This window comes from Pagrus major, chromosome 12, assembly GCF_040436345.1.
Source record: "Pagrus major chromosome 12, Pma_NU_1.0".
Taxonomy (NCBI): domain Eukaryota; kingdom Metazoa; phylum Chordata; class Actinopteri; order Spariformes; family Sparidae; genus Pagrus; species Pagrus major.
Window position 1 is genome coordinate 18,829,428 of NC_133226.1, and position 144,179 is coordinate 18,973,606.

At 41.2% G+C, this 144,179-nt stretch overlaps 3 protein-coding genes across 4 annotated transcripts; 2 read left to right on the top strand and 1 right to left on the bottom strand.

The window, feature by feature from the left end:
* Positions 1 to 8,146: 8,146 nt before the first annotated feature.
* On the top strand, positions 8,147 to 64,265 carry znf462 (zinc finger protein 462). The gene is made up of 13 exons (XM_073478085.1): positions 8,147 to 8,400; positions 33,140 to 33,399; positions 34,259 to 39,468; positions 40,014 to 40,148; positions 43,521 to 43,939; positions 46,199 to 46,317; positions 48,712 to 48,909; positions 52,777 to 53,032; positions 53,152 to 53,291; positions 54,885 to 55,108; positions 57,422 to 57,749; positions 58,202 to 58,340; positions 59,785 to 64,265. Exons 2-13 carry the CDS (start codon positions 33,180 to 33,182, stop codon positions 59,993 to 59,995), a joined length of 7,599 nt encoding a protein of 2,532 aa, XP_073334186.1. The 5' UTR covers positions 8,147 to 8,400; positions 33,140 to 33,179; the 3' UTR covers positions 59,996 to 64,265.
* Positions 64,266 to 68,103: 3,838 nt separating this feature from the next.
* rad23b (RAD23 homolog B, nucleotide excision repair protein) lies at positions 68,104 to 75,701 on the top strand. Of its 2 annotated transcripts, none has more exons than XM_073478285.1 (10): positions 68,104 to 68,325; positions 69,271 to 69,352; positions 71,528 to 71,607; positions 72,658 to 72,821; positions 72,935 to 72,987; positions 73,253 to 73,380; positions 73,788 to 73,920; positions 74,031 to 74,158; positions 74,957 to 75,169; positions 75,353 to 75,701. In XM_073478285.1, exons 1-10 carry the CDS (start codon positions 68,260 to 68,262, stop codon positions 75,464 to 75,466), a joined length of 1,161 nt encoding a protein of 386 aa, XP_073334386.1. In that variant the 5' UTR covers positions 68,104 to 68,259; the 3' UTR covers positions 75,467 to 75,701. The 2 variants fall into 2 exon arrangements, with proteins under 2 accessions (XP_073334386.1, XP_073334385.1); XM_073478284.1 differs by having other exon boundaries at positions 68,165 to 68,325; positions 72,932 to 72,987.
* A 2,078-nt stretch (positions 75,702 to 77,779) lies between these two features.
* On the bottom strand, positions 77,780 to 82,027 carry klf4 (Kruppel like factor 4). Its single transcript, XM_073477995.1, has 5 exons — positions 81,718 to 82,027; positions 81,450 to 81,561; positions 79,986 to 80,850; positions 79,245 to 79,415; positions 77,780 to 78,832 (listed from the first exon to the last, which is right to left on the bottom strand). Exons 1-5 carry the CDS (start codon positions 81,720 to 81,722, stop codon positions 78,657 to 78,659), a joined length of 1,329 nt encoding a protein of 442 aa, XP_073334096.1. The 5' UTR covers positions 81,723 to 82,027; the 3' UTR covers positions 77,780 to 78,656.
* Positions 82,028 to 144,179: the final 62,152 nt, after the last annotated feature.

Consider the following 144,179-nt stretch of genomic DNA (forward strand, 5'->3'; position numbering starts at 1 on the left):
AAAGAACAGCTGAGACTGAAGGAAAATCTTTTAGTTAGTTTAGTTTTTTAATTTTTGACCTGATGATGGTATGACTAGTCAGGAGAGTGGGACGTGAATGTTTTTACTAAATTTCATCGCAATGGAGGTTGAGATATTTCAGTATGGACCATCAGACCACCCAACACTGCCATCCCTGCAGCCATTTTGCTAGCATGGAAATGAATAAATGCAAACAAACTGCAAGTGATGATCTAAAAAAAAATCACATAATTGTAGAGAAGAAATATCACAATATCAAATAATAAAAGCAGTTTCTCGCTCTCATCTTTCTATTATACTAAACGGTAAACACTACATGCTCAGATGATTACTGAGCCCAATTCTATTCCTTTTTACAGCAATAACAAAAAAGAAGGTCGTAGCTTTTTCAGCATAAAAGTGCCATTTGTTGCTGTCCATTCATTTGACCAGCTTTGTCCGCCTCAGCCACTGGCATACAAATGAAAGGCTTAGTATGTGAGCACCGATCGATGTATGATTCAGTTAGTTAGCAGCAAATAAAATGTGGTCAATTTTTGCCCTTTGATAAATCTGGAGCGAGAGACATCCACACCTCTCTCTCTGAAATAAAAGTATTTTCTATTCTCAGTCTCTTGACTGCGCCCCAGAGAATTGCAGGGCAGTGGTTAATGGCATTATCAGAGGCAATCACTTCACTGAGGTCAGAGAATGAGGACTTGAAAGCAATAAAATTCCCCACAATGAGAGATTATCCACCAGCACACACACACAGTAACACACATGTGCACACACAATGGTATTTTTAATGTGCAGAAACATATGCCAAAGCACTTTACTATGAATGAAACAATATTATACAAAGAGCAGCTTCTTTACATGAAGCATCACATATATTTTCAACTGGTAGAAAAATAAATACAGCAGATACAGACAGTTAAAGGACTGGTCAGCGGTACTCATTTTTAGCCGTGTTTGCAGCATGTTCAATGCACGGCAATGTTGATCGTTCCACCACTTTGGCTAGCGTTAAATAGCTAATTTTAGCATTTGTATTTGACATTACCCAATGTTATACCTACCTAAACAACAACATGTTTAGCTTGTTTGCAACTACCAGTTAGCTAGCAAGCTAACAATAACTGCCGTAGGGCACTGACTGATCAGCAGGAGATCGACTCGAAGTGAGCTAAACTAGCATGCAGAAAATTAGCTAACTATTTCTCTAGCTTTTCCTAAATGTTGAATTTTTCTTGTCTCAATCGTCATTCAGTTGATTACCAAACATGTTAGCTTTGTCACTGCGGGCATGTTAGCATTAGCTTGTAGCTAAAACGTAGCCTCACAGAGTTGTCTGTGTCTTGTTGAAGTACTTATTCAGCCAAATTGCCAGAATAAATGTTACATATGTTGAAACTTTACATGTATTTATGTCGCAATTTTATGTTTCTTTAGGCTACATTTTCTATTTTAAGTTGCGACAACGCTGTGCTTATGATTTTGATGAGGTTTGGACAAAAAACATTTGGTAAGGGTTAGAAAAGGTCATTTTTTTTGGTCGCAACAAACGCGCTGGAGATGTCCGGAGGTCTCGTTAAAAACATTTGTTTTATTTGCCGCAAACACAGCTTGACAAAGCCTGAGTTCTTCTTTAAAAATCCAGAGTTGTCACGCTTACAAATGTTGAAACGCAGTCTCAAACAGCGGTCATTGGCTTGGCAGTCCTCTCACCCGTAACTCCAAGACTATCCTCTCCACCTCTTGTGATGAAAGCTTGGTCATAAACATGTAAGGTGAACATAATATGACATATCAGAGCCATTAGCGCTAACATTAGCTATTATCAATGTCTTTTATTTGATCCTAAATTTATAAAAACCAAGAGCTGACTTGTTGATCTGAGCAAAATAAAAAGCAGCGCATCCAGACACCCATTTGTCTGAGTACAGTCCAAGAGTACAGATCACTCCTACACACCATCAGTACCATCAGCACCAGAGAGGAGCAAACAGAGCCAGTCAGCCATGAGGGAGGCGAGGGATGAACGGGAGTGGCAGAGCAATCCCTCAGCCCTGTAGAAAGGTGATGCATCAAGTGACACCATCTCCCGATTAGAATACGATAGTCAAATGAGCTGTGAAAAGGTTATGCAAATCACCGGGCAGCAGTTTGCAGGCGGCCTAGAGCCATGCTGGTTCTGTCGTGTGTGGACCATTCCCTTCACATCGGGGAGCTTCAACACAAACTGTATCTACATCAAAGGTTCAGATGTTAACATTTCTTTTACGGGCCTCGATGTGCATGTGAATGAACGGCTTTACATTTGTTAGGCGCTGATTGAAGTAAGTGAAAACTCATATTTTGAGTAGCTCACTTTTATCAATTGATTTGTCTCTGAAGGTCAGCGGAAAACAACAGTAATGTCATAAAATGTTTTTTAGTTGTCTTCCCATAAAAGAATACGTAACAATTTGATTTTAATAACTAAAGATGCTCTATAAATATGATGATTAGGAAGATTTTTTGAGGGAAACAGCAGCTTGAAAATAAAAAAATGAAAACCTCTCCCTCTGTCTCTTCGCTCTGTCTGCCGCCACAAATTGTTGTGTTCCACAAAATATATAAAGTGCTCTCATTCAGAGGAGCATTTTAAGTTTAGCCTGCTGAAAATTGCATTCAGATTACACAGCAGGTATATGTATTGTTGGACGTGCTACTGTAAGTGCACTGTAATGATTGTGCCGCTTGTTCTCTTTTGGTTTGGAGAAAAAACTCACTTGGAACTACATAAATGCGACTGAATAAAGGCTCAGAGACACCTGAACGTCTGAAAAGTTTTTTTTTTACTAGATACCTCAGACACTGCTCAAAAGTCTTGGTGTTATTTTTTGTAGAACATCTTTCCAGAGTCTCTTTCTTGTTGTTGTCTGTATTTACATATTCTTGTTTTTCATAGAGAAGGGAAACATACAGGTCACTAGTCTGCAGGGTAAACACAGACTTTAGGGCAACTTAGGGCCTGAAATTTGCCTGATTTGCATCTTTAAGCTGTTGGAAGACAGTATAACACACAGACGAGAGCCAGCACTAGCAAAACAAGCAAACGTTGCTAACCTCACAACCAACAAGCAGGATCCGTGTTCATCCGCACCCATTTCTGCTAATCCTGAAAACATGAAGACATTACTGAAGAGTTGAAGGGTATATCTGAATGAAATAGTAATTGAAGCATTAATAATTCATGATCATTTCTCCATTTAGGCACATGCCACCACAATTTACAGGATGTAACATCTCCGTCTGGAAGACCTCGCAGGCAACAGCTTCTCTGGTTATATTTCCATTGTATGCACGTTGTTAACTTGTGTTTTGTAATTCAAGTGATCCCTCATGCAGTGGCTGCAGTGGAGAAAAAAAAGCTATTCTTGTGAGATGGTGTAGATACTGATGAAAGAAACAATAATATGTATTGCCATTTCTTTCATCACAATCTCAGGAAAATCCATTTCAATTATGAAGACGTGTCAACCTTTTCTTTCTCCTGTCTGCCTTTCTTGAGAATATGAGACTTGAAGATGCACATACAGTGTGTTTACGTGTTCACTGTGTATACAGAGGTTATCTTCCTTAAGACGTAAAAAGCGTCAAACAGATTAGAAAAAACAGACACAATCAGACTTGCGGCTGAAGATACCATCAGGGCGACGATCATTTTATCTCCTCGTATCTCTTTTCTCCCCTCTCCACTGGCACAGGGTGGACCTCTAATAATGTTTGCTGACCCATACAGGACTCCGCTGTGTCTCAATTCCAGACTTGGGAACTTTTCAAGCAGGTGCATTTCTCACCTATCTATCGGAGAGTTTGCAGCACAAGGTCACATTTTTAATTTTCTTCTCAGATGCCTTTAAAGCTACATAACTTTTTTTTTTTTTACCTTAAAACAAACTATGTTGATGGCACAGTGTCTTGTAATAGAGTGAACGGTGTCTCTGTCTCAGCCACTCCGCCCCCCTGTCACTTGTTTCTGCAGTATGTAACTTCAGTGAGAGGGTAGGGTCACAGCGTTACATACATGTTTGCTCCATCATACAAGTTTTGGCAACTACATTACATCTGACAAACTGTTACAGACCTGGGATTTGTATTTGAGACGGCGGTGTTGCACTCACAAACTGTGGGGAGGGCGCCAAATCACGCAAAAAGGCAATTTCTACATAATGTTGATTTAAAGGAGAAAACTTCAGTTTGTTGAATGCTACACTGTTTTGCTGTGACGGCGAGCAGATAATGACTGAATTTTCATTTTGGAGTGAACTGTTCCTTTAATCATATTTATATTTGCCAAAAATCTAAAGAAATAACCAACTGAGGATGTTTGTTACTAATTAGCGATAATATTTTCCCAGTGAAATGGTGATACATTAATATTAATGCATCCAAAAAATCCTTTTCTAAATCTGTCCAGCACCCCTCCGCTCCTCCCGCTCACCCGCCGCTCAGACCATCTGAATCCCTGACGACTGGTCTGTTTTTAGCCGCGCTGGATGGAGGCCTGGCACGGTGTGCGGGGGAGGCCGGACCAGTGGGGATGTCCTGTCGCAGTCTGTCCTCTGCTGTACGCTGGACGCCTGGCCTTCCCATATTAATCAGATTTGCCGCAGCAGCCATATGTCCAAGCAGCATGATAAACCCCGGCTGCTACCTGGCACCCACAGGACACACTGTCAACACAGTTTGTGTGTGTCTGCAGGGGTGTGTGTATTTCACACGTCGCTCCTCCGGAGACTTTCCTTCAAAGGATCTGTTGAGACATCAAAAATGTTAGAAATATTACAGGTGTTTTTTTTTTTTTGTGTGTGTGTGATCTTTCTAATTTTCTGGGAGATAAAAACATGAATGAACAAGAGGTCATCAGAGGTAAACACGAAGGAGGAGGAAGTCATTTCTGGGCCAAGTGATCATTGGCCACAGTGTTTGGGAAATACATGGGGCTATGTACGTCACTGCAACAGGAAAACTGGCACTATGGAGCTGCATTAAAAAAAAATTCCTGTTCCCATCTGTCACCTTATGTTTAACAGCGCATTATATATTTCATACCCTCACATGATTCAGATCCCAAGGTGTCACATATTTTAGACGCTGTTTGTGTCACACTGTTTAACAGCATTGTGGAGAATCGAGCCCTGTATTAGCACCACTGACATGCAGAGCAGGCTGGTGATACAAAGACTGACTGAATATCATTTCTTATCTGAAGCTTTCTATTAAATCCCACGAAAAATATGTATCCCACAATCCATAATTCATAACCGAACCCTCGCAAGAGGCAACACCAACACTTGTCAAACATGATTAACTACGTCTGTATCTTACACAAATTTAATTCCTCTCTGTGTCGCTGTCTGTAAATCAGCCAGCGATCAGCAACCAAGGGGGAGCTCGCAAGATTTGTGGTGGAGGGTTTTTGAGGTGTTTTAATGTCACAGACAGGATTATAGGGTGGAAAAAAAAATAAGTTTCTGGGATGCAAACAACTTTGTTGTTGAAAATTACCAATGCTGCAGAAGAGTTCGCATGCTTTTGTTGTAATCAGGGCGGATGTTGTTATTGCCATCTACTGTCTGTAGAGGACAAAAGAAAAGCATCTCACACAGGCAGAGAGACAGAGAGCACAGTGAGAGCAGGTATCAAACATAAACATGCATTTAGATAAATATGTTACATACTAGACTAATGATAGTTTCATTTATTCAGGTCATTTCTGTGCATATAAAAGGTAACTGAACAAACAAACTGCCCTCAAAGGACGTCACACTTCATACTGTTTTACTCGGCCTGATGCTGCAGGACACCTCAAGCAGCCACCTTTCTAGCTTTAAACATTGTTATGGGGACCTTATTCTAGTCTGAGGACGGCTTGTTTATTTAATTATGTATATTAATACATGTTTTTTATCTTATTAATGTTATGAATAGCATCTTTCTGAGTTAGAATTGCAAGATCGATTGTGGCCGGTGTCCACCACACCAGACAGGACCCCAGATGCAGGCTGTGCAAAGACACCCCTGAGATAATCCAGCACATACCAGCGGGTTGTATGCAGTATGGGCTAGAAGCCCCTTGGTCAAAATGGGAGACACCGCCAGAGGTGGTGGAGAATGACCAAGCCAAGACCAGACCGACAGACAAACTGGTGATGGCTAACCAACCGGACATAGTTGTTGTGGACAGACATCAGAAAAAAAGGCAGTGGTGATAGATGTAGCAGTCCCAAGGGACAGCAACATCCGGAGGAAGGAACACAAGAAGCTTGAGAAATACCAAGAGCTGAAAGAAGAGCTGGAGAAGATATGGAGAGTGGAGGTAACAGTGGTAATAGGAGCACTTGGAGCTGTGACCCCCGAAACTGGGAGAGTTGCTTCAGCAGATTCCAGGAACAACATCCGAGATCTCCGTCCAGAAGAGTGAAGTCCCGGGAACAGCTAAGATACTGAGCAGAAGCCTCAGGCTCTGGTAGAGAACCTGAGCTTGGATGAGGGAGGAAAAACAAAAGACTCCCATCATACTATGAGACAAAAAAATAAAAAAATCCTACATCCGTTGGTTGACACACTTCAATATATCCATGCTTTTATTGTGAAGTTTAGACTGTGCATGATTCACTCAGGTGTCAGGTCAGTAAGAGACAAAAGTGACCTTGTTACAACTTTATTTTTAGATTTTTCGTAATAAATTCATCAAAATTTGAATAGTGTGATCCAGGTGACCACCATCAGGGTTATTACATCACAAAAGTGGCATTAAAAAAATATATGCATTCAAAACAATAGTAGAAAAAAACAACGCTGTAAATTATAAAAGTTGACTTTCTTTTACAAAAAGTCAGGAAACTGATTACCTCAGTTACCAAGCAAGGTCAATTATTACATTTAAGTTGTACGAGCTGAGAAGCGTCAACAATTTAAAATCTATTAGTCTACTTTGCTTTATAATTAATTGATCCGTTTCATCAATTTCTTTTTCTTTCTCAAGAAGGATCACCTTGTCAGAAATATAATAGCAAAATTATAAGTTAAATAAATTAAATGTCTATGAACACAAATATATTTTGAAAACAATCCAAACAAACCTAAATAAATAAATAATAACACTTTATTGAGGATATTCACAGAACTTCACAAGCAATTTGACTAAATTAAAGAGTACACCACATATAATCATAATAATTCATGTTGGAGATAAACTTAAATGATGACGAGGCTTTGTTATATTTCTCCTCTGATCCACTTACAAGCAAAAAAATTACTTTCAAGTTATTTAATACTCTCAAATCTTCAGATAGTGTGAGCTGCCGTCCTGACGCAAGTACTCTGACGTCTGTGTTTCTCAAATACTAAATATTTTTAAGTATATTTTTTAAATATTTTAACGCTCCCAGATGACATTACAGCCGCTCCATCATGCAAGGTAGACTCTTCAGTGTGTGCCCCCTTCTTTACCGCTCGACCCCCCACCTACTGCACCCACCCACCCACCCACCCATCCATACATCTGAGCAGGACCCTGCACCTTTTGTCTTGGTTGCTCCCTCTTTGTTAGCAGCTGGTGGACAGAGCAGCAGTATAGCAGCAGCATGTCTACTTTACAGTAGTAACAGTGTGATGACAACATGCTGCAACACATCAGCCATGTTTGTTTTGTTTTGTTTGTTTGTTTGTTTTTCTGAATGAAGGACAGAATGAATTAAGACTGTTGGGTTAAAATGTTTATTGTGTGGGGATCACTGAATGGGATTTTTTAAAATATTTTTATTATTATTGTATTTTAATATGTTTATTCATATATTGTGATATTTTCATTGTAACTCCATCTATCTATCTATCTATCTATCTATCTATCTATCTATGTTGTGTGCTTGAAGTGTGAAGCAGCATCATCACCACCAAAGTGAACTGCAGATAACCCCATGACGTGGCAGACACACTGTATGGTAAAGCCTATATAAAATTCACAGAGCCCCGCATGTATCTCGGTGGTGGTCTGAACCGCAGATAAGGCTTTGCGGGGCTATCTGCCTTCAGTCCAGATGAAGGATGAGCTTCTCAGACGTAGACGTTGTCCATCCTGCTGATGCTCCCTCGTCTCATCGTAAACTCTTGTGCACCCTCTGGTGCTTGCTAGTCTCCCAAACTTCTTTGTGTAGCCTGCTTTGCAGATTGTCTTCCTTGTCTGTGTGGTTGCTCATTATTCAGAGACAGACGGATCTCAGGTCATCTGCAGCTGCAGCAAAGGAGAAGCAGGAAAGATGGCGATCATCCATTAGACCGACCGGGCGCACGCATGAAATACGAGGACAACTTTTCGGAGGATCGCTTGAGGAGAAGATTGTACCAGTGAGTTTTTGTGTTTTGCCTCCCCACCTCTTTGCACTACTATATTTCCAGTTTCGGCTGGGCTTTCAAGGTCTGCGAGAACGTCGCTATGGTAGATCATGGGATATAATTTGGAGAGCGCCTCGTGAATGACCTGGAAAGAGCTGACCCCCCTCCTCCGTCTCTCCTTTTTTTTTTTTTAGTCCAGGTCCAAGCCGACTTGGGAGAAGGAAGCCGGGGCGAGATTTTTTATTATTTTGTATCCCTTTTTTTGTGTAGTCGGGTGGGCGCTCCATGCAAACAGCCACAAAGTCAAGTGGGTCTTCTCGCTTCCCAGTTAATATCCTAGCCAACCCTACCTTACCTTCGCGTCCTCGCTATGTCGCCTTGTCGGGGGTTTGTTGTCAAAGTGACACAAGGAAATGGACGCGGCGGTGTCTAAAAAAAAAAAAACCGAGGGCTCGCCTGCGTGTGTTTTTGTGAGCAGCACCGGAGTGTTTTGTTATTCTGACATGTCTTTGGTCAGGGGAATTAAAAAAAAAAAAAAAAAAGGCAGACCCGGCCGGCTGTGCTGTGCTGTGCCGTGCCGTGCCGTGCGTCGTCCACCACCCCCCCCTCCACCTCCTGCGCTTCTTCTCCGGCCGTGCGTGTTGTTGCGCGTTAGCTTCATGGAGAAGCCATTGCACGGATTGCTCTCCTCTCCTCAACCAAGCCTCCATTAGCGACACAGAGGAGCTGGCATAGCCGCTGGGTCCAGTCACACACACTCACACACACACACACTCACACTCACACACACTATGAGAGCCATGTCCAGTGTGAGGAGGCTGTACGTGCAGCCCTCCTGCTCATTTCTTAATGAAAAGGAGAAAAACAGGATCTGGTGGCGATTTTTTTGAGTCTCCTCAGGGTTGGAGCTAGATATCTCTTGGTTGGTTGGTTGGTGATGGTGGTGAAATGAATGTGTGGAGCTATTTTTATTCTAATGTTTTTGTCTTTTTATTTTTTTTATATATATTTTTCTTTTCTGGATGCCTTATTTGCTGTCACTGCTCTCAAAGTCAGGTATGTCAGCTGCTGGTAGGGCTTCAACCATAAAATGGAGGAAAGGCAGATGAGTCTCCAAGGAGAAGCCCTGGAGTCAGACAGGCAGGATCCCCTCACGCCAGAACAAAGGTTGTGTTCAAGAAATAATCGGCCACAGCCACCAACACCTCCTCCTCCCACTCCTCCTCCTCCTTCTTCTTCTGCTTCTTCTTCTGCTTCTGCTGCTTCCTCTTCTTCTTCTTCTTCTCTTCTTTCTTTTTCGGCGTTTTCAGCTCGGAAGTTTATAGTCAGCCAGAGGAAGCAGAAGAAGTCTGCAAAGTGAGGGAGGTTGGGGTCCTTCCAGTGGTGGTGGTGGGGGGCTTTCAAGGTTAACTTGTGTCGTTTTTAACTCCACGAACTTGCTGCTTCTTCTTCATTCATATTTTTTTTAAGTATGATTTTATTTTGAAAAGATCTGATTGAAGGTGACGCTTTTCTGTCCTGTTGTGGTTGTTTGTGATGTCTGAGGGAATCTTAATGCTGAATAATGCAGTGTTTTTTGGGCTGTGCAGGTGGTTAATGTTCAACTAAGTGGTCTCACACACACACACACGCTTTCAGACACACACACACTCTCTCTCTCTCTCTCTCTCGCTCTGAGTGTGTGTGTGTGTGTGTGTGTGTGTGTGTGTGTGTGTATGCACGAGGGTGAAGTAATGGCTGTTGCAGATCCTTTAAGGAAGTTCTCAAGATGGTTCTCTGCTTGTTGTTTTCGATGGGTTTTTGGGACGTTTTCTCACCTGTGTCTGGTTTAAAATGGCTTTTGAGTTCACAATAAAAGTGTCCTGGTTCTTGGCGGGACCGGTGGATCTCTGTCTCTGCCTGTTTTTGCAAGATTTCAAAAGTTATTTAATGGATTAGGTTGTTGGTCTATAATGTAGGTGACTTTTCACACATTATATCCTTAAAGGGTGTCTGTTGATCAGCCTGTCAGCCTGAGTGAAGACGGAGGTGTGTTTGCAAGCTGTGTGTGTGTGTGTGTGTGTGTGTGTGTGTGTGTGTGTGGCTGTGGCTGTGCTACGCTCTGCAGTTCCCCTGGCCACTGTGTGAAATCTTGCTGACAAGGAGACTGCGAGCTTGACACACTGTGCTGCGACAATGCCGGGGCTGAGAAGAGCAATCAAAATGGTGGCGATGCTCCTTCTCCCTGGCGTGGCAGCAGGGCAAACAGGTTCTCAAAGGAAAGGAGGCGACAGAGGTAGAGGACGGGCCGGGCAGGAATCTGCTGCGGTCGACACATTTTGTTTCCTCGGGGGTGCTGTAGGTGGATGTAGTCTAGTCGTGGATGGATGGTGGATGTTCTGTGGAGGTAGCTGTCTCGGTGACACCGTTTTGCCGTCTCAGAGTTCCTGTTGTAACTTTCACAAGTCCTCAACACATTCTTGACTCCGTCCTCCATTGTGAAGCTCATTCATGCTAGGCTGGAAGCTAATCTGTGTGCTCAGGTTTTCACTGCAACTCGACCAGCTAAGGTCACGAGGGTCAGGGCTGTCTGCTTTTTTTTTGCTGGGTGCAGAGGTGGCATCGTTTGTGTTATAGTGATCACTAACAGGGCAAAGTGGTGCAACTGCCTCGGGGGCCCCAGACTCTCAGAGGCCCCCGAGGTTCTCGGCATGGCAATTACTTTGTTGTAATTTGATTAATTAGGAGTTTATACACCAGAAAAGTACATTAAAAACTGAAAAGCTCAGGGCCCTGAGGTGGTGCTTGGATTTTTATTATCTCGAGGCTGCGTCTTATAGAGAGCATGTGTCTGAATTGTGAAGTCGTTGGATTGACAGAAAATGAATCTGCCAATGTTGGGACGAACATTTTTCAGGTTCCAGTTTCTTAAATGTGAGGATTTGGCTGCTTTTATTTCAATTTAAACTGATATAATTCCAAACATATGCTCTCATTTGTCTGAGTGTATGTTAGTTCACTGAATTTCCCTGGATTTTAGACAAAACTAGATGTTAATGTCACCATTTATTCTTGCGTTTTCTAGATAAAAATCGAGAACATAATCGTCGGATTAATCCAGCTGAAAATAATCATTACCCGCCACTAAATTGAATCGTCAGTGTTTTGCTCACACGGTGCTTATCGTTAAACAAATTTGCGTTTAATCAATTTATCACAAACTCATTGGCCTGGGGTCGGGATGTATTCCACCGTCAGGAGACAAAAAAAGGTTGTTTTCTGGGACTTGAATGCATCAGGAGAGTATGTGTGTGGAGCCGGGCTCAGAGGGGGCCCACACCTCATTTCTGCCCCGAAACCCACTTAGCAGGTTCGTCCGGCCCTTCCTCAAACAGACACTGTTATTTGGTAAACACACCAGCATGGGGCTTTAAAGGTGCACTATGTAGTTTTGGGGGAAGAAACAAACTCTTTGTTTCATGACTGAATTAACTGAATAAACAAACTGACATTAAAAACAACACAATACTGTTTTACTTTGTTTATATGTGGCGGACCCTGCCACCTTTCTAGCTTCAAAACTTGTTCTGGGGACCTTATTTTCCTCTGAGAACAGCTTGTTTATTTAGTTATGGAAAAAATATACATATTTCTGAGATTACCTCATTAATATTGTGAATATCAACCTTTAATTAAATGGATAATAACGCAGTATTTTTGCAACATGGCCCCGAATGTGTGACTGACTGACAGTGTTTGGCAGCGACGGCGACCATCCAATTCAAAAACTGGTTGAATTTTTTTTTTTTACCCTGGCGTGAAATATTAAAACGCACACACACTGTTGCTTGCGGTTCAGCTTTAAGGTGACAGGGCAGAACTGAACCGCGGTGGATACTTTTAGAAATAAAATTACATAACTGGATTTTTGCAAGGTATTTCAGGATTACACTGAAAAAGCTCGACAGAGAGGACAGAGGATTAAACAAGAGAGACTTCTGTGATGGTTCGAACGCTGGAAGGAAGTGGTTTGAAGCTCATCACTCACGCTTATACTCTTTCTGCGTCTCTCGCGCACACACACACACACACACACAGCGGCCTTCCCTTCCTCCCTCCCTCCCTCCCTCCCTCTCATTCACTCACTCACATTGGGTGATGCACTCCTCCATTCTTCTCTACCTGGGGCAGTGAAGAAGGCTGGAGAGACGCACAAAAGCAAATTGAAATGCTCCAGTGAGTGCTTTCTTGACATGATGCATGGCTCATGAGATGCAGCTTGGCCCTGCTGCTACACTTGTAAGTGTGCTGAGACACACAAGGGCCCCAGATCCAAAACAACACTATCACAGCAGAGCAGCAAACTCGCTGCTCTCTCTTGTAGTTTTACTGACCTTCTTCACTCCATAAAACAGTTTTATTTTCTAGATTTAGTTGTATGATTGAGACGTGAAAGGCACTGTTGCAGAAAAGCTAACAAACTGCATCATGTCAGGGGGTTTAAATTGTAACAAGGAAGTAGCTCTCAGGAGGTGTCATTCCAGTTTCTGTTGTCAGTTGCCACGTCGCTGCAAAACTGGTTCCTCCTCTCTGCTTTCCATCCGAACATCAACAGTTCAGATGTCACCTTTTACCCCCTCCTGGAAGAAATCGCCTGTAGCTCAATATAGCTCACATTTGTGTCTTTTGCCAGTCTTTTCAGCACACATGTGAAGCATGTGTAGGGTTAGTCAGGAAGACTTTTTTTATGCCCGTACAGTTTTGCCCCGTGAGATAAATGAAGCCATCACGGTGTGCTCAGGTTTCCAGCCCGAGTTCAGGATTTATGCCCTTCTCTAATAAGACACAGTGAACCGACTCTTGTCAGCCTCGAGCTGCCTGCAGTGGTGGAAAAAAAAAAAAAAATCCTGAATTCTTTGGAGACGCCCGTTCCTTGGGCAGTGTGGTGCCACCAGACAAGGCCTTCATTGAGCAGGAACAGGAGTGGTCTTGTAGAAGGGATCCACACTGGCTCGGCCTACGAAGCAACAGAGCTGTCCAAAGACGATTAAATATTTAAGGGCTTGGAAAGGAGGTCTCGGTGGTAAGTTAATATTGATGGGTCTCTCATCTTTCCCGTCTCAAACTTGTTGCCTCAAGAGGTCGGTTTGGTTGAACCTGGAGAGGAGACTCGCCTCCTCTTAGATAAAAATCAGCTTTAAAAAGCTGTCCAGAAATAAATCGTCTTGCCTCCCAAACAATTCTGCGAGTGAACCCGAGTTTGACTTTTGATTTTTGTGTGTCTTCTTCCTTCCACTGTCTTCTTTTGGTCACTCTGAAATGCTCCATCCTGACGAGCTTGTAACCTCACCCACTCCCTGTAACTGTAGTAACTGCCATGTCAGGCTTACAAGGAAGTCAGCATTGCAGTGTTTTCTGGCAGTTGTCCACCGAGCTGCACTTACAAGGATCCCTTCAGTGCATCTCACAGCCTTTTCTTGTCATCTTGGGGTTTTTTTTTTTGTTTTGTTCTTTTTTGGTGAATTGGTTGAAATAGATACTCCTGAAGGCGTTTAAATAGATAAAAGGGAAAAACAGCGATGGAAACCAAGGACTTAGACTGTTGATTAAGATCCGATAAGAGCCGTCAGTGGAAGATTGTTTTGCTCATAGTGAGGAGGAAATCACACACTTCAGAGTTTGGCACCTCCAATATCTGACCTCAGCGAGTGAAGTAGTCCATATACGTCGTCTGAGATGATACAGGATTTATTTGAGACGGCGTCAGATTGATTTACACCAGGAAATGGTTTCCTAGGAGAGATGGTCGAGAGGGCTGCGTGGAATGTAAGGTTTCCTGGAGTAATTGTCTTTGTGGAAAAACACTTCCTGGTTTCTCTCCAAGATCTGTCCTTGGACATCCTTCAGTTGCTTAGAGTCTTCAGCGGTGTTTATGTAGCCTATGAACCCAGTCATAAGACATCTGTAGGGAAGCTTTGGTGGAGACGTGTGTGTTTGTATGTGAAGCGGTATAAATATGTGTTTTTCCTGCCGTAGCCTACTCATGCACAGCGCTTCACACAATCCTTTATTCTGAGAGTTTTCTCTCTGAGCTCGAGGGAAGAGACCTCTTGAGAAAACCAAATATATCTACCTATTCCTTCCCATATAAAATTGTAAAAATAATCACGCCTGAGGCGATTAATTAAATCGTGCACTTAATCATTTTTTGGATGGAATAGTTAATCACGTTGCAGAGGGTTGCCCCAAGTTTTATCTTTTGTGCTTTTCAGTGGAGAGAAGAAAAATATTCTAACGTCTCTCGCTGAAGCTCTGAAACATGTTTTTTGGGTCACCTGTGTTTGATCATGTTATCTCCAGATAACAGACACATATCTTCTTCAAAGTTCTGCATGAAAGCTCCATATTTAGAAGCAGTCCTCAGATTTCTGAAGATCAGCGCGAGCCTCTCTCTAGGTGGCCATCTTCGCAAGCGAGCAAAAAAAACCGCACATCTCACTTCTGCTTTTTTTGCTGACTGCCATGACAGTCTGCAGAGGAACAGACAGGAGGAGGCGAGGCTGCTCGCTCAGGTCTCTGCTCTTAAAGTTAAACACTTCCATCTGTGTAACAAGATAGCAGAAGCGAGCAGAGGCGAGCTCCACGCAGCTGAGCAGGACAGTCAAAGACCTTGAGGAGCACAAAATGGTGGATGGCCACTGCCACTGACACTCCAGCATGATTGCCTGTGTCTCCTTGGCCACAGTGGGGCCGGCTGTGTGAAATGGAGTCCTCTGTGTGGAGCGTTGGCCCGGCCTCAGCTCTGATGCAGAAGATAATTCTGTCAGCCCCGAGAGAGAGAGACGAGAGAGCAGCCAAGTGAGGTGACTATACTGAGGGGAGCTTGAGCTGTAGACTTCCAGAGAATTCAGACTCATGCGTGTCTTCCCACGTCTCATCCCTCAGCTCAGCTACTCGATTTCCCGGGTTCTGACTTCTGTTATTAACTGGCGTTTTTTTTCGTTTGGTGCTCGGACGCACGGTGGCTAGAGAGAAACGCACACACGCAAAAAAAATCAGCTTAGATGAAAAGATTCATCTCTGTTTTTTGTTAACGGGAAGAAGAGTGTGAGCATGTGAGGGCATTCATTATCTAACCTTCACACCCAGCAGGCTTTAGCCGAGGGATTTGCCAGCCTGTTTTGTTGCTTTGTGCAAATTTGAGGAGTGAAGGTCATGTAAATATCTCCAAGATGGAAAAGACTGTAAGCTTTAACAGTTTTGAATGGAGTCGTATTTTAATTTTTTATTTTTTTGTATTTTGAAGGAGTGAGTTTTCACCATGACAACCTGAAGGCGGTGCAGCCACATGGACGTCAGCCATTAATGCTTGTCTCCTCTTAATCTGCTTGGTCATTATCTTCTGTGCAAAAGAGGTCAGATGTTGGTAGCGATCGCTCTGTGATGCAGCCGTCCTCTCGTCCTTTCAGAAGGAACAATCCGGGCCCTTCGCTAAACACAAAGGCTACCCTTGGAGCAAGGTTACTCGTACCGCGATGGTCAGCTCTCCTTTCTTTTTTCGTGGTGCGGCCTGAGAGAGAAACATGTAATTAGCGAGTCGGGATGTCTTTTGATTGAGAGAAGAAATGTCACGGTTCGCAAGAAGAAAGAATATAAATAGGAAGAGCGAGCGCAGTGATATTAAGTATTAAAGGCCGTCTGACCGGGCGGGTGAAGTCAGGTAGCCATCTGTCAGGGAGAGACAGGCTGACACAAGCACTGTCTGACCTTGCAGTATGGACGGCGCACACATAAAATAGAAAAATTATCTTTCTCTTCCTGGGATTAGCATGGTATTGCAACTGGGCGCCATGTTAATGGCATTCCTCGCTCTCCCTTTCAGCTTCTGTCTCTCTTTTTTGATGTGAGGACTTGCTTGAAGGCCTCAGTCAGCAGAATACTTTGAGGTCCAAAGATCAAACTCCTTCAGTCCTCTGCACTCGGCTCGCTGTCCTTTTTTATTACCGTGGCGGCACATGTTCATATCATGTTATGCATTAACTTGATTATATCCCCGAGCATGATATTGATAAGTAAACCAGTTTTAAAAGGAGGAATACTGCGATAAAGTAAAGAGAGAATCCAGTTCGGCTTCATTTTGTTCCGTTAAATCTACATTCAGTGAGTTAAACAGGACGCCGGTAAGCCGACATGATCTTCTCCTTTACCCAGAATCCTTAAGGGGCGGCCCGGGTCTGCAGTCGTGAAGTGTTTCCTTTTAACGCCCTCTGAATGTGACACCAGTGAAGGTCAGGCAGCAGACAGATCAGCAAAGCTCGCTGGATTGCGGCGTCTGGAACGCTCTGCACCTGTATTTACCAATCCTCTGAGACAATGTGGGATTACCGAGCAGGTTTTCCCGAGCGTTCGCCCCAAAATCCAGACTTTTCTCGACTCGTTTCACTCAGTTAAAGTAGCCAGCAGAAAGGGAAGGTTAAACACAAAAGGGCTTTTGTGGGTGTGAAGAATGCATTCAAAACATTTTGGTAGCGCGACTATGCGCATACCTCATGAAACTCAGGGTTGTAATTTTGTTAAGGTTTCAATTGGCTGCAATGAAAATCAAGAAGTGAGCTAATGTTTCTTCAATTAAATGAAGTGATTCTTATTAGATCAAATAAAAGTAGATTCTCAGTGAATGTCAGAGCCTGCAGAGATGAGCCCGGACAGGAAGGAGCCAAAAACCAGATCTAAAAAAAATCAGATTTTAAGACGCTTTACGTTTATTGTAGAATAAAATGAAGACAAACTTGAAGACTGTGAGGAATTACGTCTCAATCAGGACCTTTAATCTAGATCAGGGTCATCTGTCTGTGATGGACGGTCATGTTTAAGAGGAAGCTCTAAAGGAAAAACTACCAAGAGGCCGACGCCGAGCTAAAAATAACCGAATAGCTGAGACTATCCACAACATGCACTTAGCAAGAGTTTTTATGTGTTCTGAACACTTCTGAGCTGAAGGGGCAACAAGACGAGGAGTACGTCTCACCAAAAAGAAAGCACATGTTCATGTTGCAAGCATGTGGTTCATTCCCATGACAGGAAGTGGAACTTGTGATCTGATGAAACCAAGGTAGAATGTTTGATGCTGATTCCTAAATATAGAGCCGTGGCACATGGAGTACAGGTCCGTGTGCTTAAGGAACAATGCTTACAGTAATGAAGGGACCGTAATACTACACAGCTGTCGTGCTGGCTAAGAAAGGGGAATGGTTTGAGACAGCGAGACACTGTGAGACGATGTGTTAGAGGTTAAAGGTTAGAAAGGACTTGGCTGTGTCATGTTATATTTAAAAAGTCATCAAATATGAAGAGGAAAATACATTTTAAGTCATCCCTGTCACTTCCTGTCCCCAAAAGTGAACCAGCAGGCTAAAGAAGAACAGAGCAGTCCTACGTCACGGACCGTCCTTTAACTCTAAATAAAGCAATCCTGTTGAACTTTATTATTTTACCATCATCACTATTATGTGATGATGGTAAAATGCTTAAATGTAGTTTAACAGTAGAACAGAAGAGACACAAGCTCAGAGAAATGACTCAATAAAGCCAGTGTTTGCTAACCTTAGCTAACATTAGCCACCATAAGCTATACCATACTAAGTATCAGGCTGCAGCAGCGAAACCCTTCAGTGTCCTGATAATTATTATGCTTATTTATTGTAATTTGCAACATGTGTTGTGTCTATTTCTGTTCTTCATCCGATATCTCAGATGGACTTTGTGGTTCAAGATGAAGGAGTGCTGGAGAAGGTTTCTGGTCAAGGCCTTGCTAGCTGGTTAATGGTTGACCTACTTTTTTTTTCAATGCCATATGCTTCATGAAACAGATTTGTTGCCAGATTAACAGCCAGCATGTTTAGTCAGGTGGTTGATGATATCTTATGATAACGTTGATGGTTGTTTAGATGGTTGGTTGTTTCACTTTTAACATGATATGGCCTCCAAATGTGTTGCTGGTGATTTAGCTGGAAAAGGATGATTAAAAAATTGCTGCCCGATGTACCGTATTTATTCAACACGTTGACCTTGAAGCGTAAAAAAACAGAATCTACAAACATGATCATAGTTGGAAATAGCCTCAGGCTTGGATGTAAGGTTAAAATAATTAAAATCAAACAGTAAGCAAACAGTTTACAGGCCTCTGTGTTGTATTTCCAGCCCTTTTCTGCTGCTGTGTCATGCCATTCTCACCCCTTTCATCCCATTCCTGCAGATGTCTGATGAATGTTATGACAAAACGTTCATACCGAACATTATTGATTCCTCACATCTCCCCTGAAAAAGGGCCTGGTCCATCGATCGGCCAGGTGGGATCGATGTCTCATCTCTGTGCATTCAGACTTCCTCAAATGAGCAGCGCCATGTGATCACATCATTTAAGGAAGCTCTCTGCTCTGAGCAGTCAGACGGGAGTGAGGTCACCGTCCAGATCACTGTTGTTTCTTATCACCCCCGAGAGCTGAAACGCTGCTGTAATGAAACAGATAGGCTCATCGAGATCAATAACAAGATACCTGTCAGATTCAGGTATTAGATTGTGGGATTGTAAATGAATTCCAATGTCAAAGTCTGTTAGATTATGTTTGAGATTAAATTGACTATTATTGTGTTGTACAGTTATGAAGGTGTTAGAGGCCAAAGTAAAAGAGGCATGGAGGTCCAGCCATGTTAGTTTGGTCACCTAATATTATTTTCTGATTTTAAGACATAATTTAGCCTTTTAACAAAATATATTTAGAAGAATGTGGCAATTAGATGTTCAAAAGTTATTTGTTATACTTACTTAAAATCACTCTTGTGCAGGACTGAAGCTATTACTTGATAAAGTAAAGATAAAGTATTTTAGCAGCGCGAGCTAAAGGCTGATATCAGGATGCTAACATGACAATGCTAACATGCTGGTTTTAGAGGGTATGTTTACCATGTGGTCCATCTTAGTTTAGCATGTTAGCATGCTAACATTTGCTATGCAGCTATGAGCTACTGCCCCTCCTTAGCCTTTCTTCAAGTTGAGGATATTTTAACATCAGCATGCTAACATGCTCACAATGGCAATGCTAACATGTTTACCATGCGGTCTGTCTTAGTTTTCTTAGCTTGTTAGCATGCTAAAATTTGCTAAATAGCATTAAACACAAGTAGGCCTACAGCTGAGACTGGTGTGAATGCCATAAATTACAGGGTTAGCCTACTGGGTCATAATCAAAGTATATTTTTAACTTAGGAGGAAGCACAAGATGACACGAAACCAAGAGATATGCTAGCAACACAAGGTAAAGGCTAACATCAGCATGCCACCATGCTCACAATAGTAAAGCTAACATGTTGATTTTAGAAGGGTATAATGAATTCTGTTTAGTACATCCTAGTTCAGCATGTTAGCATTATCTAAGTAGCACTAAACACAAAGTACAGCTGAGGCTAAAGGGAATGTTGTTGTAGTAGTAGTAGTTTTCTAAGGTATTCACGAAACCAAAAACCATGCTATCGACATGAGCTAAAGGCTAACATCAGCATGCTAACACACTCACAATGACAATGCTAACATGCTGATTTCAGCAGGCATAATATTCATCATATTTAGTGTGTTAGCATGCTAACATTTGCTAAGTAGCCTACAGCTGAGGCTGATGGGATGTTATTAGATTAGATCTGAAGGAATGTATGTGTGAATGCACCGCATTTCATGGCAATCCATCCTATAGTTGTTGAGATATTGTAGTCTGGACCAAAGTGGTGGAAAAACTGAATTAGCATGTCTTAAAACACTAAACATTTTCTGGTCCCAGTTCTGCAGACTAACAATGAAACCGTTGCAGCCCTACTCAGTAACTCATTTGCATTTTTTTTCATCTTCATTGTCTGAGCTCTCCGTTTCGCATGAGCACTGCGTTTACTGTAAACTTTGGTGTCTTCTTGTTGCCGGAAACACTTGTAGGTGCGAGGTAACTTAAGTTACAATAACAAAATCAGTTTAAACTGATGTGATTTTAATGAAAATCTGTAAAAAAAAAAAAAAAACTTAAGTTCACCATCTCCACTTATCATGCTTACTGACACAATATGAGACTCCCATGCAGCGTTGGGGTTGCATTTGTCAATATATTATTCTTCTGTGAAGGGATTAATGGAATATGAAGGTCAGTCAGGTCGGACCAGCTTTTCTCATTTGAACCAGTGTTGTTATCTGCTACAGTGCCGACAGATAAAAGCCAAACTGTGAGCCAACGCGAGTGTAAGCTGCACGCGGGCCAAAGAATCGCTACAAACCAGACGCTGCTATTTTGGCTGGCTCGCATTTGAGGGCACCGTTCCTAATCTGCACCGAAATAACTTCCAAAATGTGTGTTAAGAAATTCTTTGGAGATCCTTTTTAGGGAGTGATTCTTTGTGGCATATTCAGAACCAGCGCCTTTTTTCATGTGTGTTTGAGACCCTCAGGTGAGGCAAATCTATGAAGAAAACCAAAAATAGTGGATGCTGAAATTCAGATGTTTGTGTGGTGATGGTGCATGTGTGTGTGTGTGTGTTTGTGTTCCTTCTTCTCATGAATGTTGTGCACGCCTGGCTAAGAGATTGTAGGCACATGCACATATGGTTGCATGTTAGCCGGCAGTCTAACCGTCCAAACGTTAATTATGCTTCCTGGTTACCCTTTGGCTGTGGTTCGAGTGCCTGCAGCAGCCCTGTGTCTGCTCACCATAAATAATACAGCAGGAATGTGCTGGAAGTTTATGATTTAAATGTGTCTGACCCCATAAAACTGATAACAAAGTCATGCTATTTTATTTATGTTTATATTATAATTCTACCTGATTTTCTTGGCCTAATTTTTTTTAGTTATGAACACAACATCATCTCCTTTCCAGTTGATACAGCAAACTTATTAGCAAAGAGATGTTTATTTACACATAAGCATTTATTTGGAGTTGTATTTCTGGCCACCTGATTTAGCTAATGTCTCTTTTAAGCTCTGTTTTTGATCGCTACCAACTCCAGAGGGAAATATCCAGCTATTAGCTGCTATATGCGCCATTTTGTTTGCTAGCTAGCTGCTAGCTGTCTCAGTCTGCGGTTTGGTTGTCGAACTGGCTGCTGTTACCGTAGCAACGCTACGAGAGCGGCGAGAGTGAACCGAAATAGTAAAGAATTAGCTGAAACTAGGTATAATGCTCTGTAAAGCCGAGGCTAGCATGACATTGACATCCAGAGGGAAATATCCAGCTCTTTAGCTGCTATATGCGCCATTTTGTTTGCCAGCTAGCTGCTTACTGTGTCTGCTGTTTGGTGTCGAACAGGTAGCGTACAGTGAGTTTTTAGAGCTTTATCGCTGAAAACAACTGCCTGCTGTGACCGAAGCAACGCTACGAGAGCGGTGAGAGTGAACTAAAATAGTAAAGTTGCTGGAAAAGCTAAAGAATTAGCTGAAACTAGGTATAATGCTCTGTAAAGACGGGGCTAGCATAACTTTGACCAACCCCTTCACATTGTTTTCAGAGATTATAACCACAGAACGAACTATAAAATCATAAAACCAGTGAACTGACTCGGTAATTTCAATTGAACAGGAATATCTATTTAAAGTTTGCTAACATTAGCTAACATTAGCCACCATGAGTAATTGGTCACACTGGACCAAACTGTAAAAACCCCTGAGTGTTAAGAACTGAGTGAGCCAATTAATTCCACTTTTCATTTGTTAGGAGGAGAAAGTGTTACATTTTCTTTCATGTTTAAACTTTCTGTTACTTATTTGAATAAAAGATTAGCTGCTTATCTTTGTAATATATGATAATTAACTGTTTCTCTTTGAGTTTTTGTATAATTGGTCAGATAAACCCAAATAATGTTAAGATGCCACCTCCGGCTCTGGGAAGTTTATAATAGGCTTTTCACATTTTATGAACAGAACAAATAATCAATCATGTTTTTATGCTTTTAAATGTAGTCAGATGGATTCATTAAACTATTTGACTGAAAGAGCTGTGACGATATTGAATGCACAGTCGAACTGTCAAACTGTTTTGCGGTTAAAAAGGTCGCTAAGGTCGAGTGAGTTTGCTTCAGCTCACACAGAAATGGTGTGTTAAGATTTCCCACAGATGTGGAAGGAGTGACTCAGTGGTCCTCACCCTCTCGTCACTGTCTGTGGTGGCTCTATTTGCAACTCGGAGCGGCCTGGATGGTGGTGTCAGCCGCAGAGTCTGAAGTGTGAGGAGTTACATCTCATACGGTTAAAACGCTCACACGTTGCCTTCTTCGGGCAGATCTGGCGCTCTCGTCGGCACGTTGGATTTTTCTTCGACTTTTTTCACATTCAGGGTGTGAAGAGTTCGCTTGGTTTACATTGAAATGCACCTTGTACATCGTTTAGGTGTCTTTTACAGTCTGAGTGGAAAACTCGTGGCGGAAAGTGGTTTTGAAGAAGCTCTAAAAAAGACAGAATATTTTCTGTGATAAGTGCTGCACATGAGAGAAACGACTTCTGAATATGAAATACTGCTCTAGTGTGTGTGAATCAGTAGTCTGGTCTCGAGCTGCGACTAATAATTGTCTCTTTCATTGATTAATCTGGTAATTATTATTTCAGTTAATTGTTTGGTAACACTTTTGTTTAATAAATGTTGTTTGTTGACAATAACTCAAGTTTAATTACTGTAAAGTTACCATTTATTTATCATGGATCTTATAAATATAGTGAACAGTGTCCATCACAGACTTCTAAAGCCAGATTCGATGTCCTCAAATCGCTCATTTTGCTCGACTAGCAGTCTGAAACCCCCCAAAATATTCAGCTTACCACCACATTAGACAGAGAAAAGCAGAAAATCCTCACAATTAGGAATCTGAAACTAAAGAATGTTTGGCCTTTTAATGCTTGAAAAATGACTTAACAAGTGTTCATCCCAAATGTCTTCAGTTGGACGACAGAAGGCTGTTAATATTCTGACATTTGAACTGTAAAACTGCAAGTACGAGTTAAACTCTCATGTAACCGGGCTCCGATCGTCATCCTAAACCTTACACCCAACGATGCGGTGAACGAGCGAAGAAAAAACTTTGACTTTGAAACCGAAGCCTTTCGTGAGGTTTTTTTCTGGTTTCAAAGTCCCTCAGTTGTGAAGTTGGTAAAGGGAATGATTAAAGGTTTGGTGCCAAAACAAATATGTCTTGCTGCTGCTTGACTTGGCCCATACTTGCATCAGCAGATGTTGGATTTCAGGACGATGATTTGAGCCTTCGGATACAAAAAAAAACAACAACTGAGAGGCTGCTGAGAGCTCGTAGTGCCATAAAGACAGGTGCAGGAGTTGGACGAAAATGTCCTTGAACTCCCCAATAAAAAAAAATGGGATCCCAAATGTTATAATACAATTATAATGAAAAACATATTTACACTGACTGGATTCACAGATACGTAGGCAGATCTGGCACATTCAGGAAAGGCAGGTTGTGCCGCTGAATGTTTACTAAACTTAAACCAAAAAGTGTGATAGCGAGGGTGGGTGTGCAGGCTCGCGCACAGCATGGGGCGACAGTGTTCCAGTAGGTGATCCAATGAAAGTAATACGCGTTGACAATTTGTTATCAGGAACTGAACTGACTGATATCTATCAAGATCAAACATTGGATTACACATCAAGTGCTGTTAGTCTTACATCTATTGTAGAACTGTAACAATAACAATTGTGTTGTGATGGTCAGTCGAAACATGTTTTCTCCAAACTAGAATTAAAATGAAAACAAAGGTGTTCAAGGGAGTAAAAAGAGAAAGTGGGAAAGTTGTAGACGTAATTGTTCTGTATGCGTCAGCGTGGCGTTGAAACGACAGGTCGATTAATAGATAAGTTGATGGATAGAAGCTTCACTGGCAAACTAAGAGTTGATTCATCTTTTAAGTTGTTTGTCAAGGTACATCTAGATCTGTAATAAAACTCAGAAGATAGCATCATTTGTAACGGAACAACTGATGAACTCCTCGGTTGTCCTGGCGGTGTGTTTTGGATCGTTGTCTCGCTGCATGATGAAAGATCTCTTTATCAGTTTGGTTCAATTGGCAGACGAAATGTTCCTGTAGACTTCTGAGTTCATTTGGCTGCTGCCATCATGTGTTACATGATCAATGAAGCTCAATGAGCCCATCCACAGAAGAAGCCATGCAAGCCCCAAGCCATGATAGTACCTCCACCTTGTTTCACAGATGGGCTTGTGTGTTTGGGATCACGAGCGGATCCTTTTATTTCTCCACACATTAGCCTTTCCATCACTTTGGTAAAGGTTAATCTTTGTCTCATCCGTCCATAAAACTTTGTTCCAGAACTTTTGAGCCTCGTCTCAGTACTTTTTGTTCCCGAAGTCTTCTGCGAATGCTGGATTGTGATACCTTCACTCCTGCCGTCTGGAGGCTGCTGGTGACGTCACTGACAGCTGATTTAGAGTTTTTCTTTTCTCTCACAATGTTTTGTCATCAATCGCTGATGTTTTCCTTCGTCTACCAGTTGGACATCTGTTGCTGAGTACACCAGTGGTTTCTTTCTTCTTCAGGATGTTCCAAATGGTTGTACTGGCGATGGCCAATAGCTCTGATTGATTTTCCATCTTCTCTCCGCTTCAGAATTGCTTGCTTTTATCCCATAGACATCTCTCTGGTCTTCATGTTGGTTACACATTTTTAACTATAAATGCAGTCTGCAAAGGCAAAACCCAAAGCTGAAACTGAGAGTAGACATTCAGCTATATTTTGTAATAGGACACACCTGGTTTTTTAACAGATCTAGGTGTAAATACCTGGAAATAGATGCTGACATACTGATCTCTTGTCTCATATTCATCTTATGGTGTCAAACCAAAATGTTTTCAGTGTACAGCAAATATAAGACAGTTGGCCTTGCCGTTCAAATAGTTTTGGAGGGGACTGTATGTTGAAACTGGTACAAAAAACACTTGTTGTTGGCGTACAAGGCTAGGGTTAGGGTTAGCCTGCTTTCATAGCTACAAACGCGGCTTGAGATGTCGCAAGGTCTCCTTAATAACACTCTTTTTTTGTCGCCATAAACGATGCCGGAGACGTCTCCTTTAAAAAGTATCCAGTGGCTTCAAACTGACAAATGTTAAAACACAGTGTTGAACTGCAGTCACTGGCTTGGTAGCCTTCTCCCTTAACTCCACCACCATCCCCCCTCTGCCTCCCAGTATGAAAGTCAGGTCATAAACAATACGATGCATGTGGAAATGTCAATATGGTACGTCGTTTATGACACATACAGACGTGAACGTATCAGCGGTTTGAGAAACGTGCCAACATTTTATTCAGGCGACTGGTGCCTGCAGCTGCTTCACAATAAAAGCCTTTTCTTTATACCAATATACCTCCTTAAAACTTGTTTTTCAGTTCCATCAATTTCTACACAAATGCAGCACCATGATCAATAGTAATACCTGTAATCATCACAGTTATGCATTTAACTGCCCATTCTCCAGTTTGCTCCTCTTGACCAGATCTTGTTGATGCCTCATTGCAGCATCCTGTCACAAATTGGCACATTTCATGGCAGAAAGTGCTTTTAAAGTGGAACGACGTGCCCAAAAGTGAATAGAAGGTGCATATTAGTACTGTGAGGGTAAGACAAAAGGGACTAGGCATTGATGAGATCGCCACATCAATCTGAATATCAGTTATTTACACAGAGAGGCAGTGAGGCAGCATACAGAAGCTGCTGATTGTGAACCCGTTTGCTTTGTGTCATAGTCGAGCGCGGCAGACTTCTGGCCTCTTATGTCGGCGATGATTGAATGATAAAAGAGTCGCAGTGACGAACCATTGACGTGTCCTGCTCTGTTGATCCAACGTTTTTAGACACTAAGGCCAAGTTTTGCTGTCTGGATATTACCTTCTGATGAGGCCTAATACGTGTTTCTAGGGCTTCAACAAACGATTATTTTTTACTGTGGTTTAAACTGTTGATTACATCTCGATTGTTAGATTAGTTGTTTGGTCTATATAAAGTCAGAAAATGGTGAAAAGTCGATCAGATGAACCAAGATGACGTCCTCAAATGTCTTGTTTTGTCTACAGCCCAAATATATTATGTTTACTGTTGTAGAGGAGAAAAAGAAGGATATTTTTGTCTTACAAAATGACTGAAAAGCGATTAATAGATTAGCAAAATAGACAGCGGAAAATGTAAGACTTAACCGACTAATTGTGGCAGCTCTACATGTTCCTATCCAACAGAGAAGGTGGCGGCTTTGCTTGACTTTCTGAGCCGTTCATTCTCGACGAACGTGATGAGCTAAATATTTACAACTGGAGTTTGCTGCTGGATAATGAAATAATGTTTATTTGTGACACTTTTGATTTGATTTTGCCTCAGATGTGTCCATAAAGGGCAGGTGGACATCTGAACACCTGCATCCGCACAGCCGTTGTTGAGCTGCAGTCTGCGGTGTCTTGTATTGTGTTGCGCTGTATCGTGCCTCGTGTTATTTGTGTACGCACACTGCTATCAGATCTGGTGTGTTGAGTTTCTCTGTGACTGATGACATCAGAGGATGGGAGTAGCCATCTTGATCTCCAGCTCTCCGTCTCCTGTTTGTGCAAGAGGCCAAGACTCACGGCGCTCGCGTGACGCAACGTTTTTCTGCTCTGTCTGCAGACACAATGAGATCTTTCTGCCGCTGTCTTGTCGGCTCTCGTCTGTGGACTGAAGAGATCAGAATTTGAGGGATTATATGATTACCCTCGCTCCTTCTTTCTCTTTGTTTTTTAATAACTTTCTTGACTGAAAATATATTGATTTCTCTCTGATGTTGTCATCTCATCTCGCAAAAAGAAAAAAAAGAAAAATCAATCTCCATGGCTGTGGTCACCTGCTGTTATTGCCACTGTTTTTTTTCTCCCCCCCTCCTTTCAAAAAGCTGGCTGTCGTTTTCAATCAATGGCTCATTAATTATTGAGGGTGTGCAGGTTGACAAGATGCACGTCATGATGAATTAACTGCAGCCAGGGATGCTCGACGTGTAACAATATAACAACACACGAGTGGGTTTTTCCTCTCCCTGTCGGCATGAGATGGTAGCACTAACCAACAGTTAAGGACAAAACCTCTGTACTCCTAATCAGCTTAATGCTGGCTTATTCAAAGGCCCTCTTTCAGACAGAGCAGCTGCTGTCAGCCAGTTTGAGTAGAGGGTGTGACTGCTGGCAGAGCTCGCCGATGCAGAGAGACCGGTTGGTGATTAACAAATGTCAGTAGACTTTGGAATCTGGGGAGCCCAGTCTGATGGCTTTGTCCTCTGTTGCTTCCCACTGAAGGTCTTCCAGGTGGCTCTGTCATGCTCCCTCGCTGCCTCCCTTCCTCCCTCCCACCCTTCCCCTCCAGGGCCCTTCGCCGCTCTCCCCTCCTGCTTCCCTCTGCCCTTTTTTCTCGTCTTCTCCTCGGGGCTGAGGGTTTACAGAGCTCTGAGATAAAGAAGTTCAGACATGCCTCACATTTTTAGACCCCCCTTGTGGAACGTAGCTGGCAGCTTCTCCACGAAAGTGTTGGTGCATGCCGCTCGCGCTGACCTACTCCCCGTCTTTCTTTGGAACCGGGATTGGAAGCGTTTCTCTGGAAATCTCCCGATGTGTGAGAGATAATGTCCCTGAGAAATGAGAGGACGAGGCAAAGTCAGCCTAGCAAGAGCGTGAGATGTTTTCTGCTGAGCTGTGTGGGCAGAGGGCTTGGGCACAGCTCTGTACATCTGGCAGATAGATTTCTGTCAGCAGCTCTCCAGTGTCAGGGCTGCCTGCCTTTGAGGAAGAGGATCAGATCTGCGGGTCCATGTTGTGTGCTGGCTGAAACACCTAAGCGCACATAGTCTGCTCCTAAAATGGCTGCCCTTGAAGCTCGGCTCAGAGGAGGATCTGAGCAGCTCAGTCGCTGCCTGTTAGAGCCCCAGCTGACGAGATGAAAGCAGTTACACAATCTCACCCATTAACTTGGTGTGGCGCAGGGACTGACTGGCTGAAAAGACACAGCCAACTCTAAGGCAGATGGTGGTTGTGTAGGAGGCTTTTTTTTTTTTTCTTTCCTCCCCGGGCATTCCTCTCCCCTTCTCTCCGAAAGGATTCTCTTGATATCCATGTCAAGGAACCTGGCATTAGGAGGCAACTTTGTTCAAAACAGCAGTGAACTGCCAAGAGAGCAGGGTGGGGCCCCTTGGTGAGGCTGTAACCTGACCCTGGACAACAATGGATCCCCTGGTTGCTCAGGGACATACTGGCAGCTTGGCCGGCTCACATGGAGCTCTCCACTGGACGGCCAGTTGGGTGTAGGAAGCAGGGCGGGATTCCCAACTGTCTCTGGCTCCATCTCACTTTAAAAAAAAATAATAATTCAGTATCCAGATCAGTTGGACTGAATCTGATCGTGGCACTAAAGCTATATTTCTGTAATATATCTGTCAAAATCAAAGCTGACTTTGTAACACAATACCCAATTCCTGTTTTTTTTTTCCCAGTAGTACATCGTTTCTTTCATTGATTTGTTTCTCCTGAAAATAAATAACACTGGAACTGTGAAATGTTTTGTTGTACAAAAAAAAAACAAAGAACATTTTTCTGAGAATGAAACAAATGGCTGAAACTTGAATATTTGAGGCTACTTTGCAAATATATCATGCTGAAGTTAGCATGCTGTATTCAAAGTCTGTTTTTAAGTTGGTACACTTGAGTAGTAAGCCTTTTCCTGTTAAAAAAACAACTGCTCCAAGATACTCTGACTTGTGTGGGCGCAGTTATAATGAAATATCCGGATTTCTCCTCTCTTGAGCCTTCCTACTATCCAGCCAAAACTGGAGATATTTAAAAAGCACTGCCCCAATTTAGCTTTACACTAGAATTGGGACTGAACCGATTCAAAAACGGGCCAGGGTGCCAATACTTTTACTCACTGGAATCACTGAGCCACATGCCGATCCAGATTCTTCAGTCTGATGTTGTGAATTATAAAAATGTAATGATGGCCATTTTAATGCCATAACCAAGATCCTACAGCCATTAAACACTTCTACTAGGATATCCAGTAGTCCCTATGTGAATGGAAGTAACCTCATACTCCCCGTAACCCAACATGAGATAGTCTTCAACTGAATGAGCTCGGACCAGTTGGCGAACTCAACATGTCCTTAGTTTGGAGATATTTTAGTCTCAAAGCAAGAGCAAAGCAAGACAGGAACTTGTGTCGTGTTATGTAGATATCCAAATTAAGGTATCAGAAGAAGTGGATCGGTGCATCTCCGCCTCAATCTTCAAGCAGAACCAGAGATATCGTCCTTTTATTGGACCGTAATGTGTCCAGTGTCATCGTGCTGTCCTTACATGAATTACATCATCTCTCTCTCCCCATGTTGCCAATTACTTTATATTGTCAAGCTGTACAACAAAGGCAAAAATATGTCAGAAAACATGTTACGTACAAAACAAAATCCATAACTTTGTAAGTACACAAAAACATACAAGTCTTTTGTTCTGGTCGCTTTTAACGGTTACAAACAGAACTGACGTGTGTGTGCGTCTGTGTACACACCCTCGTGTGTGCACAACTCTCCCTGTGTAAACCTCATTGTTTTTTTAGTGTTGTATTAGATCTATACTGAAATGCTGTCGTAGAAGGTGTAACTGTGTGTAGATTCAGATAATACTGCTCTTAATCTTGCCTGGTGGTTTGAGGATGTAATCGTCCTGAGATATTGAAACATCATGACGAACCAGTGTTTGTGCCACAGTCTGTAAAATGGTCTCCTACTATAAGGCTGTTGGCCTTCATGGATCTATCGAGATCAATCAACAGACCGAGTGAATCCCACAACGCAGCCATACCATTACAGATCCTCTGTGTCAGTTGTGTCTTTGTGAATGGGCTATGAGCACTTTGGATATGAATGGGAGCCTTGTTATATATAAATATCAGCTTTGTGAACCCACATGTGTGGTTCTTGTACAAACTGGGTCAGAGAGGTGCTGATTCACTTCCTGTTAAGCATATATTTGTTGACTTTCTTCAAACTAAGTAACAATACGTTGTGCAGTTTGTTCATATGTAACATGCAGGTTTTTATACCTGACCGTTCGATCTCTGTGAGTCTTTCAAACCTGACGTATACTCACCCAGGGCTCCGGGGTGCAACTAAACATTTTCATTGGTCATATCGGTACGCCTGAAATTTAGCAGGTCAGATCAAGGAAATGTTGCCTTTAAAAGTATTTTTATTAAACACCAACTGGATGTACAGACGGTTGCTTTTGAACAAAGATTAGCCTATAAACACAGTTTCTGTAGATTAGATTGTTAACTTTTATATAAATTGACGTTATGATTAATTGATAATATTCTAGGTTGATTTATTTGAGTTGGTCTTGTTGCCTGGAATGTGATTTAAATTGTATTCCTGTATTCCCATTAATGGGTGCACCTAGACTGTATGCTGGTGCACCTAAATGAAAGATTTCGACTCACCAGTGCAACCAGTGTAAGAAAAAAGAGTCTGGAGCCCTGTTACAGTATAATTAATAGTCGTCAGGTGTCACAATTTCAATTATCAAAATCAAAAGCAGGATCAGCGATTCTCCCAGAATCTTTTTTTTCTCTTCACCCTCACCTAGAGGTGCAATGATTAATTGATAAGTTGTCAACTATTCATTTATTTAATCTGTTAATCAGTTATATCACACTTTTTTACTTGAAGCCTATTTTTTTTAAAGAAGATTTTTAAAATGTAAATGACGCTTGGGAGTAAAACTAATGATCTGTTGATCTTTAGAAATCAAGACTTGATAGTCTAACAATGGCATTGCCAGTGGTGCTGAAAAAAATATTTCAATGGAGAATTTAATCAAATCATGACCTTCAAATTGAGTGATGGATCTGCAGGATCGTGACCCTCGTAGTCATACAACAGTATTATGATTCACCTTCATTACTGCATCTCCAAGACAATTTGTTTGATTTTTTTTCCCTCAAAGAAAACGGCTCACAGAAATGAGAAACTTTCTGTGTCTTTTGTTTGATTTACTTCTTTTTGTGTTCAAAAGAAAGTGTGAAAAGCTCACATTGATCGGGTTTTGATTTAAGAGTCAAGGTTGTAAACTGTGCCCCGTGTTATTATACGGTTTCTGAGACAAAACGTCAGTTGATTAGACAGCCATGATGAAAGAGCTGTGAAATGATGGCCACATCATCCACATCCATTTTTCTGGCCAAGTCCAAACTGCAAAGCAGCACAAAGACATAAAGCCTTCATCTCTCAGCTGATTCATTCAATCTTATTTCAGAGCGCTTGATACAATCTGATGGAATAGTCTGCTCTAAATACTGAGCTGTGGAGCTGCTCTCCAGCTGTTGCTTATCCCAAGGTAATAAAAATGGGACAAATCAGCCCATAATCCCTCCTCAGTCCCTCCATTGTTCTTGGAATGATGCTATGCTAAAAAATGGGACCTTCTTAGTATTCGGAGTAACATCAGCATCTGCTGAATTCTCCGCTTTGTTATGTTTCGTCAGGCTTTGTATCAGAGCTCTATCAGCTTCAGGCGCTTTGGTGATTGAAAATATTCTAATTTTTCCATGACTTTGTGACTTGTTATTCATGTGGTTTTGTCTTCATCATGATACAATACACATTTGTTGCAGGGCCTAAATGAACAAATGTGTCTTCTGTATTTAATTTTTGAGAATAAGGCTTTTTTAATTTTTGTTTAATTTTTGTGGTTTGTTTATATTTTAGTGTCATATTTCAGTCGTACTTTTAGACTCATGCTTGTGTATCTCATCTCATGACTTTCACGTATTATGCAACATCAAAGCAATTCAAAATTAATCATTGGAAAACTTATTTATTTTCAGGTTCATCATTTATTTTGGGTTCCTACAAGATTAGGTTTATATTCTGTAATTTCCAAAAAAAAAAAAAAAAACACATCCGTTTTCTCATATGATCCAGTTCAGCAGCACTGTATTCCCCCTCTGTCTGAGATGCTCTGTTTTAGCTCCTGTCTCTTTAAGGGACCCTCTTCCGATTACCCAGTCTGCTCTGATTGGTCAGCTGACACATGCCTGAGCTCACTCTAGTGTCTCCGGTCGGCTCTGTCAACTTCCTCCGTGAATATAGGCAAAAATTATACAAATGTGCAACTCTGTGATATAGTGTGATGTCAAGACGTCATGGAGTTAAAGGCGGGACTACTGACGAGGTGTTTCTGTAGGAGAGAGGAGCTCTTCAGACTTTTTGAATTTAAAGACCTTTTAAATGCACAAGCACCTGTGTAACATACTGAAGGAAAAGAAAAAAGAAAAAGCATAATAGGTCTCCTTTGATGCTGGCAGTAATAATATATATAAATATACAAAAACAGTACATATTCTTTGTGAATGCACCTTGAAGAGGCTCCATAATGCTTGAGCAAATACCCATGAACATTTGAAAGCATTACATCTTTTGCTGGCCATTGTCTTACTTGTTGGAAATGTGTGTCATCTCCTGCACTTGATGATCCCTTGTTCACAGCAGGAATTGCCATTGTTAATCATGCTTGATCATCACAAAGCTTAATTTTATGGAAAGGACTTGTTCACTACACTGAATATGAAACCTTACAGGAAATTAGTCCTTAACATGACATGTATTCTAGCTTGTACTCTTTGGAAAAATGAGTCCTCCTGACTTTTCTTTCTCTCTCTTTTCTCTGTAGGTTTCCCTGATTTTCCAGGGAGTGCTCCCTCTTTTTAGTGATGGAGGTATTGCAGTGTGATGGCTGTGACTTCCGTGCCGAGTCATATGACGACTTGAAGACCCACATTCAGGAAGTGCACACTGTTTTCCTGCAGCCTGCAGATGCAGATGAGTCTGACTCTCTGAAAGACGAGGATGAAGATGAGGAGGAAGAGGAGAACTGCCAGGATAAGGATGAGAGGGATGACAAGGATTACACGCCTCCTAAAGCTGGAACGAGTAGGCCCAACCACATTAATTCAGATGTTACAGTTAATTTGTTGAGGATTAGGAAACACTTATTTTTTCTGTTTCAAAGAACTCTTTATAGTAGGATGATTGTTTGTTTTATTAAGGAGCATAAAAATTTATTGCGCTGTTGCTGGTTTTATTGAGAATCTAAATCTGGGCTGTTCAAAGTGGGGCCCGTGGGCCAAATTTGGCCCAACATAAGGTACAGTTTGGCCTGCTGGAAGTTTTATTTTTGTAAGGTAAACTGCTCTTTAAATATGGATTCCTTATTTTACGCATTAAAGTGTGTTTACAGGTCTTAGGATATACTGCTGCATCTATGGAAAAAAAGTAGCATGAACCCTTTTTCTGGCTGCATGTAATCTGAAAAATTGCCTCCAGTGATGTCACTCAGCAGCAAAGTTGTGGGTAATGTAGGCAGTCCACTGGTCTAACATTGCACTCCTATATCACTGTTGGACTCATTATGGACAATTTAAAAGCAAATTATCAAAATCAATACAGCCGAATCAGATGTATCGCCTCTTTTATTCCCTGCTGCCTACATTACCCACAATGCATCTCAGCCACTGAGTGACATCACTGGAGGCAATTCATGAGATTACATGCAGCTTTCTTCAGAGCCAAAAAAGGATTTATACTACTCCTCTGTAAACACACTTTAATGTGTAACATTGCTTCAATAGGCGCTTGATTTTGGTACTTGCCCACAATTTAATTTTAGTTTTGACCCTCCTAGAGAAAAAGTTTGGACACTACTTGACTAAATAATGGCAGGAAAATGTTATTGTGATTTACAATTTTTCCCCAGACATCTCACACACTCTCTCTTCTTCTTCTTTTTTAGGCCCCAACTCTACTGAAAGTTCCACCCCAGCAACACAAAAGCAGACCGCCGAAACCCATCTGCCGTTTTACCAGTGCAAGTTCTGTGTCCGTTACTTCAGATCGAAATCATTCTTAAGAAACCACACCAAAAAAGTGCATAACGTTGTAGAGGAAGATTCGGATGCAAGTATCTCCTCACAGACAGCTAAGCAGCCCAGCTACACTGTTATAATGCACAATGACCATTCAAAAGTGTATTCCTGTCAGTATTGCACATATAAGTCTCCACGCAAAGCAAGGATAATTAAACATCAGCTTATGTATCATAACAAAGTTCCCTCAGAGAGCACTGGAGATCCTTCCACCGAGACCGGGGAGGAATCTGACTCGGCCAGCGGACTCATGAAGGGAACATTTGCCTGTGAGTGGTGCGACTATCAGACTGACCAGAAAGACAGCTGGACCAATCACGTGGTGAAAGAACACAGCGACAAGGTCAAGATAGTTTCCTGCATTGCAGAGCTGGAAGGAGAGGCAAGTGCAAGCTCGCCCAAACCAGATTCTCCCTCCGCTTCCCGAAGCCCGACTAGATCAAAGATGAGTCTCACTGGGAAGGAAGATTCAGGAGCAAAACCAGCAGAAAACACGTTGGAGGATACAATCCCAGAGCTCTCATCCTTCCAATATGCACAGATAAGTGCCGTAACACCCAATAGCACAGGTTCCTCCATTTTGTCCAAGAGGTTTGCTTCATCCGATGTCTCCAACAGTGTCACAGAGATGGATGCTAACTTACTCAACGAGGAAGACTCTAGGAGCAGCCTAGAGGATGATGATGAAGAGGAGCTGGGTGATATAGATGATCCCAGCTATACTGGGACGCTGTCAGCAGATGCAAAGCAGCTTTTAACCGACGACGATAATAAATTACTGGAGACTAAAGGAATACCGTTTAGGAAGTACATGAACCGATTTCAATGCCCCTTCTGCTCCTTCCTCACCATGCACAGGAGGAGCATCTCCCGCCACATCGAAAACATCCACCTCTCTGGTAAAACCACCGTGTATAAATGTGATGAATGCCCGTTTATTTGCACCAGCCCACTCAAACTAGGCACGCACAAAAAGAGCCACAGCTCCTCAGATTTAGATACCATGGACCTAACAAGTGACAGCCCGGATCCTCCGAATGATGCTGCAGAGCCAGTCAATGGCGGTAATGTCAGCTCCAAAGTCAATGGAAAAAAGATAACCAGCACATCCAACGACCAGCAGAACCCTCATCGCTGCACGCTCTGCAGCTTCTCCACCACCACTCTGAAAGGTCTGAGGGTGCACCAGCAGCATAAGCATTCCTACTGTGATGACCTAGATCCCACTGTCTTTGAAAGCCAGCTGACTGACCAGCAGGACTCTGAAGTGGACGCTTCTCCGATCTTTCTACAAAAAACCCAGACCTCCATTTTAGGACTTGCCACCAAAAAGTCCTTAGTTACAGGGAAAAGAGCCAGGAAGTCCATTAATGACTTGCCTTTGGATTTATCCTCAGTTAAGAAGAGAACTAGAATTGATGAAATTGCCAGTAACCTTCAAAGTAAGATAAGCCAAAGCCAGCAGGACATGATCATAAACCTAGATGACATGGATGAGGAAGATGCAGGAGAAAATCATGCAGGTGCTGATAAAGAGGATAGAGAACATGATAATAAGAACCCTGTCTTCGCTTATAACAGCCAGCAGCTTCATGCAAGAGAGTCAGTGATCCCTCACGAGGGGGGCAGGATAGGGAAAAGAAAAAGCAACCCTAAGTCAAAACCTCGAAACATCCCGATATCCTTGACTCTCTCAGACGATAGTGAGAACATCTCTGCTGATCCTAGCGACAGCACCAGCCAAGAGAATGCTGATTATTCAGAAGAACCAGGAACGGCACGTTTCTACTGTAAACACTGTGATTACCACAACAAGTCAGCTCGTAGCGTCAGCACACATTACCAGAGGATGCACCCTTACATCAAGTTCAGCTTTAAGTACATCCTGGACCCCGAGGACCAGAGCGCGGTCTTCCGCTGCTTAGAGTGCTACATCGAATACACCAATTACAACGATCTTCACCAACACTACATGGATCACCACCCTGAAGCGAGCAACGTGCTCAACTTCAACCAACCAAACCTGGTATACATGTGCCGCTTCTGTTCGTACACGAGCCCCAACGTCAGGAGCCTAATGCCCCATTACCAAAGAATGCATCCTGAGGTGAAAATCAACAATGCTATGATCTTCTCCAGCTATGTCGTGGAGCAGTCCCAAAAGACGGGTGAATCACAAACCCTGAGGGAAATATTGAACTCTGGCCCCAAAAATTTTAACTCAGCCACCTCAACCCCAAGGTCCTCCTCGAGTCCAGTGCCGAAAACTGTCTCCAAGACCCCTGAAGCCAGCGCTGAACCAGAGCCTCTCAAAGAATCTGTGGGTAGTAATGTTGTCGTCTATGATTGCGATGTGTGTTCTTTTGCTAGCCCCAACATGCACTCTGTTTTGGTCCACTATCAGAAGAAACACCCAGAGCAAAAGGCATCTTATTTCCGTATCCAGAAAAACATGAAGGTGGTGTCAGTGGATCAATCACCATCTGTCGCAAACTCTTCTTATAATCTAAGTGTGGCTACGCCTCCGAAACAACAGAGCGCAGCACTATATGGATCTGATGAAGAAATGTACTACTGTAAACACTGCGTGTACAGCAACAGGTCTGTTGTTGGCGTGTTGGTCCATTACCAGAAGAGACATCCAGAAGTAAAAGTAACAGCAAAATATATCAAACATGGCGCCCCCACTCCTGGTTTGATGAAATTGATGGATGAATTGCAAATTGCGGCTCCAAAACAGTTTTTGAAGCAATTTCAAAACAACGGACACGATGGATCCAACAACTCAAGCCCTAAACCAGGAAGCGGTGAGAAAGGTGAGGACGAGCTCTTCTTTTGTCAGCACTGTGATTACGGCAACCGGACTGTTAAAGGAGTGCTCATTCATTACCAGAAGAAGCACAGGGAAACCAAGGCCAATGCTGACCTCGTACGTCGTCACACTGCTGTTGTCCGGAGTCAGCGCGAGCGTGCTCAGATGGTTCAGTCGAGTAGTGTCTCCTCTGCCATGATCCCGGCTCCTCCAGAACCTGAAAACTCTACGTCCTTGCGTTCCCTTAAGTGCAGACACTGTTCCTACACATCCCCTTATGTCTATGCCCTGAAGAAGCACCTGAAGAAAGTGCACCCCACTGTGAAAGCCACAGCCATGACCATTTTACACTGGGCTTACCAAGATGGCATTCTGGAGGCTGGCTACCACTGTGAGTGGTGCATTTACTCCCATGCTGAACCCCAAGGCCTGCTGCTCCATTACCAAAGACGCCATCCTGAGCACAACGTCGACTACACATACATGGCCAGTAAGTTGTGGGCTGGTCCGGAGACCACCCAACAAGGGGGCAATATAGAAACCAAGCATTACAAATGCAGAGACTGTGCTTTTGAGGCCTGTACAATATGGGACATCACCAGTCACTATCAGGCAGTGCACCCATGGGCCATTAAAGGGGATGAATCTGTGCTTTTGGATATAATCAAAGGAAATGGCTCGGCTGAAAAGATCCAGCAGCAGGTTGTCAAAGAACACTTGTCTTTCAGTTCTGTTGAAGATGACGGAGCACTGATCATCGCCACCCCGCCTCAAGAAAGCAACCCCCACCCTTCCCATCCACGTCTTTCCATCTCTAACAATCCTTATCAGTGTACTGTATGTCTGTCCGAGTACAACAGCCTCCACGGCCTCCTCACTCACTACGGGAAGAAGCACCCGGGCATGAAAGTAAAAGCTGCAGATTTTGCACAGGAAGCAGACATCAACCCCAGTTCTGTGTATAAATGTCGTCACTGTCCGTATGTCAACTCCCGCATCCACGGCGTCCTGACTCACTATCAGAAAAGACACCCGCTAGTGAAAGTCACTGCAGAAGACTTTGCAGATGATATAGAGCAAATCGCTGACTTAAATGAAGGAGATGACAAGTGCAAAACTCAAAGGCAGGGCTACGGTGCGTACAGATGCAAAATGTGCCCGTACACACATGGGACACTGGAGAAACTTAAAATCCATTATGAGAAATATCACAATCAGTCGGCCTCGGATATGTTTGCTGCCTCTGTGACACCTTTCTCTCCCGGTAGGGATACAGAGCCAGTAGCTGAATGCAGTGCTAGTAATTTATCAAGTGCAGCAAAAGTCCAGGAGGTCAGTGAATTGGACCTTGCCCTCTCCCAGTTACCCATCAATAAGACAAGCAAACATGCTATATTCAAGTGTCAGCTCTGCAAATACTTCTGCTCCACCAGGAAAGGCATCGCTCGCCACTACCGCATCAAGCACAACAACGTCCGTGCTCAGCCAGAAGGCAAAAACAACGTCTTCAAATGTGCTCTTTGTGCGTATACAAACCCTATACGCAAAGGCCTGGCAGCACACTACCAGAAGCGGCATGATATCGACGCCTATTATACACACTGTCTGGCTGCTTCCAAGACTATGACCGAAAAGCCTACCAAAGTGGTGGCATCCCCGCCGCCAGAAGCGGAAAATTCAGAGATGAGTGAAGACTTACGTTTGGCTGTGGAGAGACGACGGTGCTCTCTTTGCGCATTCCAGGCCTTCAGCAGGAAGAGCATTGTCTCACACTACATTAAACGCCACCCAGGTGTCTTCCCCAAGAAGCAGCATGCCAGCAAGCTTGGTCGCTACTTTACTGTTATCTATGCCAAAGAACCCGAGAAGATTCCTTGCAGCACGGTGGTAGAGGAAGACAAGGAGATCCTGGAGGTTCCACTCGAGCCCGAGCAGGACGCAGATATTGAATGGCTGCCATTCAAGTGTCTAAAATGCTTCCGGTTGTCCTTCAACACAGGCGAGCTGCTCTCTATGCACTACAACGACCACCACAGCAATGACTTGAAGAGGGACTTTTTGGTAGCGCCCGGTCCCGGGGATGAAGACTCTGAGTTGTACCAGTGTTCTCACTGTGAGCTCAAGTTCCTGGCTCTCCCAATCCTGGCTAAACATCTGTTGAATCACAATGAGGAGTTTCAGAAGAGGGCCATGAGGCAGGAGAGGAGGAGGCAGCTGCTCAGCAAACAGAAGGCCGCAGAATTACCAGAGAATAAACTTGAGAAGGTGAGCTAAGATACAATACCTTATTTTTTCATTAATATCTGAGAGCATACTCTCAATCTACTGATGCTGTAGTCACAAAGTGCCACTGTCTATCATACTACAGGTGTTTTTTAACTCCTGAAAGTCTTTTGACAGCTCATAGAGACATATCGTATCACTGAGTGTATTGTTAATTGATCATAACATGACAATCATTGCAGTAGTCCTATCCTGCCAAAATGGAATTAAAGAGATAATTATGTATACCAGATTGGCCCTTTAATGTCACCAAGAACATATAACCATGCATGATCGTGAGATTTGATAATTAGTTTCATAATAAGTTCATTAAAATACCATTGCTCTAATTGGAGAACAGTAACAATCTCTAACTTCATAGAGAGAAAAGAAATATTAGTATCTTCTAACTGTGGCAAAAACATCATCTTTTTCAGATAGATTCATAGGAGTGAATAGCTCTAGATATATAACACTGTTGTTATATCTTGTCAAGTTGTCAAACAACTAAACCTGGTTCCTTTTTGTCCTTCTTTTTCCGTGAACAGGAAAGCCTTGTAAATAAAGCTCCCATAGGATTCAGGTGTAACTTCTGCGTAGAGGTGCACCCCACCATCCGAGCCATCTGCAACCACCTTAGGAAGCACGTCCAGTATGGAGAGGTCAAGGAAGGACATGTCAAGGTAAAATGAGTTGGATTTATTTTACATGTCTTCAGTCCTATTGTAGTATTTAGCTTATTCAACTGGGAATTTGTTATATCACATTTAAAATACTTTCATATCGACTATGTCAATGTTAAACATATTTATTTAAAATGAGACTGAATTGATTCACGTTAATTAAACCCCGGTTCCTAAAAAGTTGGGAAAGAGTAAACTAAAATACAACACATCACAGTTTTCTTTTTTAATACGGCAATTGTTGTTTAGTAGTTTGTAACTTTCTTTCCAAGTTAGATGAGAAGATCGAAAATCACTTTCATATACGTCCAGCTAATTTAAAGCTGCAGCCAGTAGCTGAATTAGCTTAGCCTAGCAAAAAGACTAGTGCTTGACCAATGTATCAAGGCCGATATCGGTTTATCATAGATATATTGGTATTGGCTTAGATGTTGTCCAATATACACTGATACAAAGAGTTGTTGTTGTTTTGTTCTACAGAACATAATTCAGAAAAAGATGCTTGTTTTAATGTATAAGGTTTACATTCCCAGTATTGTTAATGTTGATTGTTTTTACTCCCTGATATTGGTGTCGGCGTTGATACCAGAAATCGAGTATCAGTCGGGTTCTAATAAAGACTAAAAACTGGCAAAAAATTGTAAAGTTTAAAGGTGTTTTTCTCTCTATGCTAAGATAATGTGCTTGCTGTAGCCTGATGTTTGGTGTACAAATTTTAGACTCTCATCAGAGAATAAGTCCATTTCTCCAAAATGTCACACTATTCCTTTAACTAATAGTGCAGCTACAACAGCTCTACTTCAGGGATTAAGCAAAAGTGATAACAACATTATAGATTTTTTTTTTTTTTAAGCAACACTTAAAAGGCCCACTTTGTCTGTCCCCAGTGTTTCTGTCTTGTAATCTAACTCTCATCCTCCTCGCTCCACACTGATCTGTTTTACTGAACTGGGGTTCTGCTTCCCATTCTGTTTATTACTGACGGAGGCTTCTGGGTAGACAGTCTGTCAGCTTCCCCCAGAGAAAACAAGCAACGCTGTCCCACTGCAGTGGAGGGGGAGGAGGGTGAGTGGAGGACAGAGTGGTGAGCCATAACTTTTAGGGCAGCGGCGGGTAACCATTCGAACATTAGTATTCCACTGAGGCTGCCAGTGAGGGGAACAGGCCTGAGGATCCAACGCCTCACCCAAACGGAGGCCTGGTTCTTCCGTCAGACACTCAGTCTGTCTTTTATGTATTTAAGATGAGATGGTTTGAGGCCACGGGGAGTGATTCACTTTGGCAGCTGAGGTCTACTAAAATAAAGGGAGTACTTCTGGGGCGACTTTGACTTGGTATCTTGAGTATGTGGGATAAAATGTTAACTTGTGTAGCTAATGGCACTTAGGTTGCAAGCAGTCATGGGCTACAACACAATGACCGTATTGATGATACAACAGTTGGAATGAACTGTATGTTTTACACATCGCAGAGTGTTGCTTTTTATAGTAACGTGGACACAGTTGCTGCGATGGTTTTTAATACAGTTGGATGAAGCACAGGCTGACAGTTCAGCCAGGGCAGACTGGATGGCAAGGTTGGGTCTGTGGATGCCACATCTTATTTATGGCTGCATGAAGTGCAGGGTCAGGTCCTTCCACAGAAAGAATGAGCTTCCTCGGGGCAGTAAAGAAGTCATGGTGATTGTCCGTCCACTTGTGACGACTGCAGAAACCAGCCTGCAGACGGAGGGGAGAAGAAGAAATACATAGAGGAGTTTTGCTTTGCAGTTGGCAGAATACAAAACAAAACTGTGTGAATTTGTTTTAGCTCTTTATCTGTTGTTTCTTTTCTGGGTGATTTAGCATCAGCAGCAGTTCATAATGAAACAGCTCTGGTAGCAGCAGACAAAGAATATTAAACACTCAGAATAGATGCTTGTGGCCTGGTATAAAGATAGGAGTGGGCGATTGATTTTGTTAAGACGGATTTTTATTGCATTACAGTTAAAAGATGTAAGAGAGTTGGAGACGATATGTAGGAAAGCTCCTGGGGAGATTCAAGGGAGTCGGACTCGAATTTTCCTGTCACATTCCATTTGGATATTGCAATTAACTCAATATCAAGCAAGAGTGGTGTGTCAGTAAATACCGGCAGACAGCAGAGTTTCAGGTCAGGAGTGGAGTTGGCCTAAGGATACTGTTAAAGCTTGTCTGTACTGGACTTCTTGGACCAGAAACATTTTAATTTTGCCCCTCATGCAGGCTCATGTTTTGGCTGTTTCTGACAAATAGTTCAAGATAATAGAAAGGCTTTCGGGTCAATGATATACCCACATGTTGATCTTTAAATATTCAGTACTCAGGCATAATGTAATCAGCTTCAGGTACAGAGGGTGAGTGAGAGAGCTGTGACTTGATCTGATATAGATAGAAGCAGTGGTGTGAGACAGATATTTAAAACTGGTCCTTATGTGCTGTGAGGGTTTCCTGATCTTGGAAAAAAGGGTTAGAGTTTCAAGACTCGAAGTGATTCCCTTATTGAGCAGCTATTTCTGTCATCTGGTAGCTGGTATCAACAACGGACCATTCAAATAAATTGTCACCCTTTGTCTTTGTCAGACTTTGTCAAAAAGGACCCAGACAGGCAGGTTAAACTAAATGCAAGCTTTATTAAAATAAAGTTGAGATCCAAAGTCCAAAACCTTAGATACAAAATCCGAAGGCCAGGCAGCAACAAGGCAGGCGAAGTAAAGTCCAGAAAAATAGAGTCATAGAAAATCTTGTTTTTAATTGTTGTATTTACTCCACTACATTTATTAGATAACTTAAGTTACTAGTAACTTTGCGGATTACATCATCATTGCTTTTTGAAATTAGTTTATTTTATCGGCAGTTGAATAAAAAAAAATAAAAATGCTGAATCTTGGATCCGATAACTGGCCAGGTCAATATATCACTCGACCCCGTAGTAAACAGTAAATAAATACACGTAACTGACTTTTACTTGTACCTGTGACACTTAAGTACATTTATTGCCAGAGTTATCTTACTGATATTTCTTTTCTCTAGTCTTCATTTGCATATGTTTGGTATTGAGGTAATGCAAAAGTAATGGAAAGTAATCAAGTTGCATTACTTTAATATTAAAGTAATGTAACTACTCAGATTAGGTTGCTGACTACTGATTAGTCAACAGGTAATTAGTAACTGTAATTCTCTCCCCACCTTGTCTGCTATATAAAACAAGAAATGACCAAAACCAGAACCCAAACCCTGACAATCTTTCTCTTTTTACTGCATTGTTGTGCGCCCGCATCAGGAAAAGGCATTGACAGACAAAATCACCAGGCACAGAAAGGTTAATCAACATCTTCTCTTCTTTGTTTTGCAGCAGGAAGTCAGCGAGGTCCCCCTGACGCTGCCTTCAGAGAGCCTAACTAACGGCGACCTGCAGGAGGATGAAGCGGCTGAAGCAGACGACCTTGAGAGACCCGCAGCTACAATGATGGGTCCGGCCTTGGTTTCCACAGCCTCTGATGATGTTAAGGCGGAGGCGCTGGAGCCAGAAGCGGATGCTATCGAGGGAAGGGCGGCAGCCCTCGTGGCTGCGGCGAGGGCCGTGGTGTCAGAGGACCAACTGAAGCAGCGATTAACAGCAGGGGGTCACCCGTGTGCCCAGTGTGATCGAGTCTTCATGTCCATGCAGGGACTGAGGTCTCATGAGAGGAGCCACTCAGCCATGGCGCTGTTCAGCAGAGAGGACAAATACAGCTGCCAGTACTGCCAGTTTGTCTCACCCTTCAGACACAAGTAAGTATGGAGTAGTGTCCCCTCTCTATCAGATAATACTTAATAAACTTCGTCCAAGATAGAAACATGTGTTCCATAATCTTATTTTTTAACAAACTGTGCAGATCCTTTAAAGGAACAGTTCATCCTAAAATCAAAAATGCACATTTTTAGTGCTATTCATCCATCAGACTGCTCTGGTGTGAGTTGCCGAGTTTCAGAGGTATCAGCTGTCTGCCTTTTCTGGTATATAATGGAACCTGATGGCACCAAATAATACATTTGAAGAAGTCAAGAGCAATGTGTCTTCCCAGAAATCATGACCCAGTTACTCAAGATAATCCACAGACCTTGTTGTGAGCAGTTAGATGCAGGAACTATTTTCTTTCTACCAAACCACAGCTGCTAAAAGTACCAACACACAGAGGAAAGCGTGCATGTACTTTCAGAGGAGAGGCTCTTGCCCGTGATAGCGCGGGTTGCAAACGTTGATGGTGTCCTCCTCAGCTGAGCTGTAACGTTAGCTAGCTTAGTTAGCTTAGTGAGCCAGCCTCTCGTGCATGAGTAGATGCACTGCGGGGTGATACAGAAGGAAAATACATAAAAACTGCTCACAACAAGGATTGGATGTGGATTATCTTGAGTAACCAGGTCATGATTTCTGGATGTTTTGTTGTTGTTGTTGTTGTTGTTGCTTTAAGTACCACAAACCAATCTACTTCCATCATATTAGAGAGACATGTCTATCATCTCACCAAAACATTGTAGGTGGATAAATAACACTGCAGGCAAGAGGAAAAATGCATATTTTTGATTTTGGGTTGAACTGTCCCTTTAAAATTAAAAGAAAGTCCCCTGTTACTGGTAGTATCAGCAAGTGTGGTTTAATACTACAGCAGACACTCACTCAGCAGCTGAAGAAGAACAGAAGAGCAACTGGTGGATCTTTTTACAATACAGCCGAGCAAAGTGACCTTGTTTTTATAAAAGAAGTAACTGATTTAATCTCCGTTCACAGCGTCAGTTGCCTGTTTGGCTGCTCCTTCTTGTTCCAATACTCCCCTTCAATCAAAAATGATCTGCTGACAATTTAATTCACATTATCATAAACAGTAGTCCAGCCCTGATGACAACCAAATTTGCGTTTCCTTTGTTTGCTTCACAATAAAAGCCATGTCATGGTTTGGCAGGTGAGTGCTTTTATTGTGAAGCAGCGTCAGTAGGAAATGTTTGGTTTGCATTAGCAGTGACTCAACACATTACCTGTGAATCCCTCATGTGTGAAGGTGATTTGAATACAGTTGCGGGAATGGCGGACCGCGCCACAAACAATGGAAACTTGAGGAATTCTTCCAACTGGAAGTAGTTGATGAAACAGGATATGATCTTGTTATAATCTTAAAGATTATAACTTTCAAGGCTAATCTCTGTTTCTGACAACTTTACTTACACTTCTTGAAGTGTAAGAAAAAAGTTTGTTTGCCATTAATGAAAAGCTACGCATCAATAATGTCATTTGTCTCAGTGACAGATCAGTATACCCCCTCCCTTACAGTATGTAGCTTCTATACCTTACCAGTCTTACACCAGCTGTTCTGCAAATCTACTGGATGTTAAAGTCATTTTGTACACAGCACAATTTTACACCTCGCTCTGTTTACCCTACCAGAAGCCCTTTGAATCCTCAATCTTCTCTTAAGATTTCCTGCCTCCTAGGAGAGTAAGACAAACATTACAGCGAGACAGACATTTTGGTAGTGTGATTTGTTTTATCCATCACAGAGACACGGAGCGAGGGGGAGAGGGAGAGAGTCCTCATCTCCTCTGAGCTCCCAGGTGTAATCCCTCTGTACTGTATGTGCCCTGACCCAGAAAGAAGCCGCATTCCCATGCCACCTAGGAGGCTGGCATTAAAAACACAGCCACCGTCCCCACAGGCACTCACGCACTCATTCCCGCCAGGGGATTGTGGGTAGATGAGTTCACCCCACGGCTCCTCTTTCTGTAGTCATTGGAAATGTGCGGCGGCTGTTGTTTGTGAGGTAAACAGAATCGAGCGCTTTAGATGCTGCTGAAAAACCCCGCTGTTGAAATCATCAGAGGGGATGCTGTAGAGTAGATCTCTCTCTATTTCTTCCCTCCACTCTATTCTTGTCACTTTATCTGCTATCCTTTTGTCCTCAATTCATCTGTTTTTTTTGTACATCTTTTATCCTCTTATCTCATATCCACCCTCCTTGTTTTTTCTATCTTTTTTAATATGTTCTGTCTCATCGCCAGTCTGGACAGACATGTGCAGTCTCACCACGGACACCACAAGCCCTTCAAGTGCAAACTCTGCCCCTTTAAATCTGCCTATGTGAGTCGCTTGAAGAGCCACCTGCATAAGGCACACACAGGTAAAAACTCACACACACACACACACATTAAATCACATCTTTCAGCTGTATCCATGACTAACAACGTGTTCCTGGGCCAGGATAGCAGCCTCCTGTTTATCATCTTCCACATAACGACACTGGGCTTGACTTAGCTGATCCAGCACAATGCAACCTGTGGATCAGCTGTAGGACCAGCGTTGCTATTCACTGTGTATTTACCTAATTATGCATCCAAAACAATCATTTTAGGATTAAAATTTTAGCACAAATAGCTTAAAACCCTCAGCATGCCACGAAGGTGTTGTTTTTAAGCGAGCCAGATGGCAGACAAAGGCACAGACATTCAAGCAAATGCAACCTGAGCGATCAATACATAGATAGAGCAGAAGAAAGAATCAGACTGGCAAACGAGAAAGACCAATTTTCAAAAGGCGTTGAGTGCTCTCAACTGTCTGATTGTAGAGAACGAGAACCAGCTCTAAGAGTCAACAAATGTTAGCGAGCATTAATACAAACCACTTTTAAGTATTGAGTGATTTTGTACATTTTGTGAACACTGTGAGCTTTAAATGTCATCATTGTGACTCAGTTCCTTACCTTATGTGTCCTTGCTTCAACTCTAACAAGATAAAGATACTTTGGATTGATCGTCTCATGACAAACAGGTTCCTGCTAGAAACATTTCAAACAGGACATTGTTTCCTTGTTAAACTGCTTCTCGGGAAAAATATGTAACACTCAGAGCAGATTTGATTTTAACGGCGCCACTCCTCAGGATTTCATCAGGTTGTTTACAGGAATCAGAAAATCAGAAGTACTTTATTGATCGCCGAGGGGAAATTGGTACATTACTGTTACTACAGTTCCTTCTAGAATAGAAAGATCACAGTATAGAGAGATATGAATAATGAAGACAATACGAAATAAGTAAAAATAAAATAGTTGGCAGTAGTTAGCAGTATAAATGAATGCTCCATAAATGCTACAAACAACAGTAATGTATTGCACATGATGTGGGAAACACTGTTAAGCAAATGTATACAACAAGTAGTTCTGACCAAGCGATCTGATTGGTCAACTAGACATTTCGTACGTGACCAAATCAGCATGACAGCACACCGAGCGCATGCTGAGTTTGCTACTATCTTAAAGACACACATGAAGTTACTTAGTTACAACATGATTATAGGCGGTTTTGTGCTTATGTGTGTAGTTTTTATTCATCTTGGGAATAAAACACTAACGTTGGCTGAGGTTGACTAGGAATCGTTACTAAGGGTCTGCCTACTTGCTGGAGTGGCGAACGAGAGGTTGGGAGGATTACTTAAAAGTGTAAATGTATTACCTGTTAAAAAATGTGGTCAGGAGCCTAATCCAAGTATTACAGTCTCTTTACATGTAATCTGTTACTCCCCAAGCCTGTGGACGAGGCTACATTATATAGGAGTCTACTGACGCAACTGATGGTTTTCCAGTTATTAGTCAGACCCCATCTATTTTCAGGGAAACTGAGATTTAGACTAAACTGAGATCTTTTTGGAGAAATAATTGCCTCACAATATGAATACATTTTAAAACATCTTTTACTTTGTTGGTAATCATTGTGTAATCACAATATTACACTCGCGGGCGAGCTTAACTGTCATTATTGGCACTTCAGTGATGCTTAAAGCACACCCTCTCGTGTAATATTGCTTAAATATTCAACACCTACAGGAAGCAAGATGCTATAAACCCCCCCGTGGGTACATTATACCTCTGCCAGAGTGTTTGCCAACACACAGTAGCAAAACCAGATTCAGTATAGCCCCATAAATGGCTCACCAACCAGCACAAAACATTTATCATTTCCATGTGGAGATGCTGAAATCAGACCTCATTGGCTGACTTCGGCAGTCTGATCCAATCAGGTGCCATTTTTATTGAAAAACAACAAGAAACAGTGAGACTAGCTAATGAGCTACATGCTAATTATGCATTAAAGCTCCTAAATAACTCTTTGCCTGCCCTTCAGACTCTCCTCGTTTTTGTAGAATAAATTCAACATCAACTTTGTAACTTCCTCATTGCTGACAAGAAAAAGTGTATATTGAGGAACTGGAATCCAACTTAATATGTAAGATCATGTTTATGCGTGACACCTCAAGTCTTTTCCATTTGAATTTTAATGGACCTTTAATAAACGTCGCAGCTGAACATCTTTTCTATCAGATTTATGCTAATTATTCCAACGGGAGCACTAAGTGAGCACAAGATGACATATTCCAGATTGCCTCAGAGGGGAATAGCTTTGTTTGGATGTGTTTATCATCGCTGTGTTTTTATGTAAAGAATCTTCTTCTTCTTCCACAGATCCTCATCTAATACAGCCTTTAATACAAGTTGTTGACTGATGTGGTTCTTGATTTCCAGGTGAGCAGCACATGTACAAGTGCTTGTCGTGCCCCTTCTCCTCCATGACCATCAGCCAGCTGAAGGAGCACTCTCTGAGAGACCACGGTGAAGCACTAACCCTCCCAAAACTCCGGGCTGCGACCCAGGCTGCTCACGCCGCCCTCAGGCCCTCCCGGCTGGCCGGTAACACAGAGCAGACTCCCTTGGCCCCAGATGGTAATAATGTCATTTTAATAAAGATATATAAGATCACATGATAAGCTCGTCGAGACATATTTGGAAAGTTTCAATCGAACATTAAAACAGAATCTACTCTGGTACATTTTCTTAAAAAAAAAAAAAGGCCCAATGCATGCTATCTGTTATGTTTGTATTTTCAGACTAAAACCAACAATTATTTTCATTAGTGATTCATTTTATTGATATCATTAAGATAATCTTTCTTTAGTCGGTCTATAAAATATGAGAAAATTGTGACAAATGCTCATTTTAATGTTTCCAGAGCCGAGCAGATGTACTCATATATCTTTTTTAATTGGACCAACTGTCCAAATCCCAAAGAAATTCACTTAACTATCATTATAAGACAATGGAAAGCATCAAATCCTCACATTAAAAAAACATAAAACCATCTAATGTTCTGCCTTTCTGCTAGAAAAATGACAATTATTCTGAAAAATCCATTATCAAAATCACTGTCAGTTTTCCTGTAATTAACTAATACATTAATCAGATCAGCTCTAGCAAATATATAATTCTTTGTTCTCTTGAAAACAAAAAAAGTAGCATAATAAATGTTATAGAATAATACTTAATGATCGCTTCCACACATTAAGGTATTTAGGCATAGAAACAGGTCTAATGTGTGTCTGACATGGCTTTTGCAGAAAAAACGCAAAAGAAAACCCACATTAAAATCCTCAAAATGACACCCACTGCTTCTCCCACATTCCAGGATACATGAATAAATCTAGAATATATAGCAGGCCTGCCTCCTAAAATCTGCAGTAGTCAAGGGTGTTGATCGGCTCCAGCTGCGGTCAGCTGACACCAGGGTGGACATGCTAATTTAGTTAATGGAGGCTGAACTTGCCAATTGAGCCAACCAGTGGTCTGTTTGAAACACAAACCACTGTGTAAACCAGGGGATGGATCTTTGTCGGCTTCGTTATAAGGATATATTTATGTATGGTGTATGAGTTTGACAGAGAGACTGAAGTAAAAGATAATAAAAAGTTACCGCTGTTACATGTCAGTGGCTTCCATGTCAGTACACGAGCCTGGCCAGCTGCCTGGACGCTACCGTGCTTGAGCAACTCTCAATAAAAGAAGTGAGATATCTCACTCCTTAGCAACTTTTATCGTTAGCTCCGGGGAAAAACGATGTGTCTAAGCAAGAATTTGTATTGATTAAGACCTTTTAAAATACGTTTTAATGTGTTCTGGATGTTGTCTGATGAGGTGTATTGCACATTGCACAGGTATCTGCACACAGATCCATCTAGTGTATATAGCATTGTATTTTATTCTGTTCTACTTTATCTATTTATTGGAGTATATTTTTATTTTATTCTGTTTTATCTGTCTATCTTATCTTATCTTATCTTATCGTCTCGAGTTAAACATCTATTATTAGTGGGTCTACTCGCTTTAAAAACCTGCATATTCACGCTATTTTTGGTGTAAAGGTGGTGCTGGTGTCAAAACCTTCACACACATCATTCTACAGTGTGAAGCTCAAACATTCATCTGTAGGAACAAGAAGAAAAACACATTTTTGACTGGAGAGGGAGCTATTTCATTTGCATTTTAGACTTCAAAGGCAACATTTCGACTAAAAAAAATACATTTTTTTGTGGGTCTTTTCATCCAGGGTGGTTTTATAACATGAACATATGGAAAATCAACCGTTAGTGTCCTCAAGTCTGTGCCATCGTCTTTGAGAAAGGGTTATGTGCCTGGATTGAATAAATTATATGAGAATTTAGGAGTTTGACTGTTGCGTTCGACAGTCTTGGCTACAGAACATTTTCTACCAAAGAGGCGCCTTCACTGTAGGTACAGTAGGTGCAGCAGCTCGCTCCTTGATGTGCTGCCGTGTTGTAGGTGTTTTAGTGGCTGTGCAGCCGCAGCTCTAGCTCGCAGACTGTTCTTGGCAGCAGCTGTCACCTTGCTGCTGGAGCTGTGGAATCTTCCCTGGAGCTGAAGCAGGGCAGCATTCCTCAATGCACCAACCACCACTGTCAGCTGTGCCTTAGCAAGACAAGTGAAGCATTGAGAAAGAGCAGAGCTGACATATTGAATGTCTCTCTGCTGTGCCAAACGAGCTACCTTCAGATGAATGTCTAAAATTCTGATGTTCGCGGCGGAACAGAGGGTTTGTTCTTGAAAGATTAACACTTGATTGGCTGTGATGTTTATTCTGATTTATTGGGAAATGGTTTAAATGTATAGCTGCAGCTTTAAAGCAGTTACACCTGCACAAATCTACGAATATCACACCTTGGAGCTCCAACCACATCCTCACTTATTTACGCTGCTTTAAAGTCATTCTTGAGATATTTCAAGGCATTCTCCTCCCATCTTCTCCACCTCCCATTTATGCCATGTAATAGACAGTTTTTGACCGCTAATCCATTCAAGAAGACGCATCACCATCTTATGACAGCATTTGCTCTCCGTCTGATATCTCATCTCCATACATCTGAACAATGCAGAGAGGATATTAAAAGCATGAATCAACTGTGGCATTGTTTGATTCATATGAATTCCTCTGCCTCCTCTGCAAAAGTGAGAAATTGGATCTCAAGCATTTTATAAAGTTAAAGTTTAAAAGTTTTTTTTTCCTTCTTTCTTCCATGCTTTCTCATACTGCGAGTGCTGAATGAAGCATTTTTCACATGGATAGATATTCTATTAGTGTCACTGTGGTTTATTTATTGATGTGTTGGAGGCTCAAAGTAGGACGAGAAGATGAGCTTGCTCACTGATATTATAGGCTCTTGAGAAAGGGAATGAGGAGGGAAAGAGGTAGGGGACAAATGATGACAGTCACTGTTAAACATAGAGGGGGGGTTGGTAGTCTTGTCTCTTTTCAAGAGAAAAGGATCGACTGCTGTGTGCCGATTGCCTTTCATTAAATATTCTTTATGTTTACAGCATATATGCACTTTTTTTAACTCATCAGGCATCTCCTAAAGAGAATAGTTGAGGCAGATGAATCCACTTGGAGAGGATAAATAAAGTAGGTTATACTCCCTCCTGCTGTGCAAAGATTTGCATTGGAATAACATCAGTCTCAGATGTACAGTGACTCTGGGTTGAAAACTGGTCCAGATCCTCTTGAAACTAGCAGAAAAGATACAAAGATAATGTTTTCTCGTTATATCCTCCATAAAATCCATACTTTTCTCAAGAATAGATGTGTACAGAGACAATTTACTTGAGTAAAAGTACCGATACAACAATGTAAAACTACTTTGCTGCAAAATCTGACAGAGAGTTTATCAGTCACACGCATTTAAAGGTCCCATATTTTAGAAAGTGAGATTTCCACTTCTTTATTGATTATACAGCAGATCCAGGTGCTGTATAAATGCTGTGAAAGTATCAAAATGCTCAATCCACAGAGAAATGCACAGTGCCCATATTTACAAACGGTGTCTGTAAACGAACCGTCAGGACTTCCTTACGGTTGTGATGTCACAACTACACAGTCAAGGCTCGAAAACTTAAGTGCGTAAAATACACACCAAACTCTTAACTCATCAGTTTTCTAAATGGAGTTCTGAATGAAATCTCTCCGATATCAAAGTTATCTGCTGACCGTCACACTGCTACGTCGCCAGTAAAGTTCAGTTTGACTCTGAACAACAACAGCAAAAAAATGCCAACAGTGTTGCCGTAAAAATGTGCCTGCTCAGACCTGCGAGAGCTGACCAATCAGAACAAAGCCAAACACCACTCGTTTTATCTTTGAAATTGTTGTAAAAGACGTTCCAGTCTCACTTGAATCCACCTAATATGTAAAAAAATATATATAATTAACAGCAAGTTTTTCTCGATTTCTTTGCCCCTCTTTAGACCCATCGTACCTGGAGCCAGCGGACGTTCGTCAGCAACTTAGTCATTACCAGCTGGCCTCCCGCAGTCAAATGTCTTCCAGCTCAACACCTGGTGGATCAACAGTGGCTGACAATCGACCAGACGGCGTCCTCACTTGCGAGTTCTGCGAGTTCAGCTCTGGGTACATGCAGAGCCTGCGTCGGCACTACAGGGACCGCCACGGTGGCAAGAAGCTCTTCAAGTGCAAAGACTGTTCCTTTTTCACCTGCTACAAGTAAGGAGCGACAGAGAGAAAGAGGAAAATGTTATGTATGTATGATATATGTTGTTTATGTGAGTATAGATGGATCAACAGTTCAATGATCCATCTGTCTGTGTGTGAATCCACCTCAGGAATACCTTCACCATGCATGTGGACGCCGGTCACAACAACAACATACCTGACGACCTACCTAAAGATCTGCGCTGCCCTCTCTGCCTCTATCACACCAAACACAAGAGCAATATGATTGACCACATTGTCCTGCACAGAGGTGGGGAAACTTTACTTCTAAAGGAACAGTTCAGCTTTTTGCTTTTCTGACCAAATGTATTAGTGTAAATATTGGATTTTATTAGGCAGTGATGGTGCTTTGCAGCCATGTTAGCATCAGTTTGTTGACACTTCCTGTATTTCTTTTCACCAAGAGGGAGCTACTGTTGCTTTAAGAGTTAATTTATTAATTAAGGGTCGGAGGCAGATGTAAACAGTCACTCAGCTGCTCACTCAAACTTTCCTGTAAAATCACAATTTGTAATTTTTACACCTTGATTTTTGTGCGGATTAAATAAACGAGATATGACATGTGAATTGGCAGGGTTGGATAGTAACAGGTAACAGATATTAGTATTAGTATATAACAGTATTAGTAGCCTACATTACATTTCCAGTAATGTGTACTTAGAATGGCACTCAGTACAGTACAAACCTCCACAAAGGCCCAACAGTCCCCTTTAATTCAATCAAGCCTAATTCAACATCAAATAAAAAATCCAGACTTTTGTTAGGATCTTCATCAAATTGTAGTCACTCATAGATACCAACCACTGAAATGATTCCTTTTCATCAAGATTCATGAGAAATTAATGAAAATGTCAAAAAAAACCACGCTATCATGCAATGTTAAAGAAAGTCAGAAAAAATTCCTGGATCCGTCCCTTTATCCAGATCCACACCAACACTTAATGTAGTCTTTTCTGAGCTGAGACACATCCTCCAACCAAGTTTTGTGGAAATCCATTCAGTAGTTTTTGGGTAATGTCCTCGGCGAAGGTAATTAGATTATAGTCACATTGTCAAGGATAACATGATGACATTTGTGATAAAGTCTTTAAAGTATAACACTTCGATAAAACCTTGTTTTCATGGTAACCAAAACTCTTATTAACTCTTGAAAAGCACTTCTGATATACAAAGTTAGCAGCAAAAAAACTTTTGAGCTGTAGAGGTGCTGGTAAGCAGACTTTTTTACATTCTTACAGAGACAGGCTAGCAGTTTCCCCCTGTTTTCAGTCTTTATGCTAAGCTAAGCTAACTGCCTCTTGGCTCACATTTACCACACAGACACGAGAGAGGCATCGATCTTCTCATCAACTCGCATTTTAGTTTATTTCTCAAAATGTCAAACTTAACTGACATGCTATCACTGTCAAGTGGAAACCTCATAACTCGAGTTATGAACATGTTTTGTGACAAACCGAGCTCCTGACACCTTTGACCTGCACCCTGTATTACATGATAAGAAATGTAAACATAATTTTAAAAAGTAAACAAAAGTCATATTAAATGTATACAAGCAGGGTTATTTCTTTATTGAATAATTAAGATGTTGCTTACAGTGTAATCCAAAACATGCACAGAGAGAAGGAACTGATGTGATAAGTCGATTGCACTCTTCTGCGGGCTTTTGGGTAGTTTTTATACGAGACTATCACGAGTTATGTAGAGGAAGTGTTTTTGTTGAAAGTTAGAAGCTACAAAACTGTGATTACCTTTTACTGTTGACAAATATCATGTTATATTTTGCCTACGCCTTTCCTCTCCTCAACCTAATAATCCTCTCACCTCTCTCCTCTTCCTCCTCCAGAGGAGCGCGTGGGTCCGCTCGAGGTCAGCCGCTCCAAGCTGTCGCGACACCTTCAGGGCCTCGTGTTCCGATGCCACAAATGCACGTTCACATGCTCCAGCGACCAGGCCTTGCAGCTGCACCTGCAGAAGCACGCTGAGATCAAACCCTACCAGTGCCAGCTCTGTTATTATGACAGCAGTCGGCGGAGCCAGCTGGAGGAGCATCTCCGCCTTGAGCACAAGGTCAGTAAAAATCCACGTATGATGCACATAAAGTTGGGAGTAAACTACATTTAAATTGACAGACATCATGTAAAAGTAGCAAGAATCTGGCCATGGCTGGCCCTCATTTGGCAGATGAGATTGTAGGTCTCATTTAAAGTGGTTTATTATTAGAACAGTTTATAATGAACTTGCTTTAATGGCTGTAACATGAGGTGTTTACAGCTTATGCACTCTATAATTTCAAACTGTTCAATTAATTCTACTATATGGCTTTATGGCAGGTGATCATAAGGCCAGTCTATATTCCAGCAATATCAAGTTGTTATGCCAGCAACTCCTAAATCAAACTTGTCCTCAGTAATCAGTGGCTGAATTGTAAAAAAAGAAAAAAATCAAATATCCTGAAATGATTTGAATCCCAGATACCTGAAGCTTTAAAAAGAACTGATGCAGTTCTTGATCTTTTAAAATCATTAAAGGTTTTTTTTTAACTTTAAAAAAGACTTGAATAAGTTAATAATGTTGGCTTTACAAGTAGAATAATGATAGAAACAGGGATAATAAGTACAAGGACAGTAAGAGGAAAAGCGCTTGTTTGATGTAATACATGTTTCAGACAAAACAAAACAAGCATCATAATAACAATTAGTGTCAATCATAATTTTTAAGAGTATGGTATTATTACACCTCTATCGCATTAAGATAATCATTTGGAAGAGAAGTGTTGCTAATTAAGATGTCATGTAGATCAGGGTCACAGTTACTACAAAGTTACTGCACATCAGACAGGTGCGCCAGATCAAAAAAATCGAAACGCAGAATTTTTATATTTACAATATAAATGAGGTAATAATATAACATAACTGAATAAACAAGCTTTTCTTGGAGGAAAACAAGGTCCCGAGAACACTTTTTGAAGCTAGAAAGGTGGCAGGGTCCGCCAAATATAAACTATAGTTTATTTAGTTTGTTTAGGCATTAAAAAATCCTTCATTGAACAACTGATTAAAATAAAAATTTTGTGTCCAAAGGTCAAAGGTCAAGGTCACTGTGACTTCACAAAACACATTTTTGGCCATAACTCAAGAATTAAAACGATAATTACATTACAATCAAATGCCAAATGGGATAAAATGATGAAGTTGTGACATTTGATAACCAAAAGGTCAGAGGTTAAATGCACTGTGACATCATAACATTCTGTTAAAAATGTTGCCCATTATTCAACGCGATAGCTCTGAAACAACAACTATACTAACTCTAGTATGGTATTTGTATCTATTTGATCTGATAATGTGTGCCTGCGCAGATTATCTTTTGACATTTATAAATTATTCTCATTTGTAGCTAGAATGGCTCATTTTGGGATTTTGTTTTTAAATAGAAGAGCTCATTAACCTTAATTTGTTTGGATACTGAGAGGTGCTGCTGATATCCTCTGACTGGTGAGTTTTGTCCCTGGCTATGTTTACACAAATGGTAGCAATGCTGTTTTTCCATATGAATATTTTTAATTATAAATAAAATGAGTACATGTGACTTCATGTGTCGCCGAACGTCATAAAAGGTCCAGAAAGGACAATGCGCAAATATTTCTCATACCGGATGAATTTTATTTCGGAGCAGGTGTTTTCACTGCTCTGAAGCATGTCTGCAGGGAGTATACGAGGAGGGAATTGCTCACAAAGAGTGATGTAATTTATGACAAGATACATAACCATGTGAGTGTCTGATATTGTCATCACAATCTGCCATCATCTTTGTTAAAATACTTCTCTCTCAGATCACTTTTCACTGACTAATGATCTCATGCTGTCTTGTACAGTACACAGATATATTTCTTAGTTTTCAAAAGACATGGGGGAAGTCAGTTGTTGTACTTCGAGCTAATATAAATTTAAATCAGCCTCAAAACATAGATTGTGCTAAAAGACGGGCTTCTGCTAAAACATTTGCTCAGTTTTACTGCAGGTTGAATATCTCGTATCAGCAGGGTGTGGATTTGTGTTGAACCAAGATCAGAAACACCAGTTTTACTGTCTCAAACCAGTCGTAAAATCTGCATCAGAAAGGGTCCGGAATTTATAATTGTGTGGTTAATATTAAATATAAAAACGCAGATAACAAGAACAGTCTGCCTAAAATTCATGTAATAACTTTTTAGTGGCATTTCACTATATAAAAAAGAGGAATAAAGACAGAAACACACATAAAATTTAACGCTATATGCAAATAAACTTCAACAAACCACAGCAGAAAAGAAAAGAGAATTTCTGAGATAAATCCAGTCACTCAATACCAAACTGACTAAAACCTCCTGTTTCCGACCAGGTTATCCGCAACTTTGAGCTGATGGGCCGGGTCAACCTGGACCAGCTGGAGATGATAAAGGGACAGGAGAGCAGCGCAGAAGAGGAGGACGAAGAGAGGGAAATGATGGCAATGGAGATGGAGATGGTTGGAGGTGGAAACGTAGCTGCTGCAGAGGTGGAGGAGGAGTACGACGACGATGACAGAATGGTGATGATGGAGAACCTGGTGCGGCAACAGAGGGAGATGGATGATGAAGAGATGGAGGACAACATCAAAGAGGAAGAGGAGGAGGAGGAGGAGGAAGAGGAAATCAAGGAGGTGGAGGAAGAGAGGCCTGCCCTACAAGGTAAATACAGATGAAATTATACAGATGTTTGTCACTCTGCATATTTATTTTCTATAGCTATAAATGTGCTTCTGCTGAAAAGTCATTTTCTGTCTTTCTGTTCAAAATGTGTGAAAATCTCCTGTGTCCTTTTAAGCCAAATCAATGGGTCCATCAGTGAGATGTAGACTGCTGTGTAATGAGTATTGTGTTTTAGTTGTTCTTCGTGAGAACTGTTTGTCCTCCAAAATAGCCAAAATCTCAATGTAATTCTGAATTGATTTTCTCATTTCATTCTTCTAGCTTATAATAAACGGAGTCACTTTACTGATATTGGTTGCTCACTGAAGGAGAAAGTAGATTTCATACCAGAATATTACTGAAGATCACGTTGAGAATCTTCACATTTATGTGTGGCATATTGATTTCCTGCAAATAAAGCAATAAATATTTCCATGAACTCTATTTCCCAGAGGTCCTTGCGTCTCCCACCAGCAGCACCAACAGCAGCTCTGTGCCGAGCGGTGTCGAGAAACGTATCCCCTGTGAGTTCTGTGGCCGCTGCTTCACCAACAGCCTCGAGTGGGAACGACATGTCCTGCGACATGGCATGTAGGTTATTTTTCAAATTTCTTGTCTTCTTCTTCTTCTTCTTCACTCTCTCCTTGTGTGTGAGCCTCCTCAACCCCTCTCTCTGGTCTTTGTGCAAACGACAGACGATAGATGTCAGGGTGACACAAGGTGAGGAAAGTATCTCTCTCAGTGCTGCGCTACAAGGAACATTTTTAGCCACGTTAGTCTTGCAGCGTGGCTCTATAGATAGTTGAATGGATAGCCATGAAATCCAGTACACACATTCACGCTGTGAAGCAGGCTGGTAAAGTTGAATGCTAAGCCGTACTCTTCGGCAGGAAGGAAGCGATGGCAAGATTTGGCCAGCTAGGAGCAGGGAAAGGTGAACAAGACCACACTATGTACTGCAAGGCTTATAAGGAAGTAGGAACAGGTGCGCAGGTGGGCGAGGGAAAGGCAGTTGATTTGAATGGCGTGAACAAAGGGTTTACTGCAGGGCAGGAGGGAGTGGTAGGAGAGTTTATGGATGGCAGAGGCAGAGAGCAGTTAGTAGGTGTGGTACAAGCATCAGGCTGACGCTGTGACACTTGGTCCACAGGGGATGAATCAGATCAACAGTAGGAGAGTGCAGAACCAGCAGAACCTGTTGGTAAATCAACCTCTCACCCAAGCCAGTTGAAAGAGCAAAAACATCTTTTCCATCAAGAAAAAGTCTTCAGTGCCTTTATTTGCTATCTTTCAATGAAATATACCCTCCAGTTCTCATGTAACTGATGCTATTGCAGCTACACTAGCCTCTTGAGGAGCCGCCATTGTCTTTTCAAACGGACAGTGGCTTCTCTTGCTGGGCACCACACCTAAACCACAGCCATAGCTGCCAATAGTACCTCAAAGGATGCTGATTGGGTCAACCATCATGTGACCTCACAAGGTAATCTTGTGCTTCCATGGCGTTAAGGTTAATATTAGTGTCATGAAATTTGGTTCAGACATTCATGTTCCTCAGAGGATGAACTATAATCCTTTATTCATGACCAGATAACCAGATAACTGCAAAACCAGTGGTGGATTCAGGCTGTTTGAGGGGCAGAGGCAAAAAAATGAGTCATACAGTAGTGATATATTTATAGTAAAGAAACGTCACTTCACCACGTTTTTCCCCAGAGGGCACTATCATGGGGGATGATACTACCATCTGCCTCAGCTGTACTAATTGGCAAAGATTAGTATGCACACATGCTAAACAAAGATGGTGAACATGGTAAACATACATGCTAAACGTCAGCATGTTAGCATTGTCGTTGCGCACCTGCAAGCATTTGGCTCATAGTACTGCTCGGTGTCTCCAGCACGACTGAAGACTTTTAGTCCTGTGTCTCTTCTGTGTATCTGCATATTTAAATTATGCCCCTTCTTTTGTAAGTCCTACATTTGTCCGTATATTTCCACAGGTTAAAAACACCTCTTTTTGCTTCATTGTCAGGATGGTAAACAACAGCCGGATGGAGACCGGCACCACCTCCTCAATCGAGGCCTCAGCTTCATCTTCCACCAGCTCCTCCGCCCCGATGGACACGGGATTGGACCTGTCCAGCAACAAAAAAGAGGACGCTGATCTATCACTTAGAAGTCAAAGCCAGTACGTGGAAGACAAAGAAATGCTCGACACCAAAAAGGATCAACAGTTTGGTTGAACTGATTGTGGCCTCTTGGGATATTGTGCTAGAAACTGATAACATTGGGTAGGATCAGCACTGAGTTGGATCTTAAAATAGGACTTCAAAGGAAACGAAAAGAGTGAAAATGAAAAAAAAAAAAGACTTCTTATGAGTTGGCGCATTACTAGATTTTAGGTGTTACATATTTAAGTATTAGGTTGTGCTGCATAAAACGGCTGAGCTCTTTAAACGGGCAGTCCCCTAGGACAGATCTTAATATATTGGTAACCAATAGTGAACAGAACTCTTTATTGCTGACATTCTGGTCAAATCTACAGTGAAAGATCCCACCTAGAGAAAAACGAAGCTATTTATAAAGAATGTTGTCCAAAATGATGAACTAAATTTAGCTTTTTATTATTTGAAGCACCTTTTACACTCCCCTCCCCCTGCTCGTCCAAAACAGGGTTACTGTAAATTAAAATAAAGGAACAAACGAGATATGAAAGCATTTACAACCGTGGCCCACTGTAGAGCTACCCTTTTCTTGTTTCTTGTCGAAATCTGAGACCTTTTTCCATGTTAGCCTCGTGTTAAATGTGTAGAAGTATTCCTTGAGGAAGAGTCGCACCTTATCTATTTTAGTGGAATCACAAATCATTTTTTCTTCATTCGTAGAATTATGAAATTTTTCCCCCTAAATGTTTGTAGCAAATTGCTATATTTTATGTCCCTTAATATTATACTACGTATAAGCCTTCAGCCTGTGGCACCCTTCGCATTTTGACTGTGATATTTTATTGTCCGGTAATTTCACTGATGTGATGAAAACATGGAAATAACTGTTGAAATCTCCCCTCCCCTGTAGGATATGTTGTTCGTCGTCCAGGTTAAACGATATCACTCTGCAGATCAATATAACAACAGAGGTATTTAATGTGTCATAACTGTATCCATATTACGTAGGTGTCCGTTAAAGCTGAGCATTGCAAGCGTTACCCTGGAACATAACTACAGGTTTTAACATCAGTGGTGTGATATCATCAGTCATCATGGTCACTTGATTACACTTGTCTTTTCAGTGCAAAATTTGTGATTGAATGTGACAGAATCCAACTCTGTCCTGTAGGTGCATCCACGAGTGATAGATAAATGATAAAATGACCACCCAGGCTGAGTGTTGAAGCCAGTGCCCAAGTGCCTTAAAAATGCAGATATCCACTAGACGGCTTAAATGACTTTAAAAACCAGAAAAACAATCAACTTCTCTCTCAAAATACAAAGTTTTTCCCACAAGAATTTATGACCTCAACAGCTAATTTCACTTCTTCTAATGTGTGCCTTAGTGGCAATTTGGAAAGTCATTGTTTAATTAAGATCAGATCAGATTAAATTAGATTTGACTCCATTGTAATTGCATTGTAATACCAGTACAAAGAAATGTGGTTTAGCGTCTAACTAGCTGAGCAAACCGTAGCAAAGAGGATGCTGCGGCTAAAGTGTCACAAAATATATAGATGTAAATATTCTTACTGACCTCTGGTGGTGTTTAGCCCTCTGCAAATAGCTTTGGTTTATTCGCCAACGCTTTGAGATTTCTGCTGAATCATTAGAAGTGAATGGGACTTCATTTGTTAAACTCACAGCATTGAAAAGTGTGTTTTCATCAGAATTACTTTACTTTCTTTCACAAATAAACAGACCTGCAACCCGCGGGCTGAATGTGGCCGTTTAACAGCCTTATTGTCGCCCTTTGATTAGTTTGCTACTCGGCCCAGTCATTAGTTATGTCTGTTGCCAAACACAGAAATACTTTTATTTCAACCCAGGCTGTTTAAGCAGGAGGAATCAGAATGCTCCCGGCCACGGCAGTCGCTGGAGGGTAGGCGTTATGTTTCCGGGTCGTTCGTGCGTCCATATCATTCTAAAGTACACCTTATCTGAAGAACGCATCAAGGGAATATCTTAAAATTTGGTCGCCTTTGACTCAAGGATGAACTGATATGTATCCAAAAGGTCAAAAGGTTAAATGCACTGTGACATCATAATGTTCTGCTAAAAAATGTTCCTCCCGTTATTCAAGGCGACAGCTCTGGGTCAGCATCTTGACCGTGAGGCGGTAATTCTAGTTTCCTGCAATGTTGTGCACGTAAGGATCCTTTTTCAATTGTGAAAACCAATCAAGTGAAGAGAAAGTAAAAAGTGCATCATTTTAACATATTTATAATCCGAACTTTACAGCTCAGATGAAAATGTCCGGCACCTTGGCACTTTTCTTTTCTCTGAATCTGGCCCTTTTAAAAAAAGTAGTTAATAGGCCTGAAATAAGTCGTCCCTCTGAGAACTGTTGGCAGTGTGTTCTGTGTGTTGTGCTCTGTTATCTTGAGTAAACGGCCATGTTGTTTATGGAAAGAAATGCTGCTAGTGACTTTTATAAGTGTTTTTATTTTAATACTGTGAGCACCACAAATGAAACTCCATATAACAGATATATTTGGACCCATGTCTGCTTGATTGACAGATGTCTCTGCCTTTCACATTCAGCCCTGGTGATTACCTCTTCTCCAAATTCAAAACCATCCTTTTCTCCCCACAGAAAAACTACAGATCCAGTTTTGACGTGATAAGATTATCACGATTACTGAAAAGACAAGTGTAGCCAGGTCAGAAAACCCTCCAACCATATGTTTTCAAATATATATATATATAATATATTTGCCACTGGGACTGTATGTTGAAGATTGACTTTTCAAAGGTGTCAAATCCCCCGACTTTAACCCATTTAAATTCTCATTGTGTATCGACACAACCTGCATTTGTGTGCTTCTTTTTAGATGCAGTTGTCACGTTATCGTTGATACTGAAAAAAGGCAGAGATTGTATTTGTTGGAAGTTGCTGCTTGAATGCCCTAAAGCCTTATAAGATAATAAATAGCAATTAAGTCAAATTTGTGTCCAATTCAGATAAGACCAATAAGCAACATTGAACAGTCTGAAATAAAAATGGCTGATAACTACAATATCAAATTAGTAGAGGAGGAGCACAATTAATGTAATTGTGTTCTTGGTACCAAAATATTTACCAAGCCTGCTGTGTTTGCTGCTGTGATTGTCCTTCCTGAGCATTGAACCATTGATGGAAATGGGAAATCTGGGTTCGGACCATAGGAATAATGGAATTAGAGTTCTAATGGAACCCAGGAGAACTACATGTTTGCAGCCATGTATAGAAAACAAAACTACTCGTTAAGTGTTTGAACTGTGGTGTTTCAGAAAGGATACTTTAACCCTTTTTTTTCCTTTAGGTGTTCTCATTTCTTAAAAAAAAGAAGAAAAAAAAGGAATTTAAAGATGATAGCTAACCCTCAGGGGCTTTTTGAGTCCCCCAATCCAACATTATTACACTGTCGTACAATGTCTGGTTACAATGAAAAATATCTCCTTTTTTGTACTGTAATGGGAATGAGCAGATAGGAAGAGCAGTGTGGTTGTACAATATTTAAACACGTGAAGGAAAAATGGCGGACAGAGCTTTTATTGTGAAGGAGAAAAAGATGGCAAACTAAGAGAAAAGAAAATATTTGTTCCTTTGGGGGCATTTACCTAAACTGCTTGGTCCTTTTTCTGGGATTGGCCACCGTCTGGGTTCCCAGTCAACCGATAGATCCCTCTGAGATCTAGCTGACACTCCAGTATCTTCTATCCACGACCAGTGAGGGCATCAGCGCACTTGCTCCTGCCCTTAGTCTACCCAGTCAACAATAGGTGGGAATGTAGCAACCCCACTGAACTCCTCAGTCCTTGTAAAACCTGAGAAACCGTTTGAGTTGGTGCTGAATCTCAAAGCCCTTTTTTCTGTTTTTCAGGACCAGCTTGTAGCTTTTTCAAAGTAAAACTGTTGTTGTAGAAATAAGCTTTGTAAGGCAGCTTGTTGCCCGGCGCGAAAGCCCAGTGCGAACCATAACGATGATATACTGGGCCGTTCGGGTTAATGAAGCTGTCAAACCCAAAATTGTTTGTCGGTCTGTGATCATTTTAATAGAAAATGACTATGAATCCCTCACTGTGTGCAGTCTCTAGACTGTGATACTCCCAGTTTACCCAAAGTTACGCCCCTGCTGACAACACACTGGATACTTGTATATATGTTTGGTTTGTTTCCGAAGCATTTCTCTTTTCAGACTGTTGTCTCCATAGTTTGACACTAGAATCTCTCCTTCTTGCCTTTCTTCCCATATAAATCTGATTACCTGATGGTGGGTTGTGATGTTGCCTAGAATGATTGTTTACAATTTTATTCCATTTATCTCTGGATATTCTGTAAATATTGTAATTCATTGTCTTTTTTTAACTTGATAATAAAGTTATCAGATAACGGTTCATTGTGTGGATGTCCTCTTTGTACAGACGCGTCATATACTGTGAATTGCATCAGAAGTTTAGGGTTAAGACGGACCTATCTGATGATTCACATATAGAATTGCGGGACGACAATGCCTTTTTACCTTCTGATATAACTTTTTATATATTTTCTGCAGACTTGATACACTTGATATCACAGATATTAGCACTTCCTCATAACTTCCTCTGCCCTCTAAAGCAGCACAGATGTCAAAGTACCAACATTTTCCAATAAGCAAGCTTCCTGAATAGCAAAATGAGAATAAGGTGTCTGTGAAAAGAACATTAATGCATCTTTCTTAATAAAAAAAAAAATATTATCAAACTTTATCAAATAGTGAGTATTTCATGTCATTACTTGAAGTTTGTGTTGGACATGATATATTTGAATACCCTGCCAAATATTCTCCACACTAATGAAGGACGTTGCTGGATCACCTTGATCATGAATCATCATCATCATGAAAAAACATGAGACAAGCATCCATTTATGTTTTGTGGTAGCGAGAGGGGCTGAAACTCAAATATATTTCCACTAGGAGGCTCCTCAAATTTGGCTGACAGTTTCTCTCCGGATGACTCTGGTGATAACCTGCTATTTGGTCCAGTACCATCTTTGTTTTTTACAGAAAATACCTGATGACACTGCACTTAGCTAATTGGCAAGTGGTAAATGGACTTGCATTTCTATAGCGTTTTTTCCAGTCTGCTGACCACTTAAAGCGCTTTACAACAGTTGTCACATTCAGCCATTCACACACACTGATGGCAGAGGCTGCAATGCAAGGTGCCAAAAAAATTGGGGTTCAGTATCTTGCTCAAGGATACTTCGACTTGGTACTTCGAACCAGCAACCTTCAGATTACTGGATGACCTGCTCTACCTCCTGAGATACAGCCGCCCCAAGCATGCTAACAAACTAAACCAAAATGTTGCACATGGTAAAAATGACCCTGCTAAACATCAGTTAGCATTGTCATTGTGAGCATGTTAGCACACCCCTGCAGGCTCTTTGCCTTGGTTTCTAACTGTTAATTTACATATATAAAATTGAGCCTCCTCTGTCATTAGTCTTCTGCTTGTTCATAAATTATGTTAATATTTATGAAGATTAACAACAGCCGACGGACACCAGAACCACTTCAGCCTTTGCTGGTGACACTCAGTGGAAACAATCTAATAATTAATTACTCATCCTCCAAAGTTAATCATGCACTTTGTAAAATCTCTTCATGGTTATCCACTCTAGCTTTAGTGCAACATGTTTCCCATTCCCAGTGACACACAGGATTTCCTTTGTAACATGTCCGCAGGGCCCCTTGGAACAACCAATAATAGTCCCGGCAGCTTGTCCACAGGAAATAGCTTCGGGCTGAGAAGGCATCTCAGTGGCCTTCAACTGTGTTCCACCCTTCCACCCTTCTGTTGCTCTCTCTCTCTTTCTTTGCTGACCAAAACCACAAACCTTGCAAATGCCAGTCGTGCGTGTGCTGTGTGCGTCTTTGTGTGTCTGGGTAATGTACAGGCATGAAATGCTTGAGTACCACAAGTCATTGAGATCAGCGAGTTCAAGATTCAGGATGTTTATTGTCACTCCGGTTGTTCAAGTACACTCGTGTGAAAGTCTATAGCTCGAAGACTCCACTACAGAAATGATAAATAGTAATTAGTAAATAAAATGTATATAAGAATAAGAATAATACAATAATCAATAAAGAGAAACAAAAACAGAGTATGCTGAATAAAAATGTTGACAGCAGGAATATGGTGCATGTGTCTATACTGTCCTGAGACACAAATATAACTACAGAATGTAAAGGCAACAAGGGTGTATTGTTATTGTGCAAAGATAATAAATTAAAAATAAATTAAAACCGTATAAAAGGAGCTCCCAGCAAGTCTCACTCTCTCTACGGCGCCATCTAACCAATTCAGCTATGTTTCCACTTTATCTTTTCCCTGTATCACCAAAAAACAGCATGTGGAGTAGTATGTCCCTGGTGTCTTTCTGCTGAAGGTCTCAGTTGTCCTCAGCATTTCCTCCCCTGCCTATTTTAGAAAGGGGCAAAGTCTTTATTTCACATGTCTAACATCATCTCTTAAAAATATCTCCAAGTCACCAGGGATCAGACTGTAATCTCTGTGGCTCACCACATCAGAGGGGGCCGATGGCAGACTGACGACCCCTGGAGACGGGAGCAAGAGGCACAGCCACAGTGGGGAGAGGGGAAAGGAGGACACTGCCGCTGCTGCTGCTGCTGCTGCTGCTGAGTGGAGCAACAAAAGGAATGCCTGATGAGAGCGTGCTCGGGCCCGGGCAGGCGAGGGCGCACTGCTCCCGCCGTAATGATTGGATGGGGAGAGGACTGAGTGGAGAGAGAGAGAGGAGGGAAATTCAGGGTAGAAGAAGAGTGAGAGTGTTGAGAGGAGTGGCAGATAAAGATAAACAGACTCATAGAGAGTGAGTGGGAGCGATATGAGAATAAGGGAGAAGTGGTCTGGGGGAAGAGACCCCATTGAGCTCCAGCATATTATCTCTGGCACTTAACAGTCAAAGTGTCAAAGTCAGAGCTGGGCAGCGTGGCAGCGTATGAGCGAGAAGTCAATAAAGCCTCTGAATACTGAGTGCTGGATACTCACATTCCTCCATGCTTGAAGGGCCGGGGATTTGTTGAAATTTATGATAACAGCATAAAATGTTTTCTAAAGTTCAGTAAGGGCGCCATTTATATTCTAACAATGTCAACCTTGAGAGCACAAAGAAGAAGCTCCAAAAACATGAAGTATCCAAAGGTAAACTGCAAGTGAAATGTTGAATCTGTTTCAAGGATTCTTGAAAAAAGTGAAGATATCCTGTTAAAATATTACTTTGGTAAAACTCATATGAAGATTACTTGAGTAAAAGACTTAAAGTACCTGATAATAACTGTACTTAAGAATCAAAAGTACAAGTAAAAGCATAAAATACATATATTTACATGTATGTTTACACTGTATACAAGGGGTAGAGTGAGTAACATCATGGTCGATCATTAGATCTGATATTCAGCATTTTTCTGTTAAGTTATCAAATAAATGTAGAGGAGTAAAAGTGCAATATTTGCCTGCAAAGTGTAGTTGATTGTAAGTATAAAGTAGCGGAAAATGGAAATTCTCAAGTACAGCACAAGTTCCTCAAAATGTACAGTACAAGTATATTCAAGTACAGTAGACTAATAAATGTACTTAGTTACATTCCATCAATGAGCTTTACTTTAGTATTTCTATTTTCTGTGACTCCACGCTTCTACTATGCTCCATTTCAGTGGCAAGTATTCTAATTTTTACTTTACTACATTTATTGACAGTAATAGTTACTAGTTACTTTGCATATAAAGAGGATTTTGAATAAAGGACATGAAGCAGCATATAATGTCAGTAGTTGGCTCCATATCAACAAACTCCAACATTTAAATGCATCAGTAATAGTAAAACAGCACACTGTAATAGTAGCCTGTAACACTCTGAGAAGAGCCATTCTGTGTAAAAAAGTACATTTTGCTCTAACACCTCTATGTTTAAGTACTATGTGATGTTGTAATGTTGAATAGGACTCTTTCCTGTAATTGAGTGTTTTAAAAATTAAGGCTGAACAACTTGTATTTATTAAAGGATCATGTGATGATTGCAATGAAAAATCCCAATTCCACTCACCAACAGGCGGAGTTCACTGCAGTTCAAATGCTCACCAGCAGGGGGGCGCTGTTGCCTAAATATCACCCGTAGAAGAAGAACGGCGAAAAGTCATGGCGGCTGACAGTTTGTAATGAGCCAACGAAAACAGACAAGATTCTTGCAAGTTGGACCCACAGCGTTTAAACCAGGCCCGGGGATAAAAAAAAAAAATTACAGACGGCAAAATGCAGATAACTTTGAAAACCTTACAGCAGCAGACGTTCAAAATCGACATCGATGAAGACGAGACGGTGAGAATTGAACCATGCATTTGTCTAAGGGGGGTGGAGTGGGAGTTGGGTATGTCCTGGAACGGAGTACTTTGGTTCATAACCATTTCAAATTAAATGAGCGATAGATAGGTCTGCCCAGATCTCACGAATACATTTTGGATTGAGTACATGTTCGGGGTGGTACGGCTTGTGTTTGACCCGCGATATGAGACAAATTAGCTCAGTTTGTTAAATACCGATCAGATAAATAGTTTCTAGTGCCAGCATTTAGCCGTAGCCCACTTCAGGTTCCAGATTGAGGGGGGGTGAACAAGTTAGCAATAACGCTGATTAGCTTTTGTAGAAGAATAACGCGGAGTTATGATAAATTATTACAGTTCTGTGAAATACATTTAATTAGCACGACTTAGGTGACAGATGTCAATTTAACTTAATGTTTAACGTTACTTAGTCATAGCCTTTAATGTTAGCTAACATGACTTTGCTGTAATTTTTAGCTAGTCTGAAAGTTGTAAACCTTGACTTAACGTTGTGTTTGGTGATAAAAATGAATGTAACTTTAGAGTCCATGACTGGCCACTGTATATTAAACTATAGCCACATTTCGCAGCTTTAACAGTTATTGTTTTACTTTCGAAAAGCCTGCACATTACGTTAGCTACGTTAGCGTAAATAGCTACTATACACAGTCTTCATATGAAGCGTTAACGTCACAATACACATGAACATTTTTATGTTCTCGTTTAAAGCTATAATTCACGTTATTCTGTCAATGTTTAATTTAAATTCAGTTTACAACATGCTTTCTGGGGTTTCTAGTAAGGAGCCAGCAGTGTCATGTCTATTCATGAGCAGTTTTATGATGGTGTTAGCAGTTGTCCAGTTCACACTTTGGACTTTATGACTTTTTCTACAAAGAGGGCTGGGTGAAAAGGTCACTGTAACAAATCATCTTTTTCACAGGTGAAGACATTAAAGGAGAAGATCGAAGAGGAGAAAGGAAAAGACAATTTCTCAGTTTCTGGACTGAAGCTGATATATGCTGGTATGTCACAGGCTGTTTTGACCCTTCTTAAATCCTCATTTTTCCACCTTTACTTTCTGTGCGAGCCAAAGTCTACACTGCCTTGATTTCCAGGTTGTTGATCAATGGTTCAATGATTTAAAAGATCTCGCAAAATAGCTGCCTTGTGTTTTGTTGGATTGTATTGGGTGTTAATGTCATTTCTGACGCCCATTACACTGTTAAATGATGTTAGCGATGTATGTGAGATGCTGATAGCAACAGAGAACTGTTTGCATACTGTAAAACACTCAAACCGGTCAGGAAGCACCTTGTTTATCCAACGTATGCATAGCTGAAACAGACGTTTATTCTCACTATCCAATGTGTTCCCTTAGACATCCCTAGCTGAAATGAGTGGATGTATTTGCTGTTTCCAAGCCTTCATGCCAGTGTTTTCTTCTGATTCATATTTGGATCCACGTCGTCAGTGTTTTGTATTCTGCTCAGTCAAAGGGAAATGTGTCATAAAAATGAACAAGCTAGTTTGATTCACAGTGCTCTTGAAGCCTGACGTGGGCCTACATTAAGATTATTAAAATGTTGCTGAATAGTTCTGCGTTCAGAAGGTATCTCTGCATCACAGCTTTCCTGTAATGGTGTGCTGTGAAATGTTGTAACATATCCTTTAGCAAATAGCAAATTGTATGCTATAAGTGTAGAGGGTAGAGTGAATGTTGAACCTTAGTGGCAAAAAAGTTGACAAAAACCCATCATGAAAATACACTGGAGTTCATGTGCAGTATAAAAACAGCATTATAAACATGTGGTACACCTCCAGAGCATCTCAGAAATCAAGGCAAAGTGACTGGAACAGCTCTCATCTCTCGCTGCTGCATGCTGATAAATAATTGAAACGGCTGTCTGCTGTTTAATCCCTCGTTGGTTCACTCGTGGTTACCTTGCTTCCACCGCTGTGCAGTTCCAGTGTTTCAATGGAGCACAGTGTGGCATTTTCGACAGATAGCCCATATCAATCGATCAAATCCTGCCTGGATCCCCCTCTTACCCCATTATGTAGACTGGTTGGTAACATCCCTATTTATAAGTTATTGTTATAAGAAATACATTTTTATAGGGTTGTTCTACTCATGTGTTTACAAACAAAACTGATATAAACAAGCCTTAAACACAGTCGGAAAAACATGATTTCTAGATTTAGCTTTTGTTGTCGTCTGGCGTCTTGGTTTGTGAGTCATAGCACGAGGCTTTTCTGTAGTCTACCGTCGAGTCACTGAGCCTTTCAATCAAACTTTGATGAGACAGAAGTTGTTCAGCTCTTTGTCTTCCTCTTTATCAGTCAGATTATGATATGCATAGTAATAGAACTTGTGTAATTGTAAATAAGCATCTGTCTCCATGTCTATTGTAGCTGCCGGTGCTTTGTTATGCAAATGTACAGACGCTAGAGTTATTTAACTCAACGGGCACTATGTGTCATTTTAGATTCTCTGTGATAATGCACATATATAAAAATGCAGTGTATCAGAGCTGCTGCTGAAGGCCTGAAATGTCTTTATTAGACAGGTAAAACAGATGCATTAAAGCTACGGTAAAGGCTGGTTATATCAAATCTCATGTAGCAAGAAACCTGGCAAAGAACACACCTGTCTGTCAGACAAATGTGAGCCAGATAACTGCAAAGGTTGCAGCTCGGGAAAGCACAAGAATTTCCGGACATGCCTACCTTCATTTGTTTAAACAAGCTCTGCAGTTATCTGTCTTTCAAAAGATAGATAAAGCTTGGGGAACACGGGGTAAAACCGGTTGGTAATTACGTTTTTTGTCAGTCCCTCGATAACACCAGTGTGCTTTGTGTTTAAACAATCAAATGCGACAAACCCCCAAGGGAGGATGCAGATATTTTATAGGCAGTGTGTATGTATATGCATACAGTGTCATTTAGACACTGGAGTTTTGTGAGACCTACCTCAAGTGGCTTCTCACACACACAACACAAAACAAAACAAAAGTTACTGTTTTACGCCATAATGAAAAGAAGCAGATGTGGCGAAGCAGGCAATTTTATCCGATCAACAACCGTCTATTCAGTGATGAAATGTGACACCAACTATTGTTACATCCCTGTGTTTAGTTTCAGAGTTCACGTCAGGTAAAGTCAACAGAACTGTGACTCATTTTTCTGTTTCTTCACAGGTAAAATCCTCAACGATGACACAGCCCTCAAAGAATACAAAATCAATGAGAAGAACTTTGTGGTCGTCATGGTGACAAAGGTGCGGGATGTAGAAATAGTTTCAGTAAATGGCAGGTTTTGTTTGTGACATTTGTCTTGTAGAAAATCACAACCTTGAATGTTAAAAATAGGAGCGAACGGTGAGATATGATTAGGATTGCAGCCTGCTCTTTCCACTGCCAACCACTTATGTCTGTCTGTCTGGAGCTGCTGAACGAGGCTCTTATGGTGCAGTAGAACAAGTAGCTCACAGTGTGATCACTGCAGGCTGAGAAGTGGGGTCAGTGCTCTCAATGCCTGGCTCTGGTTTGCCCCTATATATTGCAGTATATTGCAGATAAGATGAGATGAAGTTAAGATTATCTATGTAGATGCATGCAAATCCATTTTCCTTAATAAATATATATATATATATATATATATATATATATATATATATATATATATATATTACGGTATATGTATATATATATATATATATATATATATATATATATATATATTACGGTATATATATATATATATATATATATTACGGTATATATATATATATATATATATATTACGGTATATATTACGGTATATTATATACATTTAACTGCATTTGATTTGTAATTTCCTCATGTTACCTTCCTGCTGTAATACATACATGATGTAAAATGTAATACAGAAATACTACAGGACAGTGTAGAATACAGTGATTGGACTATATTTTGTTCATGCAGAGGTGTTAAGGGGCCACAAATTTAGAAAGCTTCACTTATTTTAATGTGGGCGTGGTATTACATTGAAAGAAATATTGAATCTGTTGATTCACATTTGTAAAGGACTCAGATTTAGGAGCAAAAACATGATTTTGGGCAACCCTAACAGGGAGTAAATTTAATTTGCGATCGGTATATCTGAAAGAAAACTCATTCTAGTTATATCACAGAGTTTAATTCCACAATGGCCTTTATTAGTGTAAGCAAACACACCCCAAAGTAAAATACAAAGATGGACCAAAAGTAACATTTTGATGACAACTTGCAAGCAAATTATCTACTGTGACTCTAAATATTTTTATATTATAAATTGTCTCAACTTTCAGGTTAAAACGGCCTCACCCACCTCCTCAGCTCCCAGCACTACAGCCCCTGCTGCCCCTCCCACCTCATCGTCCAGCTCAGAAACGAGCACAGAGCGAGCCTCCGCAGACGACAAACCAGAGGAGAGACCGTCTTCGACTGCTGAACCTGCTACCACCCCTGTCGGGTAAAGATGGGTAGACGTTGGTCTTTCACTATCTTTCTGGTTTCATTGTGCCTTGCTTTGATAAGTGATGTGCAGGTCACGCCTCACCCAAGGTTTGTTTTCTGTCGCAGCAGCTCTGAGGCTTCAACAAACACAAACCTAATTGATGAGGCCGTTTCAACTCTAGGTAAGGCTGCATTCATTAGCATAATATGTTGGTCATTATTGTGTGGCATTTGTGCAGAAATTACTTCCTGCCTCAGTGCCTTTAAGCCACATCTCGTATTTTCTTAAAAATCATTCACGATTAAAAGTAATTGGGGCTTAAGTTCTTAATTTTCTGGCTTTAAAAATGGCCAATCACAGCGCTGCACTTGACAAAACAAAAGTTGACCCACTGAGAAGCTCTTAAGTCCCACCACTACTGATAACGCACTTGGTGTTTCCTTCAGTGACAGGCCAATCATATGATGCCATGGTGAACGAGATGATGCTCATGGGCTACGAGAGGGAGCAGGTAGTAGCGGCTCTGAGAGCAAGCTTCAACAACCCAGACAGAGCTGTGGAGTACCTGCTCACAGTAAGTACAGTGTTAATGTCCGTGTCCCTAGCAAATGTGTCATAGAGCAAACTGCTGGATTGGTACATAGCACATGAGGGTTGTTTTGGTGAATCATAGAGCTTAGCATCACTGCTCAGGTCAGGATCTTACACAGGTATCATTTTAAGTGCCTGAGGAATGTGTTAATTTGCAGACATTTATGTTTACTTACGACTACATTTGTGTCTCGACATTGACATTCATGACATGGTTAAACAAACCAAACACTTCTCAAAAACTCCCTCAGTTGCTTCTCGAATAATTTGAATCCCAATATGACTTTATTTAACCACAAATTTAAGTGAACTACAAGTAAAACTGATTCTCAAAATCCAAGTGCGACACCCGAGCTTGGTTAGTTTAATGTTTCATGACTTTTCTCCCAGGGTATTCCAGGCAGAGATGCAACAGGACCTGACGCAGTGGCTCCTGCAGTGAGCGGAGCTCCTGCTCCTGCTGCACCCACAAGCGGTAGTAGCGCCCCCGCCAACACTGGCTCTTCACCAAGTGCTGGAGGAGGTAAGTAGCCCATACTCTTCTGCATAATCCAGCAGCCTCAATGAGCAAATCAATATTGTTTTCTATTATTATTCTTCTGTTACTTTCTGACTCTCACTTTAAACTTTCAGTCAACCCGTTGAGTTTCCTAAGAAATCAGCCCCAGTTCCAAATGATGCGGCAGCTGATCCAGCAGAATGCCTCCCTGCTTCCTGCCCTGCTGCAGGAGATTGGCAGGGAAAACCCAGAGCTGCTGCAGGTAAAGTAATGACAAAGCTCAATGTGTTTTAAGTGACAAGTGTGGATGTGCTTGGGGCCCTTGACACAGTTCTGAATTAATAAGGTGATATGGGTTGGAATCGCAGTTCAATTAAAGGGTAACTCCACCAATTTTACACATTAAAGTGTGTTAACAGGTCCTGGGGAGTACTACTACATATGTGAATAAAGTAGTGCAAAGTAGTGTATTGCCTCCAGTGATGTCACTCAGCGGCGAGTGGCATTGTGGGTAATGTAGGCGCTTGGTTTTGAAAAGGAAGAAGAACGAGTGGATTGTAAAAGGTGATATCTCTGGATCCGCCGTATCGATTTTGATCATTTGTTTTTAAATTGTCCATCATGAGTCCAACAGTGTTATAGGAGTGCATTGCAAGACCAGTGGACTGCTTTTAAAAACCTGTCACCTACATTACCCACAATGCAACAGCCACTGAGTGACATCACTGGAGGCAATTTATCAGGTAACGTGCAGCTTCCTCTGGAGACAAAGACTTTTTAAGAATTTTAACAATCCTGCGTTGCAAACTGAAGGTGTGGAGTTGTAATGACGACTGCATTTAGGAGGCAGGATGTCTTATGAATGACACTTTTGGAGGGATTATGGGAATTGTAGGATCTAGCATTTTAAGCATTTCAGAGACTACAGGTTGCGTCTGTTTTAAGACCCCTAAATGATTTAGAATAAAGTGTTTTTCAATAATATTTTTCTCCCCTTCAGAGTTATAAGTGCCGAAGAACAGTAAACAGTCATATGTCAACTGTCCATTTACCACTGTAGGAGATAAGCAGCCATCAGGAGCAGTTCATCCAGATGCTTAATGAACCCAATCCAGAGCCAGTGCCAGCAGGTGGAGGTGGAGGAGGAGGCGGAGGCGGAGGAGGAGGAGGAGGAGCAGGGGGAGCCGGAGGGGTGGCGGCAGGTGACGCAGCTGGCGGGAGTCACATGAGCTACATCCAGGTCACGCCGCAGGAGAAAGAGGCCATTGAGAGGGTGAGGAGGAGCACAACACTGTCACTGACCTTTTCCCTCTGTCCAAAGTTCAAAAGTGCTGGAATGTGAATCCTCACTTTTATCTTTCACACAGTAGAGATCAGTAAACATGAAGCAAAGGTTGTCACTCGCTTATTAAAATATTGTTTGTCTAACTTGCAACTCTTCTCGCTCTAATTCCAGCTAAAAGCCTTAGGATTTCCAGAGGGACTCGTTATACAAGCATACTTTGCTTGTGAGAAGAACGAGAACTTGGCCGCCAACTTCCTTTTACAACAGAACTTTGACGATGATTAAAAGTGACGTCTTCGTTTTGACTGTTTTCTTATTTCTTCCTCTACTTTTCGGTCGCTGATATTGAATATATATGTAAAACGAGCCTTTTACATTTCCAAAACAAAATGTTTTATTCTGTACTTCCACATTCACCTTTTCTTAATAACACTGGATCATTATGGTGTACACGGGCAGGCTGTTTGTGATCAGTTTGAAATGGAGGAACAATTAAAGTACAATAACTTTGCATCAGAAATTACCTGTGTTATTGATTTTTTTAAAACACTTTAGTTAAAATGATATGATTCTTTTTATAAGGCTTTGGTTTGCGAAGGTATCATATGTCACATTGTAAGTGGGTTAAGTTCAGATCTGGAAGTTATGGCAGTATTCATGCACTCATATTCTGTTTTGACAAGTTATGGAGATTTAAATGCAACACTGGTTCCTTTTCTATGTTACATCCCTCATCTGCATGTTAATCTACATGATTGTAGGCAGGAGTCTGAACTGCGATGCATATATGAAGGTATTTTAACATGTATATAGTTTATATACATGCTGTAGGGTTCAGTTGCAATGACTGTCATTTTTACAGAAAAATAAAGTTTTCAAAATAAAATGAAAGTCGTGCCTGTTCTGCTGTATTTGCTTGGAGTGTGACTGCAAACATCAGAATGTAGGCTGTGACTATCATAGCACTAAATACACTTTTTGTGATGGTTGTGTACAGTCATTGATCCCAGTCCCAATTTATTGGTAAACTTTTGCCTTTTTTCAGAGAGTAATTTGTCCACTAGACCACTAAAATACTAGAGAAATCTGATGGATTACAGAGCAACAGAAAAAGCAAATAACTTGCATGTTCAATCAGTGTCCTCTAAAGCGGGGGTTCCTGAACCTTTTCATGTCAAGGACCCCTCCACAATAGATGCACAGTAGACCACAGACACCTAATTTCAGAGAATTTTGTATTTTTCTTTTTTTGCATTATTAGGTTTAAAGATTAAAAAAAATGTTAAAGTCAATCTGTGATCAAACTAGGATCACTATAATTGTTTTCTTTGTTCCAGCTTCCTAAAAACTGGGATAAATGTTTGAGGTATTTTAGGTCTTCTGCTGGGGATCTCTCACAACCAACAGAACTCCTGTCGAAACAACAGATCTAACCCACTTCTTATATTTTGCAGGTTGCCTCAGGCTTGTCGGTGAACTGCAACATGTTGAATTATTTTTAAAGGCCTAAAAATGCTCCATGGAAGAAAGGCTAAAACTCCAAGAGCCCTGAATGTGCTTAAGTTGACCTATAGGGGGCAACATAGACCGCAACATGTTTCCAAAGTTAACGCCAAGGATCTGGAGTGAATAAAGTGAGTGAATATCAAAGGTGTGATTTATATTTTTCACTGTAGGAAGTAAATGTAGCAGTAATAAACTCTGTTTATGTTAATAAACTGTTAAAGTACAACAGTTTGACCTCTTACCAGACGACTTAAAACAGTTGAAATACATATTTTAAGACCTTGTGGCCCTTTAATGAATACAAATGTTTGGCCCTTATGGTATTTAAACTGCGTCACTTAATGTGTTTTTGTTGGTTGTTTGTACTATTTAATAATTTTAAGACATTTTTTGCCATTTTGTTATGATGTTGCCAAACTATACAATAGAATTGTGGGATCTAAAATTAGCTGAACATTTACAGGTCATGCACCATCAGTTTTGAATCGATTTTAAGGTGATATAACTTATCGAAAAGACAAAAGATTCACTATATGTAAGTTAAACTGCGAAAATAACCTATGTTTATGTAAATTCAGTTTCGTGATATTGTCATTTAAATTTTTTGTAAAAAAAAACAAAAAACATCTAGTTGGATACATTACATACACCACACAAAACGATGCAGAAATCATATAGCAGATACACATCAAGACACTATCTTGCTGTTGCATCTTTATGGGTTTTATTCATATTGTGCACCTCAGGGGCTGCAGCTCAGATTTGGTGTCACCCTTGAATGTCAGCCAGTAACTCTGCTGTCCTCCCCATTCAAACCAGTGACAGGTGGAAAGAGAACCCCATGGAAACAGGACATTTTTTTGAAAATCTTTTTTACCGGCAACATTGTGTTGGCTTGCCTGCGGCGATCTCACTATTATCGGGGGGGATATTGCTGCACTTTAAATGGGCTTCTCCATTTACACTCGCAGGGATATCTAACATTACTTTCACTGCATATGTTCACTACTACTCCTACTGTTGTTTACTTTCTGGCATCAACATGTTTTCTTACTGTTCTTCAGGCGATAATGAGCATGAAGGTCAATGTGGGTTTTCTTATTTCAAATACATTTTATTATACTGTAAAATACAAAACAATAACAAAGCGTTTTTATTCACAAATGTACAAAATTTAAGATTATATTACATATTTTGGCTATAAACAAAAAAATCTTTGTTCAGAGTTCACTCATTCAATACAAAAATATGAATGTCTCATATAAATTATTGCACTTTGCAGCTGCAGTGCATTGAAGATTGCCATCACCGTTTATAAGTGAAGTGTTCACCTGATTTAAGTCCGATTGTGGAAGAGAGGTTTCTAGGAAACACATAAACAACCATATGGCACTTTTTCATAGTTTTCACCCTTTTTGTATATTTTCCTTAATCTTTGGTACCTTTTTCTTAAAAAAAAACCCTTCAGAGTCACTGAGCACCTTTCTGTATAAGTTAACATTGTACCTGAAATTAATGGCATTGCAGGTGAAATGTGTATATAAATATAGATGTATTTACTAATACAGTGTGTAGTTGTTAAGAGAGCCTATATTGGCGTGTTGCTGGTAGAAGGCCTCTGGAGATGTTTGTCTGTTGCTCCTGGTTTCCCTGACAGAAATACACTTCCAGTTAAAAGCTGTTGGCACCTGGTCCTCCAAGTTTTGTCGGTTAAATAAGACAAATTCCAGTTTGGTCCCTTTCATAAAAGTTTACAACCCTGACTGAGAGGTCTTGTCAAGTCACCTGCGTGGGATCGGCCTCGAGAGAAAGCTCGAGGCTCTTGAGAAAGTAATGCTCTTTTTGCCGTGAACACCACAGCTTGTCTAGTTCCTTGACGACGGCCTGAAGGCAAATTATGGTTTTTAAAAAGTTTGTTCTGCTGACGTCAGTTTATTTCTGGAGCCTTCATTCCCATCGCCAAGTCTCATCATAAGTGTCTCTTCATGTGGAGAGCAAGGTGGTCCGATCTCGAGAAGGCCCGGTCACATTTCTGACACTGAAACGGCCGGTGGCCTGTGTGTTTCCTGTAGTGGCGTGTGAGCTCATCCGAACGTGCAAACTTCCAACCACAGCCCTCCCAGTCGCAGTGGTAAGGCTTCTCCCCTTTGATGGAAACACAATACACACATGGAGCAGTTAGTGGCAGCCCAGAGGTTAAACTGGTCCAACCTTTTCGCAGGAGAAAAGAGGTTCGTCCTGTCCTGCAGCGAGCGTATAAAGGCCGAGCTAATCAGCCTGGGGTTTGTATTTGAACAGGGATCAGTATCAACCTGTTGTACCGCACCTGCCAAACGACTACCCCATCCCCCACTCATCTAACCCCCATTCACGCCTCAATTATTCAATGTGTTGGAGCATTATGTGCAACAGATGTGTGGGATAGTAAAAACAGCATGAAAGAAGTGTGTTAAAGAGCGTTTAATAGCTAACAAAGTTAAGCTTCCTGCTTCCTGCAGGTGACATAATTTAATTTATAACCAAATATAAAAGGCATGAACGTGACACATTTACATACCTGTGTGCGTGCGGTGATGTGCTTTGAGGTGGGAGCTCTTCGTGTACGTTTTCCCACAGCCGACGTAGTCACACGTGTGCGTGGCGACTCGCTTCCTCGGCCAGGAGCGCCGGCCACGCTTGGGCTTCGGTTCCTCCGGCAGGCAGTCGCCACTGGTGATCATGAGGGGCTCTGTGGGGCCAAATATCACGGTCATTATCACATGTAAGGAGAAAATATTCAGTGTGGAAATATATCAGATTCAACACGGTGTTATAAAGGTGTTACGGTTTCCAAAATGGCAGATAGTTTTGTGTTTTCGAGAGCATGTAATCACTTTAGACACACTGGCTGATGTGCGGTAGAGAAAGTCCCTAAAAATCTGCTTTTATCACATAAAACTTGTTAAAAACTGCTAATTTTTCACAGAAATCTAAAGTACAAAAGCGTAAAAAGTTAAGGCAAAGGAACAATAAACACTGACTGTCCAAAAATAACTTAATAATTGCACATCTTGTTAAACATCTGGGAATGTCTTTGAAGAAGGTTTGTTGGCGAAGGAAATTGGATGTAGGTTTCAATCCTTTTGAACTGCTGGTTCTGGGGTATAATTGTAGCCCTTAGATGCATTTAAATAGACTCTTTGTGTTCCTCTTGTCTATTCTGTTTTGTGTTGCATTTTCTTTGATTTAGCCATAAAACATCACAAGAAAAGTTCATAAAATAGCTCTGAATGATGAGGATAAAGAAGTGTGCGCTCACCTTGATACTGCATGGAAGATGGCTGAGGATAGGAGGCGTAGCCCTGCGTGGAGCCGTGGTGGTATCCCTGGGGAGGTAGACTGATCTGAGAGTGGGGATGCCCCAGGACCTCCCGGCTCAGAGGATGGTCTGGCGAGAGGGAGGAGGAAGATGATAACCTGCCACCACCTGTCATGGATCTCCCTCCACCAGGGAAGCCATGTAGCTCTAAGTGGCCTGGGCGCTGCTGCTGCTGGCTCCCTCGACCCTGGGAGTTCACCCCAGCCAGGTGCAGGTCAATGGGCTGCGAGATGGTGCAGTTACTTGGATTCTCCTGCTTTATCCTGTGGCACGGAAAGGACGGCGAGACCCTTGAAGGGTCTGACACCGCATTAACGCAGGCCTTGGTTACGCTCACGCCTTGGCTGTACTCTCCCATGTCCATTGTCGTCTTGACCACGAACTTGCCGTGGAGGCTGGTGGGGTGGAGGTACGCCGGGTCCAACTCGGGCCTCATGAGCTCTGCTACGAAGCCTCCAGAGGGCGAGACGTCGCTGATGTCTGGGATGGTATAGAGGAGCTCGCTGGCGGTGCCCTGAGGGGAGGGGAGAGGGTAGGATGAGGAGAAAGAGCCAGGGGAAGGAGACAGGGCCTGGGCAGAGCCGCATGCCATGGCCTCCTCCTGCTGCTGCTGCTGCTGCTGCTGCTGCTGGAGCATGGAGTTAGACAGGATGAAGTCGTAGTCTAAGTCCAAGTCAGGCTCGGCGTGTTTTTTTGACATGCTGGGGCTTGTTGTGCTGGTGGCAGTGGGATGGTCTGGGTCAGAGCAGCTGCTTTCGGTCGGCACACTGGGTCTCTTAAGAAGGGACAACTCCTCCTTCCATCTCTAGGGGGAAAGTTACAGAGGCATTAATGACTGTACTCTTCTGAATGTTTGTGTTTGCAAAGCCAAAGCCAAAGCCAAAAATCACATTAGGTCTGTCCTACTTAGAAGCTTGTTTTGAACAGATAAGGACATGTAGTAAAAAGTCAGCGCTTCGAGGTGAAAGGAAAGCCTGAATCTGTAATGGAAAGATTATTATGACAGCTCAGCTACAGAGCTGCTGTAGCAAGTGTCCTTGGCACAGAGCACTTCCTAGAATACAAATTATTCTCATTCATGAGGAAAGTGCGCTTGGAGAGGGCTGGTGGTGGCACGATGAGCCTCGGGCTGCCATCAGAGGATTCTTGCAATCAAGTTTTGTAGCCTTTTTATGACCCACTGTGATGTTAAAATAATAATCAGAATATTAGGCAGCAGGATGCCCCATGCATGCTGCCTAGGAAAGCCTATGTAAAAGCTGGTGCACGCCCCGGCAGAGTGGAGGAACAGCTTCACTGTCAATAAACTGCATGCTTACATGTCTCGCCTCACATTTCCCCCTCATGCCCCGTGGCTATTTGTCATGCGCATGCAACAAGAAGTGATCCCGGGCTGCTACTCACTAGATTGCCGCTTCCTATGGATTTACTCTTGATAGTAGGGCCGCTGGCGAACGTGGATATCGACGGCAGCAGTGTCCCACCTAAAGCCATCTCGACGTCATTTGGAGGCTGCCTGAAATCAAAGAGAAAAAAAAAACAATGTAAATCCTTGTGGAGCGATCCTTGGAGCAGGTATAACAGTTATAGTCCACGAAGTAGATGCTCATCAGTCAGTTTGTTATTTATATATATATATAAAAAAAATAAAAATAAAAAAAAGTTTCCACACCTCATCAATGAGAATCTGGGGATGTAGAGTCCTGTGCGGCTCACTTGCACTTTTTTTTTTTTCCCTAGTGTTTTTAGGGGTGAATAATACTCCCCCCCCCCCCGCGTTTAAAGTTTCTGCTCCGGCGTCGCTCGGTTATGCTGTATTCCAGGACATGCCGCCGCTGATGGGCGCGCCGGGTCGCGAAGCAGCCGCGCTGATTGATTGTGAACGGTGGAGCGGCGGTGGTGTTGACGGGGAGGACGGAGAGGCGACACACGGGGGGAATCCCTCTCGCCTGTTGCCATGCAGCAGACCGGCGGGCTGTACTGAGCAAACTGCGTGAGAGGTATCCTTAAATCACTGGAGTTTGACCCCGCCCCTCGTTGCCATGCGACCGCTTGAAAAACAATACAGCGCGAGGGAGGGGGAGGGAAGGGGAGGGAGGGGAGGAGCACGTGGGGGTGAGGCGGGGAAGAAAGAGAGGGAGAGAGAGAGAGAGAGTGGGAGAGAGAGGTTTGTTTATATGCATAGCAACGGAACCAATCCTTACTGCTCTTGTCCCTGTGAAATGTAGGTGAAGAAGCGCCGCCGGAAGTTGGAATGTCAGTGAGTATCCTTTGATTGTGTCCGGAGTGTCACCTGCCTCACCTGCCTCACCTGAAGCTGACATTAGCATACTTCTGCAAGCTAGGCTACACGTAAGCTCACACCGAGAGGCTACAGGTTAGGCTAGCTGGCTAGCTAGATGATGAACTCATCTGTCATTTCCCAATGTAGCATGTAGCATTTTTGCACATCCTCTTCCCTTGTCTCAAAGTCAGTGAGTTTTTTTAATTGTTTTTTTTGTCTAATGCCTGAAATAAGGTCTGTGGTTACCACGGGCTTAAGATATTAACACATTTTTTTCTACAACATAAAATAAATCATTAAATGTCCCACAATTTAATTATAAAGCACTTACGTTTCTTAAAAATGGCGGTTGCTTACAAGTGGCTAAATGAGACTACAGACGTTGTCAAACGTCATCACGCCGAATACGAGACTCATCTACTCACTAGTCGTGTTTACAGGCTGACTTCAGTTTCCAACTATTCTAACTCTAACTTTACAACTTGTAGATTTATTAATTTACAGAATACGTGTAGTAAGATGCTTAATGGTGGTGACGTTTAAGTCATGCGACCGCAATGTAGTCTGTTTGTAGCCTAACATTAGCTTTTACCTTCTAGAGATTTAATTTGCGCTTCGAAAGTCACAAAAGTGGTGTTCATCCGTGAAGATTATATTGTGAAACAAAACGTGTAAGTATCATGAACCAGGCCGATGCTAACTTCCGGGTTAGCCTACAAAAATACGTCATCGCTACGCCACTCTATTGTTGGTTCATGTTGGGTCTACATAACAAGACTGGAATGCTAAACCCAATACAACAAATGCATGTTATTTTAATATAATATTTAACGTGCAATATGTAAGGATTGGAATCCTGTTGAATTAGTTCTCAAAACAAATAGGGGAAAACACATCACCAGAATAACCGCTAACTGCTGCTAACTGTAGCTACCATTAGCAAATTAGCTCAGTTAGCCGTACATATTGCATCTTTAATATTATATCATAATATTATTTTTACTTTAACAGTTTTATGCTTAGTTTAGCAGGCAGTACAAGAAAACTATATTTTCGAAATTCCACATACAGTATGCACATACATCGTAGACATATGGACTATGCATTGCCAACATTATCAAAGATAATCACCTCTAAACTCTTTTTTATCCTGACAGAAAAGTATCAGACTCATGTGATTAAGCCCATAGTACATAGTCTATATGCTACAGGGTGCGACTACTTTGGTCGCACATGCACCCAAAAATCTGTCAAGTCACAAGTGTGACTAAATATATTCATTGGTCGCAGTGCTGCACCTGAAATGTAACAGTTTATTTTCTAAACAATTTACGCTATCACCATTTCTTGTTGCTGTGATTTAAATAAAGAAAAACATCTATTTGTACCTTTATTCCTTTTTACAATCCTTTACAGAATGTTTTAAGAGATCCAAATTAAAATGTAATATTGTTATTAGTAGTAGTATTATTACAATGTTAGTAGTCAGTGCAACTGAACAATTATAAAATCCTCACCATTTTGCCTGTACCCAGAGCCCCCCACTCTTTTAATGACAATAAAACGCCAAATGACACAAAAACCAGTATTTCTGTATTGTGAAAACCATAAAACATATTATAGTGTACTGTTTGCTGTATTAAAACGGACTCTGAGCTAAAACCAAGCCCTGTCCAGAGTGTTTTTTGGTCCGGTGCGGCGCATTGAATTCTGGTTGTTGTAGGTTTTCTACCTTTTGAGCAAAAGGGAACACCACAGCCGTTTTTCTGTCTTCACTGGTCATGTGGCACCTGTTTCAGAGTTATTTGCATCTTTCTACTTTCTACTGCATAGGCAGCCCAGTTTTATCCAATAGACATCTTTCCAGTGGTGATACTCTTCTTTAACACTAACACTACAGTATACAGTAGTTATTAAAAACACACCTCACCTGAGAACATTACAATGCTGAGAAGTGTTCAGTGTGGAGTTTGAATTGGGTTCAGGCAGTGTTTGCTCAGAGCTCGCGAGCTAACACAAACCTCTCTGTCCAACATAATTAGACACATTTACTCAAGAGTTCAGTGCAAGAGCAAACACAGCGCAGTCGCTGATCCTGCTGCTTCAGGATCTTGTCAGTTAGGCATGTCAACAAAAGTGCCGTCACTTCAACAGGACACATTTACTGTCAGCGCATGTTGGTGTCTTCATTCAAAGCTTTGAATTGGTTGAATGCACGTTGCTTTGGTTGGCAAACAAAAACTGGTGGGAAAAACATGGACTACGAAGACATGGGTACTCGGTAAATAGATGTGTATCCTGTTGGGCAACCCATGATTTATGGTCTGATATATTTACAATAAGACACTTATTCCAGCGGGTATCCAAACAGTAATATTTGTATTGTCTTCAACTTAGTTTTCAAAATTGCGTGGTAAGAAGTGATGCCTTTAAACCTCTAGTGTTTGAACTGCATCTCTTGTTCTTGAAGACCTGTTTCCTACAGCAGGTAGGAACACAATGGCAGCTCTGTCATTATAGCCATATTCTTTATGGTGGGAGATAATGGTTTTGAAAATGATCCTGAAAACAAAGGCTTGACTTTGACAACTGGGCTGCTTTGCATCGCAATAATGACAGAGAAAAGGAGGAATAGAGAAAAGACATAAAGGAAGAGAAAATGACACCACTGTGTGCTTTTCTTGACACAATGAAGTCATGGTGATTTAGTAACTCACACCAAACCCTTTGTACGGCATTATGATGCAAGACTTACAGTATTAACCGAATGTAGTCAGAATATGAAGTGCAAGCTGCAATACCCAGCCCTCAATGAATCATCCGTGTAACACGGATTTTGACATTTTGTTAAAGTCATCGGTGACATAACTGTAGAATCGGATGTTGGGATATTGAGGTAATGTTATTTCATCAGCAAGGATACTTCGGATGTGTCACATTTTCCTCTCATTAACTCATTAAGTGTCCTGATAATGTGGTTTCTGTGTGCTCATCAAGTGTGCAGCACCTTCAAAATAATCAGGTGAGCTCAGGTGTTGTTCTTGGCTGGGCTGAGAGTTTCAACTGCCTAGTCATTAAGTATTTTCAAAACAGTCAGTCGAGCGGATGTATTCTGTGGTTACGCTAATATTCAAGTCAAGCTCAAACACAGTTGATTATGCAGTCACACAGTTGTGATGACTTATCTAATAGTATAAGGAAACATAGAGTATAAAGCAACATTTCCACCCATAGTACGAGGAACTTTTAGTGCCAGTTTCAAGGAACAAAACATTTCCTTCTGTTCCTTCAGTACAAAAGTACAAGCACATCTTTTTTAAAAAGTCATATTATCGTGCGACAACAGCATTAACGCCATACCATCGTTGTTGGTCCATCTGTCTTATTGCTTTCCTCTGTAACTCCATGTTGATGTGTTGAAGCACAGTGAACAAAAAACTTTGGTGCAGTATGTAAGAATTTTAGTTGAAAAAATTCAAAATCTACTAAAAACATCAACAGAATGGGGAGAAACAACAGTTTTGACCTTGTGATATTTACTGAAATTAGCATGCTATCCAGCTAGCCACAGCCATTTCAGCTGCAAAGCTCCTTTGCTAGCGGTGTAAACACCAACAATACCCCGGTCCCTTTGTCTGAACTGCTAGCTGCACAGCTAACTGAGCTAACTTGCTAATGTCAGCTACAATTAGCAGCAGTTACTCTGTTGCTGCCACCTATTTGTTTTGAATATGAGACAAAAAAAGCCTTTAAAGGTCCAATTTAGAGATAGTTTAGTTGGTGGCCAACCCAAACACAGCATTTGACAAATGTAGACCTTTAAAAGGGTTTGATTTTTAAAAATGGTGGCATAAATAAAATGCTGCAAGTAACTAATCAGAAATATCCGGTATTTTTGGATAAATTGGTGGGTAGAAAAACGTACCCGGAACTTAATTAAGACCCAGGTCCCTGCGGTGCAAACACATTCAGTTCCTCCAAAGATTCAGAGTCCCAGAGGAAAGTTGCTGCGGTGGAAACGCAACTCAGATAGTCAAATAATTAGACTGCACAACTCTTGAGCATTTCAGCTTTTCCCCCCTTGGTGCTTAGTGACTGACATGACTTCCACCGGTGTCCCTCAGTGAAATTCCCCCTCCTGGAAAGCACCCAAGTGAATATGAGTACCAGCGGATCATAACTCCAGATATTGAGGTTTTCAGCGCTCTCTTCCAGATGCTGTTCAGTAATTAAAAAATAGCTTTCATTCTTTCCTTAATTCTGGAAAGCTGACTCAAGCTTTTTTTGATTCTCGGTGCTGTACTTCCCTCCACTCCACCTCACATTAGCTCTAATACAATTATACATAGGAACTTAATGCCTGTTTTGTCACCCAGTGCGAAGCCAAAGAATTATTGAACAGCTCAAGCATCAAGGCACACACTATGGCGCTTCCATCTTTTGCTCTGGCACTGGTGGGGTTTTTTTTGTTCGTTGTTTTTGAATTTGAAGACTTGACTGACATTGCCTAAAAAGAGACATGTTTAAAAAGCTATTTTCAATTAAACATGTCAACTAACGTATTTAACTCCTCCCTTTGGCTTCATATTTGACGCAAACATCTGTTCAAACATCATAAACTACAATTCAGGCATGACAAACTCATAAAGAAAACAACAATAATGAACACCATGTTGTTGATGAAATATTGTAATCCTTAAATTATGATACAAACATCTTGGGCTGCAATTAATTATTTACTATATTGTCATATACTTTTTCAGGCTAGTGACACAAGAATGGCACTAGATCGCTAGAGCACACATCACTGCTAAAGCCCCAAAGTCCCCTTTTGTACTCACTCCTGGTTGTTTTCTACAAGATCCATGCATTATTCCCTGAGAAATAAACAAAAATGTTGATATCTCGCAATGTTAAAGAAAGTGAAAACAACTTCCTGGATTCGTCCCTCTATCCAGATCTACACCACAAGTTAGTGGTTTTGTGTTTTGTGGAAATCTGTTCAGTAGTTTTTGTGTAATACTGCTGACAAACCAACCAACCAACACAGGTGAAAACATAACCACCACTAAGTGTCTACCACCATTTCTCAGAGATCAAGGTGACAGCTTCAAGTTGCCTTTTGTCCAATCAACAGTCCAAAAACCAAAAAGATATGCAATTTAAACAGAAGCAGTACATTTTCAGATTTTAGAAACTGGACGTAAATGTTTGACTTTTTTGCTTGAAAAATTACTAAACTTATTGATTGATTGTCAAAATAGTTGCTGTAAGTCATGGCATTTGCATTTCTTCTAAAATCAGGTGATGTACAACAGTCACGTGACAAGTTTATTGATTATTGTTAATGAAATCCCCATTTACAGTCGTTATTGTTAGACCTTAAACAACCCTCTTAGATTAAGAGTGCAGATCTGGGGTGAACAGGACTGCTTGACTTTTTCATTTCAGATAATCTAAAGCAGCCATTCTCAACTAGTGGGTTGGCAGTGGTACTTCCAGATGTTACGATTAAAATCATTTTTCTTATTACAATTTTTGGTGTTTTACAATGCTGAATACATTAGATTTGGATTCATGATGGCAGGTAGTGATGTTGAGCTGAAAGCACATTGTGCTGGTGAAATCCCAGCACAGCTGAGTTAGTTTTCTCCTATGTCAAGTTATGTTTTTTTTTTCTATTTGGGAAGGTAGACATTTTTTAACAATCAGAGGTGGACCTTAACTTACAAAAGGTTGAGAACCTCTGATCTTTTACGTTCCGGGCCTGGTGTCCAGCTAAACACAGTTGTTAGGCCGTCTTAGTTCACCACACCTGTTACTGTGGTCCAGACATTCACCAACAAGTGGAAACCTACTACATAAATCACCACAGTGACAGAAATTACCTCTGGTTTTATGACAAAACAGTTCTGAATTTGTTTTCCAAAGGGCTACTATGTTATTAGACAGGGCTGGTTGACAGTTCTGCTGTGTGATGGTATGCATATGGATGAGGTCTGAGTCAGTGGGGGCTGTTTGTTTGGACAATGCTGGCCAAGCCTTTATAGCTGGACAGAGCTGCGGCTGGGCTTGGATGCAACAGACCAACCCTGAGCTTTCATCACGTCATATAACTTAGTGGTGGGCTTCCACAGGGGTCGAAAAATGTGGTTGAGAAATGGGGTGGTGGTCGTGGTCATGTCGCAGGGCTTGTGTAAAGTGAAATGGGTTTCGAAGAGGAAGCCGAGAGAGGGAGAAGTCGGCGAGAAGAGACTGAGAGGGAGGAGAGAGCTCCTGCCGGGCGGCAGGCTGTCCAGCCTTTGCCTGCCCTGGGATTCCTCGGCTGCCTTAAATATGCCAGTTATTTTTAACCAGCGACGTAACAGAGCCCAGCGCCGGCCCCCTCTGTTACAATATTTCCTTTCTGTCAGGAGGGGAAATGGAGGGGAGCCACACTTCCTGGTCACATGACGCTCAGGCAGCTGAATAAGATTCAGAGAAGAGGGAAGGTGGGGAAGAACGAATGAGGGAAGGAGAGGGAGCTGGGTTGGCTGCCTCATACCCACACCAGCCCACATTTTCACTCAGCACCTCCTTTCTCTAACGTTTAACCCCCTCAGCTGGCCAGATGAGGCAGTCTGTTTTAATTAGATGCTCAGACGTCAGAAGCCAAAGCGTCCAGAGCTGAGATTGGCGTTCGTGAGCTCCAGAGGAAATGAGAGCGTGGGTACAGCACATCAACCGACAGAGTGGTGGGGGGAGGACGCTGTGACGTCAGGCCAGGGACCCGCCAGGATTAGAAGCCTCTAAAAAGAAAAGGCCTGGGACTGGGCTGCCAGAGCTGGAGAAAATGTGTTTCTCTGTCTGTCTGACATGGGAGAATCAGGGACTTCCCATGAGCTCACCTTGTTGACATACAGAGAACTTGGACTGGTTCATGTCTCTAACTGCACAACCTCACTACCAGCTAAATTAGTACCAGCTTCACATCACAGACCCTAATGGTTTGACTGATTTGCGTTGCTTCTTATACACAGTGGACACATCATCATAAATGGATGAGCATGCAGAATATGTCAGCCTTAATTTAGTTTAAATAAGATTAAATCAGGATATTTGTCAATATACAAGCACTAAAATTCATACAACAGTTTTAAAGATGCAGTTAATAAAAGAAACAGCCACTGGTCAAAGGTTGCTTCAAACTAATAGGGGGCAGCATATCACGCCAACTGCTGCTTAATGTACTCTTTGCTGAATCTATCTGGAGCTGTAGCTACAAGCTGCTAGTTAGCTCAGTTAGCCTTGAAGCTGGTGTTGGTGTTTACACCGCCAGCAACGGAAGTATTGTTGTGAACATGGCTGCATACCAGACTGCAACCTAACACACCCACTGAGGCTGACCGAGGCTAGTTTGAAGACAAGGGCTATATTACAGAGGTGATTTACAGCGGCACCAATCAGGACTCTGACTCCAGCTACAGTGAAGATGGCAGGAGGGGACAAGAGAGGCATGAAGTTGGAGTCACATGCAACACGTGAAAATGAAGTGTAGAGCCAGTAAATATTTTCACATTTTACTCTGTGACTTGATTTATTTTGACCAAACCAGAGGTCATTGTGGAAAGACAAAACCAAACAAAAGTTTGAAGTGTATTTTATAATGATTAAGCTTGTTTCATCTGAGCTCGGTAAAGAGAGAAACTTAAATGTAGAAGCTGTACAGTTTGATTTTCTGATTTAAAAGGAAAAAACATGTCAGTATATTTCCTTGAGCTAAGAGAGCTTGTAAAACGTAGCACTTGTAAACATCTCCAAGCTCCCATACTACAGGGGGCTATTGGACTATCACCTCTTGAGGTACAATGTGGTATTACGAGACGGGATGTGCCTTGCTAGCTGGTTAGCAAGCTAACTTCAGTAGATATCTCTGCAACTCAATACGCAGACTAAAATTCTGGCCAAATCTTAAATTGTAGATTGTAACGTAGAACTTGAGCTTGTTGTGTTAAGCACTCAGTTTGGGCAAGTAGCCCAAAAATGATATAAAATAACACTAACACTGGCATGTCCTGAGTTTACTTCACTAGCATGTTCTATCCATGGGTACTGGATCAGTGGCAGATTCCTATTGTGCAGTGTATTTGATGTTGAAGCCACTTCTTACATGGTGGTGTATTGCTATGACACTAACAGAGTTTAGATAAACAGGAAAAAGCGGCATTCACATTTAGGGATGATTCAGAGACGATCCAGAGAGAAACAACATTTCTGAATGTCGAAAAAAAATGAAATTTAAGGCTTTTATAAAACTTTTACAAATAATATCAAAATGACTTTGCAATAACTCCAACCTTAGTTGCGTTTATGGTTTAGGAATGGAATAATAATCAAAAGACTGAGAAAGAGCTGAGCATTAAGTTACTGAACGCCTCAACCTGATTCGCCACGCTTTATATTTATTGTTTTATTTAAACGTGACTCACCATCCAAATGGTTAGGTCGTCTGCATAAACAAAGCAGCGTACTTAATAAAATGTATACTGTGTGTGCTTTTTATCCGAGAGTGTAGACAATATAATGTAAACATGGAGAGGAAGGAACGCTGATTCAAACACAAGTCGTCTAAGGTTGAATACCAGTCAGCAGCATCTGTCAGCCATAAAGGAGATCTGGCAATCCACTCTTTAAAACGAGAATTCAAAGTTTCAACACAATAGAGGTCAATTAACTGAGCTGCAAAGAAGCCAAGTCATCTGTGCTGAAAGTGCAGGTGCAGAAAAAAAAAATGTAATTGGAACCAACTCAGAAATCAGGATGATGTGGAAAAACAAATATTGCACTCACAAGCTGAAGCTGACTAACGTAGTTACAGTATGTTGGAAATTTAAAGTACATTGTTCCAAATAGCTCAGCTAATCAGCAAGTCAATATAACCAACATCTGTGGGCATGTTAGCAATAAAAAGTGACTTATCCTAAAATGTTTCCATTATTTTGTCCACCCCTATATCTATGTCTTATAAAGTATATTCCAGAGCAACATGAGCCTATAGAACAATCTAATTTAACATGAACCGTTCCAGTCACGATGGTACCATAAAAGCTGAGTGTACAGGCTGTCAGTAAACCAAGACCACATCTTTACAATGTTAGAGAGGTTCCTATAGAAACATACGACTGTTTTAGTTTTTTATTTCTCCGCATACGTCTGTATCAGACCCCTGTTGCACAGCAATTACGGCAATCACCAGCATTCTCGAACCTTCAAGGGCACCCTGGCATTGATTCAAAAGCAGCTAATAGGTCGCCTATGCTCTCCGTGCACTGCTGTTAAACCACGGCTGTCACATTTCAACAACGCTTGATTAAATCTTGATGTTCGTGGAATCTGAGATGCAGCTTGATAGCGACATAAACGTGTAACCGAGTGATTTCCAGAGCTTTGAGCCTGCGTGTCATTGCGCTTGGAATTTTAAGCATTTAAGTAAGTAAATTTGGAGCTATCCAACAGATTTAGTTGAAGTATAAATACGTTTTTACAGTTAAATCTACCAAATAGCCTACACATCACTTGCTGATGTTCTCCAGACTGGCTGAACACCACTGCAGACAAAGTGTTTGGCATTATATTATGCAGAAATTCATGTGGTAATTGTTGTCAGATTTCAGGGTAGTAGGCCTCTGCGTTCCTGAGAAGGTGTGGACTCTCCTGTTTTCCCAGTGGGAGTGGTTGGGAATGTGTGACCTTTTCCACGGATCGCCGTTTTTTTAGGTCCTGGATTAACTCTCTGGAAACATGCCTGCCATTGGTGCAACCATTCAGAGACGTAAAATGACAGTAATAACTGTGAATATCAGCACGTAGGCGCTGCAGGATGATCCATGGTTTGTAGGAGAGAGGAGACAGTCTTGTTGGGAAACTCCCGTCGCTAAAAGCAGGGAACTCCTAATAAATTCACTGTGCAATAAGAGAGGAGAGACATAAATGTCACCGCTGTTTCTCCAAACCTCCCCATGGTATGAACTTTAATATTCAGGCATAAATCTGAGAGCTAGATGGCAAAACTTTGCAAGAGTTGAATAAAAGAGGAATGTTGTTAAGGACTACAAGGAGAGACATGGAAAATTAGAGTCAGAAAAATACTATAAAGTTCAAAGTATATGCTTATTTCTTGCTTTTTTTTCTCACTCAATACCATTAGTTTCCCTTCCTTAGTGCAGTTTCTCTGTGCAAATATATCCCCGGCATTAGGCAAACAACTTTTATGGCAACATTTTCAAGCCAAGTGTCCAAATCAAATCAGAAATGGCACGTTGTGGTAACCTTAATCAAACTACAAATCATTTCAGACTGATCGTCCCCGCTGGAATGCTGAGGAAAGAACAATACTTGACAGGCCCAATTTAAGTGATAGCTTCTCCAGTCTGACGTTTTATTGACATCATGCTGAGTCTAATTGAGGAGGGGGGTTTCAGTAACTCAAACCAGATGGGCCACCAGCTCATGAACTAACAGCCCCCCCCCCTCCCTCTCTCTCCACCCTTCCTCACTCACTGTCTCTCTCCCTCACTTTTACACTCAGAGCTGTTTTGGCTCAATGAAATAGTTAACTATAAAATAAAGTGTCATTAAACTGACCTATTTGGTCAGATTTATATTGATTGTAAGAATCTGATACCATGCCATTTATCATAAAGACACACGAAGCTGGCAGGAGAGTATTATCTTTGCATGTCCAAATACATGGATTTTATAGCAATTTTTCGTTTTTGGGATAGACTAATGAATTTCCCTGAGGGAATAGTTTGACATTTTGGGAATGTTTGCTTTCTTGTCAAGAGTTAGATAAAAAGATTGAGACTGTCTTTTAATGTCTGATGTCGGATTTGCGAGAAAGACATCGTTCATCCTCTAGCATGCGCAGATAAAAGCCCATTGCCAGTTTAATGCCAGTATTATACATTCTGCCAAAATATGTTGTAAATGTGAATGTTTAAAGAGGCTCAATGCAACAATTTGTAACGTGACGTTAAAAATAAGACCTTCCCCATCTGTTGGTTGCCTGTACAAGCCTGTTGACGATATGTTACCGACTGCCTCGTCTCGGTGCCTCTCCCTGCTCCGCGAACAGAGTAGCTAACGTTAGCTAGAAATGGAGTCCGGTAAATTAAATTAACAAGCGCAACACAGAAGTTCCACAGGGCCCCTTGACTCAACATCTTGTCAATCAACAGCTAGTCAGTGAAAAAAAAAACGTTCACCTTTAAACCAGTGTTCAGACGCCTTTTCACTGGTGACCACTGCCTTGTTTTTTTAAACGTCTTTTCAACAGAAAAATGCTCACTGGGGTAACTGGAGCTTCACTACTGTAGGTCTGTATGGCAACAGAATCAACCTACCAGCACGTCTAAAGCTGTAAAAAACACAGGATTAGACAAAGTTATGGGCCAGACTATTTCACAGCAGGGCCCAGTTGCCAGGCCAAGAAAGTATGAAATATAAAATACTGAGCTTCAGAGGTGGGTTTTCCTCCCTTTGAACACAGCCAAGCTAGCTGTCTCCCCCCTATTTCAAATTTCTGTGCTAAGCTAACAGGCTGCTGGCTCCAGCTACATATTAAGCGTACAAACATGCGAGTGGTATCCATCTTCTCTGCACGAAAAGCAAATATGCATATTTCCCAAATTGTCAAACTATTTCCTTTGAAGCCAAAGCAAAGTTCCAGTCCAGAACATTAACATGACACACACATGTGCACACACATCATACACAAAGAGGGAGAGAGCTACTACACAGGCTGTTCATTAGACACATGGATTTAATGAGTGTGAAGAGAAAACTGGCTGTAAGAAGTGAGCTAAATTAGTAGGTCCACATTCTTCAGAACCAAAACGGGAAAATTGCCACATCAGCAAAACGCTCTTCATTTGCGGGCATTTTTGAACAGACATGAAAGGCTTTCTGATTTCATACCAACTGCGATCAATAGTGAAGGCATTAAAGTAATTTCACCAACTGTTAATGACATTCATGATGCAGCTTGTATGCTATGGTACTGTAATCAAATAGGCCTGAGAGAGAAAAAAACACAGAATTTCTTCAGAGTAAAATCAGGATTCCCCTGGCAAAACCTTCCAAATAAACACTCATAAACATGACAAAAGCATGGAAATCATTAAAGCTTGGCCATCAGTGGAGATATATGTAAGTCTGTTTTAGCACTCTGATTACTGTGTTTCTTGCCCACAGATTTTATTGATCTCTCGTGGGAAAACTGGGTAAATTGTGTAAAGATGGCCCAGATGAGAGATATTAGAAAAAGCTGTGGGTCCACTGGAACTGATGTAAGATAAACACCTGATCCCAGTCACATTGGTCATCTCATTTTCCAGCTACTAGCACAGGAACACTGTTGTATGTTCTGGTAGAGACAGAGCTTTAGAGCTAACAGTGAGCATTCACTACAGCATAACAACAAATATTTGACAGCATTAACCAATCAAGTGCAGTCTTGAGAAGGACATAGATCTTAAGGCTAAACCACAAATGTATTTGCTGTGACTTAAGCCAGTTTCATCTCCCTGTCTGCTTTTGAATTTTTATGGATGTAAGTACATTAGTGGTGTACTTGCCAGTCATACAACACTGAGCTAACTAAAGATGATTAGTCCTTATAGGCAAGTCTAGCCAGCCATCTTGGCAGCACCTGCAGACAGTCATTTTGGGCTAACAAGACCAGGCTCCTATCTAAATGAATGGGGAGAGAGCCATAACTTCAAGAAATCCACTTAAAAGGTTTGGCAACTTTGCCGCAGCATAAGGTTTTATACGCCGATGCCATATTGTTTCACGACACCAACTTCTTAAACAGCTCAATACTGAGTGGCCCATGTTCACACGGTGGCCATTTTCCTCTTACGTCACGCTCAGGATGGGAAACTCAAATGCTAGAATAAAGTGCTATTGTGTTACAGGTTGCAAGTCGTAAAAATGTAGGGATTGTGACAAACTGTTATCATTTCAACAGTTGTTGATTTATCAGCAACTGAAATAAATGTGTATCTTGTTCACTGCTATTTGAGAATTAGTGAACAACTTTCCTAATGTAACACTATCAGATGGTAATGTTAGCGAGGAAGTAGTTGAATGAAATGGAAGCTAATGGGTTATCAAATAAGTTGTTCTATCTTAAAATATGGCCTGATGTCTTTTCCAGCTGCTGATTAATTGGGAATTGGTGAAATGACATTGTACGTTTTTTCCAACTTGCAACCACGACATTTGAGCTTCCCACCCTGATGTCAGAGGCAAATGGCTTCTCTGTCAAGATGTGTCTTATATCTTTTAGCATAGGTCACGCCCACGAGATTCAACTCAGCAACGAGCTAAAACTTTTGCATTTTTCAAGCAAAACTTTCTGACTCACAAAAAAAGTTTCTCTCAACCCTATTCTGTTTGATTGCATAACAAAGACACAAAAGTATCTTCATACTCATTCAACTACAAATATCAAACTGAAGAGCAAAATCTTGAACTGGTGCCCAGAAACCTGCATTTAACAACAGCTAATCAGACATTATTGTTGAAATATGTCAGCTGAGAGAACTTGGGGAGATGGTGAATGACTTTTGCTGGCCATTGCCTCCACAAGCTGCAGTGTTTAAAGCATAATTTGCTTGCAAGGTTGACATTTTGCCTGTGTGAACACGCCGAATTGGAACCTGAGGAGATGCCAGTTTTGTTCTGCTTCCACAATTGTTTTTAAATGAAGGCTTTCATCAGTTGACGGATTCGGATAATTATCTTGAAACATATCTAACTTTTTCTCACTGCGCTGCTTTTCAAACCACAAGACTTTTTTTTAAAGAGGACTGTGTGACTCACGCAGCGGTTGTGTTTCTGTGTGACCTCGTTGCCCTGCGTCGGTTTAAAGACTTTACAGCCAGAGTGGACGCTCTCCAGCTTGTTGACGGTGTGTGTGTGGACTTATTCCACTACCCCACAATGCCAAGCTACAGTACAGTATGTATGCCTGCTCACATACATGGCAGACGTGAGCTAGCTACATCTGCACCAGGGAAAATGTGATGCGGTATACTCTGCTGTGGTGAGATGTCGACATATTATGGAACTTGACAACAAGCCAGTAAGACGTTGGCATGCAAACACCATGTAAGCATATGCGCGCACACACTCGTACACAACTCTACTTTGAACGCTGAGGGAAAAATACAACCTTTTGTTTGTGTTGGAGGCTTCAGCACCAGTGTCACCACAGTCACACACAGCAAGAAAAACTCATTTTGCTATTTAAAGCACACCCGCGTTAACAATGAAGGGCTTATTCAGCTGGCCGTGTATTTGTATTTTCTTGTTAAATAAATTAAGGGCTCCTTCCTGCATAGAGCAAAACAAGTGCATGAGATGACTCCATAGTGTGCAGGATGACGTGAAGAGAAGAACAATCAACTGTGTGTGTGCCTGTTGTGACTGAAGGGTTGTAAACGGTTGTATTACTGTGCTCACACATACCCTGGAGCTATAAGTATCCTCACTTCCTCAATCTATATGTGCATTTATGTGAGACATGAGAGACATATGAATAGGGGAGGAGTGTATTGTATACCTGAGAAGGTTAGTTCAGTGTGTGAGTTTCTCTCCTGTGTCACAGAGCTGGGAACCACCGCAGAGAGGACATGGAGCTATTTTTGGAGCACCTTACCTCTTTTTCCCCTCTGGGTTCAAGACTGTCCCAGAGGATTGTGAACATGGCCATGCTGTAATAGTTTGTATTTAGAATGATGTTTTTACGGTTTATTATAACTCGCCATTCGCTTATATATTCATAAGCAAATGGCACAGCACAGGAGGGCCAACTCCTCGACTCAGAAGTGGCCCTAACGACTTCACACGTGACCTTAACGACTTTGTAAGGACACTCCTACACAGAGTTTAAAAGCCTGCAACTCCCCTCCAGTTAGTTAGAACTGAAGAAGCCTCTCGCATGAGAGGTGAAACGTCTTCAAGAAACTGAATCAAGTCCAGTTGCCTACAATATAGCACTTAGCAACTTATTGTCTACTTGTCTAGATTTCCAACTCCTAATTGTAACTACAATTGCACCAAGTAGCGCGCATACCTCCACCAAGACCCAACAGTCCCCTTCACCAGCACCCTCATTGCACCTGATTTTTCCATCAAGATCCATGCGTTTTTCCTGAGTAATTGTCGAAAAAGTCCAAACAATGTTGCAATGAAGTCCTTTACTCGGAGCTGCACCAAAAATTAATGGGATCTATTCTGGGCTGAGACCCATCCTCCATCCAAGTTTTGTAGAAATCAGTTCAGTAGTTTTTGTGTGATCCTGGTGACAAACCAACCAACCAACCAACCAACAAACGGACACGAATGAAAACCAATCCTCCTTGGTGTCGTTAATAATAAAATTGTACTCTTTAGTTTATTTGGTTAGATCTGTAAACGTGCAGCATCTCTAGCAAGCGTCTACAACCAGGTTAGCAGCTATGTGAGGCTGTTCTTAGGCTAAATGCTAACATTTACCATAAAGCATTAGACACAAAGTAGCTAAGGCTAATGGGAACAACATTAGTTTTGCATGTATTGGAGAAATTAACAATCTGGCCCAGTGATTACACTAGAATAGATGAAAAGTCAGGTGATTCCAAGAGATTCCATCTCATCATCTGGGGACCATGAATATCTGTACAAAATGTCTTGGCAATCCATTAAATAATTGTTGAGACATTTGGACGTGTTGGAACGGCTGTCTGACGTATTGCTGCTAGCCACACAGCTAGCGTGACTAAACAGAAGTTCAAGCAAGAATTTGTATTTTTTTACGGTACAGTTTAAAAACCAGCAAGTTGCTAACAGTCAAACAGCTTGAAGGGCATCAGCATGTGCCTTGCAGCTCTAAAAGGCCAGTCTGAGATTTACTCTTGTCCCATGCATCATGCCTGGTCACTGTCTTCTCTTCCTCTTCTCCTTCAACGTCCTCTTCGGTAGTCGCTCACTGAAGTTTCATAGCGAAAGAACAAACATTCGGGGAGCAGAGTGAGAATAACAGGGAGAGTTCTCCCTCTGAGAAGTCAGTGTACCATAGAAAAAGATTTTGAAGCTGTTATCTTAGGGTAAAATAGTTACATAATGTTGCTTTAAATGGGAAAGAAACATCATGGATTTGCATAATGGTTTTAGAGGAACAAAATAAAAAACAAATAAAAATACAGAGCAACGTAAGATTATAGCCCCGACTGTCCACTGTCAACATCCTGCATAGTTGGGCAGGGCAACTTCCTGTTTCATCCAACCGACCGTAGGCCTACTTATGACCCAGTAACTTACTTAGCTGTGTGTGCACACAGTCTCCATTTCCATGACGCTCCCTTTAAAACAAAGTGGTCTAGATCATGTGACTTGGCTTGTCCACAACCTGTCTGATCTGTTTCTTCTCCCATCTGAAGTAATCGTAGCGATGTTACAGATCTCAGTGATTACTCTGTTGAGTACAGTGTTATAATAACTGATTCATAGGATGGTTAAAACTGTCAAAATAAGACCCAAGTTATAACAAACCACAATTATCTTTTAATGTAAAGTACACAGCAAGCTCGTGTGGATTCAATTAAAATATCATCTCTTCCGAAGACCATATTGATTTTCCTCTCTTTCCTTCTGCTTGAATTTTTCTTCATATAAACAGCAGAATAATGTGCACGCACACTGCCCCTCATCAACACATCCACCACGGCTTACCCTGCGTTCCAAAACAAAGAATCCAGATTGTGTAACTGTCTGTCAAACCAGTTTTTTTTCCTCTCTCCTCACTATGTTAATACCTCACCACAAAGTTGCAGAAGGAGGGAGGACCCTCCCTTCCCTGTGACTCACTCTTATATGTGCGTAAGCAGCCGCTGCAGACCTGAGAGTAGTATTCCATTACTCTTGCCATTATTGTTATTGTCCTCATCTTCATCATCAACACTGTTGTTGCTCCCGGTGCCAGGCCGGTGTGAATGACGCTGTGTACAAAAACAGAGAGAGAAGCGCACTTTGGCGGCCAGGCTTAGATTGTAATGTAGATAATGCATCTCCATGGAAATGTTAAGCTGTTGATTTTTTTTATATGCACTGAAAGAGAGCAAGTAAGGAGCCTGAAACTGATACACAGATAAAACAGCAGAAGAGATAAATAAGACTATAGAGGCAGCATAAAAGAGAAAAGAGGGATGTGTGAGTGATGATGGAAGTGAGGAGAAAGACTTTCAGAGTGTGAAACAAAGCAGGTGTTGGGGATAGTAACACAACTGTGGGTCAAAGAAAGATCATTGTCGAGGGGGTTTTCCATCGAGCTGAGGGTCTCTGTAGTATTATGTCACTCTTACAGCCCCATTAAGCCATAATGAGGGTGTTACCTAAATTATAATGTCACGGTGGACACTGCCAGCAATACTATTACACTTGGCTTCACCAAAGCAGTCACTGTATCAGCTTGTCCATGTGACATATATACAACCCAGCTCTGGTAATGTCCTGAAATCGAAGAAAAACCCAACAGGAATGTGAAAATCTGACTTCAGTTTGGATCAAAATGTGGCACCATCCACAGTTAAGTGAGTGCGGAGGCACAGAAACCATGTCAGATGCCATCGTGAGAGAGAAGCTAAGGCACCAAGCCAAGAGTAAATATTCACTTGACGATAATGTGCGTGCTGATCTGGTGTACACACCCTCTGCCCACAGATAGGAGCAGCCTTTTATCTTAAACTGTACACACACTGGCTCAGTAACAGTGACAGGCCAGAAAAATAGCAGTACTGAGCAGTTAGAAAAAGCTGATCTGGCATCCTCAGCGTGTATGGAAAATATCAGGAATGAATGATTTTAAGGTAAAAATCCAATCGTGTTGCTTAAATCATTGCGTAAATTCGAGCCCAGACTCATATTGCGTGTGATGTACCATGCCCACCATACTGGAGAGTCTGTGTGGCTTGTGTTGAAGTGATTTTAGTTGCTTGCTTACACATAAACTGAATGCTTTTTCTGAGGTACTTCATTTTTAGGATCCCCGTAAAAACTCTCATTTATGAGCATGAAAATATGGCAAAGGAAAAGAGCCAAGCAAACGCAATGAAAACCTCCACTCACACATTAAACTTGTACATTAAGGTAGTTGAATGTTCTGCCCACTTGTCATTCCTTACCTAAATGCTGTGATAACTCAATAATGTGTCCTATTCAGCTACTTTTCAAAAGGCGTCTTTTGCCTGAGCCACAAAATGTGAGAAACAGAGACAGTTTTTGTCGCTGATCGCAGCAATTTGATGCTTATCATCATATTTGTGCGCCATTCTGTCTCCACTTCATGTCGTGACCATCTGCAGCACAAAATGTTTTAGTTTTGCTGTAGGAAATGCTAAAGTGGACCACAGAATGCTAGCTCCATCTCATAATCCATCAGATAAGGCGGCAGACCGCAGTGACAAAAAGCACCTGAGGAGCTTCTCAATGAGACCTTTTCACAGACTTTCCCTGTCTAAACAGAACTAATGACTGTGTTCAGAGCTAAGGTCCATTTCTGAAATACACATGAGCATGTAATTATTGGCAGCTAATTGGCTAGCACAGCGTTACGGTACAAGGGCAGCATGGTCATTAAAAAAACATTTCCTGTTTGAGTTCACTGATGCTTTGATTGATAAGCACAAAGACACAGTTTTATATCGTCAGAGGTTGCAGTGACCAACCAATCCAAACTCAGAGGTTGTTGGAAGATGTCACAATGGAATATTTGCTCATCCAGGCCTGTTTATATCAGGCCTAAGTCCAGTTCAAAGTGACAAGAATGCGTCATAATTGTCCAGATATAAAAAACACATGGCGACACCAAAGAGTAGTCAGCGAATCACCAAATTGATTAGGATACAATACATTTTTTCTTTTTTTTCATGTAGTGGATTCTTAGATATTTCTCAGAGTAAGTGAAAAGTTTTGCCTACCAGCAGCACCAATGTTGGTTTATGGAAGATACAAAAATTGGAGGCATCCCCCAATTGTGCAAGACCCGCTAAGATCGGGCTTTTGTGTGCAATGGGAATGTGTGAACTCTGCATTTACACCGGGTCAATTGACTCTGCAGTAGACACGGGTTTTTATCACCTCGGCTCAGCTCTGATCTAAACGTAAGACCCGGGTGAACACGCTAAATTCCGCCGTGCGAAGTGATGACACGTTATCAACATGGTGGCGCGTAAATAAGGAAGGAATTTGGGATGCTGTCTATTAGGGACGGGTTTTTTTTAAGACTGGACACCCTGTTGGAGGCAGAACCCCGTTCATTCCTATAAAAGCTGCTCAGTGGTGTTTTGAAGCCGAAAAAGGTCCAGTTTCCTTGCTATGCTAAAACCCTTTCAGTTTAGCTTGAAGGGGGATAAAATAAATTAATTGTGTGGCTCTTCTAGACTTTCCAAATGTTATTGGACCGAATGGCAAAATTTTGATAGTGAAAAGAGTCATTTTTCGGGGGTTGTGACGCTCAAAAGAATTTATCCACCGTTATCCAGAAGGTCAACTTTCTTTTATTTTTTTGTGTTGAATTATGACATAATATCAGCCTCACCCGTTAGTGTTTTCACCCCTCTACGTGCGCCTACTGCAGCAGGAGCATGACTTGACCTCAGACTCAGACCTACTTTCACTACATCACAGGATGCACACAGGAAGGGAGGAACAGGCTGGAGCTTGAGCCTGGCTGGAGAGGAGTCGGCAGGCATAAATGTCGGTCACAGGACGATGACCTCATAACATCATGCCTTCAACCTGCAGTTACACAACAGCCCCAGCGCCACCCATGTTGGTCAGACCGGGGAGGAAGCACTGAGGACAGACAGACCCCTCCGTCTCTCTCGGGGGGCCGGGTGGAGAGACAGGCCAGAGCTCAGATCTGATTTCGCAGGAAGGAAAGGAGAAGGGAGGGGAGCGTCGGATAAGAACGCTGCCGTTGCTTTATTTTATCCTCTCTGCCTCTTAACTGTGACCCAGGCCTGTGTTATGAATGCTACAGAGGTGGAGTTATTACACACACAAAGCCGAGCCAGGTCTAATCTTGTTACTATTCTGTTCAGGAACAATACAAGGCTCCTTTTACGGGGGCCACGGCTCAGATAAGTGTAGTTCAAGAGAAACAAAATGGAGCGAAAGTTATGTAAGGTCCTGAGCGGCTGCTGCCACATCGGGCTGATTTAAGCGTTTAACTGATTGGCCTCTTGACATTTTAACATTCCTAAATTCACCTGAAAGCACTTAGCCTCTTTCACTTTCTTCTGCTGTCATTAAGTGAGCTTCTTCTTCACTGACTAGCAGGTGATTTTTGAAGTGCCTGCATGTCTGTCTGCCCTGGGCCAAGGGGCGCCTCTGTCTGGCTATAAAAAGACAATTACTACAACAGGAAGCTCCTGTCAGCTGGAGGGATACACACAAGAAGGGCCTCGCCATGATCAAGGAATGCACACACCCATGTGCACAAACACAAGTACCTTCATACATGCTGGATATCTTTCCGTACGCCCATTGATGCTCTCAAACTTTTTAGTCTCTTCACCCCGCCCTCATTCATCTGCCATGACGGGGCACTTCATCACCAGACAACACAGAAGCTCTCCACCCACCAGAGGACATGAAGCCCTGTGCCAGAGTTTTGACACGACTCTGGCAAAGGAAGTGAACCCACACCCTGCTGGCCAGGGATCAACTGCTGCAAACCTCACTACCTGTCTGCCTCACATGTCAGTATAACAAGCCAGCCAGCCATCTCCGTGCCGTGCAGCATGTGTGTGGGTAGTATGTTAAAACCTCTTTAGAGAAAAAAAGCAATATTTAGGGAAAAATGCCTCTTTGTTCTCTTATTGCCGAGAGTTAGAGGAGAAGATTAATACCACTCTTGTGCATGTCCCTTAAATCTGTGATCTAGCTAGCTACAGCCAGGATACTGTTAGCCTAGCATAGCATAAAGACAGAAGCAGGAAGACAGTTTCTAACAAAATCTGCCAGCACCTATAAAGCTTAATGATTAACATGTAATATGTCATTTCCTTTACATTGATCTGTACAGAAACTGAAATGTTAAAACAACAGTTCACCATTTTATGGGGGTTGTGCCGGACTGTTTCTAGGTCAGGACAAGTTACCAGGCAACCAGTGAAGACATCAGGACGTTAGCAAGTAGTCCTGCATATATCTCCCTGGCATTTTTACACCTGGGTATTTGTACAGATTAAGTTGATTTTGTTGCCTTTGGACATAGCCATGCTAGCTTTATCCCTGTTTCCAGTCTCTATGCGAAGCTAAGTTAGCCAGCTGCTGCTTGTAGCTTCATGTTTAGTGCGCAATAATGAGGTTGGTGCCAATCTTCTCATCTTAGGGCCCGTGTCCACAAAGCGTTTTTTTCCGAGCTGGTGACGTCACCATCGCGCTTTCTTTTTCCTGGCCTAGGCGTTAATATTCACTGTATTTTTGTCTCCTATGGATCATGTCATGCACCCACATCATCCTTGCTCTGATTTCCTAATGTCAAATTAAAAACAAAAAGTTAGTGAACAGCAAAGGGGCAGTGCCGATCATACAGCCGCGGTTGTCAAGATACTAAGCGTTTCTCCAGTGTATAGATGACTAACAGTATTAACTTAGCCGTGTTCTAGGATACTGGTGGAAATTTCCGTCTTACAGTTCAAAATGGATTTGAAATGAAATAACTATGAGATAAGTGCTGACATTCAGCTTTAATTTGAAGGCTTTGACACCCACATCAGATAAACTGTGTTGAAATTGTCGCTTTTCTTGTTATACACTCCCCCAAGAGGGTGTGTATACATATTCCTATGACGTTCACGAGTATGGTTGAGCACCTTTAACACCCTTAAGCCTGAATTTCTGAACTTTAACCTCACACTCATTGTTTCATTCCGTATCCAAGATGCTGGAATGAGGCCAAAACAATCAAAGTCATATCAGTGTGCAAATACTTACTGTATCAGTAAATCTCCATGTTTACCATAACATATCGGTTTCCGTGTCAGCCATTACTCCACATTTAATTTAGGGAATATCATTTTGATACTGCAGTGACACACACTGAGGAGTCGTGTCGAGATTTTCTCATACATTCCTTTAGCACTCTGCTCGAGAGCGTTGCTGAACTGAATCATGCAAACATTGGCAAAGTTGGTTTTCTTTCTTCATCGTTGACTCCCAACTACTAAAGCTGGGCTTATAAAAGTAAATTACATGTCTATAAAGTAACCTCCTGGGTTTGTGGGGCCATATTTGAAGTTGCGTCATACCAGCAAAACAAACCCTGAATTATGTAACGTGCTCTCAGCTCAACAGCTGTAGGTATTAGGATATAAAATACATACATACCGAAATCTCACGCACGGGTTCATGATTGTTTTTTTGTGCTTGTTTGATTTATCTTTGTTATCTGTTTAACAAAAAGCCCCACATCCTTGCAGACGCACAAACACACACATATGTACATCTGTTATCACACTGTAACGCCACAACCTCAGCCTTCATCTTTCTGGTCATTTCTGTAGTCTTTTTATGACATTTACCTTATTTTGTGACAGTTAAGCCCAAATAATAATGCTGAAAAGTGATTTAAATGATCTATTTTCTTTTGTAAGAGCCAATTCAAGGAAAAAAACAGTGCTCCAAGGACATATGCATGAAAAAAAGTACAATTTTATGCCCTTTTTAAGAGTCAAATGGTAGTGTGCTCTGCCAGTAAAAACAGAGCTACTGTAGTTGAGTTTTATCAGTGCATCAAACACCAGCAGACCGTTGATAAATAAATGTCTCCTGGACTAACTGGTATCACAACAACCTCTTATCCCACATCTTCTGCAAGCGTGCTTGATTTCTATGTTTTATTGCTATTTGTAGAAATCAGCTGTGTCAATGCAATCGGTAAACTACGCTCAAACACGCAGGTCTCTATACGTATTCTGCAACGTACAAACACACGGGTGGGGTTGTGGTCTGTGTCTGAACTCCATGGTTACATCCCACACCTGAATACCTGTGTCTCTCATTCTCCGACTGGCCTACTTTCACCCACACATGACTCATCGCAGCCCTGCTATCTGATAAAGACTCATTGTCCTTTCCTCTATTTTCAGGAAACTAGTTTGTCTACCTGGTCGCCTACTGTTACTACTTACGCATATCCCATTCTTATAATTATATATTTAACGTCATGTGCCGTCAAGTAAAATACAACTGTGTCTCTTTCACTGTTGTGACAACATCAAGTTACGAACAGCCACAACTGCTGATCCGTTCTTATCGCTTGTGGACTGCGTGGGAGGTTTGTGGTGCAATTTACTGCCACAAGGAGGCCAACCAAAGTCCAAGAAGTGACACGGGGTTTACCTCACCTGACAGGAAAAAAACAAGCTTTAAGGAAAACCCTCTTTTCTTGGTGTCCATGAAGGGAGACCACATGAGATAAGATTAAACATGCAATAACACGTACGTAGTGCTCTGGATCCCCTTTGAGCTGAATCACTGACTACAGCTTGTTCAAAGGTTTCCAGTGACCTGCATACATCACAGCAGGACAGACACACGTTTCAGCTTACAGTATAATTACTGTCAACTTCACTATCTGCAAAAGAGGGATCTCAAAGGGTTCTACTTCTATTTCATGCCCCATTTATTTCTATTTTTAGCCATGCTAACAGCTGTAGGGATTGTTATATCAGTCAATCAATCGGTCTGTTGGTCCGTCTGAAATAAGCTGAAATATCATGGAAATTCATGGCCCCCAGAGGATGAATTTTACTTCCTTTTGTGACTAAGTTTTCACATATCCTGCAAAATCTCTAACCACTTGGTACAGCCAATCTAAACTAAAACTTCCTAGGAAAAGTTAGTTGATCGTTGAGGGCCAAATCATCAACGGCTGATGCTTTGGGTTGGGCTCCGACCTGAGCTGCCAACCCAAAGCGTCAGTATTTGGGAATGGTTTGTGGAGGAGACTCAACAATCAACTTACTTTCTCCATGAAATAACTTTTTGTTGCTTTAGGTCATTATTTGACTTTTCCCCATGGTGACCAGGCTAAATTGTTTGATACCAAATTGTTCGTCCCGTTTCAAGCTGGGTGTCACAGACACTAAAATGTCCCAGTTTTCACCACACACAAAATAATTAATATTAAAGCTTACATAGACATTTATCATGTTCTGTCCCACACATTATTACCTCACCCAATATAAGAACATAAACAATGCACCACACATCTGACTTTAACACTGATTTGTCTGTATGTGTGTCAATGTGTCTTTGTCATTGCTATTGTTAGCCTGTGAGTCACAGGCTTTTTCTTTAGGTTCTCTGTCACACTGAATATAAAGTCTGTCTTATAGACTTTGCATAAAGTGTCTGACACATTAGTGTTCCCCTTGTTGTTAAAAGTTGCTAAAAAACTATGGAGATGAACATGGTAAATATTATGCCTGCTAAACATGAGCATGTTAGCACGCTGGAATTAGCATTTAGCTCAAACAAAAGGTCACGCAAAACCGCAGGCATGGCTTTCCCACCGTATCCACCTCTTCATCACTTTACATTTCTATCCTTTTCCTTCCTTTGCTTCTTTCCTCTTCTTTTCCTCCTGCTCATCAACCTCCTCCTTCTACTTCTCTTCCTCAATCTTTTCCCTCTTCCAGTGAAAAACACAATCTCGAGTGTCCATCCAAATCTCTGACTGACTGCAGAAAGCCCCAGAGGACACCGCATACTTTCACCCTGCCCTAACATGTGCACACACACGCACACATAACCCTTCTCAGCTGCCTGTCCAATCACCACACCCGTCTGCATGACATCAGCCTGTGATGTCATCATGGGACCAATACTGGCATGCTGTCCAGTGCAACTTCATCATCAGCATCATCATCCCTTGGCAGTGGTGGACGAGCCTCGGATGGGAGGCAGCTGGATTGTAACAATTCCTTCACCCTTTGCACATGTCCATATGCGTGTGTGTGTGTGTGTGTGTTTGTGTGCAGAGGGAGCAGAGGGGAGGCTAAAAGACGCAACTGCTCTAATTCAAACAATCTAAGCCAGACGGAGCTCAGCTTTCTTTGGCTACTTTGTCCTGTTTATAAAGTGCTTTCTGGGCAGATTCACATCGTGTTTGTCAATATTTCAACCGCAGGGTCAATATTACAGTGACAGTGCTTATCGAAGAGGCCACAGAAAGAGGAATGTGAGGCAGAGGAGAAGAGGCAAAGGAAGAACAGACACATATGTGGGAAGAGAGGCAAAATGTTTGAATTAAAGGGGTTTAGATGGCACAGGAGGGACAGGACAGGATAGGGTGGGATGACAGGGAAAGGCGAGGCGTGACAAGGCAGGATGGGATGGGACAGGACAGGGAATGGTACAGGAGGGTGAGGCATCACATGATGGGGCAAGACAGGAAAAGTGATGCAAAAATATGATGACAGGTGCAAAAAGGAGATTCGATAGGTGAATTTAAAAAAAAAGAATAAGTTTAACATGACAGAAAGGGAGGAAATGAAAGTTGGAGATGAGGATTTTGGCATTTATCTTCTTACATATTCTGTGACAAATGTGGTAATGGTTGCTACCGAGAGCAGCACTTTGTTGTACTTACAAAGATGATTTCCCAAAGTGAGGAACTTAGGAAAAGACTTGAAGGAAAAGGCTGCCGAGTCTTTATTTGTGTTTTTGTCAACCAACTTAATGAGCTGTCTCTCAATACTTTCCGTCTTCCTGTCTGTTGCACTCAGACCATTTGTTCCCACTGAAGACACATATTGTGAATTTGTTGGGAAAAAATTCTTAGTCATAGATTTAACTACTTTGTCAGTAGTTACAGCAACAGGAATAATAAACTACAGAGTTCATCTTAATTTTAAATAAGGAATATGTGACCCAGTGCAACGGTGTGGCTCATCGGTGTGTTTTTATGTGGTTTTTTTTGACAACAACAGAGCTCTATGGCAGAGAGGAAAGGCTTCGTCAGGCTACAGACATTATGTTCAATTTATTGTTTTATGTCAGGGGATTTGTTGACAGTGAAGCGTGACTCCTGAGGAGAAGTTTAACCCAAGGAGAGCAGCAGCTGGCCAGTCAGGAGGGACTTTAACAGCCGAAGAGAGCAGTGTGTTTACTGGGGAAACTAAAAGTCACAATCCCCTGTATTAGCACCACAAAATATGATGCTTTCTGGGGATGTGCATGTCAGGCTAAGGATATGGACTGGGACTGGTTGTATTTTTTTGTTTGGTATGTAAAATAGATGCAAGCGTATTTCCTTTATTGACATTTTTGTGAGTTCATTTAGTTAGTTTAAAAGCGAAACATGGCATGTGAAACATGGCGACGGTCACTGGCATATATCTCCCCGATGAAACTAGCCTATTTCAGTACAAAGTGGTATTACGAGACGGGACGCGGCTAGCTGGTTAGCATGCGAACTTCAGTAGACACGGTACATAGATGACTCTGACATTACATCTACACCGTTGTTTCTCCACATTCTGTTGAACATTTTGTTTAATGTTTTAAACCAAGATTCTGGCCATATCTTACAAATAGCTCATTTAATGATGTTTACTAAGACTTATTAACTCTGTGAGTTTGTGTCAGGGGCTCATCCAAACCAACTGTTCATGAAAACTTATCGTGAGGCGCCGCAGCACTCTGGCGCCTGAGCAGTGAGTGTATACCCTGGAATAACCACAGAGTTACAACACACCTGGAGCCAATCCCAGAGAGACAGAGAATGAGAGACAGACAGACAGACAGACAGAGACGGATGGATGAGCCCCTAACCTCAAAGCTTGTGACAGCAAACCGAGCTCTCTACATCTAGATTAACTGCTTCATTTGGAGCAGCCCATGCTGCTTTTAGGGACCCTCTCTCCATCCCGCTCACTGTCAGGCATTAATGCAAACATCATTCTGCCATTCTGCATAGATCGCCTCCAGATGTTGTCATGTATAGTTCACATTCACGAAACAGGCGTGGAAGAATTATTCAGATCATTTACTTAAAGAAAATGTGAAAATATCCCACTGCAAATAAAATTCCTGAGTTTAAAACCTTACTCAAGTAAACAATGTAAGTTTAATCAGGAAAATGTACTGAAAGTATCAAAAGTAAATGTAAATGTGTAAGTAAAATATTTTCAGTGTTTACTATTACATCTTGTGTTTTTAGATTATTATTACTGCTACATTAATGTGTAGTAAATACTCTACTGCTGTAGATGTTTAAGGCTGAGCTCATTTTAACTACTCAATATAGTACTGGATAGTTAAATCTACAGCAATGCATCGTATTCTATAACATCATCAAATGCTTTGTATTTTTACTTAAGTATTATTTTATACCAGTAGTTTTACTTTCTATTTGAGTCATATTTCAGTAATGTAACTGTACTCGTACTTGAGTACAAATCTTTAGTACTCTTTCCACCACTGATGCATCTCCACATTTCTCTAAAAACTCAACTTTTCATAAGAAAAAAGGCTTATTTAGTTTATCTATCTTAATAAGTAGGAGAATTGTGTCAAAACATGAAGGAACACTTTGGTTTATCAGACATAAAAATACATGGTTTTTCCTGGAAAGGAGGGGTTTGAAAAAATGTAATCAGAAAAGGAACTAGTAACTAACGCTGTCAGATAGATGTAGTGGAGTAAAAAGTAAAACATCTGTATAAAAAGTTGCATTAAAGTACAGGTACCTATAATTTGTAATTAACCACAGTAGTTACATTCCCCCGCTGACTAAAGCAAAGTATTCTTAGGCCAGGTACACAGTGTTGTTAAAAGTACACAAAAGTCACACATGAGTAAAAGTAATATGGTGTTAAAATGTTACTTTGGTAAAGTTAAAGTCATCTATAGAAATAGTACTTGAGTAAAAGTCTTGAAGTATATGATATTAAATATACTGAAGTATCAAAACTACTAGTTAAAAGTAAGCATACATATATTTACATGTATGGATACTGTATGTAGTTTGAGTCAATCGATTATTGGCCTGAACGATTATCGGATCCAATATTCAGCATTTTTAAGTACCTCAAAACTTGAACTTAAGTACAGTACTTGAGTAAAAGTACTTAGTCACATTCCATCTCTGCAGGTACATAATCTGAATTCTTCTTCTGTACTTTGAGTTCTTCCTTTTGCTGACCTGGCTGAGCAGGAGTCTAAAAAACCTTGTCATTTGTGAACATGCTGCATATCTTACTGTATAAACGAAGCAGCATCCACAGCAGCACCGAGCTCTTAGTCAGTGGCCTTTAACCCACTTAAGGGTGTAGAGGACAAAAGTATGTAAATCTGATGATCTCAAATATGCTGTTTCTGCGAGAGAACCCTGAGGCTGCCAAAGGGAAAATACTGCCTACACTGTACCTCGTCCAGCTGAGTTGGACAGCCGAATTCATCAGTGACGAATGTTTTACATTAGGGTAATAAAGTGGACTGGAAGAATCCACGCTGGATCAATAGCGCGGGGCAGCTTGCCAAACCCTGTCATTAACCGCATATTAATTCTGGCAGCAGCCGCCGAGCCACATTCTGATCGGGGTGGTTTCTAGAGGAGTGTTTACCAAAACAAGACTTCCAGCTCTGCCTAAGTGGTTTCACAGAGCTATCCAGTGACGTAGGAAACATCGACATATTACTGACTTTATGTACGCATGTAGAAATGTGAGGTCATGGCAGTCTTGTAAGTGTACTTTCTCACCACGACGTGCTATGTTGTGGACCCGTTCCCAGAGAAAATGAAAGCCTGGTCCTGCAAAGAATCAAAAGCACAGTTGTTCTGACATAAACTAGCTCCAAACAATAAGAGTGTGAAAAGTCGACTAAAAAGCTTTAATGCATTGAGCACAGTTTTTTTTTTTTTTTTTTTGCACTTAAAGGGACAGTTCACTGTAAAATCAGAAATGCATAGTTTTCTTTCCTGTGGTGTAAGATATCCATCTAGATCGTTTTTGGTGTGAGTTTCTGAGTTTTGGAGATGTCTGCCTTCTCTTGAATATAATAGAACTAGATGGTTCTCAGTTTGTTGTGCTCAAAGCGCCAAAAAATACATTTGAAGAATTGAACAGCAAGGTCTCTTTCCAGAAATTAAGACCGGGTTACTCAAGACAATGCGCAGACCTTGTGCTGAGCAATTTCATGTAGGAACTATTGTCTTTTTGTATCACTACGCTGAAAGAAGCGCTCATCAGGGGTGTCTCGACTACTAATTTTTACTAGTCGCCAATTTTTTCACAACATCAGTCGACTAGTGGCTACGTAGAAAAAGACTTTTGTATTATTATTTCTGATTTGGGGTGAATTGTTTCTTTAAATTCATGCTATCTATAAAAAGGAGGTATATTTTAGTTGGAAACTGAGGCTAACATTAAGAGATGTTAGATTCTTTAACATCAGCAGTGTATTGAATATCAACCAAACAATCTTCACCATCGTCCACCGCTGATATCTCATTCTTCTCACTCCAAATATAAGACATGTGTCAAAATGTCCCCCCCCCCTAATTGACCCCTAATCACATTTGCTGAGCACACAGACGTCTGGGGGGTCCATCGGGCTCGTGTCTCCTGAGGGTGTCATGTTTGCTCGGTCCTTTCCGTCTGGTCTCAGAGCATCATACTGTCCGAGATGTTTTCTGTGAGCCTCTGTTCTTCACCTCAAATCTTCCTTTTTGATATTTCCACAGCTTCATGTATAAAACTTTAATGCCGGTACTGTTGAAAAAGGAAAAAAACATTATAGTTAAAGGGAGACATTTGGGATTAGTAGAGTAAAGAAAACAGACTGAGGGCAAGAGGACGATGGTGCAAACGTGAAAACGAACTTCCATGGAGCATAATTTAATGAGAAAGACTTTTGAGATTCAATCCGTGCGTCTGGAGCGATAGGCCGAAGATGATGGAGGTGAGAGTTCATGCTGATACTTATTATTGGCTGATTAAGACGTATGATGACCCCTGACCTCTCGATAATCCAAACCATGTGTGGCCAAAAGACGACGCTAATAGAAGTCTGATGAGCGTTAATACAATCCTGTATTTGTACGAAGGCTAATCACTTCAAGTTGTATATCTCTGCCTATGTTTTTTCTCTTCATGGAAGCTTCAAGTTCAAGATTTTTTCTTTTCAGAGTGTTAAATATCATTATAAACAAACCATATAACTGTATTTAAAGATGCTGATAAAAAGACCGGTGTAGAAACGCTGTGTTTAAATTGAAGGAACACGTTGTAAAAAGTCTTGGCGAGTCCTCAATGTAAACCCAAGTTGATGGATTCCAGTCGGGCTAAAAGTGTTTAAACACTAAAAGGCTACATGTTAATTGGATTTTTATTAAGTTTCTGGTCTAAACGATGAATCTAAATGAATGAGTAGCTGTGTTGATTTACTCTGACTTTTTCAGACTCCATGCAGACTGCAGCAGACTGTCAAAAACAAATAAGGAACAAGAGTTAAAGCCATATTATCCCGTTAACTTTTTCATAGTCTTAACAGGCAAACTGAATTATTGGCTCCAACTTTCACCTCGGCTGCATCTCTGACATCAGCGCTCAGTAAACCATTGAGAAGAATTTGGCAGCTCATGTCTGGCTCTAATTAGGACCTCTGTCAGCGCTGTTTGGAACAGAGAGACGTGGAGAAAAGTTGAGAAACGGGGGGTTAATTTTGCAATCCACCATAGTCTTAAGTTGAATTTTCTTCATTTTCATCAGCCATAAACATCCTGGTGTGTCTGTATGCATGTAGTGTCATCAATGCTCTCCCTAAAGTTTTAAAATGCAAATATATTCATGAAGAGCGAGGCTTTCTTCCCACCATATGAGGATAATGTGAAGGAAACAGCCGGTGGTTTTCACATCGAACTAACGCGGTGGAAAGTGGAGGGTGTTGTGGTCAGGTTGGTGGATGGGTGGATGTGGCCTTAAACTCTTGTGACCTGGCTTTAATTCCCAGCTCATACCGAGGAGTTTTCTACTGTGAGGAAAGTTGCACTTTTTAGGAAACGCAACGCATTAAGAAACCATATCCTAACTTTAGTTTGTCAGTTTTAACCATAATCTGAACCAAATTGTTGTAGCTGACATGCCAAACCATGATCCTTTTCTTAAGCATGACTCTATATCTAGTTTTTGGAAAAGTGATCTTCACGTGATTTATGTCGACAACATGCAATCTGCATTTTAGAGCTGTGCTCATTTCACTTTGTTGGATCATGTGCATGTCATTAGTAGAGTACATCCACTAGTTAGGAGAGAGCGACGGCCAACTTTGCCGTATGTATGTCTCCAATTACAAACCCCGGGTACGATGACAACGTATTAAACAAAATAAGTTGTATTTTTTTATTGTATTATGTTATACAGCTGAAAATAATTAGAAGCTGTATGATTCTGATAAAATGATCGTCTTAAGTAACACTTTTCTCTAAAGCTTGATCCAGCTCTGTTACAAAAGTCTTTAGTTTTAATGAACTTGTGAAACCAGGTTTTAGGTAAGCTTAAAAAGAAAGAAGAGAGAGACATTTCTTTGGTTTCAAGAACTTTGTTTTTAGCACCGTGGCTGTGTGGATGTTGGTTTGTCGGTTTCAGTGTTGTTGTTTTTCGCTCAGCCGGTTCATTTACACCACTTTGGTCCAGACTCTCAACGTGTACAGGATGGATTGACACAAAATTTGGTACAGACGCTCAAGCTCATGCTGACTTTTCATCTAACGCAGACAGCAGGTTGACGTTTTTGAGGGAAATGTCTTGATAACTGTTGCATGGATTGTCATGAAATTTGCTACACATTCATGTTCCCCTCAGGATGAATTGTAACAAGTTTGATTGTTTAACTTTTAACTTAGTCCAATACTTTGTTTTATGACCAAAGATCCACAGAATATAAGGCATTCCCACCAGCCTCAACTAGTACTGGGCTCATTCTGATGTAGGGGGGAAAAAGCTCTAGCCTGTTTTTATCTCTTCTTCTCGATCACAATCGTCTTGGATGGATGCAGCAAGGGTCCCCGTGTATAATAGTGTTGGGGGAACTTGTTTTGCACGTCAGGAGGCTAGCCCTGGTATTAAAATGGCTAAACCCCTGCAAAAGAAAAGGTGAGAGCTGCTAGCTTGTTAAAGTTTATAGCATTAGTCACTAGGTTAGGGTTAGGGCGAGTGTGTAGGTTGCTAAATCGGAGGTTATTGCTGTTGTTTCCCGTCTCGATGGGGATTTTGAGAACAGTAACACGCACATAGCAGACGGACAGAAAATGTCACCTAAGCTAGGCGGCCAATGGCAGGCTTATACCAACAGTCTGCATCCAGTGAGTCAGACTATTACCCTGTTCACACTGAACAAACAACCCATGAACACCCACAAACATCTGGCTTTTGTTTGGCAAAGTGAAAGGAGTCAGTTACCTATTTTTTGCTGGTTTACCCTTGTTTAAAAAAAAATGTATACAGATATATAACAAATTTGAGCATAAAATTGGTGTAAGTGACATACAAATGTTAGCATGCCAACACCCTGTGGTTAACCTCTTACTTACTAAACATCAACATGCTGACACGGTCAGCACGTTAGCATCTCGAAGTTAGCATTTAGCTCAAAGCACAGCTTTTCAAGGCTGAGAGCTGACTATAGACTCTCAGTCTAGTTCATTTAATCGCCATTAAGTAAAATCTGGGCGCGAGGAGTGGAAGCTGTAATCTCTGTTTGGTGTCCACAGTCAGTAAGCGGGAAAAGAACACAGAAAACTAATTTCACCCAGGTCGGCCTATGTCCAGAAAGTCAACTACACAGACATTAAAAATTGGCAGTGTACACACATTTACTAAATATGGCTTCATTTAGTAAAATTAATGAGGCTACAAGAGCATTTTTTAGCCAAACACACAAGAAAAAAGTAGTTTTAATGGTTGAACTGCAGCTAGAAAACTGCATGTTTGGCTTCTGTGGAGAGAATCACAACACTTTGTTGTTCTACAAACCCTTACACACAACCTCCACTTTCCTGTGGCGTTTGTTGCTTTCTAGCAGGAAAATAGCGTCAAAACCTCAGAAAAGTCGAAGATGATTCGATGGTTTTAAGCCAGGAACGAAAAGCGGCTTAATGTTTGGAGTAAACACATATTTCACACACTGATGATGGTTCACAATGAGATCAGGACCATTTCATTTGTCTGCTGCAGTTCAACCATCTATAGACTACACAAAAACACGGACACATGCATAAGTTGTGTAACTGATGTTTACATATATTAAATAATACCGGCTCTGAAGCAGTTAGCTGCGGTGGTAGATGTTCAGCCAGATATAACAATATAATTATGGCAGAATTAATAATAGCAGAACATTATAGATTGAGTAATACTTTACTCAGCATTATCTCACATTATGTTTAGGTTTGCTGTTGAGAACACTTTTATAGGATCACCGAGTTTACCCACAAACACTCTGCCTAAGAGACGTTATGATTACTATAATGATATAATGTGCTAACCACCTCCAATTTTTTCCCCCTCGACACAGAAAGATTGATGGTGGCCAGTCAGACCGTTCCCCGAGGAATCCTTTGAAACCCTGCAACAATGTTGATATAACAAAGATTCATTATGACTTTTATAAGATAAGTTGTCCAATAAGATTGTGAAAATGATTTATTGCCTTTCGAGGGGGAACATTCTTTATTCCTAATAAGTTGCAATAATTTCAGAGCAATCTGCCTCATCTAAACCAGTAATACTACAATGGATGTAATGTCTGTTACTTTCTAAATGAATTAGCCTCTGCAAACAATGATTTTCTCTGGGGGCTTTAACCACAGGAATTTGACAAACTCCTGCTATTAATCCTGGCTAAATAACAAACTCCAGACAGCACAAATATAATTGTAAGCCAATATAAAGTCTCAGCTGGGTTCACAGTTGCATTGTTTTACTGTTGCATTATCTTAATGTGCAGCGTCATTGCTTGTTTACATTGCTCAATCCTCCATTGTCTTTGCGCTTTAAAGATTAAAGCTGATTTATATTTTGACGTAGCGCAGCATACGCAGTGACGTTTCACTGGATTTCTCAGGAGTTGCGTCAGACAAACATCAGGATTTCAACAGGAAGCTGAATTCCAGAGCACATCACACCGAGCGCCGTGTGAAAGATTTACAGTATGAAATGCAGCGGTTCAATCCAAAACAAGGAATCAAAAGCTGAAATTGCACAGCTAATCATCCATGAACCCAATCATTCTGTGATCATATGCCACTGCTGCCTCATCCAAGTGTTGATCTAACTCATCACAAGCTTTTAAATCAGCCTTCAGATCTACTAATTATTCGCTGTTACTTTTGCTGTGGTTCACTGGCCTTTGCAAAAATGGATCAAATCTCTCCTGCCGAGTGAAACATGGTTTCAATAACAGCACTGTAACGATTTGACAATCATCATGGTTGCCATTCGCCACATCTGAAATCAGCACATTCTTGGCTCCACGCGTCACCTTGAGGCAGCTCAGAGGAGCCGTACCTCTTGTGAAATGAAGGCATGCTCCTCTTGTGATATTCCTCGCCAAGGTCAAAGGTTAAAAAGTCTCATCTGACAAATAATACTTACACTGACCCGAGGCAATCACTTGAGATACTGTTGTGAGTGAAAAGGAGTTGAAATTGTCATTTGGCCAATGAAATGAGCTCATCAGTACCACATGAGGCAACAACTGGGGTGTAATGAGCAACAGCGAACGCTCTGATTGAGAAAGTACTTTCACCTTTTACAAACACACATGACCTAAAGCTCCAGAAACTTGCTTTAAAACCCAAATTGTTTATCCTTAACATTAAATATTTATGACTAAATGTGCAGTGAAGTCAATTTAGGTCAAAATGTATCCGCTTCATCAGGACTGTGTGGCTGTATGATTGTTTTTTTCAACGCGTTCTCACTCCTTACTCATCAAATACGGCAGCTTCGTCAGTTGCCTTAAGCTTCAAACGGTGATGCCCTCCCTACTCCTCAAGCGTCAGTTTTGCATGCGAAGGCCTCGGCGGTCAATTCCCCCATAATGCATGTACAACATCCAGTTAGACTTTTAAAAATAGAGTTTATTGACAAAGATGTTATATATTATGACACATTATGACTTTTGGGCTGTTATTAACACTCTGAAACAGTTGTGGTTTGGTTAGGTTTAGGAAAAGATAATACTTTGGGTTCAAACAACTATGTTCAGTCATAGTTACATAATTTACGTTACAGATTTTGGTAAGTTGACTTACTTACGTAACATAAATTAAAAACAATTCAGTCTTCACACTTAGTCACGCACAGGATGCAACCCCTGGTCTCCTGGGGGAAAGTCATGCGTATGACCCATCCAACCACCCTGAAGCGTTGGGCCACTGACCAGGCTGCCGTCTTTGATGCACTAGGCATTTTCTTCCTGCTGAAGTGAAAAAAACAAAACTATTCAACAGCAGACACACTCAAAAACTCAGCTAATCTGCTTCATCTGGACTATGTGGGTGTGGTTTGATCAGATCTGACTGACAGTGGCCTTGTAGCGTAAGTAAACACCCTGACAGCTGTCATGACGTTTTGATTCAAATATCTCTAAATCCTGATTGGTGCGCGTAAGCATGTGATGTCACTATCTGAGCTCGCTTCAAACCAGCGAGATGAGCACAGACAAACAAAATTATATAAATCTTCTAAATGATCCAACTCTACCAGAACATTTTGTGTTGATGTGGGATCCCTGTGCTTATATTAAGAATAATTTACTGGGAGTATTTTCAAGCTTTCAGGGCCTGTTAGATTGAATCCAGATCATTCTGATTTGATTTGCTTGACTTGCTTTTTAAATGTGTGTCCTCGGGAGGTAAAACAAGACAAAAAAAAACAAAAACTACATTTCCATCTTTCTAAAGAGGTCTTAAAGTAGAAAATTGGTTAGATCATTATAATCTGAATGATGTCCAATGCTATAAATGCCCCAAATGCCAAATTGCAACATTCAAGCAAACCATCAGTGAGATGCAAACATGAACACTAAAAAATAGCCCCGTACCTCCTACCTGACACAAAACACTACAGCCTGACAACTCGCTGACAAGAAAAACGTTATTTCATCAAACACCTGACAGATTTTATGTGTGTGCAAATGTTGTGGAAGATGGACGAAGTGAGATAATGGGAAACTAAAAGACATTTTCACAAGGTGTCATGAAAAGAGGAAAACAAACATATGTTTCTAAGCTGTAATATGCTTCTCATTACATCCCGGTGCTAAAAAAAAAAAAAATACATATTCCTTTTTATTCCCCAGCCAGGTAATAAAAGCCTAATTGATTATTGTGATAAAATTAAATAAACCTTAAGCTAGATTTTATGACTCCAAACTTCCTGCAGAGTTTATATGAACACTGAGGGTGACTATCAGGGCAGCACATCGAGTATCACACTCAGAGGATGACCTCACGTCAGTGGTCGACTTTAGTGCTGCCATTTTTTTATGACCATGGTTATTTCATTAAGCGTAACAGTAAAATATTTAGGATTTAATGGAACATTGGATAAATTGTGTTTTCTATCTTGCCCAGAGTCGCTCAGTAATCAATAACAGTTTCATGCCTGAAGTGATACCTTCAGGATGTGTTTGAATAGCTTGGCATAAGGACTGGAAACAATGGGAAACAGCTATTTGCATCAATGAATCCAGCTGTCTCACTGACCTATTATCACAGTAGTACAGTTACGGTAATATATTTATTTTAGTGGTGACAGAGTAATATAACGTGATTTGTGTCTTGTCATGTCATTATAGGCTACATTATAGAAGGTATAGGTCTATTGTGTTTCATGTGACTAAGACTAAGACTCATATATCAACATTTCTACACTACATGTCATATCACGTTCACGTTACATGCACATGAGCTGACTTTCATGTCGGGATGTGGAGGGGATGGATGATATGGCTGCCAAGCCAGAGACCACTGTCCAAAGACTATGTTTCAACATTTGCAAAGGTGAAACTACTGGATATGCTGGGACATGTTCCACACTGCAAATTTTAAAAGTTAAAAAAGTCAAGAAACTGGTTACCTCAGAATTACCAGGCAAAGTAGACGAGCTAAAAAGTTTAATCAACTTAAAATGACCTACTGTACTTGGTAATTTTGAGGTGTTAGGTTTCATTGATTTTTTTAAATTAAGTCACAGTTTCCATCATGTTTCGTCACAACATAAAATAAAAAATTGAACCTTAAAACATGTAAAGTTGAGGCAAAAAGAAATGTAAACTTTCAACATATCTGTGGTTTGCAGAAACTGACATTTCAAACATTATTCTGGCAATTAGGATGTCGACTCAGCAACTTATCTCTATAAATGTGCATGCGTGACAACTGCGTCGCTGAAAAGCTGCAGCTCACACGAGTGTGTGTGTGTGTGTGTGTCCACACAGACAGTGTTGCTGCTGCAGATACTGCCAGGCCTATCTTTCTTCATGGAATTTGCCTTTGATAATGATCAATAATGATGATGAAGTGATTTTCCTTACTCTCAGCCAAAGAGAGAAAGGGGGAGCTCAACAGAAAAAAAACTACCCCTCACCTATTTATATTTTTCTCATGTCTGTGATATATTCTACAGATATAGACTGTGAAACTGTGTTCTGACTGTCCAGAGGCGGTTTTCAGGTGTATTTTCGCCGAAAATCACATGCATGATACAGAGAATATGGGTTAGACTCCATAACTCTTGATCACGGCTGCCCAAAGTGGGGCCCATGCGCCAAAGATGGCTCTCTATAAGGTTCAGTATGGCTCACCCAGTGTTTGTAGTGACAAAAAAACTAATTATAATAATATATTTGCTGTTTTATTTGAAGTAAAATGACTCTTTGCACTCTTTTTAAATACAATACAATAACAATAGGTGTCTGCTGTCGGCCCACGGTCCACCGTTAACTTTACGTGTTGGCCCTCCAAAGGGAAAAAGGTTTGGGCGCCTCTGCTCCAGATGATGAGCTGCTGCAGACACACACGCTGTTCACGCAGGCAATGTGTCGGCGTGTTAGAGAAGATGTTGTGAAACAGTTAGAAACTAACTGAAGCATATGAGAAATGACTTGCACAGGCGCTGGTTTGACAAGTCAAAGAATATTTTTTGAAATATTTCAAACCCCTGAGCAAAACACATGTTGGATTGGACAGAAAGTTTCTGTAATTCATCTGAACTGTCTATTCCTTTATGTCATAAGATGTCTCCTAAAGGCAAAGTCTTAACACATTTTATTTTCCTGCCGAACACAATTTCAAACCACAGCAAATGTAATCTAGAATGATTCAGGACATCTCTTTGTCCACAAATTTAAACTTGAAGCCTCTAAACCAGCACAACTGTCACTGTAAACTAAATGTCCAGTCACCCAATCAAAGCACATGGTTTTATTAAACTGATAAGCCTCAGAGGCTTTTTCAGTTTGATTCGAGCCAGAAAGGGGTGCAAACTAAGTCAAGGATATCCTCACCGCACCCTGCCTCAGCAGGCGAGCTGCCTGCTGCCTTGTGCACAATGCTATGCTCACTATTTTCCATCGTTCGCTCTCATTCCGGATCTAATTTCAGAAAAAACATGTTTATTTAAAACATGCGGTCCCTCTCACACCTCTTTCTCTCCGTTTTCTCCCTCTCTTTCTTTCTTTCTCCTCGCCTCTACCTACGTTCTTGTCTTCTTCTCCATTTTTCCTCCCCCCTTTTGCTTTCTCTTTGTTTGTCCTCTCCAGCATGCGTCCTGTCCTGTGGTCTTTTCTTTAGTGTCCATATGCTCTTAGAATTAAAAAGGGGGAAGATGGAGGGAGAGAGGAGGTGGGCAGCTCAACCCTCCTCCTGAGGGAGCATCTGCTTCTCTCTTTCCTCTTGTTCACAATCATCTCCCTTTCTCTCTCTCTCTCTGTCTCTCTCTTCCTCTCTCTTCCTCTGCGGACTAACAAACAGCTCTGACCTCAGACAGTTGGATGCATTGCAGAGGAGCAACATGATATAAAACAAAAGCTATGTAGCCAAATGACAAATCAGGTTAGAGATGTGGCCGAACTCCAGAACACTGCAAACATTTGCAGATCGTTGAAATAGCTATTAATCTCATATGTTGTAATCTGACAAAAACACCTTTCAGCTTTTTTAATATTGTGTTTTTCAACATAAAAAATGAAAGGTCATGTACTCCAGATGCTTTCTATACAACACCCTACACAATGTTTAAGTTCAGCTGCTATGTTATTTATATTATAGCTGTGCAGCTGATAATGGAAACATGCTGTCGGTAAAGAAGGTTTCTGCAAAACAATTCAAACCAAAGAACATCTTACCACAAATTATTAAATGTTCAACAATGGTAGACACTAAATGTGCATGAATAATGTGTTTTTTTTACATGTATAATTAATTAATTATAAAGGTAAAAAAAGATTGCATTGGTAACACTAAGTTAGTTTTTACAAGCAGTGAAGAAGGAAGTGATAAATGGTTAATAACACTTTAATGTAGTTGCTCGTAGCTGTAAGGACATTTAAAGACTTTATTAATATACATTATTTGTCAGAAATCATATCTTCTATTATAAAATTATCTTTATTGTGTCTATGTTGTCATTCATTATGTGTTTATACATCAGCCTCCATTAATGGTTCCCCACGCGGAGGAGTTACAATTGTTGACTTATATCTGCTTACAACCAAAACCATTTATTAGATGTTTACATTATGCATTTAAATGATAAATTGGGGGACTTGAAGTAAAGTGCATTGTATTAGCGTGTGTCTGGATGTTGGAGAGGGGAATATTTACAGTTTCCGTCTGCACTTGAACTTGAAGTGCTGAGAAAATCACAAATGTATCAGTCGTGTAAGGCCACACCTCCTTATTTCACACTTGAACGAGGCGGCACAGGTCGTTTTAATTGTCATGTTAATTCCTTGGCTTTCTTTATATTGTTGTCTGAGGGTTGAGTTCGATGGGTTAAGGTCCACCAACCGTCACTCAGGACCAAACTTCAGCTGGATTATAAAGAAATAAACAGTTATGTAGCATCAAGCAGGGCAGTAGAAGGTCGCCACACACACAACAACCAAAGGATTGCAAGTAAACAACATGGTAATATCACATCATGGTGGCTCAGCTCTATCCCTAGAGGTGAACGTAAGTGTGAATGTGTTGGAAAGTTTCCCTGCCTTCTGTCCAGTGCATGCTGGGATATTGGATATAACCTAATGCCGCGCTCACGTCATATTGGAAGGATGGTAGAGACGGAGAGATGACTTGTGAGTGTTCAGGTCATCAAGCTGGTTATATGATAAGAGTTGGTTTATATACTATGTATCTGCGATACCACTTTGATATCAGTTTGTTCAACATGAAGCTAGGGCCAGGAGATGGTAAGCTTAGCTTAGCATAAAGACTGGACGCAGGGGAAGAAACGACTCGCTGGGCTCTGTCATTTGTTACTTTGAAATCCAGCCATACACACCTTTCCTTCTGCTTCCAGTCTTTATGCTAAGCTAAGCTAATCATCTCACAGATAGATATGAGGTGTAATCTAACTCTTGGCAATAACGTAATATTTCCCCCAAAGTGTTGAACGATTCCTTTAATCGCTATTTCTGCAGGATTAAATACATGCATACTTACAATTAGAATGACTTGCTGTATGCACATTTTATGAGGAGTTTCCGAAACATAATCTTAACTTTCTTTAACAGCCAGGCCTTAATGTCGTCACTTCTTAGTCTTGTATTTGGGCCAATCTCACACTGAAACTAGGAAATGAAGACTTTGACTGTATAGCTGCTTACAGCTTGTTAAAGTATCTTTTTTTGGCTATTCATATTCACATAATTTCTGATCTGAATGCTGTCTCACTGTGTAAACACACATCTTTACTGATCGACTCTACACTTTCCACACATCCGTCAATAAACACGGAGAGCAGCAGAAGTGTTATCCACTAAATACATCCATAAATTACCAATGAACCCAATAACACACCCCGAGAAGTCATTTTCCATGAGCTATTCCAGAATATGACTGATATAAAATTTCATATCTCCAAACGATGCTTTGAAACATCCCCCATGAAATACATCAGCCTGGTGTTGCCCATGAGAGACCGAGCAGCTGTTTAAAGCGAGCAGAGTAACAGATTCGGGCCCTTAAAACACAGGCGACATGTAATGTATGCCTCAGCGGGCGCAATAAATACTGCAATAAAATTACGATAGTGTCAGTGTTTCCAACCTCCACGAAGGGAGAGAAGTGAAGCCAGGTCCAAGCACTTATGTCAGAGACAAGCTCTTTTGTTACGTGACATATAAATTTGAATAAGTGATATTTAACCAGGGGGTACTTAAAGGAAAAGTTCACCCGACATTGAAAATTCAGTCATTTAGCCACTCACCCCTATGGCGATGGAAAGACGGATGACGGTTGGAGTACATAAAACATTTCTGGAGCTTCACAGCAAAACAGCATTGCAGCATTCTCCTAAACAGCTAAAGTAGATCAGGACCCCCCAAAAAAAGCTCCATACAGCTTGTCCAACTTGTAATCAAACTCATGAGACTTGGATTACGCCGGACAAGCTGTATGGAGCCATTTTATGGTTTTTGTCTGTTGTTTGTTTACATTTTAAAAGAAGTCCCCATCTACTTCAGTTGTTAAGGAGCATGCTGCAATGCCATTTTGTTGTGAAGCTCCAGAAATGTTTCGTGGAAATTTCACCTGACTTTCCATCAGCATGGGGGCCAGCAGATAATGACTGAGTTTTCATTCGCGGGCAAATTTATCCTTTAACTAATGAAATTCAGCTTGTCTTTTCATCACTGCTACCTCTTCTGCCAAAACTCTGAAACTACGGATACTATTTCAGTCTCTTGATGTCAGGTTTTTACCTGTAAATAATCTGGGGGGGGGGGGGGGGGGGGGGGGGGGGGATTTCATATTCCTGCTTAGCATGACAAAGGACAGGTTATTTTAGTTTTTAATAATATGGACAGGAGTTTAAGTCACTTCTATTGTTTTGTCGTACAATAGCACTGAACCCCATGCTTTTCTATGATTATGTAATTACCTCTTAAATACCTTCCTTTTCACACACTATGTCATTAAAGTTGCTTAAACCATAGCTTAGTTCTTGCGTTTCTTGTGTATTCAATTTTGTCTCCAACCCCCCCTTCCATGTCTGCTCGGCCCCGCTCACACAAACACGGACTAAATCTGCAGGGCACCATCCTCTCTCTGCTGACTCAGACCAGATCAAGGCGTGGGGAGTCTTCTGTTTTTGGCACCGGGGCAGGAGCGAGGATCTGGAATTACTGGGCAACGTGCCAACGACGACGGTGTCACACTTGTTTTGTACGTGTATAGCTGCGTGCTTTACATCGCTACACAAAGGGCTTTCCTCGCCGCGAAAGAAAGGGTGTGTGAAGGCAACATGCTTCTTGTATTGTTGATGATTCATGTGTGCGTTAAGAGGGATGAGTCCTTTTTCAGGTTTCCCTACGACGAGTTCGGACTTGACCTTCGTGTGCAACCTCAAGGTGAAGGGTTTGGTCCGTTTCTTAACACCGTAAAGCTCCTGCTTCATCGAGCTGCAAGCTTGATGCAATTGCATCATCGAGGAGCAGATGTTTGTGACATTTTGCATCCAAATTCTCTCTCTCCCCCCTCTTGCCTCATTCTACTTCTCCTCCATACGCTCTGTGTACTTTACCCTCAAATAAACTCTTTCTTTGATGTCAGCGCACCTTCTGGGACATTTACAAGGCTTTCCCATGAGGTTTCGCTGAACGCACACTGATGATGCATTTACTTAAGTAAGTTTAGATGACACATAAACAAAGCAACATACCACAGCAACCAGGGCTTCAGTCTGCCATAAAGCGAAGCGAAAAAGGGAGAAGGGGAAAACAAGGATAAGGAATAATGACAAAATCATGCTGTTCGTTTGGCAGCGAGCGATGAGGAACACTTCAGAGGGAATTTTGGGAAACTGAGTAAGCACATTTGCTTTACTCTCTGGAGTGTCTTCAGCACGTATTGCAGTGGACTGGAGATAAGCCTGCTATGTATTATCAAGGTTTGAGTTCAAACTTGTGTCTGACAACTCATCTGTCTCATGTTCTTCTCTGTCTTCGACAGATACAGAGTATGGTTCATTAGCAGTGTGAGAAATGAGAGCAGATTTCTCACGGCGAACGAAACAACCCTGTGTTTTGTAGTGAGGACTCTACCAGATTTCTACTAATTACAGGCCGGAGGGGGTACAAGCTGAACCGAGCAGCTTAACACACATCAGAGAGAAGAACGTCTCTGCCCTTCAAAGCCTCGTGAACGTATGCATCCTCAAACCACAAGCTGCTAATATTACTGTAAAGAGAGCTATATTAAGTGAAATACCAGGCGTATAATGACTGTCAGACTACTTCGACAGTATGCAGGCCTCCACATGTTGATGCTTTATCTGCCTAATACCCATCTCTCTTATAGCTATACCTGAATGCCTCTGTAATAACTGAGGAAGAGTATATACACGGCAGGCACACATAATCCCTGAACATACAGGTTCATTCTTTTGTTCCCTCTTCAAGGAATGGTTTGACACTACCACTATATGTTTGTTTAATAGGAGGAGAAATAGGGGACTGTTAGCTTAGCAGGAAAGCCTGGAATCAGGGGAAACAGCAAACCCCTTAATATTTCTTTTAATTTTGTATGGATTCGACAAATAGGATATAACGTGTTTTGGAGGTGCCTGTACACAATTATCTGTTACCTTTGGACAGAGCTAGGCTAGCTGATTCCCCTGTTCCCAGTCTTTATGCTAAGCTAACTCCTTTCTGTAGTCCCATAGCACAGAGTGGTATCAATATCATGTGCTTTCCAAAAAGAGCAAAATGTATTTCCCAAAATGTCTTACTACTCCTCTAAAAGAGTCTTTCAGTGATGTAGCACTGCAATACAATTAGTCAGACTGATGCCTACATTACCCAAAATGCAACTCAACTACCAACAGTTTGAATGGATATTCACGTGTGATATGCTAGTAGTGGCTAATGTAAAAAAGAGTGTGAAGAAACAACAGTAGTGATGTTATGTCAAAGACTTCTTTGTACTGTCCTGCAGAGATGTCTCCTGAAGTTAGCGTGCTAACCAGCTAGCCTCGGCCATTCCTGTCTCCTAACATCTCTTATTTCACAAATGACACCTTTAATCAACTTTTTTCACATATGCAGTCGTGAAAAACACCTTTAGAAATTCCCTCCCCCTGTAAATACCTTTAAAACCATCTTATTCCACAATAACAGCTCGTTCCAGCTGTTCATTGAAGCTTTTACACTGAGCGAAACATTCAATCCCAGGAGTGCATGTTGTTATATCTTCACTGCTCCATCAAAAAAGCACTCTGGATGTATTGTGCATCATTTTAAACACATTTGCCCAAAACTCACCCTGACATATTTGGTATCTTTGGAAACTTTGGCATCTCGGCTAGAATTTAAAATAGAGTTTTGTGGGTTTGAACAATGTTTGGCTGCACAGCAGGAGTTTGCATGCGAAATGCTATTTCTCAGGAATGTTTTGCACCATCAGAGGTGTAGCACGTCTGCATGCTTCTCACCTCATATCCTCCAACCTCCCCCCATTTTCTGTTTTCTCCTCTTCTTTCTCTTTCTTACACACACATACAATGTCACAGCTCGCACAGGTCAAATAGACGGTTGGAAATCCAAGCTATTGATGGCCACCTTGGGAAATGCCAGAGTTTGTGCAGAATAGGGCTCAGCCATTTCTTCCCACACCTGCTGCTTTGTGTCACTTTATCCCAGAACACCCTCTCTCGTCACCTTATCCCGGCCTTCCCAGAGACAAGTGTAGGATAACTAGCAGGATGTTGCCAAGTGCTTGAAAATATCAGGCATCTTATAGAAAATTATAATAAAGATGTGTTTTTATGTTAGAATATTTACTATAGGTTAGATATGCTTGCAAAAATAAATAATGTGACTCACAGCAGAGGTCGAGTTGCTGCAGGTGGCTTTGAAACGCAGGAAATATGTCATGTTGATTTTATTGTAGCACAACTTATATTCTCTTTCCCCCGGTAGGATACGCAGGTAACCAGAGCAGCAATGGATTCAGTGACATCGGACACCCGCCAAGGAGCATTGACTCATTTCTCTGAGCCACGGGAAACACAGGACGCAATCTAGGCCTCTCACAGTCAGCACGCTACCCTGCGACACAGGCCCGGAGGTTGGGTTACCACCTTGCCCTCTTCTCTTTGTGCATCACTCCATTCAGCAGAGAGAAAGATAACTGGAGCTGCTTTAGGCCCTGAGGTGGGATTAACGGCTTGTTGTCATCGTCAGGAGTGTCTATGAATTAAACAGGAAGGGCTTTTAAGACTTTAATTGTCAACATTTTTAAATGTTGTTCTCAAAACACTTTAAAAAAAAAGTTAGTTGGCAGTTGATTCCCACGTGACATCCTCTGTGCTCACATGTGGGAAGCACCAGAGGTCTATTTGCATGCTCGTGTGTGTGAGGAGTGGAGTGGGGGTGGTTGAGCATGGATGTTTACTTGGGCCTGGGAAACAAACTTAATCGACATGATACACTTTCTCAGAACATAAATTTCTGACATAATTAAACACTTTGCAGTGCATCACCAAAAAGGGGACCGATGGCAGGAGCGTGTTTCATCCGTCCCGACCGGAACTGTAATGTTTGGCCGAATAAATAGAGGGTATCAGGCTTCCCGCAAGCCCAGTAATTAAATGAGGAGGCGTTTTAAGTGCAGCGGCATCGGTTAGATAAGGCTACAGCTTAATTTGAATAGTATGAAGAAAATACAGAACTCCAATCCAGAATACTGTTAGCTAAGTACGTTTCTGCAAAACCACAGGTAAGCTAAAGCTGCATGTTTCTTCACTTTGTCTAGGTTCAATTTTTTATTTCTCCGTTGTCACAATGCTGTGGTTAGGGTTAGAAAAACATCATGGTTTGGCTTAAAATACCTGTTTTGGTCACCACAAACATGGCTGGAAATGCCCCGAGCTCTCCTTCAAAACACCACTTCTGTCACCACAAACATGGCTGGAAAAGGCCCGACTTCCCGTTTGAAAAATATCTGGTTTTGGTCGACGGCTCTCCTTAAAAATATCTAGTAATGCCAAGCTTACAAATGCCACAACGCATACTCGAGCTACGGTCGCCTGATTGGCAGCCTCGTCATTTGTAATTCCACTCCGCCTAACGATGTTAAAGTCAGTTAATAAACGTGATGTGAACATGATCTGGTACTTTTTTTTTTACAAATGTCAGTACAGTACATAGCCTCTGCCTTTGAATTGTAATCAGATCTGTTTCCAGTAAAAGTATTCGCCTTATCAATCATTCCCCTAAGAGAGAAAGACAAACAATCTACCACACCACGGATCATTAAGCAAAATGGGCACACGTCTTGATATGCCAGTGCCCAGCAAGCCAACAGCTACAATGGTACACACAAAAAACTGTTGCTGTTCACTACAGTGGAAAGAAGCTCTCTCTAACACAACATAATAACTGCAGGCACCAGAAAATGCAGCCTGGGAGACAATGGCTTCAGGCCCAGTTTACACAAAACAGTGATTGGCTTCTGATTGAAATATTGGCAAAATAAAAAGGCGTCATTATGTCGCTAAAAGTCAATTTGCCGTCCAGCAATTACAGCATTGTTAACACCGCTGCGAGTGAAAATAGAGAGGCTGGAAGGAGAAATTACAGTGTGATTTTTTTGTGTGGAGCGCAGGGAGGCAGAGCAGTGGTATGAAGGTCAGGTAGCACCTGTTTAACATCAGCAGCTACAGCAGGAATATGAATCAAATCATCTGGGTACAGCTCTGCCCATCAGATTACTGCTTGGCATGCTGCTGCTGTGTGTGTGTGTGTGTGTGTGTGTGTGTGTGTGTGTGTGTGTGTGTGTGTGTGTGTGTGTGTGTGTGTGTGTGTGTGATTGAGACACAGACAGACTGATATATGAGAGCATAAGAGGGGAAAGTCGAAAAATGAAAAGCAGAGATCATCTCTAAGTGGATGATCAACTGTAATCTCTCTATCAAGTCTCTCAGGGTTTTAACCTTGTAAGACTTTGCTTTATTCTGTTATTTATCTGGGACAACAACACATGTACACGTCAACGTCATGCAGATTCATCCTGATTTACACACAACCTTTTCTAACATGATTCAGGTGTTATTTGAGTACATTTTACAGCCTTAATTGTCTTTTATTTAGGCGATTAGCTACGACATAACCACTGTTTCTAAACAGTCGGCTCACACCTGTGGTTGTTAGGGTCAGTGATGAAAAAAAGTCTGGAGTTTATCACTGTAGGTGAGCGTTTCCATTCACCTTTTTCAGTGTTTGTGCGTGAAAACAGCTGGATGTTAATGCTGAAACTCAAAACGAATATACAAGAAAATGAATGAATTAAAAAAAACATGACGCACAAGAAGTATTGCGTTCCACTTAAACGTCCACTAAAGTTTCTGCTTCAATGAAAAATAACAGCAACGATAACATCAGATCAGCGCAGACAGTATTCTTATTCAAATATAAATAATAATTAAACATAAATGTCATAGTTCTGTCATGTTTTCTGCTGTTTAATGTTTGACTGGTGCTCTTTTAATCACGTCATCTTGTTGCGCCCTCTTCTTCTGCAGTGGATTATTGGCACCTGTCTTGAGGTACAAGGTAAATGTAATGATGGAGTCCTGCTACATGTATTTTAGACAATGGATTGATGAGGATGAGTTCAGGAGTCTCACAGCCCGGGGAGTGAAACTGCTCGGTAGTCTTGTCGGTACAGCAGCGGATACTTCTGTATCTTTATCTAATACTTCCAGATGTTTGCGGTATCTTCAATGTGATGACGAGATATGTGTTTACTGCAGCCTTGTGTCTCACCTGAGCATCCACTGACTCGTGCAGGGTGAATGAGCTTCAGGTGTTAAAGTGCACACAAGCAGACTTATGTGTGTGCCATCACAAACAATGCCTCAAGTTTCTTGTTGTGTCACCCAATCTACTGTATGCTATTTTAGCTAATCCCTTCTTAGATTATCACCCCGGGCATCCCATATGTAACACCTGTTGTTTACCTCTCAGTCATCCGGACACAAACAGCCTCCGCCAACGCCTGACAAGTCGTTCTCTGGGGAATCTCGAGGAAGCACATGGAGGGGTAACATCTTCACTCTGCTGCCCTTCCTCCCTTCCACCTCCTCCTCCTCCCCCCCACCGTCCGACTCTTGCCTTTGGACGCCACCTCTGACAGCTGTGGAGTGGAGAGCGACCTGATGACGTCCTCAGGGGTAATTGCGCTGTAAATGTGAGGTCTGAGGGGGTAAATAAAGAGCTGTGAGCCAGGAACCAAAGTAGCCTGGGTAACAGAGGGAGAGAGTAAGACACAGAGGAGGAGGGGGGGTAAAAAAAAAAGGGTGTAACCTGACACCAACCACTACCTCTATTATAAGGAGCATCAGCAGCACCACATCTGCCCTATATATAGCTTGTGGGCTGCTTTCAGTTTCAGTCTTCCTTCTCTTTCTTTGTGTCTGTGCGACTCTCACTCTTCTGTTCTCCACATCCTCTGGCGGCCTCCCCCCCTCGTACCACCCCGACTACCTGTCAGTCACAGAGTGGCGTCAGAATATGTATGCAGGCCTACTTACATGCAGCTCATGAGTCATGGTTCAATGCACATTGCAGGCATTTTTGAAAGATGGTCCTTTGTCACAGAATCCGGCAGCAAATTTCAGGTGCAGATTAGCAGAGAGGGCGCTTCTGCTTTAATATACTGTCTTAATGGTTCATACATCATAAGAAGTATTTCAGCTTAATATTTTGGATAACTGAGCAGTAACCTCAATTCATGAAATAGCATTAAAAACATTAAATCAAAGTCTTACGTGCACTTTGCTGCCAAAGCAAAAAATCCGCTCCATCCATCACCAGCAGGGAAGGACATTAGTTACAGTGGCGATGAAAGGAGCTACCATTAGCAGGTATTAATTATCCACGAAATACATTTTGCCATACACGACATTCACTGAATCATGTGAGGGGTGAGGAGTCGAGCCCGTCCTCACAGAAAAACGAAAACCTGCTGTAAAGAGGTCGTCTGTTTCAAGCAGCTTATCGCTGCTCACATCTACGTTCATCGTGAGGCGATGACCTCTAGTGGCCGTCGTAATTATGACGGAGAGCAAAGGAAGGAATCTAGTGACGTAGTATAAAAGCGACAAAGTCCGCAAACGTCACATCAGTGGCGGCTTGTCAATAGGGGGCGCTAGGTCACCAACCCACCTGTACCAATGTAGATAGATAGATAGATAGATAGATAGATAGATAGATAGATAGATAGATAGATAGATAGATAGATAGATAGATAGATAGATAGATAGATCCATCTGTTGACTGTTAAGGTGGAGCCTATTCCTCTAAACAATATGTGTTTATACTAAACTTAAATTTTTAGGAAGAAACATAATTGTTGCTGTGGCTGAGTTTCAGCCCTTTGATGGACTGGCTACCTTTCCTGGCTGTGCTTTGTCCATTGCTGGGAAAAGGCTCCTGTCTGCTGTAATCCTTAAAGTCAGCCACACAGATTTTGGTCTAACTGGTGTTCTCACTTCCAGCGTCATAGAAGTTTTTTGTAGGCGTTTGTTGGAGTGATGTACCTGCAATTAAGGTATGTGTCACAGTGTGTGGGTGTCGTATCAGCCACCATCTTGGCGGCACGGTTTCCTTTTTTTTTTCATTTCAGTGTGATGCGCAGGGAGACATGCAGACGGTTCCTGGTTCCTTGTGGTTCTTCTGAATCTGAGTGGGTGGCTGACTAACTGGTCCACTGGCATTCCCCCCAGAGACACAAGGAATGACAAAAACTTAGAAAAACAAAGGCACACCAAAACCCCAATTGACTTGCACAATAAAATTCTAATTAGCTACTGGCGATAATGATAATAAAAATATAGTCTAGACATGCTGTATTGAATAAAAAGTGGGGATTTTATGAGAGCGTAATGAACCGTTTAAAAAAAAACCTCCCCAATGTTGTCTGCAATGCCAGTGACAGTTTATATTATCTTGTTTTATGAATAATAAAAAAGCTTTGCAGTTTTCTTGTTTGCTGATGTAAGGGGAAAGTATGCTGGTGGGTGTGAGTAGAGTCTGGGTCAGGCTCGCACGCTGGAAACAGCTCAGTGTTTCATTAGCTTGCTTTATTGTTATTGAAGTGGCAGTTAATTTAAGCTAACTATAATGCGGAGCCAGTAGATTTAGGGGGTCATGGTATAGTCTTCAACAGTAACTCTCACAGAGTGCCTGTGTGCTTGCAGTAATTGTTTAAAGGCACCATTTTGTTTTTCATTTTACAGACATCACAGCTTAAGTGTATAGTTCACTATATTAGGAACTATGTTTTTCTTCTCCCTTTTTTATAGAGAGTTAGATGAGAAAATGAGTAAATATGAGGCCAAAGCTAGCAGCTGATTAGCTCAATTTAGCATGAAGGCTGAAAACAGCAGGATCTCTTTCAACAATAACAAGCCCAGTAGCCTGGGAGTTATGTACTATTTTCTAAACTCTCTGATATTCCTTTAACAGTAACATGTCCAGCAAGCTAAATATGTAGCTGAAGCTAGCAGCCACTTAGCTTAAACATCTTGCCTGGCTCTGTCCAAAGGTTAAAAAGCAATAATAAGACTATTTCTTAGATAATGTCAAACTAACTATTGGAGAGAAAGCTAACCATATTTCTCAAAGTATTGAAACATTCCTTTAAGAACAATAATGTGTCCAGTAAATATGTAGCTGAAGCTAACAGCCAGTTAGCTTAAACATCTTGCCTGGCTCTGTCCAAAAGTGGGAAAAAACTATTATTTTGTTTTACAGGGAGTTACATGCCTTACAATTTCTCACAGGAAGAAGGCTAGTAATGTAACTTCTCAAAATCAACAAAATCATCTGCAGTAAATATGTAGCTGAAGCTAGCAGCCACTTAGCTTAAACATCTTGCCTGGCACTGTCCAAAGGTTAAAAAGAAAATAAGACTGTTGTTGATGCTATTTTATAAGGAGTTACATGCCGGACTATTTCTTGGCCAAGGCTAACTGTATTTCTCTAAATGCTGAAATAACCTTTAACAACAAAAACATGTCCAGTTAATAAGCCAATTCACTGATGCTAGCAGCCAGTTAGCTTAAACTGCTTACCTGGCTCTGTCCAAAGGTTAAAAAAAAAAAAAGATAAGTAAATTCTGGTGTTTAACGGGGAGTTGTGTGTCTGACTATCAAACCAACTCACAGGAAGAACGCTAACAACTGTATTTGTCAAAATGTTGATATATTCCTTTAACGGCAATTACATGTCGTACCTATATCTGGAAACTGTCAAATATAATAATGGCCCCTTAACAGAACAATTTACTCCCTCTTTTAAAGACTTACCACAAAGTGTTTTTGTTACACTCATAAAGCGTTGTCGCCTTTAAAAAAAAGTAAGAAGCAAATTCAAAGTAAAAAGCAGATTGCAGGAGTGAAAGATGACACTTTTATACCCAATACACAGAGTTAGATATTAAGAGAATACAATATGAGCTACATGAACATCATCTTCTTTGGAAAAATATGTCATATCTATGTTTATAACAATGAATGTGACTGGGACCTCTGTCAAGTCAGTTACTGCCGCTGTGTTTTATTGTGTAGAGACAGTGTGGCGGTGCTGGTTGTTGCCACAGCGGACACCCATAAAACAAGTCATTCTCTAATTTTGTTTGTTATTTACTGCGTGTAACAAATGTGGCAACATCTCTTGCACTCTTTCAGTCTTTTCATTGTATGCGATGTAGTGTAGGGAAAGATCCATTGATGGAAATGCAGGCTGAGTTTTCAGCACGGTTGAAATGTTAAGAAGCATCTATTTTTACAGAGCTCTGGTGAGGAGTTTTTCCTGATGTCTGCAGTGTGCGGCTTCCCTACTACCCTCTTTGATCTTTTTCTGGAATCAAATGTAATGATTGTGGCTGACTTTGAAATCTGGAAACACACTTGCTTGTGTCTCGCTGCAGAGCTGCTTTGCACGGCTCTCACTGGCGCATTTAAAGCTGCTTGTTTGCTGCTTGTTTTATTTACAACCCACGATTTCGAGAGAGTTGTGACACTGAAAAAGCAGATTGGAATCATTTTCTAATCCTTGTCGTCATGCGCTTAATTGAAAACACAATACTTTTTTTAATGTTTTACCTCATCAACAGTAGTAGAGATTGAAAGAGCTTCCAGTTTGCAGTTGTGAGCAGTGACATCATTGTCTCGACAAGTCAAGGCAATTGTGTGATTGCAGTGTTTGGCTGTGTGAGGGGTTAAAAATACTGTGAATTGACATTATAGCACAACATACATTAGAGCTGGGTTTAATTACCTTTAATGATGGGCTTTGACAGACGTGAGTCATCCATGTTTTTCTTGTTTTTTTAGGCTCTTCTTTAAATAGCCAATTCAGATATATCGGATCTTTAAAAAAAATGTCAGAAAAGTCATAATTACAACTTCGACGCTGCCATGAACAATATTCACAAGTCAGAAACTGGCTATTACAACGACTCCAACTTAAAAATGAACACAGCACAATGCGCTAATATGAGCAAAGATTTCAATCTTCTGGGGTTGATGAATTAATAGAAACCAGCCTCATATTTTGAAAGTATCCATCTGAAGAAATCCCAGCCCGACCCTTCAGGCCTTCCTCCAAAAAACACATGAACATGCACCGCTCGACTACTTGGCTCTCATGCTAATAAATACATAAATAAACAATTCTGTAGGAGTGTGCTTTGTGCTAATTGGGTTAGCTTGGCTCTTGGCTAATAAATACATACAAATCAAATTAAGTTCATTTATATGACCCAAAATCAAAGAGAGCAACATCCTCTGTCCTTTGACCCTCAATTCCAGTGAGGAAAAATGTATTGTTTATTTATTATTTATAAAACATATTTAAAAAAAACTCTTTTATATCTGATACAAGGAAATTAAATAAAATAGACATAACACACATACACATGTATACGTAAACAACTCAGTGGTTGTGTGTTAGTTAGCTAGCTGTTTAGCAACAGGCTCACGGTCTGTGTACTGTGAACACAGCACATCGTTGTCATCACTAATAAAATTCAACCACCTAATGTGTTATTGCATGTAAGTAAGCAGCTCACATTAATTAACATTAACGACGATCATGGCTTTTGTTAGTAACAGCTGCCGTCAAGCTAACATGTTGCTAACAGAAGTTAGCATGCTCCATTCTTCGATTCTTCTATGGTTGGATGGGCTTGTACGTTTTTTTTTTTATTATTTGTAGGAGCATTTGATTTATCAGTTGCTGTCAGGATGTTGAGACTTCTAGATTAATTAACCAACCTTAGATTTAAGTAGCTCTCTGCAAGAAATCAGATGAGCTTATTGCCAAAAGGTCAAACAATTCTTTAAAGAGCCACAAAGTGACACGTCCTCCTGAAATAGGCGATGTTGGCAGCTCGATGATGTAGTAACTGTTTTCCAGCTGTGTTGTGACAACCATTGGTTGAATCTAGTTTTGCTTCCTTTATTGTGGAGTCTCTGGTTTTCTCCGATCCCTCAAAGGTCAACATTGTTAACAGTTTGCAGCTGCCAAACCTCACGAATTATTATGCCAAAATTCACCAAATTCAAACCCAAGGTGAAAGCACCGCATGATTTATTACAGCTATTGATTGAAGTCCAAAATGTATCCGTCCCAACTGCTTGTGTGACCGAACACTGACGCTACAACATCGCAGGAATGAATCAGTCATGATTGGGTGTAATGAATTAATGGACCACAGTGAAAGCAGTGTGGAATTACCAATTCCTGGAAAGCTCATGTACTTCTCATGTCCACCAATGTTTAACAGTTTGATTTGATTGCTGTTGAATGAGTAATGTATATTGATTGAATCTGCTATGCTTGATGTTAATTACAACCTCCCACTCTCATCTATTCTCATCTTCTTCTGGACTCGTTTTGGTGATGGAACAACTATTTATTTATTTCCCTTTTCACTAAATAATTGCACTTTTGTTGCAGATTCAGTTTTGTTGTTTTTGTTGTTGGTGTTTTTCTTGATCATCAGACATAATCAAAATACCAGTCTGTGGTGAAACACTGATAAAATCAGCCTCTTGTCTGAAGAGTAAAGCCGGGAGTTGAAGCATGTTAGTCTATGATGGTAAATGGAATCAGGGCAGAGCGCGTCTTTTATGTGGTAATGGGACTATTTGTTGGAGTTGGGGGACCGTGCCTTCATGTTACTTAAATGGCTTTATGGGACTGTATTTCTATATATAAAAAGATCTCTTTACCACAAGCAGCACGGAGGGTTTTTTCATGTGACTGTGCATTTTGTAGCGTATAGTTCTCGGTTTCTCTCTACGGTCTCATTTAAAAGTGAGTGAATATATACAAATATTATACTCTCAGGATGATAATGTCGCCTCCCTGACTTGTCCTCTTGTGCCACCAGTAGGTCAAACCTTTCATCTAACCTGATAAATATCTCAACATCTATCAGAAGAGTTTGTACACACCTTCATGGTTCCCAGAGGATGAATCCTAATGATACTGTTGATTTTCCTGTTGCACCACCGTGAGATTAACGTAGCTGGTTTTAAGTAAAAATGTCTAACCAACTAATGGATTGGCATGAAATTTTGCCCGCACGTTCATGTCACCCTCAGGATGAATGTTAATAACTTTGATGATCTCTTACCTGTCGATCATCAGGCCAACATTTAATTCCAAGGATAAAGGATGAAGTGAAACCTCAGCCAGTAGACTCAGAGACTTGTTTTTTATTTTAAAAAAACTTGGTGGAAACTTAAGTAATGTAGCAGCAGGTGCTTCCTTTCTGTGTGATTCACAATGTTTAAGGCAGACAATGATGTCACTTCTGTTTTCGGTGACTGTATGTCACAACTCTGCCAACTCATGTTGTAGACTCCTGACATCCCTCCTTCAACATCCTAAGTAAATGAGTTCAGTGCACTCAAGGTTAGGAAACTCACAAGGCCCGTAAATCTGTCACTACGTGTGGTTAGACTACTTCACTTCACCTTGTTTAGGAGTAATTTGTCGGCGTAATGCGTTTTGTAAAAGTACGTCCCACTCGTGCTTTCTTTTTTCTTTGCCCTCCCCGACAGACATATCTCATAAATTCTGACATTTTTTGACAACATGCCTTTCTTTGTACAGAGGTTTGAAATCTCGGGTACAAAGCATTTATCATCATGACGCACATGGCACCAGTTGACACATGCATACCACGTCCAAAATAAGAGTTTATAATTTTCAGCTGAACAAAGAGTCTATTATGGACGATTCGGGGGCAGAGACAAGACGCTGACTGCTGATATTTCTGTTTGTTTAAACTTTTTACTCACAGTGAAACAACGTTAATTTTGGTTTGCGGGATGTTGGCGGTCGGGGATTGCAGAGCGGTGTGAAGAACAGATGGTCTGAGTAAAAAACCTGTTCGGAAACACACAACCGGTTGTGACGGTGCAGCTTTTTTCCTTTTTTTTCCTTCTTCTCTTAATTGTGAAATTCACTGTTCTCATTTTGTGTGACAGATCATTGTCTCTGATATTTGTTTTGAGCTTTTTGTTTGACTTCTGTGTATTCAGTACAATATGGTAATCATAGAAGAGAACAAGCCAAAGACACCATACTTGTATAGCAATCACTGAAAAAGAGAGAGCCCCGTTCCCAGCCGTTGCACACACATGGGAGTCTGTTCCCACTAGTGTCTTAAAATAGTCAACGAGGGCTTTTCAATTATACAGGCCACGCTGTAAGAAGGGGCCCAATCATAAAACCAGAGTGTTTACCTCCTCTCTAAATCTTACTCTGCTTTGATTAAGGGGGCAGAAGGCGGCTGGGAAGCTGGAATAGAAGGGACGAGGCCGGGGGGGAGATAGTATACAAAAAGTGTAGGAAACACAATGAGAGCTGTAATTGTCAGCCATCTGTGACCTGAGGCCGGCAGAGCATCCGCCATAGTCGGTCCTGTAAGACGAGGAGGACGGAGAGAGAACATGAGTGGGGTCATCGGGGAGACAAAGTTAGGTCAAGGTGCGTAAAGCTGGAGTTCAAGTTAGTTTATGTTAATGGGACAGTCCTCCATTTTGGGAGGAATGAGACGCCTGTAAAACGTCATCTGGGCATCTATGGTGACGTCAAAACAGAAGCTTACAAACTGGGAGTGTTAACCAAACAGTTACTTTTATTTACACAGTCCAAAATCACAATCTCATTGCCTCATTGGGCTTAACAAGTAAGGAAAATACTTTAGTACATTTAATATCAGATGTATCAAGACTTTTACTCAAGAACTATTTGTGTGCATGATTTTTACTTTTACCAAAGTAACATTTTAACACATATCTTTACTTTGACTCAAGTATGACTTTTGCATACTTTTTACAACACTGGAAATGGAAGAAATCGTTTATGATTATGTTTTTAATGGCGTATAATCACCTGTAGTTGCGAATTATTGTATTTTCATTACCTTAGATCAGCTGTTCCCAAGGTGGGACGATGCTAAATGAAGGAGGCATGGTTCGCACCGTTAACAAAGCACAGACAAGTTCTTGGCAACGACCAAACAGTGACAAGAAATTATGCAAACGTCGTCATGTATCTCAACCTCGGCTTCACTAGTACAGTGGTGGTTAATGAAGAGAGACAACAGTGAGTTGTGTGTCTCAAAATATTAGCTTCTGACAATAGCCGAACAAGTAAAGACGCCTCTTGGTGACTAAACTCTAAATTTAAGATGCAGGATTCAGTGTCACGTTTTAATGCTTCCACCACAAAAATGTCTTGTGACTTACTCAATCTTTTCAGTAAGATATCACACTGAAGTCGCAGTTCTGTATTAATTACAGACAATGCTTAAAATAAATTATAGAGGAGTTTGCAAACTGCGTTAGCCAAGTCTAGCATGTTTCTACGGTAGCCCAGAGCGCACAAACCAAACACTGACTCCGGAGTGGGCCTTATGAGAATTTCTTGTTTTTAGGATGAGGACGAGGGGTGTTCAGTTGTTTGCAATCTGCAACATCAGCTTAAGATGCCACTTTATCCTGCACACTAGACATTTAAAGGAAAAGTTAGTTAGACTTTTGGGAAATACACTTATTTGCTTTCTTGCTAAATTAGACGAGAATATCGACTCTCATGCTTCTTTCCCAAAGACAACATTGCATAACTTACCGTTGGAGCAGATCTACAGCCTGGATGGACTTAAAACTCTACAGTGTGAATCATCGTATGAATCATAGAAAACCTGCATCCTGCATCACAGGATTCCCTCGCTGTCATCATGGAAAATAGAGCACACGCATGCAAGTGAAATTGCGTGTGTCACTTAATGTGTCTTTATAGAAACAACGGCTGCATACAAGGGCGTGGAAGCGGTTAGAGAAAAGGATTTACGCTGGTGTTCCCAGGTTTCGTTGTCCAATGCTGCTTTGAAGAACCAGCTCGACCCGTTCGGACGTGTTTGTTCGGAGTTCCCTCTCAATAAATCGCAACGTAATGGACATCTTTTATAGCACACCTTGACGTTTATGTTGCACTGCAGGCGAGATCAGAGAGCACTTGATACAATTGGTCGTGACTGATCCAAACCGTTGTGATCCTCCTTTGTGCCTAGAGACTGCACATGACTTCAAAATGAAATGTCTTCTTTATTTCTTCTGTCTGTTTTCTCAATCTGGAAATGATTTTTGATAGTCTAGTTTTTGTTAGTTGTACAAACGCCATGTAAACTAATACTTCTGACGATATGAGTCACTGAGTTTAAAACAAAAAAAAAATTATGGGAGAAAGTGCTCAACATTTTCACCCTGAGTCACCTCTGAGAGTGTCCATTTAAAAATAAATAGATTAAACAGATCCTTGTTTTTAAATGCAGGACTTATGCATAAATCATTGATGCTCATTTAAGGGTAAATCTGATTTTTGTTGATCTTTAATTCAGCAGGTCAACCTCAGCATAAACACCCCCGTCTGATCTTTTTCTGCTGGCTGGATGCTCAGGGGATTATGTTTTTTAACGAGCTTCTCCTCATAGGAGGTGGATCATCCCTAATCAATATTTCAACGCATATATTAACATTATCCAAATTGATGAAGTGCCTCGGCATCCTTAAATGTTGTTTATCAAAGGAAAGGTCACTCGATGTATTTGGCTGTCCAACAGGGGTATCTTCCTGAGGACTCCATAGGAGGACACGGTGTAATATTGATCAATGGTTTATCATCACTAATGATTCATAAGTAAATGTGTACACATCCCTTCAGGGAGACAATACAGTGTGTGTGTGTGTGTGTGTGTGTGTGTGTGTGTGTGCGTGTGTGTGTTTTACAAATAAGAGAAAATCGGAAAATTAAAGTAAATAAAGGCAATTAAATCTTCACAGCTTCTGCATGCAAATCAAACATCACATCGGTGGAAAATCAGCAAATTTATGTTCAGAGATGACTCATAGTTCACACTCTGCGAAATGTCTCACCCCTGCAGCTGTGTTAATCCGCTGCTCTGCCTGTGTTGGTGTGCTGTTCCGCTGAGTTTTAGGGTTTCAGGCAGCGCAGTTATTAAACTGACTCAAATCTTTATAGAGCTTCTTCTGCCTGGAATATGTGACCCTCCAACATCAAACAGAACGACAGTTTTGTTTCAGAAAGGGACCAAAACAAAAATGTATGAGTCTCACGAAGATGTTAGTTCAGTTATTCCTGTTTTTGGTAGCGTTTATTTTCTTTTTGATCATTGTCTATCTTATCGTATGTAGACATTTCACCCACTTGTGATTTTATAACTATAAAGCAAGGACTCTCTGTCTGTCTGTCTGTCGTTCAGATATCTCAAGGACCGTTCATCCAATCTACTTCACACTTTGCAGATTTGTTTCTGAGGACCAGAGGAAGTGCAGTTCCAGTTTTGGATATGCGACGCGTTTAACATTAAAACATTTTGAATGAACAGCGAATGCTGCTGTGTATAGCAGCGGGGGGCGTGGCTTCAGTGCTCTGGCTTCATGGCTGAAGCTGGGCTCACATGTAATCCCTCTGACGTGATCTCATGGGGAAGCAGACATAAACAATATGGAGATTAGCGTTGTGCAACAACTTGTCGAAGTGAGGAAAAAACATAAGGAGAAGGTTAAAAGAGTCTGGATGAGTAAGGAGACGTGGTCAGTACAAGTTTTGTCTTCATCAGCAAGAACTGGAGATGAGATTTTAGGTTTCTGTTAACAGTAGCATGCTAGCTAATATTAGCTTCAAGGGCTAGAATGTTGGAGAGAACTGATATAATCACCCAGATTTTGAATCGTAAATATCAGACATGTTTGATGCTATCGGGGCGGCCCCCGATGAGTCTGTGAGCAGTTCAGGAGGCTTAACACCGGATCTGTAAACCCCTCACATTACCAGATGATCCGTGCAGAACAGCATGTTTTGAACGGGCACTGAATTTTGTAAGGAGAGCTCAGAGAAACATGACGCAAGCGATCTTCGAACATGAGCTTGCAACATAATGTTCAGCCTACTATTGTAACACATGGCAAACACTAAACGGGCCTTTTATCTGACCGAGTGGGAATTCGTTTTTTGATGCACTGATAGCAGAAATATGCTCGCGTTGATAATGAAAACAGTAGTTGCAGCCAAACAGTGAAATCAAGTACTTCTTGTCCTCTGCACTTCTTTTCTTCTCAGACTGCAGGCTGATGTAAGTTCACTCACCGAGTCTGACTGAGTCCAGCTGATATAACATTTGATTCAATTTGAGAATAGAGCATTAAATTATTAATCCTGGCAGGGAGAATGCTTTTTAATGAACACATACTGCTGTATGATGCCTTTGTAATGCTCCATTAAGGAGGAAGTAAGATGATGTTACAGGGTGAAACACAAGCATTAAAGATTTTCTATTATTTTACAAGACGATGGAGAACAGAGGAGTTGTTTAGAGCTTATCTCCTCAGTCATTCTGCCTCTATGTCGACAAAGGTATCTCTGGGCAGGAAGAGAAGGAAAGATTTGAGAAAAGGCAGAGCAGGAATACACCGAAAAACATTGTTTCGGCTTTAATTATATGTGCATGAACCAACATGCTGAAGCACAAGCAGTTTTCTTGCTAATCTGAGGCTGCTTTGCCCCCTTTATCCTCAGATGAAAAATGTGTCCTTGGTGCACTCTTGTCTGGAAATTCCCGTCCTGAAATGTCTCAGATGTAGAAGATCAAACCAAATGAACAAGCATATTTCTCTGAGAATTCCCACAAGCTACACACGCTTGCTCTTAATGCGAGGAAAAACCTTCCAGTTTGTGATCCATCGAGCCAACGTGGTCAACTGAGGACTCAGACACTTGTGATCATTTTTTAAAAAGGGACTGACTGAAGTGTCATCAGAGCACTGACACAATCTGCACCATCTGTGCAGGTTGTGTCAGCTGGCATGTGTGAATACAGACATTTCATGTATTTTGATATGTAGCCACGACACTTTCAAGTTGTCTCATCGCCGTCTGTTCTCGGCAGTATGATGGAAATACAGCATACAGCATCTCAGCCTAAAGACCTTGGATATCTATAGATTTAATATTGTTATTTTTATATCTATAGATTTAATATCAATGTTGCTATGCACATAGCACCATGTACATTTATGTTACTTTGACAGGCAAGTAGAAGGTAAAAAACATATAGAAACATAAAGATTTTACACATTCAAGTGTGTTTATAGGTCTCGAGGAGTACTATCGCATATGTGAAAAAAGTAGTTTAAAGCCTTTTGTGGCTCCAGAGGAAGCGGCATGTAATCTGTCTCAGTGGCTGAGTTGCATTGTGGGTAATGTAGGCACCAGATTTTGCGAAAGGAAGAAGAATGCTGCTTTTGATCATTTGTTTTTAAACTGCCCAAGATGAGTTCAGCAGGTTTGTAGTAGTGTGATACTAGACCTGGAGCCTACATTACCCACAATGCTAATTTGCCACTTAGTGAAACGTACTGTAGTACTCACCAAGACTTGTAAACACACTTAAATGTGAACAGTGGTGGAGTTACCCTTTCGAGAGGCTCATTAGGAGTCCCAACCTTTCATTTTCAAAACTTTGTCCATCTTCTCTGAGTGGGTTCTCCAAGTCTGGCCACAAGCTACTTTCTAAGAGTGAAGACACTGATCTACTCAATTTTAAGCAACATCAGAGTAAACTCAAAGCTCTCCAAAGGTCTCAAACACAGAAACGAACAAGCAACATTATGTAGAAATTGGCATTCTGTGCTCAGTTTGTCAAAAAGAGTCTTCATTGTCTTCATACATGAAACATATCTACTCATCCCCCAAAGGGCATTATAAAGTCACAGGTCACAGATGCAGAATCACATAAATAAATAACATCATTAAGTTTATACAGTAACATCCATATAAATTGGATAATAAAAAATAATATGTCTATAAAGGCTGAAATTTATTTGTTTTGCGTCACACACCAGATATCTATTTTACAACAGTGGCCTGGAATCATCAACAGATTCACAAAGCGCTCAACAACACTTGCAACACAG

Coding starts and splice junctions, on each gene's coding strand:
- klf4 (XM_073477995.1), bottom strand. Junction 80,851..81,449: donor CCATAGGAAGCGGCAATCTA/GTGAGTAGCAGC, acceptor CTTTCCCCCTAG/AGATGGAAGGAGGAGTTGTC. Junction 79,416..79,985: donor ATCTTCCATGCAGTATCAAG/GTGAGCGCACAC, acceptor TTGGCCCCACAG/AGCCCCTCATGATCACCAGT.
- rad23b (XM_073478284.1), top strand. CDS start 68,260: ATGCAGATAACTTTGAAAACCTTACAGCAGCAGACGTTCAAAATCGAC. Junction 72,988..73,252: donor TGAGGCCGTTTCAACTCTAG/GTAAGGCTGCAT, acceptor TGTTTCCTTCAG/TGACAGGCCAATCATATGAT. Junction 74,159..74,956: donor AAAACCCAGAGCTGCTGCAG/GTAAAGTAATGA, acceptor TTACCACTGTAG/GAGATAAGCAGCCATCAGGA.
- znf462 (XM_073478085.1), top strand. CDS start 33,180: ATGGAGGTATTGCAGTGTGATGGCTGTGACTTCCGTGCCGAGTCATAT. Junction 55,109..57,421: donor ATCTCCGCCTTGAGCACAAG/GTCAGTAAAAAT, acceptor GTTTCCGACCAG/GTTATCCGCAACTTTGAGCT. Junction 57,750..58,201: donor AGAGAGGCCTGCCCTACAAG/GTAAATACAGAT, acceptor TCTATTTCCCAG/AGGTCCTTGCGTCTCCCACC.